The following is a 144179-nucleotide window of genomic DNA, read 5'->3' as shown; positions in this document are numbered from 1 at the left end:
TTGTCATGGAAATAAAACTGCGGCCAAGTTTGCCATTTGAAATTCTGTGTCAGGCCAATTTGTGGGGATAAGGAGTAATGCATTGGGGTGCATGCACAAAGAATAATTGGCAATAAAGGCAAATGGACGGCTGCAGGGGTTAGCGTAACGCCGGTAGGAAACCCCATGCCCCTTCCCCACCGGTGCTTACCAGGAGCCGCCAGCACAATTACGCAGCATAGAAGGACAGCTGCAGGCAGACAGACCTGCAGCACGTGCCAAAGCCCGCCTAATACGCCCGCTGGAACACTACAACATCTCAAACAAATCGAAAATCACGAGGTGCGCTCACCAGCAGTTGACAACGCAGAGGCCCCTCCACCAAACAGACAAGCAGAGTGACACAGCACCACTAGCAGTGCCACCAGACCACAAGGACCAGCAGAGTGGCATGGCACCACTCACAGTGCCACCAGACCACAGTACCCACAAACCAGCAGAGTGGCACGGCACCGACCATAAAGACAATACGTCAATCACGAGGGACACCCACCAGCAATTGCCAACACAGTGGCCCCTCCATGTGGCAGACCAGCAGAGCCATCAGACCACCAGCCACATGGGTCAACGGACCCATACGCAGCAGAACGCTGCCAGAAAACACACAAACCAGGGAAAGGCAAACAAGAGACAACAAATAGAATTCCAAATCGCCATCACCAACTGGTGAAGCCTCAGGCACCACACTATGTGCGCACAGAGGCCCAAGGAAAGGGGTGCCCAACATCTGCAGTAGAAGAAGACACGCCGCACATGCCACACTTTGCACGGACAGACCACTGCAGAGCACAAAACTGCAACTCTGTGCGCAGACCTAATGCACAATGGAACATCCACTACAACCCACCCACGGCTGGACCATGACCACACCATAGGAGGAGAGCAGGATGCAACGACAGACAACGCTATCGCAAGGACCCCCGTCACAAAACCCCACCATCATGGTCGACCAAGCGCAGGTGGCTGCAGATGGAGGAGCACCTGCCCTGGTCAATCTAGGACCCGCATCACACGCCACCCATATGCGACGGACCAACCCATTCGCATTGAACCCGCATCACGACCAGGGACAAAGATGGGAAGACTGGGTTGAGGAGTTTGCGGACTTCCTAGGAGCAATCAGGGGGCCCGACTTACCCAACAAGATGAACATCTTCACCAACCTGGCCGAAAAAGAAATAAAAGGCATTATCAAAACGATTCCAGCACAAGACAGAACCACGTAGCAACACCTTCTCACTGCGGTCAATGCCAGGCTGATAGTAAGCTCCAACAAGGACTATGAACGCTATGCATTCAATCAACAAGTGCAGCTTCCACATGAATCCGTTGGAGAATTTGTCATCCGCCTCCAGAAGAACATTTCGCCAACTTCAATTATGAGGAGGCAATACGGCTGAGGCTCATAGAAGGATGTACCTCATCAACGCTCAGGAAACACCTTCTCAAAAAGCCCCTGCCCCTAACGAAAATACTCAATCTGGCAAGAACGTACGAGCAAGTAGAGCATCGAAAACAAAAACAAATGTGACTCCATTGCGGCCCTCACGGTAGGACGGACGGAATACTCCAGGCCCACAGGACCCTGGAGGAGAAGAAGGCTCAGACGCCACCGGCACCCAACCCCGAGCAGCGCACAATGCCGCAAATGCGGATTTGAGGTCCCACACAGACGGTCATGCCCGGCCATAGAACAGAGATGTCGGCGATGTGGCCAAGAAGACCACTTCAAGATGATGTGCAGAGTGGGACTGCCTACAAACTTTGCATGCCAGCCAGCAACACCACCAAGCCTACCCAGACGACCCGAACAATTAAGAGGGCCTAACGAGTGGGCAATGTACTGGAGGACCCAGGCACCACCACCCCAAATTAGATACCACCGATAGCACAGCCGGACATCAGGAAGACCATTGAGGTCATGGACGCCTACCCAACCAGACCGGGTGGACATGAACACCCACTCTACCCAGAATTAAGTTGTCCAAGGAGATACGGACCGGGGCAAGTATACAGCTCACAAACCCCACCCGTCCTACTAGACGACCGCAAGTCATGCACACACCCAGGATACTACGAGATGTCGTACTGGGAGGGGGACGTGGACACCACAGTAAATGTCAGCATCAGGCTACGGTACCAAACAGGAGAGGAAGCATACCCCGAAACAAACCCCAAGCACACGCAGTCCAGTGGGGAACAGCACAGCTGGTACAGCCAAAAGGGCATTCACACTGCGACCCAACACAGAGAGACCGCAGAGTACCCGCCGCCATCCACATGATACCAAGTCCCGCCATAGGGAACAGCCGTCTCAGCCATCGGACGGCACTACAGCGCGCCCTCATCAACATCCACTATAGATCATTCAAAGTCACCCAGAGGAATTACCGCACGCCTGAGCGAGACATGGGAGAGACAAAGAAAGCCAAAGAAAGGACATACCCGACAGATCCCCTCCTAGCCACAGGGGACAAAGAACAAGTGCTAACAACGATCAAGGACCACAGCGAAAAGACGCCAAAAGCCTCCCTCCTCCGCGAATTATACTTAGAGGAACCTGAGCTAATGAAAGAAGGCACAATCAAGATGGAAGGAGCAGAGAGCGGAGAGACATACAAAGCACTGCAACGAGAAAAAGCAGGCGAGACCCATGAGCCGCAGAACAGGCCCCAGTGAACAATAAAGAGACCCCAATGTCTGATCGAACATATGTAGCATGGGAAGTCTCATGGTGAGGGGGAGGTGTTGCGAGTGAAAAAGGGCAGGGTCTCTTTAAGGAGAAGAGGACACAGGACAGTGGGAGTGAGCAGGAGGAGGGAGGTAGGGGAGGAGCGGAGGAAGAGGAAGGGCAGTATGCAGATGGAGGAATAAAGAGAAGGTCCAGGGAAAGTGGCTCATGTGTGGTGTGAATATGTTATGCATGTAGAGACCCTGAGAGGGTCCAACGGGATATGTAGTTTGTGCAACGTAATAGTGAATTTCCAAATTTCCAACAGGTAGGTAAAGTCGGAAATATCCATGAATTTAGTTCTAGGTGAATTGCGATAAGGAATTGTGAACCTCAGCTAGTCCACACAGGGCTACACCTAGTGTTGTGGTGGCAGAATTGTGACACATACAACATATTATATATGCTACAAAGCACATTTGAAGTGACACAACAACCATAATCACCATTTGTGGAAACCACACTTTTTGATGCAGTAATCTTTTTGTGGAGACAATCCCTCTGTGCTTTTCTTGAGCCAAGTCTATGGGCCTCATTTTCCAAGTGTGGCAACCCGGAAACAAGGGTCACAGTAAGCTTACCGCCACCCTTGTTTCCGGACCACCAAACTACAAGTCTGCCTGCCGGGGCAGTTGGACCTGGCAGGTCTGATCTGCCAGGCGCAGCGGCCCCGACAGGCAAACCTTTCACTGAACCACTGGCACTGTTAGCAACGGTGCCGGTGCTTCCGTCTCCCCACTCCCATAGAGTCCTAGTGGACTCTATGGGAATGGGGAGTTCCAAAATCTGGCGCCTGACTTCCCACGCCAACGGGACTTGTAATGTCCCGTTGGCACCGGGAAGTCAGGCGCCGGATTTGGTGTTACGGGGTTGGCGGCAACTCGCCGGTCGCACCGGTGAGTTACTACCAACCTCGTAATGAGGCCTTATGACTTGTCTTAAAGAGCCCACAATTACAAGTTTGTTTCCTTCTAGTATTATTTGTGGATCGCACAATGACAGGCAATCTTTTACAAGCAGTAGGATATCTAAGGTCATGTGTATCTCCAATGTTTCATGCATTGGCCATGTTGTTAGCATGCTTCCAATTTCCTGGCTTGGGGCATTCCTGGATGTTTGACAATGTGTTCAAGCTTTTTTTTAATGTCCTCCAGCAATATGCAGGGGTTTAATGATGCATTATGTAGTTAATGAATCGATCCTATATGGATTTTCTTGGAATTCAGGAATGGATTGTGTGTCCTGATAGGAAGCGGGTTGGGTTGGCACCCTTTCCTGGTTTGTGGATGATGTTAACTTTGTAGTTCTGTAGGCACAATCCCATCTTGCTATACAGGGTGGCATGCATGTTTTTGGGTTGCCCTAAATGGTGAGGAGGGCTTGATGATCTGTGTTTACTGTGAATTCCTTGCCATAGAGGCCTAACTGGAAATGTTTGCTTACTCACACTACTGGAAAACTCTATTTTCCTGCTTATTATTAAGATTATTCAGTGTTTCACAGGCTTTTACTGGCATAGGAAATGATGCATTGAGGACGGGCAGACTGTCAATCATATTGAGCTATAATTGCACTTAGGCCCATCTGACTGGCATCAACAGTGAGTTTGGTGTACATTTGAGAATCATAATAGGATGTGCATACCGATGATGCAATTCTTTGACCTATAGTATCAAACTCCTCCTGACAGTCTGAAGACCATAGAAATCCTAGTTTTGTTTGGTGAGATTACACATTGGGGCACTGATCATCGAGGCAACATCTTGTACATACCTTGTGCAGTGACTGGCTAGGCCCAAGACCAAGCAAAGGCCAGCCTGGTTTTGCGATCTATCCATGTTGGCTAAGGCAGAAACTTTGTTCACGTCAGATTCAATACATTTTTCTCATACTACGTGGCCAGTAAATGTGAGGGTATGCGTTCCGCAAGGGGAAGTGTTGCAAGCTACTAGCCAGTCATAAAAGGTCACTTGCCACTTCATTTCTACACATACACACAGTGCACCATTTCTCACTCGCAGAGTGAGTGCATTATTACAAGCCAATGACTGTTGGCAAGTGCAAATATTGGGGCCTGCTTTTCAAATTCATATTGATCTTTGTTTAGAGGGTACAGCGTTCATCCATTGCCCATTTTCTTACACAGCACTTTTTGCCAAAAATGTTTTACTGCAAAAAATTATCAAAAAATATGGAGGGGGTGGTAAGCGCATATAAGGGGTAGGGTGGGGTGGGGTATAGGGAATACATAATAGGGGAGTGGAAGGTTTGGGGGCACCCCCCACCCCAATAAAGAAAAACATTTGATACCTTTTTGTAATGGATTTCTTCTTGGAATAGCTCTGCTGCTGAGTCTACCCCAAAGGTGAGTCGTTGGTAGCGGTATAATCTCATACGTGTGTCAAAAGTTGGATTGTAGTGTGATTCAGGTGCCAGTTAGAGCTGGTGACAGCCCTTGTTGAGGTCTAGTTTGGAACGAGTTGAAGCCCCATTTAGCAAGTGGATCATGTCTGAGATTTTTGGGGCATTTTGGGCCTCATTCCGAGTTTGGAGGTAAGTAACGTCCCTTACCGGCATGGCGTAAATAGCGTGTCCGGGCTGTCACCAGTCCGCTAATAGAGGACTATTCCGACTTCGCGGGCATGAGCTTTACGCCATGCCGGTAAGGTCATTTGTGCCATGCTGTAAAAGGCACCCAAAATGCCCTTAGCGGCATCAATCATATTGCAGATAAGACTACCGACATTGTTCAATTCAGCATTAGCGGTGACTGTAAATAGCGGTGACCGCTATTTACAGTCACCGCTAATAAGCGGAACCGGAAGTAACGCCATCGCACATGAACGGGAAGGAGCATGGCGGCCATCTTTAAAAACACAATCCATTGCCATCCTCACCACACAGGACCCCTGGGACTCTGCTGATTTCTGGAAAAGATACACCTCCAACACCACTATGCTCAAGGCCCTGAAGAAGGGAGCTGCCCGCCAGCGGAAAGAAACATTTAATGAGGACGAGCTGCAGATGCTGGCAGACACACTGCAAGAGCATGCTGCCACAGTGTTCTCAAGCAACATGAAGAGAGAGGCAGTACTAAAGAAGAAAGAGACCTGGCCACTTGTTGCCTAGAAGGTCAGTGCCGTGGGGAACACCCCACGCACAAATAAAGACTGTTGCAAGCGCTGGGAAGACCACTGTGTGCTGGTAGGTGCCTGTGGCAAAGAAGTCGAGCACAGACACCACCTTCAGTAGAGGGTGGATGGCGGTGCATATTTCAATGAGGCTCACTATGTCGTCGTGTATCAGGTCCACTATGGTGGTGATGGTGTCCCGGTCCAGACGGTACAGGGTGTGGATGTGCTCAGGGGTTAGGTTGAAAGGACTGGTTCTGATGCAAGGGATTGGGGGCTGCCAGCATGGTAACAGTGGCTGCACTGGTTGGGCATGCTGGCCCTGTCTCACCATCCTTCTCCTCTGTGGTGGCGGCTGTTGTTGTTGTTGTGGCAATGCAAGCATGCCCTCCAGCTCCAGTAATGCTACTACTATTGGAATTATCTTGGTGTGGGAGGGAGTGTGTTGTGTCGGTGTGCTCCTTTTGTACTGGGCCAGACTCCATTGCCTCCACCTGTGCTGATTGTGTGCACCTGTGGCAGTTGAGAACACTGCTCAGGGCATTTTACGGTAGGTCGGCAATGCCGGTATTTACGGCATGCCGGGAACCACTTTTTCCGCCTTCATGAAGCCATTATTTGCATGTCCGCTTCACTTGTGATCTCCTCCAGTTTACGGCATGCCGCTATTGCCGGCATGGTGGGTCGCATGCCTGCGCCCAGACCCCTATTTACGGCATCGTACTTTACGGTGCCGCTAATAGCGGTCGGGCTGGTCAGAATAGCCCGTAGTGGTAATCGATGCCGGTATTCCTTTACCGGCATCGTTGTTCCCTTAGCACCAAGCTCGGAATGACCCCCTTTGTCTCTGCATTTTTAAAGCGCTCACACAGCCCGGGGGCATTGAATGATGTGAATAAAATGCAGAATACAGCTTTAATAACCACAACAATAAAGCAAATGAATATTCAAGATTTCAACACCATGACTATATACAAGTATATATATATATACAATTTCAGAAAACCCATACCTCTCCCTCCCATAAAAATAGATGAAACTCAGTATGAGACTAGTACAAATCCAAGAATGTTCCCCATATTCTATCATAAGTGGTCATTCTCTTGCTCCTTCTGTAGATCGTCTTTTCCATATCAGCAAGCTTGTTCATTTCATTAACCCATTCAACAATCAATGGAGCAGCTTTAGATTTCAAACCACGCAGGAGAAATCTCTTGCCAACTATAGCACCTCTAAAAAGCCATTTCTTCTGTGAGATATTCAGTGTATCCAACAACCAGGGGTGTTGCTAGGAAAAGATCTGTGGCTTGGCTAATGTCGGGACTGTCAGGACTGGGGGCTAGCTAGCCTTTTGGTTGTAGCCCCTGAGCTTCTATCCGGGGCTACAACCAAAAGACCTGGGGCTATAGCCCCCTTAGCCCCTCCCTAGCAACGCCTCTGCCAACAACTCGTCATCACCTAGGATCATTGTTTTGAAATCAAGATCAATGTTCTCACTAAGCACACTCACACAAATCTCAACTATCTCCGTCCAGAAACCATAAACTCTAGCAGAGCTGCAAAGCATATGTTCAAGGGTACCAGCCTGATATACACAACCCCAGGGCTCATCTGAATCCGAAAGACCTTGCTTCTTCAAACGTTCTGGACACCAGCAAATGCTATTCAAAATCTTAATCTGCCTGGATCTCTCCCCAAGATTAAGTGAGCAAAGCATTACATTCCTACATATACGCTGCCTGGTATCAGGGGAAATATTGGAGTCTATCCTTCTACTCCATTCCGCCCGCAAGTTGTCATTTCCCTTGTAATTTGCGACTATCCACTTGTAGATTCTGCTAGCTGGTCCCCCTTCTCCTTGTTTAGGTTTAGCCATAAAAAGGTCTAGGTCTAAGACATTTGTCCAATCAACCTCCCCAACAGCCTTTTTCAAACGCCTATACTCTGTATTCAAAAAACCCGAAATGTTCCATTTCATTTTAACTTCATCAGCTGAAAGCCACCTTCCACCGTTCTCAAGATCCCCAATCCATTCCACTCCACCAAGGAACCACTCAGGCCAGAACAATATCTTTCAGTTTTCTCTTATCATCGGGTTAAACCAAATGGATGCATGGATGCATGCAGCGATTTCAGAGCATTAACTCCCAATAGTGCAAGCAGGTTTTTTCAAGCTTCTCGTAAAAAGTCTGTGGTAGGCAACTTCACACCTCCAACTTTGTCAAAAGCGCTCTCGGGCTCAATGGAGCAGAAAAACTAGCCTCCACAATAGACCAATCATCAGGATCATTATTAAGAAATGGGATAAATGACTGTGCGGAGAACGCCAAATGGTATGCCCAAATGATATTTGGGACCCCAAGCCCACCACTATCCACAGGCAGCTGTAGTTTCCAAAGTCTGAGCCTGGGAGGCTTGCGATCCCAAAGGAACTCCTGCATTAATCTCTCCAATTAGTTCCATTAATACGGGTGAATCTTTAGAGGCAACATGCTAAGAACGTAATTCACTTTTGGAGCTGAGGTCATCCAAGTGACAGGTTTAATAATGCCCATCTCTCCAAATCCATTTTAAAATCCCCACAGACTCCCTTTAAGTTCTCATCTACTATGTCATCAACCAAAGGTGTCAACCAGATACCTAAGTAGCATATTCTCTTTTCACACCACCTGAAACCCATGGACGTGATCGAAGACTTATTACATGAAAAAGTTAGAGGCATCATTTCAAATTTTGTCCGGTTAATTTTGTAACCAGAAGCATCATGAAAATTGATTAAAAGTTGCATCAAAATAGGCAGCGATTTTCCCAAATCTTACAAAACTAGCAATACATCATCTGCATAGAACCACACCTTTTGCTCAACTCCCCAGCAACTCACTCCACTCAACCCAGGTTCACTCCTGAGTGCAATAGCCAACAGCTCAATCGCTGTGATACTGACGTTAGGATCCAAAACTGAAGTGATTGCTGCATCAGAATTCCTTTTCCTAAATCTATATGCCAACCACCTGTCACATTACTTGCCTCTTTCAAAGTAAGTACACCGTGAGTAATATAGATTACCTTCTGCCCTCTCAGAGAGGATAGTATTCAACTCTTTTTTTAGTATTCATAATTCCTTTAACTTCACAATGTCAGGTTGGTCAACCATGAAATCACTAGCAAGATCTCTTATTTTTAAATCTTGTTCCAGTCTAGTTCTCTCGTCCTTTTTCTGTTTCCCACTTGATAAGCCCTGTAAGACCCCATGCATGGTGCCTTTAAATGTCTCCCAAACGGTCTTTGAACTTATTTCATCAGAGCAGTTCTCTTCCACAAAGTGGTTAACTTCAGAAACGACTTTGTCAGAAATATCTTCATCACACAAAATGGATGTGTTCATTTTCCAGGAAAATGATTTACACAGGTCAAATTTCGGTTTCAGATGCATAGTGATCGGTGCATGATCAGTTATTAGAATATTACCAATACTGCTCGATGGAAAATACTCAGTCATTGTCCCACCAGTGAGCAGTATATCCAGCCTAGAATATGTGTCATGTGCCCCTGAAAAGAAACTGTATTCTCTCACCTCAGGGTGTCCCACTCTCCAATTATCCTTCAGATTGTGTTCTTCCATAAGGGCCTGCAGATCTAGGTGATGATTATCCATTTTCCTGTCCAGTCTAAACCTACTCCTATCTAAAATGGGGTCCAAGATTGAATTAAAATGACCCACAAGTAAAATGTTTGGAGAGTTTAAATCCTGAATCACTTGAGCAACTTGTCTAAAAATGGAACCATCATCAACCGATGGAGCATAGATATTGCACAGAGACATAATTTCCCCTTGAATTTCCACCAATAAGGCAGCTATCCTCCCGTCCTAATCAGAATATTCTTTTAGAACTTTTAGGGGTGCTTTTTTCCGAATGAGGATTGCAACTCCCCTAGATCTAGATGTAAAAGAAGACCCAAAAGCATATCTAACCCATTCCTGTTCTAACCCTTTGATCTCGTCACTCAATATATGAGTCTCTTGTAAAAAGCATATGTCAGCTTTCATGTCATCTAAATAATTAAAACATTTATTTTTCTTAATTCGATTGTTACGCCGATTAACATTCCAGGTTACCACACATAGATCACCTCCAGGTTTCCCAATCATACTTCTCGCCATTATCCCACTATCTGCCCAATGAACTAGTCTCAGAAGCAAACAAATTGTACAAAAAGCCCACCCTCTTAAGAAAAAGTTGGTGCCTAGGAGCACTTGCAACCCAAAAAAAGCAATAAACATTCAACAAGACCTATGTCCTATGGACCTCTCCCAATCCCTACAGAACTCAAAACAATAACAGCAGAAATAAATACGGAATCGTAAAGTGTTCCCTATGAAACTCCAAGTTAATTCCTAACTATAGCAAAATTCCCAGCTCAAGGCAATCCATTAAACTCCTCTTACAATGGTCAAACAGCGACCACATGTATATATATATATATGTATATATATATAGCAAGCGAAATCCACTGCATGCAGAACTGTTCAACACACCTTTATGTTCATATGCTTCACATGTTCACACAATTAGATGCCAATTTCAAAGAACAAAGAATACACCGAAGAAGCCAAAGATACAGACTGACCCTTTATCAGTTTAGTCATTTCATAGTGGACCAAAAGGAGCATTTAAATACACGCTCAAACAATGCCATTCTCGCTCACGGGAGGTGAACAAGGCCCAATAAAAGAAAAAACTGTGTTGATGGGATGATAGTCCCCTTTCGTCCAAATATATTCCAAATCAATAAACAAACAAGACAACACCCACTCACACAGACTCAATTTCACAATCCAATTTACCACATATTTAGCGTATTAGGTTGTGTCAGAGTACAAAGCAATATCAAAGCACAACCAAAAGACCAAATAGTTAAACCAAAAATTAGCCTCATCCTGCATTCCAGTATCCTCGATTGTCCATTGTATGCTGTGATCTTATGGGACATTTTAAAACCTCTGTTACGAAATCCCAATCCACTGAAGAAAGAGCAAGACAAGAATGGCCCAAGACAAAAAGTGACAGAGAAACCAATGAGAGCAGGAGGGGCAGGGAAGGTCCGAGCAGGCTAGGGGATACAAGCCCCTTTCCCCCAAAGATGAATGAGAGCTGGTCAGGTGAGGTTTTATGTGGCATTTTATTTGATTATGAAGTGCTTGCACCTAAGCGCTGTACAATGAAATAGGCAGTGCAATAATACAGTGAAGTGGTCAAAATCTACACATTACATTAGGCAGGAGAGGAGATGTGGTGAATTTTTAAGCGAGATCGGAACAAAGGAAAGGAAGATAAAGAGCCTGAAGAAAGTGGAATGCAATTCCAGTCATTAGGAGCAAGAAGAGCGCAAGCAGGTCTGTACACATGGTGGTCTGGGCACGGAAAGGAGAAAGAAAGATTGAGAATGAAGGGACCAGAAATGAGTGAGAGATGGAGCAGGACTGTAAAGACATTTGGGGTCATTATGGGTTTGCTGGTAACCCGCCTTACTTTTACCGGCTCCCAACAGCCTGGTATTACCAGAATATTACTGGTTCCGGCAACGGCGGTAAGTTCCCATTCCATTGAGTCCGATAGGGCAATGGGTCTGGCGCAATCACCTGTACTACCGGTGCCGGTGATTGCAGCAATTATTTGCTCGTAGGGGCCTGAACTACTGGCAGATGAGTTGCCGGTAGTTCACTGCCCCTACCAGCAAACTCTGAGTGTGCCGGTCTGGGACAAATGCTGGAGCCGGTATTACCAGCATTTTTACCGGCACACTCCTAATGACCGGAATTGTATCTGCGGAACAGTGGAGTTCACTGTGGGTTCTGAAAGTCTTTTGGTGAAATGGGTAAAGTTGCAACAGTATCATTACACTTGACCATTCTCGAGTACAGAGGGGTATTTTGGGTAGGGGTCCACCAGTATTGCACTGCAAAATCTTACAAGGGCTTTGCACTGGCTTTTGATGCAGCAAATCTCGATCCCAGGACTGGCCTGTGGTGTGGCAACGTGATTATCCCCCGTCATGTGACAGGGCCTTAGGTATTTTGAATAAGGGATCCTCGCCATGCTGTATGCAGGCCCCACATCCACTGCCTCCCGTGGCACCAGGACCCTTGAGTTATAAAATTGCCAGTCCCCAGAACCAGAAAGGAACTTTCACAGCCGGGATCCACACACAAGTCAAACCCCATGTATAATAAAACCATCACATTAAGTCTAGTGGTGTTTGGAGTTCTACATGGACCATGGTCGCAAGTCCTTCAATCCCTTAACTCAGGTTCCCCTTCTCAGCAGTAAAGTGATTCACATTCTCTGGGATCTATAGTGCTTCACATGTTTTCCCTTTCACCAGATCCTTTCTGCTGTGCCACACTCTGTCTCATCTCTCTCCCTGCTCCTCATGCTCTCCCTCCCTCCATTCTTCTGCCTCACCTCTCCTCTCTGGTTTCCAACTTCTCCTCCTCCTCTCCTACATCCTCACCTCACCACCTCCTCATTCCAATCTGCACCAGCACTGCACTCCCGCAATGTTCTGCTCCCCTTTAATCTATCTGCAAGGTCGGGCCAGGCCAGGCCACGTAATTACCTCACTGGGACAGTTTTGGTCTTAAGGTGAGTTTGTCTTGTGACTAGGCATGCTGCATGAACTACTTATTCCCCATTTGACAGGAATTGGCTAGAGGACTGCTCCGCGACTCCACGGGTGAGGGTTGCACGACCTGTGTCTGCCATCTTGGAATTAGTCTCTCAGGGACTCATGCTCCAGCAACTCCTGTGGTTCGTCATGACTGCTTCCGCGTTGTGTCTTTTCAAGGTACTGTGTTCAATTTCCTTCTGACATTCGCAGGAACCCAAGAGTATGCAAATCTTGTACTTTGTGGTACCCACATTTTCCTAACTATACTTTGTATGGTGCTGGTACCCGCTCCGGCGGATCCATGAGCAGCTTGTTTCCACCCCCACTGTACTGTGCATTCCCTGCTTTATTTGTGTTTCTCAGACAGCCCTAGACATTTACAGGCAGAAGGGCTGCCCCCAGGTGTGAGTCTTGGAATGGGTTGGGGAACCAAGAGATCCCCCATAACCCCTTTGGGGCTTGCATCATGGAGTGATGGTGGTCCAGGACCTGACACCCATCCCTAAAGTGCCTTCTCCAAGTCTATAGCATTTGATTTTATAACATGCCTTTTCCGTATGTGAAATACCCCCACCCACTCTCAGTTGGACCCCCACCCCCAATGGACGAATTTTGAGGGGTTGTGTTAGCTTGAGTATTAACTAGGGAATTTTGGGGAACATCTATGAAGTCCCGTGGCCCTTCCCAAATATATTTGTCCTCCTCTTATGGCCTGTCAAGTCGGGTTGCCCTGAAAATGTGTTCTGAATCAGACGTGGGAGCTACTTTGGTGGCCTGTCCTTCCTTCTGGGCTTGGTTTATCCACCCTGGGCAGGACAGATGATCTGTGCCCAGGATTAATTTCTCAAGGTTATTTTCTCTGGTAGGCAGACATTACTTCAGCTTCCATGGGCATAGGGTCACCATGTACCTCTGGATCCACATGTTCCTTTGGTAACATCTCGAAATCTCCATGGACAAATTATGGGGACAGCTCGATTCACCAGGAGTTGTTCAGGGAGTGTAAGGTCTGCCTAAAAAGCTGTTTGGGGGCTATCCTAACACAGAAAGGCCATCAACCTTTGACCTTCAAGATCTACTGGAACATAGTAGTCTGTGCTTCCTGATCTTTGTGCCATGACTTGTCCTTAGGTTTGCACAGCTCTTGCCAACCCTTCCCCTTTCTGTAGGTAACTGATTTGGGTAGTGGCAGTTTGTGTCCATTGGATTTTCTTGGGACTTTGCAGGACATGCATTTCACCAGGTGTTTCACCATGTGTAAACACTGTTATTGAGTTCTGCACTCCTGCTGGTAGGAAACGTTGACTCTGCTGTTCGAAACCCCCTCTGGGGGTGAGACCTTAGCCATGTTCAGAAAATAGATCAATGCTGAGCAGAATTGTCAGTATGTCTAGCGTTTATTAGAATACAGCAGATTTATATGGAGACCATAGATTAAGGTACAAACGTTGGGCTTAGTGTTACAGCCGGTCTATCGGGCGACTTATTCAACATTAACTGAATGCAATAGATATCTATATGGTTGTACTTGAGTCCAAAAAAGGGGTGACAATAGATGTCACAATTTACCCACAGGGGTCTATTGATTTCTTATTCTGAACATATATATTGGGTCAGATCCCATTGTTATCTAGACAGTTTCCAAAATAAAGCTATAAAGTTGTCTTATTAGTTCAGAGTTCTCATGTATAGGGTGCTGCACTCTAGTTTCAGTGTGTGGTTACACTTCATTAATTACCTAATTAGTTGCTAAAGTTCAAGTGCTTAAATAGGCGTTTAATTTCTATATCTACAACATGGTATGAACATGATAATGAGGTTGTAGTTCCTCCTCACCAAATGCTTAGTATCCAGTCGTATTTTGAGCACTATGGTTTTCCAAATCCATTTAGTGGATCGCTAATATGCTTAAGCCATATTTTCTTTCCCCAAGTTCAAGACGTTAAATCGTATTACCATTCACTGTGTGGCGCTTAGATAGGCGCTTAATTTCTATATCTACAACATACTATGAACATGATAATGAGGTTATAGTTCCTCCTCACCAAATGCTTGGCATCCAGTCGTATTTTGAACACTAGTTTTCCAAATCCATTTAGTGGATCGCTAATATGCTTGAGCGATATTTGCTTTCCCCACGTTAAAAATGTTAAATTGTATTACCATTCACCGTGTGGGTGAATCTAAAAAACTGCCATTTTATGGTAATGTAATATAATGCTGAATTCATATGAAACCGTTGTAGAGCGTTCCGTTCAATATTACGCACACTGCTTCAGTTCTCTATACTTGTTATACCACATATAACGGAGTGCAAGCCCCAGATTTCTCCACATATTCAAATTACCAGAACTAGAACTCAAATAATTCTAAAGTCTCGTAACTCGTTTAAAAAATCCACTTTCATAAACTCATGTGCATCCATGAATAGACCGTTGCACCTTACTTGAGAAATAAACTCGTCTCTCGCGTCAGCTTGACTAATCTGCACGGGCGCCATTTTGGGACTATTTTAAACATTCCCATAGTTACCAGACGCCGTGTACGCCGCATCACTCTGTCACTTAGCAACAAGCGCGCGGCTCCCTTAGTCTGCACGGATTACTTAGCTGTGTTTCTACGTGCTCGTTTGGCCCACTGATGAGCTGTTTTCACAATTAATCCATTACCTGAAAGTAATCTTCAAGCCCGTTGTGCACATTTCAGAATGCATATTGTCATGTGATCATTACTTTAATGTATTGAAAATATATAAGATGGAGTAATACATTCTAAACTAAACTGAAAGTGCTTTAGTTGATAGCGGTCGATTGATATACAGGAAGGTTCCCATAGTTACCCGACGCCATTGCGCCATGTGCCGCATCACTCAGTTAATTTACAACCTGCGCGCGGTTCCCTTAGTCTGCACAAATTGCTACATTGGATTTCTATATGCTAATTACACCCACTGGTGAGCTATATTCACGATTATTCCGTTGCGTGAATGTCATCTACATGTTATTGGTACCCATTTTATGGAATACTTATTATAATCACCTGATTAAATTATAGTCTTCATGAGATATATTCTGGAGTGAACAAATCTCAACTTAGCTAGAGGTACTCAAGTTATTGACTGTCGATTCAAGGGCAGAAAATGAGTTATATTCTAAGAATTACAGCGTTCACTCTTAATATGAATAAGAAAATTAAGCTAAAATCATCTGTAATGGTGATTGTCAATGTTGGATATTATATTCTCACTGTCATTGTAAAGGTAGTTCGATAATCAACCTAGAAACATATATATGAGCTATTACCTGTCATCAACGTTTTCATTATCAACATATCCGGAAGATCAATTGGTAAGATTAGGTATATTTGAACTACTTATAGAAATGACGCCATTTCAGTATCCAGGTTTGAACCAAATATAGTTGAGTTGAAAAAACAAATCATTTTTGCTTCTGCTTGGTGTAATGCTCGAACTCTATCCCCCCCTCTTTTGTTCATAGTAATGTGTTTTAGGCGAATAAATTGTATATGCACCTTATCATCCAATTGATGATTTTGTTGCCAATGGACTGCCAAAGGCAGGGTGGGGTCTTGGCTCCCGATTTTAGCCAAATGTTCCCGAATTCTAATTCTCAGCTCTCTTTTAGTACTCCCTATATACAATTTTTTACAAGCACATATAATTGCATAAACAACAAACTTTGTTCTACAATTAATTACATGTTTAATTACAAATACTTTGCTATTGGGACCCTCCAGGCTTCTGATTTTATCTCCTGCAAACTTGCACATTGTGCAGAAACCACATTTTCTGGAGCCTGGTTCGGTTTGGGTAAGCCAAGTGGTTACAGTCTTCTTTGGTGTATCAGGTAACATGGATGGACAGATGATGTTTTTCAAAGGGTTGGCTTTCTTGAAGATGAAGTTCGGACTATCTTCAATGAATTTGTGCAAATGTTCATCTAATTGTAATATGTACCAGTGTTTTTGTAAGGTTTTTCTAATCAATTGATGATCTTGATTATATTTGGTTACAAACATAAGTTTCATTTGTTTATCCTCTGCAGGTTTCTTTGGAATTAATGTATCCTCTTGTTGCAAATTCTTAGTTTTCGCATAGGCTTTTTGTAGGTACTTTTTCGGATATCCTCTTTGTTTGAACCTACTTCTTAGAAGTTTGCATTCTTGTTTAAACCTTTGGTCATCTTTACAGTTACGTCTTGCACGTATATATTCACCAAAGGGGATGTTGTGAATAGTTGTACGTTGGTGACAGCTGAGTGCATGCAACACCGAGTTGACTTCCGTTGTGTTACGAAAAGTTCTTGTTTCCAGATGATCCTCCTTGACATAAATGGTTAAATCTAAAAAAATCATGGATTCTACATCCGATTTTCCTGTGAGTTCGATCTCAAATTGATTGTGATTCAATCTTTCAGTAAATTCTTGCAATGTAGTTGCTGACCCTTCCCAAATGAGAAAAATGTCATCAATGTAGCAGGTCCAAAGTTTTACCTGATCCTTAAATCCTGGGTCTTGGTATACCGTGTGCTCTTCCAACATCCCCATGAAAATATTAGCCAGTGGAGGGGCATACTTGGTCCCCATTGCCACTCCTTTTCGTTGTTGAAATAGACAGTCATTGAATGTGAATAAATTTGAGTCCAAAGTAATCTGTAACATTTCTTTTACCATTTCCATTTGGCCATAGTATGATGCTGAGTCATTCTTGAAGGTATAATCAATGGATGCTAATGCCCATTTGTGTTGTATAGAGGTGTACAATGCTTTCACATCCAAGGTCGCCAATAAGTAAGATTTCTGCCAGACAAATGGTTGAAGTATCTGTATCAAATTAGAAGAATCCCATAGGTAAGATTTGACTTTGATGGTTAGTGGTTTCAAGATTTCATCCAGATATTCCGATAAGTTCTCTGAGACTCACCCAATACCGCTTAGTATTGGGCGTCCTTCTGGTATGTTCAGGTAGCTTTTATGAATCTTGGGTAAAAAGTACATTGTTGGCGTCAAGGGTTGTGTATAATGAAGTAAGCGCGCTCCTCATCAGTTAAACGACCCTTTCTGTGCCAACTTATTATTGCTTCTTCAGTTTGTTTTAGAATTGTTTGTCGATCTGATATATGTTGTTCTCTGTAACAGCCAGGTGATGAAAGGTGGTTCATAGCCATACGCAGGTAATCATCTCTATCCATAATCACTATATTTCCACCCTTATCTGCCTCTTTAATAACAATTGTGGTTTCCTCGGATAGGGTTTTCAGGGCTTGTCTTTCTCCCTTCGTAAGGTTACCTGTGTACTGTTGTTGGGGGTTGTTCTTATTGTGTACCGATAACTGATAAAAGTCATGTGCAACCACTTTGTAAAAAGTATCAATCACACTATCTGGTTACAACTGTGGATTAAACTTTGATTTTGTTTTCAATTCCTTGATAGTTAAAAGGTCTGGTTTTATTCTTAATTCGTGTATTAGGTGATGCATCTCAAAATGTTCGTGTTCAGTTAGAGATCTTAGGATGAAAGTATCCTCTATGTCTTGTATCGTGAATTTACTCGTGGGTGTCTGTATTTCTTTAGGTACATGATTTCCAGGCGCTTTTGTCGCAAAAAAAAATGTCAGTCTTAGTTTGCGTATAAATTTAAACAGATCAATGTGTGTGTCTATATCATTTAACTTCTGCGTCGGTGCAAAGGACAATCCTTTGTTGAGCAATCTCTTCTCATATGCTGTGATTGGTCTTGTTGAGAGGTTAAGTACCAGGTCTTTGCTTATTTGGTTTTGACGAATTCTTTCGAGGTTGCCCTCGTTAGTCTTTTGTTTTCTGCTGTGTTCTCGTGTCCGCTGCTGCCTGCATCCCCCCCTCCTTCCTCTCCTCCTTGGGGTAAGATTGGGGCATTCACCATTGGGGATAGTTGAAAACTGACCGTTTTCTGTGGCTGGGTTCTATTGCCCTTTTTATATCTTTTAATTTGATTCATATAACCTTTGTCCTGTTTCTGTTGAGGTGCTTCCGTATTCGCTACTTCAGGTTCAGAGTCTGCCTCTGAGCTGGCAGATGACATGTTCGGTGAAGAGTTACGTGAAGATGATTTGATACAGTTGTCATATTTCGGTTGGAAGGTATAAACTCTATCTTCTTTATAATCCCGATCATCTCTATAGCTTTTTCTTAATTTTCTAATTTTGACTTCATCTTGATATATTTGTAAGATGTCATACATATTTTCGTAATTCCTCTGTTTGGTCTCCTCATTTGATTTCATCTCTTTTATTTCTTTCTTAATGATCTCTATCCCTTCTGTTGCTCTCCTATGTTCCCTTGATGTGTGCTCTATAAGTAAGTCCATCATTTTCATGGAACTATTACTTAGGTTTGCTTCCCAAGCTTCTGCTAAATCAGCATCGTCATTATTATTGAAATTAGGGAAAATGATGATTCTAAGACCTCATGGAACTTGATCATTTCTGGTATAGTTTTCCAAGAAGACTTTTTCCCAGTATTTATCTATTTCTTTTTTCGATATTCTTTCTAAACTAATGAATTTAGTGCGGAGATCCTCTTGACGTTTGTTGAGGTTTGAAAATGCATGTGTCATATCTCCTTTTTGGGTGAATAAATTCTTTGTTTCCTCTTCTCTGTTTTTAAGATATGGTGCCATTCTTCTGTAAGTAGTCTGCCCTATTGTCTGACTGTCAAATCGTAGATCAAGGTACAAACGTTGGGATTAGTGTTACAGCCGGTCTATCGGGCGACTTATTCAACATTAACTGAATGCAATAGATTTCTATATGGTTGTACTTGAGTCCAAAAAAGGGGTGAAAAGAGACACCCCTCTGTTTTTCACATTCAATGGCTAGTCGCGGGTCACTGGACTGATGGTAAACCGCAATAAATCCGTCAAAAACTTGGGAAAATAATATGCCAAAGCATACAAGAAAAGCCAGGAGACTGCGCCTTTATCCATTCAACTGTCTTTTATTCTCATCTGTAATAAAAGAGATGCCCTTCTAATTACACGTGTTTCGGCCCCTATCTGCCTTTTTCAAATTAGGGCTAATCTAATCAAAGTAATAGAGGGTTCGGTTTTCAAAACAGTATTATTGCATACATATTCAAAATAAATAAAAAAGAGAAAGTGCAAATACATAAAAGGTAAAATGATGTAGTGACAACCAAGTAATTGTATAGATACCAAGCAAGAACCATCTTTTGTACGATTTAAAAGAAATGTTGACCAGGAAGGGGTGGAGAAGGGAGACATACATACAAAACAGGAGACAAAAAGAAAAAAGAAAGGCAATCCATTAGTCACGAATGTTCCCTCATTAATGTGTACATGAAGGATAAATACAAATTGATGTCACAACTTACCCACTCCGGGGGTCTATTGATTTCTTATTCTGAACATATGTATTGGGTCAGATCCCATTGTTATCTAGACAGTTTCCAAAATAAAGATATAAAGTTGTCTTATTAGTTCAGAGTTCTCATGTATAGGGTGCTGCACTCTAGTTTCAGTGTGTGGTTACACTTCATTAATTACCTAATTAGTTGCTAAAGTTCAAGTGCTTAAATAGGCATTTAATTGCTATATCTACAACATGGTATGAACATGATAATGAGGTTGTAGTTCCTCCTCACCAAATGCTTAGTATCCAGTCGTATTTTGAGCACTATGGTTTTCCAAATCCATTTAGTGGATCGCTAATATGCTTAAACCATATTTTCTTTCCCCACGTTCAAGGCGTTAAATCGTATTACCATTCACCGTGCGGCGCTTAGATAGGCGCTTAATTTCTATATCTACAACATACTATGAACATGATAATGAGATTATAGTTCCTCCTCACCAAATGCTTAGCATCCAGTCGTATTTTGAACACTAGTTTTCCAAATCCATTTAGTGGATCGCTAATATGCTTGAGCGATATTTGCTTTCCCCAAGTTAAAAACGTTAAATTGTATTACCATTCACCATGTGGGTGAATCTAAAAAACTGCCATCTTATGGTAATGTAATATAATGCTGAATTCATTTGAAACTGTTGTAGAGCGTTCCGTTCAATATTACGCACACTGCTTCAGTTCTCTATACTTGTTATACCACATATAACAGAGTGCAAGCCCCAGATTTTTCCATATATTCAAATTACCAGAACTAGAACTCAAATAATTCTAAAGTCTCCTAACTCGTTTAAAAAATCCACTTTCATAAACTCATGTGCATCCGTGAATAGACCGATGCACCAAATGCCACTTACTTGAGAAATAAACTCGTCTCTCGCGTCGGCTTGACTAATCTGCACGGGCGCCATTTTGGGACTATTTTAAACATCCCCATAGTTACCCGATGCCGTGTATGCCGCATCACTCTGTCACTTAGCAACAAGCGCGCGGCTCCCTTAGTCTGCACGGATTACTTAACTGTGTTTCTACGTGCTCGTTCGGCCCACTGATGAGCTGTGTTCACAATTAATCCATCGCCTGAAAGTAATCTTCAAGCCCGTTGTGCACATTTTAGAATGCATATTGTCATGTGATCATTACTTTAGTGTATTGAAAATATGTAAGCTGGAGTAATACATTCTAAACTAAACTGAAAGTGCTTTAGTTGATAGCTGTCGATTGATATACAGGAAGGTTCCCATAGTTACCCGACGCCATTGCGCCATGTGCCGCATCACTCAGTTGATTTACAACCTGCGCGCGGTTCCCTTAGTCTGCACTAATTGCTACATTGGATTTCTATATGCTAATTACACCTACTGCTGAGCTATATTCACGATTATTCCGTTGCGTGAATGTCATCTACATCATCTACATGTTATTGGTACCCATTTTATGGAATACTTATTATAATCACCTGATTAAATTAGAGTCTTCATGAGATATATTCTGGGGTGAATATATATATATATATATATATTTTAAAGAAAGGAAAAGTAATTGCACTTCTCCACACGGGGACAGCACTCAATGCGGTAAAGACGCCAGTATAAAACTCCAAAAAAGTAAGTCAATCCACCATTCATCAGAGTTCTTATGCCATATCCAGTTTTATTAAAGGCATTACAACCTATGACACGTTTCGCAACGCTCCCGTTGCTTGCTCACATATAAAACATAATGAGACTGTAAAGTGTTTTTAAGTACAGAAGGGCTCGATCTCTATGATTCTGCCCTACACATTTTGTCCTTCTTCTCTTTCAGCTCTTGCAATACCCCATAAGCATTCTGTGTTGAATGCATGCAGCCATTTTAAGATGTATTGATTCTCATGCTTAGTGCATTTTTTAGAGATATCACAATCATTTTTTAGTGCCGTTCAGTGTGCAGTGACAGGTTTTCACTTTCGTTTTCGCGACAATTTTAAATATGTTGTCACTCTAATAGTTGTTAATTGAAATCAAAACCTGCTCACTGTACACTTACACATTATTCCCAATCACGGCCTGAATTTGCAGTCAAATACTGGAATCATAAAATTAATTGCACACTGCCCCTGATTGATTTTCTATTTAACAACTCTACATATGTGAGGAACTATGATATTCCGATCATTTGATCTTTTGTAGGTTCAAGATTATAAAGTGCATAGTGCTGTAAACATAACTCTCAATCAATTTATCTTAAAACCTAAAGTGCATAGTGCAAAGTGCTTTGTTAGTATCTTGAACATCAATCCTCACACATTGTCAAATGAATTTTGTTAATCTTTGCTTGGAAATTCAGATTATTTTCTGTGGCAGCGAAATAAAAGAATGCTAAAGTGCTTAGTACTGTAAACATACAATAGTACCATGGCCAGTATTAAATGTGCAAAATAGAAGCCAGGGTTTTGGGCAATGTAAAAAGGGGTATATCGAAGGACAAGATGAATGAAGTCAAGACTAAAAGCTATGCAGTTCTCACTGTTACATAAAAAGTCAACACACATAAAAAATGTAGAAAAAGGTTAAAGTTAAAACGAGCTCAAGTATCAAAAATCAGCAAAAGATGTTTTCTTATATTGCTAACTTAAAGACAACATCAAGACTAAAGCAGAAGAGGAGATTCATGTCCCAAGGAATGTATACAATTCTTCATCTAAGTTATGTCCTCCTGGTTTCTTGGTTTGAAAATCTAGGATGAATCGTGTCTCCATCTGACGTAATTCCAGCTCACGGTTCCCTCCACGTGGATTGAGCTTTATGTGGTGTACTCCACAAAATCTAAAACTGTCTAATTTGCTCTGATGTTGGTCTCTGAAATGTACTACCATTGGGTAGGAAGCAGCTACATTTTCTGTGGCCCGTATATGCTGTAATATTCTCAATTTCAGCTTGGCAATAGTACTTCCCACATACCAAAGGTTGCATGAACAAAGCAGTACATATACTACAAATTCTGCATGTTATTTTAGTTTTCACCTCAATATTATGACCTAATATTGGGTGTGCATAATGTGTTTTGTTCAGAGCAAATTGGCATGCTTTGCACTTGGAGAACCCAGTATTCTTTTTATTCAACCATGTGCATGCAGCGTTGGTTTCTTTCCTCTGGGACATGAAGCTGTTAACCAGTGTATCTTGATGGAGGTAGATTTTCTGTAGGTTATATGGACTCGTTCTCCCATGAATGGAAATAAAGTTTCATCGGTTTTCATCGGTTTTTAAGACATGCCAATGTTTGCGTAATATTTTCCTTATTATCTTTATATATATATTCTTACCCAAACCGAACCAGGCTTCAGAAGATGTGGTTTCTGCACAATGTGCAAGTTTGCAGGAGATAAAATCAGGAGCCTGGAGGGTCCCAATGGCAAAGTATTTGTAATTAAACATGTAATTAATTGTAGAACAAAGTTTGTTGTTTATGCAATTATATGTACTTGTAAAAAATTGTATATAGGGAGTACTAAAAGAGAGCTGAGAATTAGAATTCGGGAACATTTGGCTAAAATCGGGAGCCAAGACCCCACCCTACCTCTGGCAGTCCATTGGCAACAAAATCATCAGTTGGATGATAAGGCGCATATACAATTTATTGGCCTAAAACACATTACTATGAACAAAAGAGGTGGGGATAGAGTTTGAGCATTACGCCAAGCAGAAGCAAAAATTATTTGTTTTTTCAACTCAACTATATTTGGTTTGAACCTGGATACTGAAATGGCGTCATTTCTATAATTAGTTCAAATATACCTAATCTTACCAATTTGTCTTCAGGATATGTTGATAATGAAAACGTTGATAACAGGTAATAGCTCATATGTATGTTTCTAGGTTGATTATCGAATTACCTTTACAATGACCGTGAGAATATAATATCCAACATTGACAATCACCATTACAGATGATTTTAGCTTAATTTTCATATTCATATTAAGAGTGAACTCTGTCATTCTTAGAATATAACTCCTTTTCTGCCCTTGAATCGACAGTCAATAACTTGAGTACCTCTAGCTAAGTTGAGATTTGTTCACCCCAGAATATATCTCATGAAACTCTAATTTAATCAGGTGATTATAATAAGTATTCCATAAAATGGGTACCAATAACATGTAGATGACATTCACGCAACTGAATAATCGTGAATATAGCTCACCAGTGGGTGTAATTAGCATATAGAAATCCAATGTAGCAATTTGTGCAGACTAAGGGAACCCTGCGCAGGTTGTAAATCAACTGAGTGATGCAGCGCATGGCGCAATGGCGTCGGTTAACTATGGGAACCTTCCTGTATATCAATCGACAGCTATCAACTAAAGCACTTTCAGTTTAGTTTAGAATGTATTACTCCAGCTTATATATTTTCAATACACTAAAGTAATGATCACATGACAATATGCATTCTGAAATGTGCACAACGGGCTTGAAGATTACTTTCAGGCGATGGATTAATTGTGAACACAGCTCATCAGCGAGCCGAACGAGCACGTAGAAACACAGTTAAGTAATCCGTGCAGACTAAGGCAGCCGTGCGCTTGTTGCTAAGTGACAGAGTGATGCGCCGTACATGGCGTCGGGTAACTATGGGAACGTTTAAAATAGTCCTAAAATGGCGCCTGCGCAGATTAGTCAAGCCGACGCGAGAGACAAGTTTATTTCTCAAGTAAGTGGCATTTGGTACATCGGTCTATTCACGGATGCACATGAGTTTATGAAAGTGGATTTTTTAAATGAGTTACGAGACTTTAGAATTTTTTGAGTTCTAGTTCTGGTAATTTGAATATGTGGAGAAATCTGGGGCTTGCACTCCGTTATATGTGGTATAACAAGTATAGAGAACTGAAGCAGTGTGCGTAATATTGAACGGAACGCTCTACAACGGTTTCATATGAATTCAGCATTATATTACATTACCATAAAATGGCAGTTTTTTTAGATTCACCCACACGGTGAATGGTAATACAATTTAACATTTTTAACGTGGGGAAAGCAAATATCGCTCAAGCATATTAGCGATCCACTAAATGGATTTGGAAAACTAGTGTTCAAAATACGACTGGATGCTAAGCATTTGGTGAGGAGGAACTATAATCTCATTATCATGTTCATACCATGTTGTAGATATAGAAATTAAACGCCTATTTAAGCACTTGAACTTTAGCAACTAATTAGGTAATTAATGAAGTGTAACCACACACTGAAACTAGAGTGCAGCACCCTATAAATGAGAACTCTGAACTAATAAGACAACTTTATAGCTTTATTTTGGAAACTGTCTAGATAACAATGGGATCTGACCCAATATATATGTTCAGAATAAGAAATCAATAGACCCCTGTGGGCAAGTTGTAACATCGATTTGTAATTATCCTTCATGTACACATTAATGAGGGAACATTCGTGACTAATGGATTGCCTTCTTTTTTCTTTTTTTCTCCTGTTTTGTATGTATGTCTCCCTTCTCCACCCCTTCCTGGTCAACATTTCTTTTAAATCATACAAATGATGGTTCTTGCTTCGTATCTATACAATTACTTGGTTGTCACTACATCATTTTACCTTTTATGTATTTGCACTTTCTCTTTTTTATTTATTTTGAATATGTATGCAATAATACTGTTTTGAAAACCGAACCCTCTATTACTTTGATTAGATTAGCCCTAATTTGAAAAAGGCTGATAGGGGCCGAAACACGTGTAATTAGAAGGGCCTCTCTTTTATTACAGATGAGAATAAAAGACAGTTGAATGGATAAAGGAACAGTGTCCTGGCTTTTCTTGTATGCTTTGGCATATTATTTTCCCTTATATGGAGATCATAGTGACTGAAAGTGGATGTCTTTGTGGACTTGTACTAGTGCAATTAATTTAGGCAGACATCGTTTTGTTTGCAAGATTACAAATATACTGTATTGTAGTGGGATTCACAGAAATGGTGGAGACCCAGTTGTCTGCAATTGATCTAGCTCTTTTAAATACATTTCAATGTTTGAATACCTCACAGTCTGTTCATTGCCCTTAATTGATGGGTGGGATTGTATAAACGGGGGGTGTTAAATTGGCAGCTCACATATGTGAACCTAGCAAAACTGATATGAAATACACTTACAGCCCTCTCCTCCCTTCTCTCACCACCGCCTCTCTTTCTTGTACGGGTTTTCTTTTTTCTCCCCTGTTCTGCTCCCTCTCCCTTTACTGTTGAGTCGCCACTTGGCCATACACTAGTGCTTCTCCTCCTCCTTCCGGCTCGCTCTCCTCTCCACCCCGACCTCCTTTGGTCCACCTATCTGCTCTCCACACACCCCTCTTTGCTGCTCCTCCTCCTCCTCTTCTGCACTCGCCTCAGCACCTCAGCCTCCTCTGGTCCACCTATCTGCTCTCTATACACCCCTCTTCGCTGCTCCTTCTCCTCTCGGCTCAATCTCCTCTCCACCTCGGCCTCCTCTGGTCCACCTATCTGCTCTCTACACACCCCTCTTCGCTGCTCCTTCTCCTCTTCTGCACTCGCCTCACCACCCCGGCCTCCTGTGGTCCACCTATCTGCTCTGTACACACCTCTCTTCGCTGCTCCTCCTCCTCTTCTGCACTCACCTCACCATCATGCTTTAAACTGCACAATACTCCTTCCTCTACTTCCCACACTCCTGCTGTGTTCTGCTCCCTTGCATCTCTCTGCAGGTCTGGCCTGGCTGCATAATTGCCTTCCTGGGAACCAGTGTGTTCGTTTTGTGAGCTTGCCTAGGGATTCCTCAGCTAACAGAAAGTGTCTTACAGACCACCCCATTCCTCTGCTAGCTGAGACTACAAGACCAGCATATAACATCTTAGAATGACTCTTCCAGTACCTCATGCTCCAGCAACTGCTCAGGTCAGCAAGGGTCGCTTCCATGTAGGGCCTTTGCAAGGGACAGTGTTCAGTTTTCTTCTGACATGCATGTGGCCTCGCATACGCAAAGTTCAACCAATCCTCCTACAAGCTATTATCACAAATCCTTTGCTTTCTGATAATGAAGTTTCCTGAACTGTAGTTTGTGTCTCGGGGATGCCCACAACAGCAAATCCGTGAACAGCTCACAACTTATCGTAACTCTGTGTTTACTGGTATGTTTGTGTTTCTTAGGCAACCCTAAGGCAGGACTGGTCCTGCACACGAGGCAGGGAAACCTATGGGATGGAGCAGGTGCTGGCCCCCTGGCAGCCATGGTCACTGTAGTCCCATTGCCTAGCCGCAAGCATGCAACTTTGCAACAGGGCCCTCCAACACGTGGGGCCTCATTAGGACCCAGGCGGAGTGGGTTTCCGCCAGCGCTAATCGCGGCGGACCCGTCCGCCGTACTACGAGTTCCCTTAGCGCCATGGAGGTTTTCTCCGCCTGGTTTTACCAGGCGGAGAAAACCATGGCGCTACGGGACCTCGTTGTTAATTACGCCACCGTATTTTACGGTGGCGTAATTAACTCCTTCCCCACTCCCATTATACCCTATGGGGCAAGAATGGGAATGGGGAAGGGCAGAATGGGGATTGGGGATTTACCGCTCCGCCGAGGTCGGAATGGGGCGGTAAATCCGCCAACCCCCATGGCGCTATCGACGGCTTTCCGCCGTGCTTCGCGGTGCATTTAGCACCGCGAAATCCGCCTGGGTCCTAATGAGGCCCGTGGTCTTGAATATCATGTACGTCTATATTGTATTTAGTAGGGGGGGCATTCCTACTTTATGGCCCTGTGGTAAACAGATGATTAGGAACTGCACTGTCCTGTTGGCCAGTCTTTGTAGTCCTGGGTAGTTAGGGCTTGAATGTGTTTTTCACATTATTGACAATGAGTTGCTTACTTGTACAGAGTGCAAAAGCACTGTGTAGGCCTTCATAGCTGGTGGCATCTGATGCAAGACATTAGCAGTATTTTATCAGCCAGCAGAATCTAACAGCTCATGCAATAATTGCCACTTGATGACCCAGCCTTTCAGCGTGCACACTCTCTTTATGGGGCTGCTACAAATTCATGCCAATAAATATAAAATGCAATAAACAGCTGTGAAAACATCAAAACTATTGGCTTCGGCAGTGCTTTTTCTTGGTTGGTGTGGTCTCTCTAATTAGATTTCTTTGGAACCTGTAACTGCTTAAGAAAATAAAGATTTTTTGGTCTCTGATTTCCAAGACAGATGGGCTCTCTTATAAACCTGGTGGTATCCCGGTGGTAAATCTGCTGGGATGCTGCCAACACAAATTGCGTTACCGCAACTTGTCCAGCGCTATTAGTGCTGGATCCCAAGTTGCAGGGAGTTGGGGGGGCGGTAAATCCCCATTCCCATGGGACATTCTGGGCGCTATTAGCGCCGCAGTGATAGCACTGCAAATGGGCAGAAAGTGCAGAGATTTACCTCCAACTAAAAGCTGGAAGTAAATCTCCCACTTTCCACCCAAACTCGGGATTGGGTGGAGCGGTAATGCAGCAGTAATATCATTACCGCTGCATTTTTACTGCTCTATCGAAGCCGTGATGACCCCATAGGGTCTTATTACAAGTTTGGCAGTAAAAGAAAAAAATACTTTAACAGAATTATTGCCACTTTTACCACTCTGCTGAATTAGAGGTGCCAGAAAATAGTGGAAATAGCACCAGTGGAATTACTGCTCAAAATTAGCAGAATCAGTCACAGCAGTAAAAATAAAAATGGTAATTCAACCACATTACAAGTGGAAATAACTACCGAAATAGGGCAGTAAATCCACCAAAAACACAGTGCAGTTAGCTATACAAAAACAGTGGAGGTAAATGCAACCACGTGATGTTAATGACTCCACAGGTGCCAATAATTGCCACCAGGAGGGCATTTAAGGCCCACAACGTCCCCAAACACACTACCAAGCAACATGCAGCCACAACCAGGCATGCCCTTTGGCATCCACAACCTGCTACTGTTCATTTAGCTCCAGAGGCATGCAACGCCACAGCAGGCAAGGAGATAGGCATCAAAGGCAGAGGAGACGTGAGTTGCATATGCCGCCCATGTCATGTGTCCACCTGGACACTGACTGACAAACAATTAGTCACACTATATTGCTGGGATGCCACACTATTGCAAACCTGCTGACCCTGATTGAGATTGATCTTCAACGCACCATCAACATCAGACTGCCATTCCACCATTGCTGAAGCTGGTGTCCGTCCTCCACTTCTATAGCACAGGTGCATTAAAAAAACACTGTTGGGATGCTACATGGCATATCCAAGCCAAAACTGTCCAAAGTGCTGGTGCATTTGTTGGAGGCATGCCCATCAATACATCTCCCTGCCCACCACCCAGACTCAGGAACACGCCACAAAGGCACGGTTCTACATCATCGCCCAGTCCCCCAATGTCATTGGCATTAGTGTGCCGCCAGGCAGTGGAGCCGGCGTATCAGAACCAGAAGCAGATTTTCAATGATCATCCAGATGACATGTGATGCAGATCTTACCAGCACCCAGTGCTGTGCCTGCTTTACAGTTGCCACGTTCCTGAGGAACAGCTCCACTGCAGCTTACATGAACACACACACAGAAAAGAGTACTTGGCTTTTGGGCAAGTAGTACATCTGACAATGACGTGGCATAGAGGGAGGTATGAGAACAAATAAGAGCAAACGACAAGTCCCGTAATGCCTAGTCCAAGACACATAAAATAGGCCATCGCCCATTACCCACTTTCTGCTGGCCACATAGTGACCTGAGGAAACGCTAAAGGCTAACTTGGTATGCATGAAAGCAAGCACATGATTCCCCAGACCAATCAAGAGCCCTCAAATCCAACAAGCCATCCACTGAAAATGCATCGGGATTGGCCATTAAATGGCCTAGCGCCGTCGCCATAGTATCATCTTCGTGGGAGATGTCCAAACAGACTGAAGCACATGAACAATGATGCCGGAAAAACTGTGATTTTCTACTATTGCCCATTGAAAGCCAATGCGCCTCCTATGTCATCCATAAGCACATATGAGCACACAAAGGCCACCAGCACGATAGGAATAGTAACGTTCACATTGACAAACCAATAGTCATGTTCAACACAGCCCTTTCTACCTCTTGAAGGTGAGTCAGATTTTCTGTGCTTACCCTGGTCAAGACACCTGTGAGGAACCCTGGTGCACCGCAGGAGATGGCTGTAAGGGATCAAGAGTGAGATTCGGACACAGTGGCATTAATGGTGTTGGTTAAAGACTTTATTATTAAAATAAAAGAGGGGTTTGGGCAAATCCCACCTATTCCTAACTCTAGGAGGGGTTTCCAAGCCTCAACAAAACTGAAGAACTTTTGTGTCAGAATGTCCAAATAGAAAGAGTTCTCTGACCTATGTCCCAAATCCTACACTGACCCTCACACACTAAACTCAATATAACGTGAAAATGGAGAAGTCTTTTACCTAACCACCTGCTGCTTCTTCCCAAAGTTGCACACACAAAGTTATTAAAGTGCAGAAAAGAAAACCAATTAAGTTCTATCCGAAAGGGTCCTTTCCTTCCCCAAGGTTTCTATTGTTTTTCAATGTAACTTTAATACAGTCCACACTCTCAAAGGGGACGGCCTTTCCCTGAGTTTCCTTCAGTTTCACAGTTCAACAATGTTCACACTCCAAAGGAGTATGACCACCTTCCGGTCAACAGTTCATGTGCGGGGGAATCTACCCCTTTACTCCAATAACTGGTTAACTCTCCTGCCAGGGCTTTTTACATTCAATTCAACTGTTTACATGCAGGGAACATTTCCCTTTGTTTTCTCCAATGCCTAGTTTACTCTCCTGCCAGGGCGTTTTACATTCAGTTAAAAAATGTACATGCAGAGGACTTTCCCCTTTTTTCTCCACTGCCTGGTGTACTCTCCTGCCACGGCATTCTCAGGCGATTCAGTGTTTGGGTGCAAATCCCAGATTTACACTTCTCATCATTAATCACTTTATTTTGCATCCAGTTAATTATAATGTTCATACACTCGGTCAGCGACCCTTTCTCAGCAGTTCTTAATGTCCCAACTACCTTGTTTGGGCTCCCTTGATATGTTAACGGTACCCGCCATTCACCCTGAAGCACCCCAGCACCCCAATCTCCTTCTCTGGGCTTACCAGTCTCCATTCGTGGCTTCAGTGTCCATTGCGGTTCCATGTGATTTTACTGAAAAATGTTTTAACAAAAACATTTTCAACAAAACAAAAACAGGGAAAAATACTGAATTCTTTTTATTTATTTGTATTTTGGCGGTGCCCACCCAAGCTCCCTGTTTGCCTAGGTGTATAACCCCACCCAATCCCCTTCACCAGCCCTTTTAATCCCTTGCTCCACATCGATACATAGTTTAATACAAATTCAGTGTTTTTTGGCTGTTCTGGTTTTGTTGAAATAGTTTTTCGTTGTTATGTATTTGATAATATCACTGGATACCGGCCCTTGGCTCTTCGGTTCTCCGTCTGGTCTCCTTCCTCGCTTGACAGCTCCTGCTGCCTGCGGTACCAACACGGTAAACCTTCCTCTGCCCTACTTCCCTGGACGATGCTCTCGACAGCTTCCCTGTTGCGATCTGCAGCTTGCTTTCCACCAGTGTCCCAACCAGTGTTGTGAGAGGGGAGTGTTCTGCTCTGTTCAGGAGAGCCAAATTTGAATATCCTGACACCTGTTAGTTTTCTCCAACCACTAGAACGTGCCGTTGGCTTCCCTCTTCTAGTGATCTTCATTACTCCAGCCCTCTTCCTCGTCTCAGTATTATTAAGTAGAGGGGGATGTAAGTAAGGTTGGCAATTAGTTATAGTTGGAGACTCTCTATCCACATTACAATATTCCATATACGAATGGGGAAAAGGCAAGTGGGTGTTAGCCAGAAAAACAGGTACAAGTCTGCTTTGGTCCAGCGAATTATCCTCGCCTCCCTGAGGGTAGTTAGGAAAGATTTCCCTTAAGTGCAATTTGCCCTCCATTTATGGACCCTGCAACCATTTTGCTTTTGTTTGGCTTACCAAACCTGAATTTATCCAGTGGAGCACAGCCTTCAGCTGCACTCCTCTGGGCTTTTGCTCATCTTTTATGGGGAAACTGACACGCCCTTCACGCTGTCAGTACTAGCAAACTATGTTTCCCTTAGTCTTTGACTATGTTGCCATTACTTGGTAACTTTTTATCTATATGCCAAGTACCTTACAGTACCATGCATAGGGGGTCCTTTTGTTTTATGGCCCTAGCCACCCTCTAAGGATTTTTTGGTGATTGTACATGTGTGCTCAGGAAGAACTGGGGGCAGCAGTTTACTTTGAAAGTATTTTTACTTCTTTTTAATGAACCAAAACGTGTTTACTGTGTTTGGCTCAAGAATGGTGCCGGTGCCGAAAATGGCCATGCCACAAAGTCTTTTGTTCTGTCCTTTGGCCATTTTGTCCCTTTGCCTTCGCAAGGTCGAGTGACCCGGGTAATACTTGTTTAGGCATGCAGCCTTCTGTGAAAATCACATCTTTCGTCGGCTCCTGCATGTCACGTGTGCTAGTGCCCAGTAAGAGGATTGGGACTGTCTGTTCCCAAACCACACTACTGGTGCCAGTATGTCTGGTCTGCCTGAATGACTGGAACTACCGTGGGCCATGATTGGCCCCCGCCTGGCGTGAATGCAAGAGAGTAGATCTTTCATTGGCTATTCCAGGTTTGAGCACGAAACAAATCTTGGACAAGAGAAGGGGCTCTGCATCCATTCCAGGTCTATCACCTGAAGTTCACAATGAAGTACAGAAGGAGCCAGGGAGCCTGAAACGAAAGAGCAGACCCGTGGAACCACCAGAGATGTGCTGGAAGGTTTGGCACCCTGACCCTGCAGTTGTTCTGTAATACCTCTGCTTTTGTATCAATCACAGAAGGCCTGCAAGGGCGCTTCAACCCTTTGGATTAATGGGACCAACTACTCTTGGCACCTCCTGCTTACCCTCGAAAATAGCCTCTTCGGAAATATTCCTGGGCCATCCAGCGAACTGACCAGCTTGTACCTGGGGTATCGTATAGGAGCACTGCAGTCCTGAGTTGGCACTCAAGACTTTGGGAATCGCTAGCTTGTGGTCCTTGGCCCTCTACCGCCAACACATGTAGTCGTAGCTCCTCTGGGTCGTGATTTATGAGAGTGTACCACACTATGAGCATTTGCAGTCCCCATGTCACCCTGCTGTGGTGATGGTCATTGTAGGAGCCTTGCAAACCTGCCCCCCTGTGCTCTGAGACATGATGGACTGGAACTGTCCTCTTTCCTTCATCAGGAGCTGAGAATAGGCTACTGTCCCGCCATGGACGATCATCCTATCCTGCAGCCGCTGAGAGCTGTAGTGACAGGGGTTGAACCTTCAAGCAACCTGGCGTAGACTGGCAAAGTTTGGCCCAGACTGTGTCGAGGGTCAGTGAGTATTTGCATCACTTACCGGTGGCCCCCAGGCACAGCCAATATTCCTTGCGCACAAGAATCCCTGAAAAGATACTCACCATGGCTAGGATAGCCTGCACTCCCTAGCTATTCCCAAAACTCTAAAGTCGCTCTACCTGCAAGGTTAGACCCTCCTCAAATAATAGGACACTGTTCTTCATCACCTCAAGCCCCTTCCTGAACTACTACAGCTTCCTGAAGAGGACCCGCTTTTGCTTGTGAATACACTGCTGTACTTTTGAGCATAAGGCTCCCCACTTCGTAGGGCTGGACGACATAAGTTAGGGATCGACTCTGAAGAACTGCCTAATGCGATATTTGAGTTCACTTACCTCTTCTGTTGCAGGGTGTGGTTGTGTTCTCCCCCTTATCCGCATTAGGCAAAATGCCTTTATATATATGGTAAATAGTGTAAGGCGTGTGGTAACTGTTTATTATCACTGTGGTTTATTTGTGTTTAGTTATAAGGCCTGTAATAAATGTATTTTTGATATACGCGTGTCTAAGAGTATTATGTGGAGTTTTACTGTGTGTGCGCATTGTGGGCTTCCAATCACTCTCACCCCTCCTGAGACTTAGGGCCTCATTATGAGTATGGAGGTAGCCATGCCGCTATGAGCAGCATGGCTACCCCCATACCGGGTACCAGGTCCACAAAAGAGAAATTCCTTTCACGGGACCCGGACCCGGTACATCCTCATTCCCATTTGAGCCCCTATAGGGCTCAATGGGAATGGGGAGGATGCTAACAACGGGCCTGTTAATGACGGGCCTGTTGTTAGCATCCTGGACTGCTAGCGGGTCCCGCTAAGGATGCCTGGTCTGACCAGGCGTTCCTTAGCGGGACCAGCAGCAGTCCTCATAATAGGTCGGCCCATAATGAACGGTGCCGGTCCCTTACCGGCACCATTCATTACGTGGCCGCCAGGGTCCTAATGAGGCCCTTAATCCTGACCGCCTGCCAAGCTATCGTAGATTGGTCTGGTTTGTCCAGAAATGTCCCCTGTTCCACTAAACAAGAGTGACCTCCTAAACTTCTGCCCACAAGTCAGAGTTTATCGTAGATTGGTCTGGTTTGTCCAGAAATGTCCCCTGTTCCACTAAACAAGAGTGACCTCCTAAACTTCTGCCCACAAGTCAGAGTTTAGAAATCCATCTTAACAAGAATTGTGCTCCACCATGTGGTTCTCCCACAGGTAGCAGCCCCCAGGGTTGGTATCAGGTAGCTTCTGCGCTTTCCTGGTGACAGCTTCGCTAGATTTGTCACATAGCCTATGATGAGGCACACAAGAGAACCAGAACAAGCACTGAGTGATAGTTGGACTGCTAAAAGGAAGGTTCAGCCCAGTAAAAGTTGGGAAATTGTTGTCATATGCGCAATCCTGCACAACATGTGCATACGGCGGTACATTCCATTGCCTCCACATGAGAGCAATCCCTCCCATGGCTCTGGTGGAGAAGTTGCGGATGTCTAGAGGGCGGATAAACATGATATTTTCAAAAATTGTAGAAGGCGCCCCTCTCCAGAAAGAACATGGCATGATAACCTGTTCTGAGATGAGAGTTCCCAGCCATTGCTTTTTGCTCACTGTACCTTTCACAGATGGGAAATATCCATTTGCATATCAGTCTTTGTCCCGCCAACATGGGCAGTCCAGCACCGAAATGCTATGGCAATTTCCTTCTGAACAAGAGTATCAACAGCAACCCCAGACACGTGTTTCAGCCTTGTTGGGCCTCATCAGTGAGGTGGAGCTGTGTCTCTCTGAGCACAGTGAGCAGGGAGTCCACGTCTGGGTTGCCCCAGGTAACTCAGGGTGACCAACCCCAAGTTCCTTGCAAAATATTTTCAAAAAACGTAGCAGGCACCCCTCTCCAGAAAGAACATGGCATGATAACCTGTTGTGTGGTTTTTTCCCACTTTGAGAGTTCACTGAATTCTGGCTTGCAAAGTCACATTTTGGGCTCCTTGCCTTTCCCTTTGCCTTTCCCTTTGCCTCCTGACATATTTTGGCAGACTTCCAGATTGGGATGGCACTTCCAAAACGGTGATTTTGTGTGGAGTTTTTAAAGTTTTTCAAGATGGCCGCTGCTGAACTTCCCATTGGCGTCATGACAATTTTCTGCTCTGTAGTAATTCCGGCAGCGGAATTACAGAGCGGTAATTCTGGCAATTTTACAGCGGCAACAGTAACTCTGCTGAAAATTGACGGAAATGACCACAGTCTTTGGCAGTAATTCAACCTGACATTATTGCCGATGGTTGGTGCGTGCACCCGTCCACTCCTGATTTGATGATAATTCCAATGGACACCACAGCGGTAACAGTAATTCCATCAGGTGGAATTACCACTGGATTTACCGCCAAACTTGCAATGAGGCCTGGCCCACAGTGATTAAGTCATATTTAACATCTCAGCAATTCTTTACCAAAATGCGCAGTCTTGCCAAGTTTTAGAGGCAGATAACGCACTGTACGGTCCACCCTTTAGTTGATGGGTGCGTAGAGTGGAACCTTATTCCCTAGTTTGAATGACCCTTGCAAATTATTTTCCTTTAGTCAGTCATGTATTGTCAATAACCAGGGCCCCAAAGTCTCAGCCTCCTGGCTATCTGGTTTCACTTGGAAAAGCAAATATTGGTGCAAACCAGCCCGCATCACTGGTGCATTTGTGGCCGCGCCCTGCTTTTACTAACACAGGCGGGTCTCTCAACTTGTTCCTAGTGCGGACTTGCCTTGTTCACATTCCTGATTTAGGTGGACATATCCTGATAAGATATCCCAGTTTTGACAGGATTGTCTGGTTTTTGGGTCCTCTCTCCCAGAGTCCCAAGACTTTTTGTGCTCTAAAACCCTGGTTTGGAAGTTGATGGGCCAGGAGGAGTTCGGCCGAGTAGCTGACTCAGTGCCGACCCCAATTTCTGTCCACTGGCCCCCAAATCTGCATCTGCCTGCGGTTCTGTCTCACCCCTCACGAAATAGCTTTGATGCTGGGGCCCGTGCAAACCTGCTAACCTCCAGAGTCAATCATTCGCCGAGGAGACACCCAGAGCAGGGAGCCTGCAATCACACATCTCAGTAACTCTTTTTTTTTTTTTATTGGTTTATAAAAACCTTTAAAAAGGACTCTTTTTAACCTGGCACTACTTTGTTTCCCTCATCCTGGATGGGAGACTGCAAGTACCAGAATGCAACGCTATAATCAAGTCCTTTGTGGTTAATATAAGCAAACAAGCGAGAGCTGAGAAGCTATGAGGTCTAAAGTGCAAACTATGTTCAAACGCAGTCTTCCCAAATTAAAAGTATTTGTCGAGGATCACACATTTAGTTAACTTACTGTGCCAAATCAGCCTACATTGGAATCCCAACTATAGGGGTTTTGTGTAATGGGGGAGGCCCAGACACCATGATGCTTTTGTGTTGTGAAGTAGAGAGGCAGGACACTAGGTATGAGTGCTGCGGGGGTCTCCAGGTCTGAGTTTTCTGCTGCAGGGTGGGGTAAGGGGTGGCAGCGTGCCATGTGCTATTTGTCGTTTTGCAGATTCAGCTTGTGGTTGGCACCTAGCTCCAGACCTGCCAAAGCTCCAGGATTGGCCCGCAGGCTCCGGCTACCCAGACTTTCTCCAGATCTCTGGGAGAGAGAGAGACCTCTGGGATTTCTGGTGTAATGCAGCTGTCCGAGCAGGAGAATAAAGATATGAAGCCGGGATCCCGGAACGGGGCTCATAACTGGGCCCTGCACAGGGCCAGCGCTGCCAGGCCCAGGAACATTCATACCACTGAGATAACTCTCAAGGGCTAAGACGGTGTGTGTCCATTGGCTTGACTCCCTGCCCCTCGCTTTCATACACATTCGGGGAGGTAGTGAAGGTTGGATATGCCTTGCAGCGTGCAGAGGGGCTTACATCTGAAATGTCAGGCTGTGTAACGAACTCGCTTTCACGTCTGTGTTACTACAATAGGTTACATGACACATTCACCTTTGCATTCTGGTAGCTGTAGTCTCCCCATCGAGGAAGACAAAAAGAAAGCTACAAGAATGCTCTCTGCTTAACATCTTTATATGGGGGTTCATTGATTTGTCAGGCTGGGGTATTGTGATATGTATACTTTTCGTACAATCACTTTAAAACAGAGTATTCGTCAAACCCACACATTAAGCAGATTTCTACCAACTAGACCTGAGAAAATACCACGGCGAGTCCCTAAGTTGGAGATTGGTCTCATATCCGAGCTTAACTAAAGTGTTCCCGATGTGTGATCCTGGGGGGCACATCCGTGTGTGCTTCTGTGCCGTGTCTGCGTCACGGCCATTGTGAACCACATATGCCGCGTCGTTGTACCAATTAAAGAGGACCGAAAGAAAGGGAGGGGGTGTTTTTCATTTAGATTTTCCCCAGATCATATGAACACTGATGCTAAATTGCAATTCCTGCATTTTGGTTAAACATGTTGGTGTGTCTGTGTGAGGGTGGTGGACACAGTTCCAATTTCTGAGAGCATGTCGCTCCACGCCAATCGCTTGTTCAAAATAGTCGAATGTCCATTATGTCCCACTTGTTAGCATGGGGCGGTTCCATGTGATAATTCCACCTCAAAAATATCGCGATACAAAAATATCGCCATATTTTTGTGGCAAAATTCACAATGGATCCTGCGGGGGACACCCCCGCAACTCCCGCATCATTTTTTAATGTGAGGGGGACACCCCTGCAGCCCCCGCAAACCCAGCTCCCACATAATATCCCCAATAAAAATATCGCCTGGTCTGCCTGGATCCAAGGAAGGCCCTCTGACGTAGCGCTATCCATGATTTCTCTGGCTCCCCAGCTCTGTGCTGCTCAGACGAGTGTCTGTGAAATGTACCAAACAGCAGACAAATCCATTCTGTGGGACAGCCTTGAACCGCCCGAAAGAGGCAGTGTAGACGAGCACTGCCCCCTTGTGATAACCAAGGAGCGTTTACTTTGGAGATGTACTTGACCTATTTCAAATAGCTGCATGTCTCCACCCCACAAATGCTCCCGAGGTAGGGTGACCAGATTTAAAAAGTAAAAAACCGGTGCAGGGCAGCTAACATAAAAGTAGGACTAACTCTTGAAAGTGGCTGTAAAGGCAGTAACGTTTGGAGGAGAAGGGGGGTGTAAATGTTACTGTTCAAAGAAACACATATTATAACTAATTTATCCGGGACACTGCAGTTTCCATTTGTGGTGTCGCCACTCTTAATTCGTTTGGAGGATGAGTCCTCTGTCTGTTGCCATTAATTAGTGGGCTGTGACCCACGGGAGTTAAGGGGTGGGGTTACCGCCAGACCGTTAGTTCGAGATAAGCAGTTGTCCAATAAAGACGTGTTGCACCCCAGCTCTGTGTCGGCTCATCTTTATTGATGTGTTATATGAATGACACGACAGCGTGAGGCGGTCCGCGTAGAGGGACATCACATTGGCGACGAGGCGGACACAAAGTCACACCGTGCCTGCCATCTTGCTGGGATCATCCGGAGAGGTGGGTTGGAACGTGAAGGCTCCCCACGTTCGGAACGAATCTGTCCCCTGCACGCACCATATCGGAGCTCCGACACGCATATCTCCGGCGGGTGGAGCAGCTGTGAAAGCTCCCCGCGTAGTGATCCATCCGGGCGGTGGAGAGAGAACGTCTCCCGCCAACGGAAACGAAGCAGAGAGACCCGACCTGCGCACATACGCGCACGGCAGAACACCGGCAGGTGGAGCAGCGACTCCCTGCTCACACATTCCGGGCGGTTGTGGAGCACTGGCCTCCCGCAGACAGCAACGGCAAGGGAAACGACCTGGAGACGAGCGGTGGAGGCGTGGCCCTCCCGCTCCAACGCAAGCACTCATAAGGGTAGGCACAAGCACCCCCCCTGCAAGGCCCGACCTCACCGGACACAAGCGCCTAAGTCTGCATCTTGAGGGACAAAACCCACTGGGCCATTAATTCACAGCGCAGTACATCCACGCCACAGGCCGTCTCGGGCCGCATTACCCACAAGGCCTCACAGGCCCACCAACACGCAGCACAGCGCCCCCACCTTTGGCGTGAAAATTTTGCAAGACACCGAACGGGGAAAAGCTCACGAACCACCAGTATCTAGCGCAGCGCCCTCAGCCGGCACCAGCGCCCCACCTCACCAAAACCAAAGGAAACATCTCCCAGCACATCTAGTAAAAAGAGGAGTACGAGTGGTGACAGCTCATGAGCGTCTCGGAAGGAGAGTCACTAACCGTTCCAGTGACTCCAGCCAGACCAGAACACCGAAAATGACGGACAGCCTTCTAGCCCAATTGCCAGCAAATTTCGACCTCACCGACACCGGCACCCTCGGATCAAGATGGAAAAGGTGGTTGAGGGACTTTGAAGTGTGCCTAAAAGCGGCTGGTACACTGGAAGACGAACAGAAGCTCAACCTCCTAAACCATGCGGTAGGGTCAAACGTGCGAGACATCCTAGAAGAAATACCGGAGAACAACATAGACACATACACCAAACTGAAGACAACGCTCACAGAATACTTTACACCCCACACCAACGTGGACTACGAACAACATGTTTTCCACAACACAAAACAAAGGGGAAACCATAGATGCATTTGTCATGAGACTACGATCAAAAATGAAACACTGTGATTTCAACAATTACTCCAACGACGAGGCCCTCAGGTCACAAACCATAGTGGGCTGCGAAAGCGCTGACTTCCGCAAATGATTACTGCAACAGCCACGCAACCTAGACGAAATTCTACGCCTGGCGCGGTCAGATGCTGCTCTCACGGCTCAAGTAGAGGGCCTGGACGACATAAGGATCACCCATGGAAAACACGAGAGCCTCAAAAGACTAGAAGGGACTGCAAGAAACAACAGTGACCCCTTCTGTTACTGGTGTGGACACGAATACCCCCACGAAGGAGCATGCCCAGCAATGGGTCAGACCTGCTCCGCGTGTGGTGGTGAAAACCACTACAAGGCCGTATGCTTAATTTTCTGCAGCAGAATGAGAGGGGCAGGAAGAAACAGCAAACCCACAACAGAACCAGAACAAAACCCGCTGGCACATCACCACCGGGCAGTGCACCAGCCCACCATCAAGGGCGCCACAGGCACTACGACGAGCAACTGGTAAGAAGACAAGACAAAAAGGACTGGAGGGAGAGCAAGACCCCGCCTTCCAAAACAAGGAGAAGACCCCGGAGGTATGTACGATGCCTCAGTGAGCAGTCACAGTCTGACAGTGTGTCAAGCGCGTCATCGGACGAGAGAGCCCGCCGACCAGAAAAACAACAGGAAACACTGCGGAAAAAGGGATATCTATATGCACTCGGAAACAACATGGCAAAAGAACACAGCCCAATACTCAGAATACAAGTCAATCAAACGGCAGCCGAATTTCTAATAGACACTGGGGCAACCGTAAATGTAATCAGCGAGGAAGTCTATGAAAGCATACCAAATGCCGCTCACCTCCAACCAGCACGAGCACTCATCTACCCATACGGCTCAAAGACCCCCCTGGCATGCAAAGGATTCTTCATGGCGTCGTGCGATACAAAGAACATTAAAGCGGCCACCGAGAGCGGATGCATATTGAGCTATCAGGCAGCCGTAGAAATGGGACTCATCCATATATTATATCGCCTCATGGTACACAAATATTTAGACCCGACGGCAAGCATTGACCAAGTCTTTCCCGTCACTATTCAAAGGCCTTGGCAAATTGAAGGACAAACAGATCAAGCTCCACATTGACACCAGCGTCCCACCTATAGCCCAACACTACCGGGGAATCCCCATCAACATTCAAAAGCAAGTTGAAAACAAACTGACCAAACTACTGGAGGCAGACATCATTGAGCCAGCGGAAGGCCCCACCCCATGGGTCTCCCCCATAGTACCCGTGCCAAAAAGAGACTCCTCTGACATTCGAATATGTGTAGACATGAGGAGACCGAATGAAGCCATTCTGAGGGAACATCATCAAGCCCCCCGAATAACAGATATGGTACACCTCCTGAACGGGGCGACCGTGTTCTCCAAACTGGACCTAAACAAAGGTTATCACCAGTTGGAACTCTGCAAGAGCTCCCGCTACATAACAACGTTCGCAACCCACCTAGGGCTTTTCCGATACAAGCGGTTAAGCTTAAGCTTCGGGGTGTCCTCCGCGGCGGAAATTTTTCAAGCAGAAATTCACAACGTCATCAAGCACGTGCCAAATTGCTTGAACTACAGCGACGATATCCTGGTTTTCGGCCAGAATCAAGAACAGCACGTTAGAAGACGCACGGCCCACACTAAACAAGGAGAAATGTGAGTTCCGCAAGAGAACACTTCGCTTCTTTGGACACATATTTTCTGAGAAGGGAATGACACCAGACCCAAAGAAAGTCAGTGCGCTCCGAGAAGCTGAGCCACCTGCCACCACCTCAGACCTCAGATCATTCTTAGGACTTGCCAGTTACTGCACAAGATACATACGAGATTTCGCCTCCATCAGTGAACCCCTCAGAGCCCTCACCAAGCTCAACACAGAATTCATCTGGTCACCCCAATGCCAAGAGGCATTTCCAATTATCAAGGACCGCATTTCCGACGCCCGGAACATGGCATACTTTGACCCCAAGAAGACCACGGAACTCATCGCTGATGCCAGTCCAGTCGGTCTAGGTGCCATTCTGACACAACTGGGCGACAGAGAGGAAAGTGAAAAACACATAGTATTCTATGGCAGTCGAAGCCTCGCCAAAACTGAGCAAGCCTACTCTCAGGCAGAGAGGGAAGGTTTGACACTTTTGTATGGAAAACCTTTCGTAGTTGTAACGGATCATCAGGCCCTCACCTTCCTCTATGGCAGCCCTCAGGCAAAAATGCCACCCAGGATAGCCCAATGGGCACTTCGACTACAAGACTACCAATTTACCATCACACACAGGCCAGGGAAAGAACAAAACCCTGCAGATTTCCTCTCACGGCATCCAAAAGAAACATGCGGGCCAGAACCCTCCATAGCTGACCAGTACATAAAGTATGTCATCCACAGCAGCACACCACAAGGACTTGACATGGATCAGATAACTCGGGAATCCAACACCGACCAAGGAATACAAACCATACTGCGATGCCTAGAAACAGGGCGATGGAAACACGCTAAACAGATGCGAGAATCAATGAATGATGACACAAAACAAGACATCACCTGTTTTTTGGCCATGAAGGAAGAACTCACGAAATCAGAAGAAGGGCTACTGCTAAAGGGCGGCAAGCTCGTAATTCTGCAGAGCCTGCGACGGAAAGTACTAGAGCTGGCCCATGAAGGACACCAAGGGATAGTATCTACCAAAAGGATGCTAAGACAAAAACTATGGTTCCCCCAATTAGACACCTCAGTTGAAGAACTACTGCAAGACTGCCCTACGTGTGCCCTCGTAAAGCCACACACGTCACCTGAACCCTTGAGCATGACCGCACTGCCAGAAGGAACCTGGGAGGAAATAGCTGTCGACCACTTTGGACCCATGGAAGGGGGAGAGTACATATTGGTGGCAGTGGACGAATACTCGAGATATCCCGACCTGCAGATAGACCCGTCCACATCAGCGCATCACACCATCCCAGCCCTAGATTGAATGTTCACAACCTACTGAGTACCGAAGGTAGTAAAGTGTGACAACGGACCTCCGTTCACCGGACAAGACTTCCAAAGATTTGCGGAATCCATGGGTTTTCGCCACAGGAAAGTGACACCCCTGTGGCCACAGGCGAATGGAACCGTCGAAAGGTTCATGAGCAACGTTAAACACACAACCCAAATTGCACGCATCACGGGAGAACCTGTCGAGAAGCTATTATACCAACTCATGCGAGATTACAGAAACACCCCACATAGCACCAACGGGAAAACACCATCAGAGGTAATGTTTGGGCGAACGATTAGAACACGATTACCACACATAGCGGTTGATGAAGATCAATATGAAAAGGACCCTGAAATGAAAAATAGAGATAAAGGGCCTCATTACAACCCAGGCGGTAAGTATCCAACATTACCGGCATGGCGTAATTAGCATTTACACCTTGGTACGATGCCGTAAAGTGCGGCACATTACGACCCATCGTGCACAAGCATTACGCCATGCCTGTAATGTAAACTACGCCATGGCGTAAATGACCCCAAAACGGCCCTTACCGGGATCGTACGCCACGCAAGGCGCACTACCGCCACCCATCATTGCGGTGACCGTAATTAGCGGTGACCGTAATTAGCGGTCACCGTAATTAGCAGTCACTGTAAATAAGCGGAACCGGAAGTAGCGTCATCGCGGCGGAACGGGAAAGAGCACGGCGGCCATCTTTGAAAACACAATCCATTGCCATCCTACCCAACCACACCACATCTGACCCTCAGACCTTGTAAAACCCATTACCCACCCATTTCCCCACCTAAACATGCCCAAAGTTCTGAAGAAAGCCTGTGATCGGCAGCGGCAGGACCGCTTCAGGACAAGGCGGACTTTGTCTTCTCACCAGAAATGACAAGAGCAGCCATAGCCCGCAAAAAGGAAATATGGGAACTTGTGGCACAACGGGTCAGTGCCGTAGGTACCACCCCACGCACCTCCAAACAGTGCCGCAAAAGGTGGGATGACCTCCGGCTCCGAGTAAGGAGCATACTGTCAGCCAATCGAAACCTGGGCCTGGCAACTGGAGGGGGAGCAGACTCCCCAATCAAGATGCAGCCATGGGAGGAGATTTGTGCCTCGACGATTGGCATAGAGTGCATTGAGGGCGTTGGTGGAATGGAGAGAGGAGCCCCGACATCAGGAGACACAGGTAGGTGCCTCCAATTCAGCCATGCAAAACACCCTGAATTACACTTACATGGGAATCACAATGTCGCCCCATACGGGAAACACACACATCAGCAGGAGACCCACACCCTGCACACATGCAGCATGCACACTCCACAGCAGACACACACATTTCTGCATGCTGAACCCACCCAAAAGGGAGACAACCTGTATGTCACAGCCTACAAAGTCCACCATCTATCCTTCAAAACCATGGCAATCTTCATGCCTGCTCAATGTTCGCTGACCCATCAATAACACATTCCCTCCTCTGCTCCACCACAGGCTCACAATCGGACACCGGCAGGGACGAGAGTGGCACCACCCCAGCCAAGAAGCCCAGGACAGAGGGAAGAGCACAACAACCCTCCACCTCTGCTGGACCCATGCCCAAACCACACCAGGCCAAAATCCCTGTTGAAAGACAGCCCAGGGCAGCAATGACCCCCGACGAAAGTGCCATGATAGCACCCACGGAAGACACACAACAACTGCTGCCCACTGAGGGCAATGTGTCTGCGGGGAGCAGTACCATTGGGGAGACTGCTGCCGTCGCAGCATGCTCCGACAGCGACGTGGGGAGTATGGAAGATGACACTGAAGGTTCCCCCAACGCCCACCTTCACTCCCCACACCTGTCCCCATGTAGCCTGCACGGAGACGACACACAGGGGCTATCCCTTGGAGATACATGGCCAGCCACTCCCAGCACAGTGGGAGTAGGGGAGGAGGGGAGTAGTCCAATTGGGCCGGCAATTGCAACCTCCATCGCCCCTGATTTCCAGCAATCGCTGGACGAAATATCAACGAGGCAACAACAATTGTCCTCACTACTGACGCAGCATGTTGCTGATTGTGGAGGCGCAAGTGCAGGCATGGAGAGATGTGCTGAGAACATCAAGGCAGCCATCCAATCAGCAAGCAAGGACATTTGTGCAGAACTAGCCGCGGTGCGGAATATGATAAGTGAACTCATACAGACAATCATGGACACACGGCGTAGCGAGCAGGCCAGTACCTCCTCCACAGAAAGTTCTGCCCCAGCCAGCCCAGTCCGCAGGTCATCCAGGAACCTGAGGAGAACAGGCAGGGGGGCCCCAGGTGCCGGGAGAGGGGGCTGCCAATAGTGGCCGTCCAGTGCACCAATGGAACATTACCCAGCCCCTCACCACGGGCACCGTCACACCTTTGCGGGGAGTTCAGGGGGGAGGGGGAATTGGGTGTGTTGGGGAGTTCAGGGGGGAGGGGGAGGGGGATTGGGTGTGTTGGGGAGTTCAGGGGGGAGAGGGAGGCGGGATAGGGTGTGTTGGGGAGTTCAGGGGGGAGGTGGAGGGGGGATAGGGTGTGTTGGGGTGTTCAGGGGGGAGGGGGAGAGGGGATAGGGTGTTTCAGACCTATGCACATTGATAATACACTTTTTTGATTTGCACAAATCAAATGTGTGGACATTGCTCATTGCGTATGTGTGCTTTATTGGTGTACAGTCCACAGTGTGCATGTCCCAGACACACACAGTGCCCCAAGTGCCGTCTCCATGTTACACACACCAGCCGTGTGTGCTAGAAGCATTGGTCAATGATATTTTGACGCATTTCACGGCCCTCCTGTGCATCGCTGCCTCCTTGAGGTGCTGCCCCATCCCCACCCTCATCATCCTCATCGTCAGGTGGTTGCAGTTCTGCGTCAGGGGGCAGTGGAACATTCCGTCTGACACACATATTGTGTAGCATCACACATGCCATGACAATCTTTGCAACCTTCTCATGGCAGTACAGGAGTGCCCCGCCAGACCTGCTGAGGCAGCGAAACCGTGCCTTCAGTAGGCCAAATGCCTGCTCAATCACCACACGGGTACGTGCATGGGCATGGTTGAAGTCCGCCTCATGCTGGTTCTGTGGGTTCCGGACTGGTGTAACGAGCCACCTCTTCAGGGGATAGCCAGCATCACCTGTATGTAGGAAACAATGTATGGGTCAGTCATTACATCTAATTCTGAACATGACGTGCCAACGTGCACATTGAACTGTTACTTTGGACCACTTCCAGTTGCGCTGATGGATTCACGCTATGCAAACAGTATATGTCCATGGCTCTCATGGACAGTTTTGCATGCCAACAAACCATGTATGCAGGGTGGTCGAGTGCCTTGTGAGTGCCCATCCACTGTGTCCGTCCATGCCGTATGTTTAGGTGACCTGGCACGTGTCCTTTGATGTCAATGCTCACATGATTGCTACATTGCTGTCTGCATCATTATGACCCCAGTGAACTATCCGGATGTTGATAGGGACATTTAGTGGGCCTTGCTGTCTGTGCTGTGGTGTTGTGGTGTTTCTGTCCGTCATGTGCCTCCTTTGTGCGCTGTTATGTGGGACACGCCTTTCAGTAGATGGTGTATAGTGACGTGCATGTAGGTGCATTTCGTTGGAGTCAATGGTCCAAATTGGTACAATGCACTTGCAGATGGTTGTGTCATGGTTGGAACACACCTTCTTTGACATGGTGGGGCTGCTTCGGTCAGGCATAATGTCTACAGGTGTGAGATTACGTTAGTGCTGCTTTAGGGTATGATCGTCTCTGCTAGTCGCAGCCAGGTGGAGTATGCATCATTCCCCCCCCCCTTTCTGCCAGGTGGAGTATGCATCATTCCCCCCCCTTTCTGCCAGGTGGAGTATGCATCATTCCCCCCCCCTTTCTGCCAGGTGGAGTATGCATCATTCCCACCCCCCTTTCTGCCAGGTGGAGTATGCATCATTCTCCCCCCCCCCTTTCTGCCATACCAAGGTCATGACGTGAGACTCACCGAGTAGCCAGGATCTTGGGCCTGCATGTCGCTCCATGTAGCGTGGTATTGTGGAGTTCCTCAAGACCATTGAATCATGGGTTGATCCGGGGAATCGGGCACAACAATGTGTGAGGATCCTGTTGGAGTCACAGACCATCTGCACGTTGATTGAGTGAAATTGTTTACGGTTGCAGTACGGTACCTCCATGGCATGTGGGACCACCAATTCCACATGGGTGCAGTCGATGGCACCAATGTAACCAGGTATGCCGGCTAGTGCATGGAAACCCACTTTGGTGATTGCAATCTCCTGGGCAGATGGTGGTAATGAGATGTGGTCGTCTGTGTGCTTGAGGAGGGCATCGAGCACTTGGATCAGTGTGCGTGAGAATAATGGTTGTGAAATACCATGCAAGTGCCCCACTGTGTGCTGGTAGGTGCCTGTGGCCAGGAAGTGGAGTACAGACACTACCTTCAGTAGGGGTGGGATGGCAGTTGGTGTTTCTATCTTGCTGACAATGTCGTTGTGCGTCATGTCCATGATGGCGGTGATGGTGTCCCGATCCAAATGGTACAGGGTGTGGATCTGCTCAGCAGTGAGGTTGAATGGACTGGCTCTGATGCGTGGGATTGTGGGCTGCCTGCGTCGTGGTACTGGCTGTGCTGGTTGGCCTTGCTGGGCCTGCCTTGCCCTCCTTCTCCTCCTGCGTCTTCTCTGTGCAGCCTGTTGTTGTTGTTGTTGTTGTTGTTGTTGTTGTTGTTGTAGCACTTGCATTGCTATCAGGTCCTCCAGCCCCAACATTGCTAGTCCTATTGGTATCATTGTGGAGTGTGACTGGGTCTGGGAAGGGGTTGGGTGTGCTCTTTTTGTACTTCCTGAGTCTGTATTGCCTCCACCTGTGCTGATTCTGTGCATCTGTGGCAGGTGGATTCACTGCACAAGGCCCTTTACGGTTGGTTCGCGACGGCGTAATTACCGGCATGGCGGTAAGGTACTTAAAGGGCTGGGTGATGGCGTTAGGTGCATGTCTGCTTGGGTCGGCATTCGCGTACCTTTCCGCCATGCCGGTAATTACGGTGTGGGGGGTCGCGTGCGCACGTCCTTGGTGCAGTTAGCGGCAGCGTTAACTACGATGCCGCTAATGGCATCGTAGTTAACGGTCACGGGTCTTAATCGGACCTAGCGGAAAACGATGGCGGTAATCCTTTACTGCCATCGTTTTTCGCTTTGTGCCTGGGTTGTAATGAGGCCCAAACTCATGAAAGAGAACATGAAGAGGGCTGCTGATGCCACCCGCAGGGCCAAAGGGAATGACCTGACACCAGGAGACCTGGTAGTGGTTCGCCAACCCCAACAGCGCAAAAACATGGCCCCATTCAGTGAAGAACCCCTCATCATCGTCAAAAGGAAGGGATCACCCATCACCGCGGAAGGAGACTGAAGATCTGTAACACGAAACTCATCTCATTTCAGGTGAATGCCCGGAACCCCATCCTCAGGTGACACAAACCTGGATGACACCTTCTCTCAATGGGACTCTCCCTATGAAGGGGACAGAGAAGACTCTGAAGGTGACACGACATTAGGAACCGAGACCGGTCCACCGGCCAGAGTGGAATGTCGACCCCAGAGAACAAGAAAGAAACCCCATTGCCTCATTGAAGCGATGAACTGAGGGCAGGACTAAATGTTTAGTAACGGGAGGGAGTGGTGTCGCCACTCTTAATTCGTTTGGAGGATGAGTCCTCTCTCTGTTGCCATTAATTAGTGGGCTGTGACCCACGGGAGTTAAGGGGCGGGGTTACCGCCAGACCGTTAGTTCGAGATAAGCAGTTGTCCAATAAAGACGTGTTGCACCCCAGCTCTGTGTCGGCTCATCTTTATCGATGTGTTATATGAATGACACGACAGCGTGAGGCGGTCCGCGTAGATGGTCATCACACCAATGGGAACATAATCTTGAGGAAGGGGGACAGAGCACCAAATATCGGGACAAACATGGTGGCCCTATCACGAGGGAAGCCCACATTGGCTCCATCACGGAAGCCGTCACCCTTCTAGTGGATCCATGCAGGGCACCCTTGGGCAAGAAGACCCTGACTGAAGGACGCAGAGATGGCATCTTTAAGTCAGTGAATGATGAAAATCAGAGAAGCCTTGGCCCCTTCAGTGTCAAAGGCGAGCAGCAGATTACAGACGAAGCCCTCCCCCCCCCCCACCACAGTGAAGCAATCCAGAAGAAAGGGGAGGACAAAGTCCTGGGACATGAGGAGGGCGGGAACCACCATGGACCCACAAGTCAGAATGCAGTGGAGGAAGACTCCGAGTCCCCACCCCCTGTCCACCAAGCCTCCTGGCCGTGCTTGGCCACCATGAAGATATTCTATAGAGTCAGGTATACAGGGTCTGTAGAAGAGGTATTCAAAGTATCTGAAGAACAAGGGTGTGCATTTCGATCAGAAAAGACATGCAATAAGATGGTAGATGCTTCCCCTAAAGGGCAGTACAATAGCACAATGACGTGAAAAAGCGATATGCTAGTTTATGCAACAAAGTGGGACATAAAACAGGGACAAAACAAACAGAAATCAACTATATAAGAAATAGATGACTTACAAAGGTAACATTAACCCAAGGGGAAAGAGTCTAAAACTAAAGAGGAGTTCTATATACAATGAAGATTACCGCTGCTATCTGCGCAGGAAGTATTAATTTTATTAAAGACTAGGAGGCGAGCATTATGCTTCAACTTCATTTATTTACTACTCTTCAGCAGTTCAACAAACTCATATATAAAACTTCAAAAAAGTATTCCACATAACTTTTCCTTTTCCAAAACTAGAAAACCCAAGAGTCTCTGTAGTCCATGCCTCTCATCCAGTCACAACCCACTTCCTGTGTATGGGCTCCTCCTCTGCTTTTACTCGCTCTGAAAGTTTATTATCTTCCATAACTGATCCTCGCTAACGGTGCAAAGTGTCTCTTGAACTTGATAACTCAACTGCCGGTGAACCTCCGGTTTCCTGAAGCACTCTGCATACTCTGCTTTCAGCTATTCTTCTGATCTTCCCCTATGAAACATATATAGGAGATTTTAGGGTGGTGTCTGTGTAACGCACTTGCTAACATAATGCAACAATTTTAGACAGTACAATACTCGGGAGGGAATTTAATGCTCGCCTCCTAGTCTTTAATAGAATTAATACTCCCTGCGCAGTTAGCAGGGGTAATCTTCATTCTATGGCAAGACTGGAGGCGAGCATTATGCTTGTTCAAAGCTTCCCCAACACCGTTCCCGCTAGACTCTCTGTTGGTTTAAAATAAAACTCTTTAAACGTACGATCATTCGACCAATCTGCAGCTAGCATGATCTCACTTAATGGTACCCCTGCCATCACGGCTCTCGAAGCCATTGCTCCTCTCACTGAATGAGCTCCATACATGCTCACATTCACACCTGCCGCTTGCATAATCTCTTTGACCAATCTCGCGATGGTAGCTGAAGAAACTGCGTGAAAGGGCTTCCTGCGCGCTATTAGCAGCTGTGTGGTACTTACTGCCCTACTTCCCGCCGTCCTGCTTTCATACTCTTTAATGCACTGGGCAACGCTCCATTTAGTATTACTCAGGAAATAGGGGTAATGGATTGTAGTAGTCCCTGTCTTGGTTCTCCTGACTATCGAGAAGGTCACCCCTTCCGGTCCGAAGGGCCTCTGTTAATCTCCAGGGCTTTAACGTCTGATACCCGTTTGCATGAAATTAGGCACAATAGCATTGCTAGTTTACCTGATAATTGCTTAAGGGAAAGGTACCTATCTGTGGGTCAGTCTGCTAACAAACGCAATACTACTTCCACGTCCCACGTTGTACTATACCTGGGCTCTGGTGGAACTCTGAATCTCGCCCCTCTGATGAGCCTCACTACTGCAGGATGTTCTCCTGCCGGGACGCCCTCTAATTTGTAAACTCCTATCGTATGGAAAGCTCTTCCGTTCTGTAATAAATTTGCTAAGAAATTCAGTATTTCCACTACAGGTGATGAAACGGGATGAACACTTCTCCCCTTGCACCAGCTTGTCCACTTTGCCCAAGCTGCGTCATGGCTCCTCCTAGTGGATGGAGCCCAGGATTCAGCGATAAGCTCTGCAGCCTGCGCCGAAATTCCTGGCAGTGCCCAACATCTCCGGATATCCTGCACGCGGCTAGCGGGAGTGTCCCTCTCTCAAAGGATGACACGACCCAGCTGGGTCCGTGAGCGGTCGCTCTCCTTCGGGGAGGACTCTGGGTATGTCTGTCAGTAGTTCCATCAGCATTGGAAATGACACCTGTGATTTCCACAAAGGCACTACTAAGACCAGCCTCTCCTTCTCCCTCCGACATTTCGCTAGAACTCTGCTCAACATCACGAAGGGAGGAAACGCGAAGTGTGGACCTCCTGTCCACTCTTGCAGGAAGGCATTGGTCCATAACGCTCCCGGGTCCAGGCTCCAGCTGAAGTTGTAACTCGTTTGAGCATTGAGCCGGGAAGCGAAGATCTCCATGTGTATTGGTCCCCAGCTCGTGTTCAGCCTCTGAAACACTTCCGGATCCAGTCTCCAGTCGCTGGAGTCTGTCAGATACCGAGAGTTTCAATCTGCCACTACATTCAGTGTACCTGGCAGGTACTCTGCTGTCACTGATGTCTCCGACAATAGGCAGAGTGCCTGAAGTCCTTCCCTTCTCCGCCAGCATCTTGGACTTCATCCCCCCTAGGTGGTATATGTATCGCACTGCTGATATGTTGTCCATTTTCAGCAGGACACATGATTTCACTCTTCCTCTTGTGAATGCCTTGATCGCGAATCACCCTGCTAGGAGCTCCAGGCAGTTTATGTGAAGGCGAAGCTCCTCTTCGCTCCACTTGCCTCTGGTCTGAAGACTTCCACATCTATTCTATTATCAGATCCGGTCTGTCTCCGAATATGGCTCGCCCATTCCAAGCATCCATATTCTTTAACCACCACTGTAGTTCCGTAATGGACTCTTGATCTAGAGGCACCTGCTGGTGATACCTCAGTCCTTGTTGACGGTGTCTTATCTTCAACCTCTGTAGTGCTCGGTAGTGCAGGGGGCCTGGGAAGATGGCTTGAATAGATGCAGCTAATAGTCCCACTATTCTTGCAAAAGCTCTGAGTGATACTTGCTGCTTTTCTAAGCATGGTCTGATCTCTCTCTTGATACCCTTTATTTTCCGAGCTGGAAGCTCTAGTGTCGCTTTCCTGGTGTCTAGGACAAACCCTAGGAACTCTAATCTCCCGGCTGGCGTGGTATCTGACTTCTCTGTATTCACTAGGAACCCTATCGATCCCAGCAGGTGCTGCACCCATCTCGTCTGGTACGCTAGTACTTCCCGATCTTCTGCTAGGAGTAAGAGATCGTCTAGGTAAATGATCAGCCTGATGCCCTTTTCCCTGACCGCCGCTGCTACTGGCTTCATCAGTTTCGAGAATGCCCAGGGGGCAGATGCAAGCCCGAATGGCATTGTCTTGAATTGCCAGAATTGTCTCCGCCAGCGGAAAGCTAGGAATGGTCTGTACTGCTCGAGTAATGAGACCGTGAGGAATGCGTCTTTCAAATCCAGATGCGTCAACCAGTCTCCCTCTCTCAGGGAGTCTCTGAGCTGGTGGATGCCCTCCATTTTGAAATGCTGATATATGATCCATCCGTTCAGATCTTTGAGATTTATAACCAGGCGCACTTTCTCTTTCCTGTGCACTAGGAACATGTTGCTCACAAATCTCGGGGTTGCTTCGCATCTCACTATCGCCCTTTTGAGGATCAACTGCTCTAGCTCGCTGTCTAGGCATGCTTGTTCCGCTTGTGCTAATCTCTGACCCTGAGGTCTGCTCGGCTGGACTGGGGTCTCTATGAAATCTAGCTGCAAGCCTCTCACGGTTTGCAATATCCAGGAATCGCTTGAAAGCGCGCTCCGTTTCTCTAAAAACATGCGCTTCCTCCCCCCTACGGGGGGATACTGCATTGCTCTCACCTGGTGTAAATCCTTGGCCTCGTCCTGTTCCTCTGGACCTGCGGCCTCTCGGGAACCTCCCCCTGGACGGGAAGAATGTGTCTTGGCTCTTATTTTCCCAGTATTGCGCCCTGGGATTCTGGGGTCTCCTTCCTCCTTGATTGCGACCGGCTGCGCGACCCCTGAAGCGGCCGGTCCCGCCAAAAACTCTGCTTGGGAATATTTTACGGTAGATGCCTGTGCCTTTTCCAATGAAGTGTATGTTCCGACGAACCGGCCCATCTCCTTCCCAAAGGTCCCCCCTGCAAAGGAGTTCCTGGGCACTTTCTCCTGCTTCATATGCTAAATCGCTAAGTTTCAAGTCTATTTTTAGCAGTAGACTCCTTCTCCTTTCTTTTTTTTTTTAAATGTGTTTATTTATTGCAAGGCAGTATAGGTTACAAACAGTATCGGGTGGCAGTATAACATTGCAAAGAAAAGATTCTGGCTTTGTGTCCCTTTCCCCCATCATTCCGGTTTTCCCGGGCCAGAGATTCAGTCTATCACCCCCGCCAGGTGTGTACTCTCCAGGTCCCCCAGGGCCCAACGGGCGTTGATTGGCTTGAACGTCATTGCAGGAAATCGCTGATCATAGTCCAGCACTGGAGCCCATACATTCTGGAAGCGGTGCAGAGTCCCCGCTCTCGCAGCGGTGACCTTTTCCGCTATTAAAATGTCCCACAATTTTCCCCACCAGTGGGCCAGGCAAGGGCCGTCTTGCGACTTCCAGAAGCGGGCCAGAACTGTCTTGCCCGCCAAGAGGCATTGTGTGAGGAGCTTAGCCCTGTTGCCGGAGCGGGGGTAGATTCCGGGGACCGGGATCCCCAGTAGGACTGTCTCAGGGTCCAGTGGGAGGGCGGAGCCGGTGACTTGTTCGATGACTGAGAGACACCTGGTCCAGAATTGCTGGATCTTGGGGCATGTCCACCACATGTGGAAGTAAGAGCCTGGTTGACTGCAGCCTCTCCAGCAGGCGGGGTCCATTTGCGGATTCATGTGGTGGAGTCTGAGAGGGGGGTAATACCAGCGCAAGGTAAGTTTATATGCACATTCTTTGTTGGTGACGCAGGTGGAGGAGGAGTGGGTGCGGGACCATATGTCTACCCAGGTTTGGTCATCGAACGGATGGCCTAGGTCCGCCTCCCACTGAGCCATAGATCGAGTTTTTGCCGCCAGAAAGTCCCCCGAGAAGCATCTATATATGGCTGAAGTTCTTCCTCTAGCCGGCAGATCCGCGAGGGTTAGCTCCAGTGGAGTCGGGGGGCGGGTTGCCGCCTGGAGGGTCTGGGGGTGTGAACACCAGTGGCGGAGCTGGCAGTATGTGAACCTGTCCCTCTCTTGAAGCCGAAAAGTTTCCTTGCACTGTTCGAAGGTCCGGGGTCCGTTTTCGGAGTACATCTGCCCCAGGGTTTCAAGGCCCCCGTCTATCCAATTCTGGAAGTTGCGGGGGAGGGATCCCGGGGAGAAGTCGGGATTGTGAAAGATCGGTGAAAGGGGGCCTCGGCCCCTCGGGATTCCTTTCTGCTTTAGAGCCCAGTCCCAGGAGCTTAGGGTCTGCTTTGTTGTCAGTAGGATGTCCTTCCAGCGCGCCCTGAGAGGGGGTTGGATGTGAGGGAGGAACCGGAGGGGGAGCGGGAGCTGGGCTTGCTCCAGTTCCACCCATCTGGGGCGGGCTGTGCTCGACTGCCAGGCGTGTAGGTGTGACAGTTGCGCCGCTGCCCTATAGGCCTGCAGGTCCGGGACCCCCAGGCCTCCCAGCCTGGCGTTACCAATCAGGGTCTTGTGGGGGATCCTGGCCTTTTTGCCTTTCCATATGAATTTCGATATCTTCCTCTGTAGGTCGTGGAGGGTCTGGGTCGGGAAGGGCACCGATAGGGATGAGCAGGCATAGAGAAACCTAGGGAGCAAGTTCATTTTGACAGCTGTGATCCGGCCCATTAGTGAGATCTCCTGCGTGGTCCAACGCTTCAGGTCTCCCTCCAGCTCCTTGATCAGTTTGGGAAAGTTCGCTTGATAGGTCTCCTTTGGGTTTGCTGGGATGAAAACTCCTAGATAGGGGATCAAGTGGTCCCGCCATTCAATCGGGCACAGACCCGTTAACGCCTCCTTTTCCTCTGGGCGGAGGCCGATTCCTAGGGCCACTGATTTGGCGAAGTTGACAGTAAAGCCGGTGACCTCCCCCAATTCCTTTATTTCGGCCAGGGCGTGTTTCGCTGAGGTACTGGCTTCCGTGAGTGTCAATAGTACATCGTCCGCGTAAAGAGCGATTTTGTGGTGGGACGGGCCCACCTGAAGTCCCTTAATGGATTCATTCCGCCTGATCTTCTGGGCGAAGGGCTCCATTGTGAGGGCGAAGAGTAGGGGTGACAGCGGGCAGCCCTGCCTTGTCCCACAAGACAGAGGTATCGGGGCTGAGTGGGCGCCATTGATCCTGAGGATAGTTTTAGGCTGCTTGTAGTTCGCCAGGATCATGGCTCGGGCTGTGGGGCCGAACCCAAATGCTTCCAGGGTGCATTCCAAGTAGGACCAATCGACTCTGTCAAAAGCTTTGGTTGCGTCCAGGGCCATTAAGGCAAGGCCCTGGGAGTCGCGGTGGGCGATGTTCACTAGGTTCAGGGTCCGCCGGATGTTGTCCCCTGCTGCTCGGTGAAGGATGAAGCCTGTTTGGTCAGGGTGGATTATTTCCGGGAGGATAAGTGCCAGGCGGTTAGCCAAAATCTTCGAGTACAAGTTGGCGTCGATGTTCAATAAGGCGATGGGTCTGTATGACGCCGGATCTCTCGGGTCTTTCCCCGGCTTAGGAAGGAGGACCGTCACCGACTCTTGCATTGTGGGGGTTACAGATCCCGAGACCTGGAAGGAGTTGAAAAGGGCCACCATGTGGGGTATAAGCTGGAGCTTAAATATCTTATAGAACCTCGGGGAGAATCCGTCTGGGCCCGGGGCCCGCGATTTGAGGGCCTTGATGGCTCCGTCAACTTCTTCATCTGTTATTGGGGCTTCCAACTGCTCTCGTGTGGAGTCCGGGAGACGCGTTAGGGCTGCGTTCCGCAGGTATGCCTCCTGCTTCGACCGATCTCGGGGGGGTGCTGTCATGACCTGGGTTAAGTGGTCCGAGGCTAGTTGTAGTTTCGTCTGTTCGGAGTGATGTATCACCCCCTGTGGGTCCCGGAGCCCTATGATCGTGTTGGTCCGTCTTGTTTTAGCCAGCTTGGCCACCAGCAATTTGTTGGCCTTGTTACTTTTAGCATAGTAGAATTGTTTGGTCTTCGCCAAAAGTTGCGCAGTGTGTTCTGCATAGTGGGCCTCCAGTTTCTTCCTGGCCGAGCGAAGCGCTCTCTGTATCTTAGGAGACCAGCCCCTCTTTTTCTGGGCTTCCTCAGCTGCTCGCAAGTCCTCTTCCAGGGATAGCCGGACTTGTTTCCGGTTTCGATGGTAAGCTACGCCTTGAGCTATCAAGGATCCCCTAACTACAGCCTTCATTGTATCCCAGTTATTGGCTAGGGAGGTGTCTGCGGCTGGGTTCTCCTCAAAGAAGTTCTTGATGGTGGTGGTTATATTGTCTCTGATTGACATATCATTGAGGATTGGGTCATAGAGCGCCCATCTGCGTGCCGCCTTGGCGTGGGTGTTCTGAATGCTTAGTTCCATTATTATCGGAGCATGGTCCGATAAAATTCGCTGGCCTATCGACACCTCATTAGCGAGGGCGAGAGTTTGGGGGGAAGATAGAAGGAGGTCGATTCTGGAATAAGTTCTGTGAACGCCCGAGAAGAAAGAGTAGTCTTTCTCGGTGGGGTGAAGCACCCGCCATGTGTCCACCACCTCCAGGGTTCTGAAGAGCCGCAGCAGACTGAGGGCCTGACCGAACTCGCCAAGGGCAGGGGGGTTGGATTTGTCCTTAGTGGGGTCTGGAACCCCATTGAAGTCCCCTCCGATTATTGTCTGGCCTTCCGCAAAACTTAAGAGGGAGGAGCCCAGGGAATCATAGAAAGTTGCCTGTCCCGAGGTGGGTGCATATGCCGATACCAAGGTATAGAGGTCCCCCAGCAGGAGGCACTTGATGGCCACGAAGCGGCCCTCCGGGCACATCATGGAGTCCAAAATCTGGGGGCGCAGGTCCTTCCGAAACAAAATTGCTGTGCCCCCCCTTTTGGAGTTCCCTGAGGCGAAGAACTGGCGTGGATACATGCTAGAACGGAGCCGGCCAAAGTCTGCCGGGAGGAGATGAGTCTCTTGAAGGAACACCACACCGGCCTCCTCATCTTGTAGCTTCTGGAGAATCGATTTGCGCTTGGGGGGAGAGTTGAGTCCGTTAACATTCCAGGAAAGGCATCTCAGCGTCTGGTGTTCCGGGATCGGGGAGCCAGAGATCCCTTGCTTGGGGTATGGAGGGGGGACTCCAGGTTGTCCATTAGCTGCCATCGTGAAGAGGGTGTAGAAGTGATCTGTACCGCACTTGCAATTTTAACAGGGGCCCCCAACGGGAGGCCAACTTTTTAACTAGAGGGGTGGGAAACATTGTGGGTGTAACCCCACCCCAGGCCAACAGGGCCAATTGTGACTGGCAAAGTAACATTTGCATCCAAGGACTCTAAAATGAAACGGACCTTGGAGGGGGGCATAGGCCGTGAAGGAAGCCCGCCGCGCCGGGCGAACGTAGGACTGTGTTGGGCCGGAGTTAGTGTTTCTGAATTTAGCTGAAAGAGCGTTGGGCGTCCGGGACGCCGGAGGAGCGGAGGACATCTATGGCCGCTCGGGTTATCTTCTCCTGTTTCGGGAGGCCTTGGACCATGGAGGACGCCCGGGTTGGGGAGGGAGGGCCGACGTAGGGCTCCCCGAGGCTTCCAAGTCTGGGGCGATAGTTCCCTCCGGGGCGGAGGATGTCTGCATGATTTTAGCGGCATCATCCAAATGGGATATTCTCCGGAGGGAGCCATTATAAGAAAATTGCAGCGCTGTGGGGAAGAGCCATCTGTATTTGACTTTCCGCTCTTGGAGGAAGAGGGTTAAAGGTCGGAGAGCCCTTCTCTTCTGAAGGGTTGAGAGGGAGAGATCCTGATAAATTTGAAGAGGGTGACCTTGAAAGGAGAGATCATCTCCGGACCGACTGATAGCAGAGATAGCTTCTTTTGTGGAGAAATAGTGAACTCTTGTTATGACATCCGGGGGCTGGTCGGAATCTACTCCCCGACGCGGACGCAGTCTGTGAGTCCGATCCAGCAGCAGTTGGGATTTATCTAGTTGTGGGAGGAGGATTTGGAAGAGGTCTCCTATGTAGCCTGCAAGATTTTGGTCGGGGACTGAGGACGGAACTCCCCGGATTCGGAGGTTATTCCGACGAGCTCTGTTTTCCAGGTCCTCTTGTTTGTATTCGAGGATCTCGCACCTGTCTTGGAGGGCTCTCACTGTTTGCTGAATATCTCCCATGGCAGCTGTTTGGTCTTGGGAGCGGTCCTCGATCTCACTCAGTCTTTGCTCCACCTCGGTCACCCTGTGGTCCGTTTGTTCCAATTTGGAGGTGAGTTCCGACATGCAGGACCGAAACTCGGCTTTAATGTCTGCCATAAACGCCAGTAGATCACCTCTGGTAGCTGGGGTGTCACCCCCTTCCTGGGAGATCATTGGGGTGGGAGTAACTGAGTCCGGTTTTTTTCCCCTGTCAGGAGCGGTGAGCATGGTAGCAATGTCCACGTTTTTAATAGCTTTCGACTGTCTCGACATGTTGGCGAATCGTGGTGGGGAGATGGATTGGAAGGCCCACCCTGTGGATGAGCGTCAAGGCTTCTGACTGAGGAAAGGGAATGCTGATTCCAAGCTAGGCCGGTGCACAGTGGCTTCAGATAAAGGGGTGAGCTCTTCAAATCTTGGTGGTAGGCATATGTGTGGGGCGTAGGTCCCAGTGGGCAGGTGGACTGATGTGCGCCCACTTAAGGACTAGACCAGAGAGAGCAGAGCGGGTGATGCAATGGGCCGGGGCGCCCCAGGAGACACGCCGTCGGGTCGCTTCTGAGGCCAAAGGGGGCCTGGGGTAGCCCGGGATGGAAATGCGGGCAGCGCTGATCAGGCTCTTCTCCGAGCTCGTAGCTGTGGGTCACTCACCGTGGCCCGGCCTGGACCGCTCCTCCTCCCTGGACCCAGGCTTGGATTCCCTGGTGGGGATGGTAGTGGGAGGGGACCTCCAGGTCACGGGCCTGAGCGGTGGCCCCAGATGATGATATGGGCCGGGGCGCCCCAGGAGTGCGGCGTATGGTGTCCGGAGCTCCGAGTCCTGGGCAGCGAGGGGCGGAGGCAGGAGCCCGCCGGAGGGCGAAGGAGGGGGGGGTAGTGATGGCGCGGCCCCCACCCCAGGCGCCGCGGCAGGTCCGGAGGGCCTCCCCCGTGTGGCCCGGGTCCTCACCCCCAGCAGCCCCTACCTGATGGGCACCGTCCGCGCCGTCCCTCGTCAGGCGGTCGCGTGCAGGTCCAGATCGGCAGTGCGGGAAGCGGGGGCCCCCCGCGGGCGGCGCAGCGGCGCCAGGGTTGCCCCGGGGAGACCACCGAAGGAGAAGTCCGGGGGTCTGGTGTCGCTCCGCCCGGGCGCTCAAAGAGCTGAGCCGCGTCTGGATGCGGCCTCAGGAAGCACTCCCCGCCCTCCCGGGCCGAGAGACGAGCACGGCCGCCATCTTGGGAGGTCGTCGCTAAGGAAGGCCCGGGGGGCCGGAGCGGATATCTTCGTCCCCGTCGGGCGTCACGGGCCCAGCCTCAGCCTGCATGGGCCCCAGGTCCTCCGACGTCCTTGGGATCAGCTGGGCTCCGGTACCGAGGTGTGGAGCCGCATTAGGGGCCCAGAAGCGGCGGGCTTCGCACGGCGGGCCTCAGGGGAGCAGCCACATCGATGGCGCTCCAAGCCACTCCTTCTCCTTTCTTAAGTGATGGCACAATTCGCATTCCCGAGGAGGCAGACTGCTCTCTGTGCCCAGCCGGCGAGAGCTTCTGGGTCTACTTCCTCCCTGGTATCTTTTGCCCTCTCTGCGAGGTCCACAATCTTGGTGAGAGGTCCTGCCAAGTCCAACACCTTCTCCTGGCAGCTTCTCCAAGACCTGTCAATACCCTTGCAGGGGTCCTTGCTTGTCTTTGACACGAAGGTCAGCATCTTTGGATCTAGCTTGGGAGTCTCCGCTACCTTTCCCGGAAGATCTGGTTGCGGGCACTCCCCCGTAGGTGCTGTCTCACCTCCTTATCTGATGCCTTGCGCAGTCTTGCTGTCATATATTGTGCAACTCAGGGGGATGGTTGCCACTCAGTGGACCTCGGATTCCGGATGCTGTCCGGGTCAAACATATCCTCCTGAGCTTCTAGGAGGTGTTGCTCCTTTCATGCTCTTTTACCCCCACTGGGCCTTGCCCAGTCCTCTTCAGTTGCCTCTTCCTCTTCCTGTGATGCCTGATCTTCTGCTTGCTCTTCTTCCGAGCCTGGGTCCTCTCCTGTGTTATCTTCCCTTGGAGAGGGGGTCATGAGGTCTGGCACTGCCTGACGCTGGAGGTAAGCCTCTTTCAGCTTTGCGAAAGCATCGGCTACCTCTGGGTCTTTTTCTTCTGCCCCGTCCAAAGAGCCCAAGGGGTCGTCAGAGGCTTTCCTCTTGAGGGCTATCTTACTCCCCTTATGCCCCTCTTTCAAGGGTTCTGTGGGCGTGCGCTTCAAGTCCTTGATGCTATTAGTGGGCTGTGAGAGCATAGCTTCTAATGTCTCCAGTCTCTCCTGCAGGGGTCTGACCCCTTACGCCACTGCATCAATAAGGGAGCTTCCCAGAACTTGTTTGAAGCTGGCAGCAAGATTCTGAGGCTGCTCCTCCTCGCTCCACTCAAACTCTGACATCTTTCCTCTGTGCTGTGTGCCCAAATACCTGGATCAGGTGTCTTAGCACACCCACTGCTCCCTCCTGATGATTCTTTAATATTCTACTTTTCTTTTTTTTTGTGGCTCCACCAATTGACTGTATCGCTGCCTTCAGGCTAATGCGAGTGTCCTCGCTTCTCATGCGCCAGTCTTCTGCTCACTAGCAGCGTGGGGTGGCTATGGAGCTTCCCCTGTGAGCTGCTGCTCATGATCTCGTGGCCTCCACCGATGCTTGTGGGCTTGCTGCTGTGACTCGCGCTCGCGATTGCTAGATCGCTTATCTTTTTCTTTTCATTTTTTTTATTTTAAAAAAAATTCTGCTCTCTTCGAGCATTCAGTGTCGTGCGTGTTCCTCCTGTAATGATCGTTGCTTAATAATGACGTTTGCTGTACAGCGCGGGGTTTGCCGCGCTCTGACTTCTCCCCCCCGAGGGTGGGGGCTGGAGCGCTGGAACGACGTGCACCGCTCCTCGGGAGCAGCCACCCCGCCTTCTCAAGTGTGGGGCTGCTGCCGCGAGCCTTCAACGCGGCTGGAGGCGCCTTTGTCACTTGCGAGCACCGGCTCCACCTACCCGAGGGTGGGGGCTAGGCCTTGCGAGTGCTTCTCCCTTGCGCTCCGATGCTGCATTGCCCGTGAGGTTGGCGGCACCCCTGAAGTGCCCAAATTGCGACACGGGGTCGCCAGCCTCACTGGCAAGACCTTATACTTACCTTGTAATCGCTTACAGTAAACCTGATCTAACGCTTGTAAAATTTGCATCCCTGACAACATCAAACAGTGCCTGTATGCGCGTGCGCGCGTATGATACTCTGCTTAAGGCTATAAATACCTCAAAAGAATCTTCTGCATACACACGCTCACCGTGCCCTGCGTGCTCAGAACTAGTGTATAAAACATCAAACTCTTCCACTCAATTCCAGTCAATTCCCACAACTGACATACGGAGAGGGAGGAAATGGTACTTATCTGCTTGAAGAGCAGTAAAAGAAGAGGAGGAGCCCATGCACAGGAAGTGGGTTGTGACTGGATGAGAGGCATGGACTACAGAGACTCTTGGGTTTTGTAGTTTTGGAAAAGGAAAAGTTATGTGGAACACTTTTCGAAGTTTTATATATCAGTTTGTTGAACTGCTGAAGAGTAGTAAATAAATGAAGTTGAAGCATGATGCTCGCCTCCTAGTCTTGTCATAGAATGATATTATTAACAGTCACACGAGGGAGTGCTGGGGTCAGGTAAGCAGGAAGGGCTGGTGGCTCCCTCGTTACCAAGTGAGTGAAGCTTAAGCTAAGCTTTGAAGAGATCCACAGTTGGGCAGGCTTGGATTGTGATGGGAAGAAGGTTCCAGTGGAGCGGGGCGAGTAAGGAGAAAGAGGAGAAGTGGGAGGAGGGGGCATAGGACACGGGGGTTGAGTACCGAAGCGGTGCAGAGAGTTACAATCAGATATGTACAGAGGAGCAAAACCATTGATAGCTTTGTAGATTGAAAAGGAACTTGAAAAGGGAGCAGGGTCGTACTGGCCCGTCGGCCAATCGGCCCATGGCCAGTCCGATCTGAGGCCCCCTGGGGCCAGTACCGCCATCTGCTATAAGTGGGCCGGTGTGCTCAGGGCTGGCTGGCTTGCCTGCGGGCTGCAAGCTGCAGCCCACTCAGCAGCCAGCTTGCGCCACACGACGCACAGCGGATACATTTATTAAAGAAAGGTAAAACGAAAGCGTTACCTTTCTCTGATGAATGCATCACATGGGCGTGCTGACCTGGAAATGCCCTGGGCCCTGAGCCCAGCCGCGACGGCATAGCGCCTGCATGGCGCCAGTTGTTGCAAATGCAACGATCACAACAAAAAGGAGCGACTCCTGGGCCTGGAGCCGCTCCTTTTGTTGCGATTTATTGTGGACCCTGCACCATGTCCTGGGCTCCTCTGCTCGTGAGTGTGCACTGGTATGTGGTACCAACAGAAGCCTGGCAGCACCCCTCAGTTGGTATATGATAATGACAGTCACAGCAGGCCCTCGAGGTACGACCGTCCCAGCCCGATTATCTGGCTCTGGAGATACGGCCACATTAAGCATCGCCGAGGACGAGGCTGGGTATTGTCTGTCAGACCTGGAATAGTGATGCTGCACAGTGGCACAGAGTGATGGGTAAGTGAGACAACAGCCTGCCCTGTTTACTATTGCCCTTCCTGCAGCAGCCCCCTCCAAATACTCTGCACTGGTGGTGAGTCGGGTCATGAAGCCCCATAGGTGTTCAGCTGTGCGATGGTTCAAAAAATCATTTAGGTAGCATATGTCGACAGCACATTCAGAAGCACCTCTCGATATTTAGTGGTGGAGTAAATTACAGCGCTGCGGTTAGTCATGCGGTGCTTCATATTGGGGCGAGACTGATTCTCCCTGTTGCTCAGATGGGCCATACCTGTTGACATATATATGTTTGGGAAGCAACTGAACGCTTTATCTAGAGGGCACACCCATGCGGTTACAAGAAAAGGCGTTGGGTAGCAGGGGAGCTGGGATGCGTGGGGGAGCAGACGAGGGAAAGGCAGGAGGGAGGTGCAAGGAGAGACTTTCAGTGCCCATTTTAGCATAACAAAATAAAAGATTTCGTGGTCATGGGACAGCCCAATACAAGTTCCCTTTTTGTTTTCCCTGTTGACGAGCCAAGCTTTCAATTACAGCCTTAATGAGTGAGTCTGGCCTCACCTATTTTCAATCCAGCTGTTACCACACATAAATACCATTGTGTCATTAATTAGGGTGACACATTACCTGACATTGATCCATGTATTTTATTGGTGCACATTTTATAGTAATTCCTAGCATCTTGACCCAGGCATATATTAATTAAATAAAAACTCGGACGTTTTTTCCGGGGCACCTGCCACCTAATTAAGCCCATCGAGGTGGAAATGTGGATTATCCTTTACACTTGAAGTGCAGGGTCTGCACAGATGGCCCCTAGATATTTAATGTGCATACTTTAACCCTTGCTTGCATCAGCTGGGGGCGTGAACTCAGAGACCCAGTGCGCCACACCTAATACACAGGTCAGCACCATTATAGGTCGATTGCATACAATAAGGGGTTATTCATGAATGTGAACAGGTCTGTGAAGAGTAAAGGGTGGTTACATAGACATTACACGACACAAAATACAAAGAGAATAGATGCGTGGCTGGGGAAGATGAAACAACACTGTATCAGAGTGATGTGATGTGTGTGTTTGACCTATGCCTCCCTCATATGCACAACGACTGCATTGCATGATAATGAATTAAAATCTGTTTGCATATCCGGTTCGTAAACACCAAAGTTTTTACGAAAGCAATTTTAGGGCATATATCATAATGCATATTTACTATTCCACACGCTAAAAAGATGGGAGGGGCCTTTTTGAAAACGATGCGAATGCAAGAACCACCATCTGTGCAGTCTTCAGTAAATAACAGAAAGGAACCATCAAAAAGCAAATAAGCAACACAATAGTTGCATTACCCATCTCAGCCATTCAATAACTTAATGGTTGTAATCTACTATTCTGGATGCCGGTGAATGCAGGTGAATTAGAAAAAAAGTGCTTAAGTATCAGTATTGTGTGAAAAAAGAACACACATTAAAAATCACATGTACCACTGTTTACATAGGTTCTAAGCTGGGATAGTCGTATGATAAAAGGAGTGCACATACATTTCCCCTCCCGAATCACAAAATAACTATGCCACAAAAGGTTATTCTTCATAAAGAGAACATAGACAGAGGACTGATGGAACTGATCTATTGATGCATTGTTCTCATGAATCCCCATCGGAGCCAACATGGCAGCCGCCAGAGAGATCTCTAGCTTAACATATCTTCTGTTGCACTCATCTTCCGCTCGGCTTCTCGCGTTTTTAGTCGATAATTTCCATTTCGAATTTAAACGCACATTCTACTGGACAGGCAAGGTGCATATGCATATGTATGAATACCTGCTTTTTCGCATTCATTTCTATAGCTTCAAAGCACAGAAATGTAATTACATTGGGGGCGTGGCTATGCGGCCATGCTGTAGGAGGCACGATCGCAGAGCTCCGCCGAGATCCTGCAGAGATTCTAACCACACGGGCACAAAACGACTGGTAAAGAGCGCAGACTAACAGATACGGACGTCGGAACAGTAGCAGAACATTCGCTGATTCGCCCGAAGAAAAACGGAGTAAGGATCGCGGAGAAAAAAGCAAAAGTAGGCGCCACCTGGGAAAAACAAAATGGCGGGCGCGAGGACCTGAGCAGCCAAGAAAGAACGTCAGAGCTCCGCAACCCGAAAGGAAAAAGTCCACAGGCGGTGGAGCCGAACCAGGGTGACCCAGGAGGCGGAACAAGGAGCGAGGACAAGGACATCGCGGGAAGACGAGGCCGAGGAAGCCCAGTGGGGAGAAAGGCCACCTGAGCCCCGACCCGACACGGGAGCGCAGCGCACCGGCCGCGACCGCCTCTCTGAAACCATAGAAGGCGCGCACTGCGTGGATCACAAGGTGAGGCCTTAACTGGGAGAAGGAGGAAAGTACATTGGGACACACGAACGATAAAGCCCACGGCCGGAGACCTGGGAAATAACTCTGGGACACCTATCAACTAACAGTGGACGCAGCATTCAATTGGACCCCAAAGAAAATGTCGAACTGGAAAACGGAAAGTAAATCAAAGCAAACCAGCATAGAAACCTTCACCAAAACACCCAGGAACACGCAATCTGTTCAGCCCGACACAGCAATGGCCTCTTCAAGCACAATACAACGGCTGGGAGACACAAATGATAGACCGATCCTGGAAGCCATAGCGGCCCTTCAAACATCCCTCGAGGCCAAAATGGACACAGCAATAGGCGCCCTTAAGGCGTCCTTAGAAAAAAAACTCGACACCGTCATGGTAGATGTAGGCCTTCTCCGCAAGGACGCCAGAAATCTGACGGATAGGGTAAAGACAACAGAACAGCAAGTGCAACAAAACACCACGGAAGTTGCAGTCGCGCAAACGCAAATGTCGGAGGTAATACAGAAGATCAAGATCCTCGAACAAAGGGCAGAAGATGAGGAAGGAAGGGCACGCAGGAATAATATCCGTATACTCAGACTTCCGGAGGGCGAAGAGGGTAGAGACCCCACAGAATATGTTGAGACTATGCTACTCCAAGAGATTGGTGCCGGAAAACTGTCCCAGGGCTTCATGGTGGAGAGGGCACACAGGGCATTGACCAAAAGACTGCAACCCGGTGCCCCTCCAAGAGCGATGATTGCCAGGATTATGAATTTCAAGGACAGAGAGAAAATATTATCATTCTCAAGAGAGGGGGGAGGGATTGAGAGGGGCTCCTCCAAGATCACAATCTACCCAGACTATACAGCGATGGTTCAAAAGCAAAGGGCAAAATTTGTCCCAACTAAAGAGCGCCTCAGGACAGCTGGAGTAAGATACATGCTCCTATACCCAGCCAAACTCAAAGTAATACACCAAGGGAAATCACGTTTCTTCGACTCGACCGAAGAGGTCCACACATGGATGGATCAGCAGGGCTTCCCCCAGCAAAGTCGAAGGAACCGAAATAACAACGAGAATCAGCCTCGCTGAAAACAAAAGAAGCGTTAGCCCAAAGAATAAGACGTCAACATATAGAAACATGACCGTGCCAGATGCATAAGACGGAGGAGCGACTTGCCCCATTCCAGCAGAATCGCACAAGAAACCACCCCCCTGAAGAAGAAAGTTCAACAAGTTAGGATGCTAGTTTGGAAGCATCACGCTGCGGCTAGCCAGCCCCACCTCGGTGGACAGAGCGAGAGAAGCGGCGAAGCCCGAGCAGGGGTAGGTTGGCTGGGCGTTAGTTTAAAGGTTATGGTTTATGTATTGGTTAGCAGTAAGTATGGCCGACTGGCACATGGCACTACAGATCGGAGAGACAATTTCAGAGACCACAGAATGGCCCGAGAGGGTGGGGAACAAGAAGACACACAGCAACAAATCAAGGGAAGTTACCTCGGATGCAAAGGCGGGATGGCCCTGTAGAAGAGAGGAAGACCCCGAGATCTAGAAGGAAGAAAGATAAGCAGAGCAGTGCACAAAACGAAGGCTATGGGACGACAGAGCCGAAATAAGCGCAGCACTCATGGACCCTGACGAGATAACAATGGCAACCTGGAATGTGCGAGGCCTCAACGCGTATGTTAAAAGGCTCAGAGTGTACGCCTGGTTAAACAGACTGAAAGTCAAAATAGCAATGCTCCAGGAGACGCACTTGACACCAGAAAAACAAGCCAAAATAAGCAAGAAATGGGGAGGACAAGTTTATAGCACCACGTATTCGAACTATGCAAGGGGAGCGCTAATATGGATTGCGCCAGGAGTACCGTTCCAGCTAATAAAACAAGAAAGTGACACTGAGGGAAGATTTGTGCTAGTGCATGGTATGCTAGAAAATAAAGAGGTATGTCTGATCAATACCTACGCTCCGAACCACGATGCAACGGAATTCTTCAGAAACATAGCGCCCAAATTGGCCCAATATAGGGAAGCTGCGCTCATCTGGGCAGGAGACTTTAATTGTACTTTGAACCCACTCCTCGACAGATCAGATGACAAGCACAGAAAACCAGCTCCATCTGCCAGGGAGCTCCAGAAAACCCTTACACAACTGCAGCTGGTGGACGTCTGGAGACAGGTACACGGAGGTGGGAGGGGATACACACACCCCACGGAATATTCACACAAATAGATTACCTATTTACGGGTGCCGAATCTCTAATAGAATTTACAGGCATTGACATTAAGGCACGCACACTCTCAGACCACGCCCCGATACTAGCAATATGGGCGTATACCCATAGGAGAACCCCAAGACCGACATGGCGTCTCTGAGCGGAGGCACTGGGGGAAAGCGAACTGGAGGAACATTTGCAAGTGGCGATAGACGACTACTTCGAACACAACGAGGGGAGTGTGGGAAGTAGTGCCACGCTCTGGGACGCGTTTAAGGTGGTGATAAGGGGGGCAGTGATTGGGAAGACAGGAGGGCTGAAAGTAGCCATTATGAGAGAACTGGACAAACTAGAAAGAGAAATTAAGGGGGAGGAAAGAAGGGCAGAAAGTGCGGGTGAAGAACCCAGGGAGCTCCTAGCGCTAAGGACAAGATGTATGGAACTCTGGGAGAAACTGGGGAAGCTAAATTACGGGAAATACTTACAGAGGCTGCAAGCAGAGGGAGACAAACCGAGCAGGCTCCTAGCATGGCTCACTAATCAAGAAAACAAAAAAGACCCCATAGCAGTACTAATAGATGAAACGGGAGCAGAGGTCAGGAACCAAGAACACATAAACACCCTATTCGCTGATTTCTACGAGAACCTTTACGCCCCTAACCCGGAAGTGGAACCGGAAGACATTCCAGATGCCCTAGCGGAGATAAGATTACCGAAACTAACGGCAGAACAAGCCCAACTATTAGATGCTCCCATTACAGTAGAAGAAATAGAGACAGTGATCTCCGAGCTCCCTTCAGGCAAATCCCCGGGCCCGATGGGCTCCCGGGGGAGTTTTATAAGACATACAAGAGCACTATTGCCCCGAAGTTGTTAGAAACATACCAGGAAGCATATGAGGAATCGCAACTGCCAAACAGCATGTCGGAAACGACAATTGTGCCGATCCTCAAGCCCGGAAAACCCCCAGGGGAGTGTGCGTCATATAGACCAATTTCCCTTATCAACCAAGACGTCAAGATACTCACAGCGGTCTTAGCGAACCGCCTGAAATTAGTGATATCCACACTGATCCATTCAGACCAAACGGGCTATGTCCCAGGGCGCAACACGTCATGGAACCTCCGCAGACTACATTATGTGATAGAACAGACAAACCGGAGACAGGGAGAATGTGCGGTAGTGTCATTAGACGCCGTCAAAGCATTCGATTCAGTTAGCTGGAAGTGGCTTCTGATTGTCTTGGCCCACTTTGGCATGGGAGAAGCGTTTCTTAGATGGATTAGATTGCTATACAAAGATCCCAGGGCAAGAGTGAAAACAGGGAGACAGATCTCGAAAGCATGGAGAATATATAGGGGAACCAAGCAGGGCTGCCCCCTATCACCGATGTTATACATATTGGCCCTGGAGCCATCGGCTGTGTTCCTCAGGGCAGAATACGAGGACACAGGAATAGATATAGATGGAGTGGTACACCAGGTCTCACTGTATGCAGACGATATCCTCCTCTTCGTGGACAATCCGCGCGTCAACCTACCCTGCCTCTTAGAGGCAGCGGAAGCCTACACTAGACTCTCAGGGATTGCCATCAATAAAGAGAAATCTGTCCTCTTCCCCCTGGCCGAATTAAAACGAGTGCCCCGGGATGAACTCCCAGACATGGGTCTGGCGTGGGCGCCGCACTCCTTCCGGCATCTAGGAATCGAAATACACCACAACACTGCAGACTCACATGAACGCAACACACTAGCAGCCCTAGATAAAATACAAAAGGCCATGGGCTTCTGGGGGACACTCCCACTGGGGATGATGGGTAGAGCGGCAATTCTGAAAATGGTGGTACTTCCAAGATTGCTATATTACTTCACAAACATCCGCCAGCCATACCCAGAGCCTTCTTTAAGAAATTGAACACAATAACACAGGGGTTCCTGTGGGGAGGTGCAAAATCGCCATGACAACCTTACAGAGAGAGTACGAGGAGGGGGGCATCAGGCTGCTCGATTTTGAAAAGTACTATTTAGCAGGGCAACTGCAATTTGTGGTCAAATGGCTGGGAGAAGACGAATCAATAGATAAAACACTTCTCCAACCAGCACTGAAATCCTACTATCTACGTGAAGTCCCATGGCTCGACAAATCCCTGCTGAAGACCCTACCAAACATGCTGAAGCTCGCAATGGCATTGTGGGCGAGGGCGTGGAGACTACAGAAGATCAAGGACCCTTGTTCAGCTCAGATCCCACTAGTGGGATTAGTAGGCACAGATCTATAGATCCCAATGGGAAGCGAAGGGTGCGGCACAAATTGGAGATTTGAGGAAAGACGAGCAGTGGGCAGAATTCCAGGACATGGTGGAGGACTGCGACATACACAAAGGTCAATTCATCCTCTATAACAGGATAATACTAACAATCAAGAAGAGGTGGCCAGAGTGGCCAGACCAAGAGGACATAAAAGGGGAGTTGGATGCATGGTACGACATATCAGAAGGGGGACACACGACCTCAAGACTGTATGAACAAATGCTAAAAGCTAACAATTCGCAAGTGCTACGCACCAGAGAGAACTGGGAGGAGGAACTCGGGAGACCCCTTGGTGATGAGGAATGTCCAGGGTGCTGAAATATCCAAAGAAGGTACCAAGGAACGCATGGTTCAGACAAGCACAACTATACGTCACGCATAGGGCATACCTCACGCCTAAGAGAATGAACGCAATGATGCCGGGAGGCCCCCGCACATGCCCCCGTTGCCTGGAAGAGCAAGCAGACATGATACACATGTTCTGGACCTGCCCAGTAATATGGGTATTTTGGGCCGAAATTAGACAGAGAGTGGCCAGTAGTGGACTCCGAATACAAGAAGAGAATCCTGAACTGTACTTGCTGGGTCTCTTCCCAAGAGGAGGCAGACAGAGGGCGCACCTGGCTAAAATGACAGACCTACTATGCATATTAGCTAAACGGCAGATAGCAATGGCGTGGAACTCAGGAGAGGGCCCAAAAATAGATCTATGGTGGGCGGACCTTAAGAAATGGGCAATGACAGAGACAGCAGTGTGGATAAAGGCGGCACAGAAAGAAGTGGGGGAAACGGGACAGAGATTGATGGCATGGAACTCTCTGATGCAGAACTTATTTGAACTAAGAGAAGACAGTGAAGAAGAAAATCCGGGAGGGGGGGGAGGAACAGTGAAGGACAGTCATTCGATAAGCCCCCAGAACAGGTAGGCGTGAAAAGTAAACAGTAAAACGGCCATGAGAAATGAGGTGGCCCAAAAGACTTGATCCCCCTACCACTCTGAGGCGAAAACGTGAAAGGACATATATGCCAGGTACCATAAGGCCAGTTATGTTGTTGGTTAAATGTTATCTGTTTTGTTTGTTTTTTTGTAATGTTATTAAAAATCAATAAAGAGTTTAAAAAAAAATGTAATTACATTGTTCTCGTGGGTGTGCAGTCAAAATATTGAGAAAAAAAGGTCGAAAGACAAAAATGTCAAAAAATAAATGTCGAAAAAAAAAAGTCGAATTCCTCTTTTTTTAATTATATATTTATTTTGGGGTCCGGGAATAAAAAAAAATGGGTAAAACAAAAAAAATAAATTAAAAAAAGGGAGGTTGGGGGAAACCCCCCCATTTCGAAACAAAAACTTCATACATTTTTTTTTTGACTTTCGACCTTTTTGTTTTCGATTATATCACTATAAACTGTTCTTGTGTGCATGATTACACAGTGAGAGGCTTGGCTGCTGCACATACAGGTGCATGTGAGTGTTCTCCTGCAAAGTTTCAGAGAGGTTACTCGTCAACAGCAGTGTGCCTCTTCCATAGCACATCAAGTGGCCATTCACTTCATTGTGCCACAATGAATGCTTTGTTGTAATGTGTCTATCTTTCCCATCTCCCTGGCATGTTGTTTAAGATGTTTGCATATATGAGGTAACGAGTGCTCAGAGTATGGGATGTCCTGTGAGTGCGCTGCTTTCCCTATTTTGCCAACCTCTGTAGATGTACGCAAGCTTGACATGTGGCCAAATTTGCACCAGCCCTGCAGATGACTTAACTGGTCTGCTGTTAAATCTCAGTTACCAGTTTAATGGTATACACTAGAGAACAATTGCTCATTTTGCTATAGCCAATATGATAGCTCAGTGGGTTGAGCGTTCGCTGCCGCAATGTGTGTGTGATCTGCAGGTTGCAGGATGGAATCCCTGCAAGGCCATCTCAGCCTTTCATCCTTCTGAGGTAGGTAAATGAGTACCAACACAGGTTGGGTGATATTGTATGAATATTTGTTCTATAAAAAAGAGCTTAAGTGTAAGGGCTATACAAAAACATATTGTCATTTGGCCTTGGATGTCTGCTTGCATTCACAGTAATTTGACAGTATGGATCTATACACACAGATATTAATGATATGTATGGTGATCCATTCTTGTATGCAAAGTTATGTTATTTTATGAGTTGTGTTGTAATCTAACAGACACATGAACCCTCCATAAGTAGCATTTTCTGTAAAGTCGTGAATTGACGTGATTGTTTGAGGGCCACTTCGTTTGAGGCTAGGGGAGGGACACTTTTTTGAGGTGAGGGGTGGGCCATTTTTTTTTGGGTGTCCGGGCCTATTTCTTGTCCCAGTCTGACCCTGAAAGGGAGTGGGTGTGCATGGAGAGCCAACCAGCATGCTGTGGGTAGAGGAGGGGTTGAGGGTTATTGGTAGGTTGTAGAGGGTGCAGGTAGCAAAGGTGAGGACTTTGTCTAGAGGGAGGTAAGAGAAGAGAACAAGGCCAAAGAGTAGGATCAAACAGTAGTCACGTTTGCGGAGCATGAGGGTGGAAAGTAGAGTTTTTGTAGAATGCCAAGTAAGAAATTGACACATGTTTCTGAATGCTGAGAGGATTAATACGAGCAGCAGTGGCAGTGATGAATTGCTGACGTCGGTCCGTATCAAAGAGGATACTAAGGTTGCGAGCCTTGGGTGAGGGAGCAAGAAGGTGTTGTGGAAGGACATAGGAGAGGTTAGATAGGGGTGGCATTGGAAGCCGGAAGAAATAGGACTTAGATTTGTGAAGAGCTCAGCATGTGGCAGTGGAGAGACATCCAGTAGTGCGTTGCAGTGAGATAGTTGGTAATCTGTTCTGAGATCGCTGGGGTGAAGGAGGGAAAGGTGAACACAGTGACTGCCATAAGCAAAGAGGTGATAGTGAAAGCCAAACAACAGTTTAAGTTTCCTAGGGCAGATGTATAGAGGGTAAAGAGCAGAGGTCAATCGACTGATCTTTGAGGGATACAGACAGAGTGAGTGGTGGGGTCAGAGGTTTGTGAGTTCCAGGAGTTTAAAGGATTGACCTTCCAAGTAAGAGGCGATGCAGGCAAGAGAATATTTGTAAAATACAATCTAAGGTAGAGGGGTCAATGGAGAGGTCAGAGGACAAGAGTGACTTAGAAAGACAAGGTCAAGGGAGTTTCCACCAGTGTCGGTAGGCTGGTCCAGTGGTCGAAGTGTACGAAAAGAAGTAGTGGAGCTATGTTCCTTGCTGGCCTGCACCCACCCCTCACAAACCCCATCACTGCACCCCCTCTGACACACAATACACCCCCCAAACACTTGCACCTGCTGTTTAAGGGAACATTCAGTGCAGTGCACTGAAAGTGCTAGTTTCAACTGCTTCCTACACTTTTATTTTAAAATGAAACCATTTCGGAGCAGTTTCTTTTTGAAATAAAAGTATAGGAGCTGTAAAAGGTAATTTAAAAATGTAGAGGAGCACCGCTCCCGACCGCTCCCTCTCACTTCGGGCACTGGGCTGGTCATGAATGAAGGGAGTGGTCGGTTGAGGGAGTTAAGTTCAAGGCGGACGACTGCATAGGGCTTGGGAAGGTCAAAGTCGCCCAGCATGGCAATGCGTATGTTGGTAGGAAGTGACTCAAGGTGAAGGTTTAGGCAAGGGAAGAAAATTAAGAGGACCAGGCAGTCGATAGAGAGCCAGCACAGCAAGAGGAGTAGGAGGGAGGTGCTGACTAGTGGTTTATTCAAAAGAGGAAGAGGTGGTGTCAGACGAAGTAAGAGGCAGTGTTGAGGGCCTTATTTATAAGGAACTCTATACCGCCACCCTTCCCGTCAGGTCAGGGAGTGTGGGAGAAGGTAGCGGAGTCAGTGTGGAGAGTCGCTAGTGTCTCAGAGTCATGAAGGGTGATTCAGGTTTCTCTGATAGCAAGAAGTGAAAGTTGAGGATGAGGATGATGCAAGTCAAAGTGGTCAGTGATGTAGGAAGACTTGTTAGGTTGGATGACAAACCTGTGGATGATTATGGGCGCTGGGGGGATTCAATAATCCAAGAAATTAGCAGAATTGCTTAGGTTTTAGTTCATGGTCAGGTCAAAAGAGCCGTATTGGTGCTTGTGATTTTTTACTTTATTGTTGTTTTTTGTCGATTCACCAGAGCAAATAGTAAACATCAAGGTGGCAATTAATGCCAGTTGTTCTACATTGGTGAGTGAAGACTAAAAGGGTGTGCATGGTGTCACGTAGAAAGGTTGGTATCTTTGGTACTTCCGGTGCCAGTACATTGTTGATGTATTGATTGAGTGGCTCTGTTATCCATCCCATCCCATCCATTTCTTTTTGTGAATGTACTTGTGCACTTTTCCATGTGAACCCTGCTCTTCCATCAACCACTCTGATATAGTGTCACAACTACAGGCCTTGGCCCAAACATCCTCCATTACTCGGTCACCACCAACAGGCGGTGCCACTCCAACTTGTCCACCCCCTTCCAATTGTGTTGCCCCCTTTTTTCTCCAAGTGCCCCTCCCCCACAATCCTTCACAAGGATCGGGGTCTAATTCACCCCATGTAAGCCACCACCTATTGCTGTGCGCCTTACATCAACAAGCCTGGGGCCATGATACAAGACCACACTTTCTTCATGCAACTCCAAGTTATTTAACTAACTATTCATTTTCTCCGCCGTTGTTACTTTGACTCACAATTTCAACATGACCACTTTCTCATCCCTATGAGACATGAGTATTAAAATTTACTCATCCTCGGTGTCAGACATAACCGTCTACAATTCACAACATGTAATCACAGGGTACCCAATCACGGGATTGCTTTCAGCAACCAATCAGCTCACTCCATTCCGCGACCAATGGTATTGAGCCTTACTCCCAACCAGGAAGTATTCATAACAGGCATCACGTATCTCCTCGTGATACGAGCGCATCAGCTTCTCTCCGCCGACTCCGGCACTAGGTAAGATCATGGCTTAACTGACATGCCCACTGCACCAGCACGTTGCCTCAACACATCCATTGTGTCCTTCCTGCTAATGCCCTACCAGGGGCCCTCGGACCCTGAGACCGCTACTCGCCCTGCCCGGTCGCACACAGCACCCGCGTCCTCTACTCTGACCGGCCCAGCATGCACAGCACTACGCTACCGGCCTGTTTTAAACCTTAATTTGTCCTAGCCACCACGCCCGCATTACACCTCACTAACCTTGGAGGCCTCGCCACTGTCACGCCCACAACTAACTATTGACCGCCTCGGGTGCCGTACTAGACCCTTGCACCATCGCATCAACTGACTCGCACCTCCATTCCCCCGCCTCCTTCCTGAGCACCACTCGGCTCGCGCACTGACAACGGAACTCTGCCCATACTTAATTTATGTGCAAGCACGCCGTTGGCCACCGCCATAACCGCTTGCCCCAACGGGCCCTCACACTGCTCTCCCTTATTCCTCCACAGGATGCCTGTGCCTCCGCCACAGCCCCTAACTGATAAACCTCTCATTCGTTCCCTCCACACGGCACACCTTCCGGTCCACCCACCCTCCTTCATCTCCCTACTCAGGTCCTCATATGCACCCCCAACACAGGCGTGTCCTTACCCAACCCTTCTCATTCCATGGATTCCAACCCTCTCCTATTATTTTCACAGAACAGGCTATCCAGCCCAACTGGCACCCGGACCTGGGAGGACCAGCCATCAGCTCTACTCAGAGCCCTCTGAATAATTAATTGGGTAAGCCTAACAGCCCTCCTCCACACTTCATTGCCTAAATTAAAGCTTGGCTCTCTCCCCCAAACTAACTAACTTTCTCCTTCCTCTCCCTCCCTTGGTACTTTGCCCGTGCTCTTGCCTAACCAATGCTACCATCTGTCATGAATGTCAATTTGCATTAATATGAACACTTATGTCTTGCTTTTTCTAAACCACTTCACCTTCACTCACTGATACCACTCATTAACCATGCAACATACCACTGTTCTGATATCATGACTGCGATTAGAATTACCTCATGCATAACCGGATAATTTTATGTGATCATATTTGGATGTCGCTTTCAATTTTTTGACCTTTTCCAACCTACTTGTGGTCCTTAATAATGTCACTGCGCCATTTACTTCACTCAACCACCTAATCAACTCACAACTCACAGCCCTGAAAAAGACTTAGGTCGAAATGCGCGTCGGCTGTTTACACTCACCAATGTAGAACAACTGGCATAAATTGCCACCTTGATGTTTACTATTTGCTCTGGTGAATCGACAAAAAACAACAATAAAGTAAACGACTCTTTTGACCTGACCATGAACTAAAACCTAAGCAATTCTGCTAATTTCTTGGATTATTGAATCCCTCCAGCGCCCATAATCATCCACAGGTTTGTCATCCAACCTAACAATTCAGCCAATTGGGAACCCTGGAGTTGGTCCCCAGACAAACCAGGAGCCAGGCTGCAGGCTGGCTTATAATTGTCCAAAAGCGGGTGCACAGTGGATACGGAGTCCCGACCCAGACAACTCCAACCAGATGTAGGAATACTTGTTGCAGTGTGATTATGCATTCCAGATGGAAAGTGAACAACTGTAAGGAGGTGGGGAGAGGAGCAGATGATGTGCAGTAGGCAAGAGGGATATATGAAGTTGGATATCCTGGAAAAACAGGTGCACTGTGTTTGAGTGGTCAGCGTTCAGGAGGGAGATGGGTAGGGAGATGGGTAGGGGAGAGGCAGAAGTTGGACCAAATTGAGGCGGACGGCTATGAGAGAAGGGAATGAGGAGTGGAGTGAGTACAAGGAGGAATGGAGCGAAATCAAGGGGCATGATGGAGGGTTAAAAAAAATAGGCAAGTGAAGATAGGGTGCAGCCCAAGAGAGAGAGATGACAGGTGAGTGTGTGGAATGGGGAGGGGAAATGGTTGGCTGTGAAGAAGCAGGTGTATGTTTTCATTTGGGCTAGAATGAGGCTATAGGTAATCAAAACCTAAAGGTAAGCAAAAGACATTTAAAAAGCCCAAAACCACAATCTTCCTTGGTCCTGTGAGGTAACTGAAGCTCTGCAGTGAATGGATAGTAAATAGGTGGAATGATCCCTATGTGCGGAGGCAGGCGTCAAACAAACAGGTGTGCACGACAATGTCGTGGTATGCAGGAGCTCTGTCTCTAGACGCTTTCCAGCTGTAACAGGTCCTTTGCTGCTTTTGGCCCTTGGCTGCAGACATCCAGGCGGGAACAAATAAGGGAAATAATGTGCCACATGACTCTCTGGGTGCCAATCACAGTGCTACAGATGGCTTCCAGACTTTCAGCCACGATTCCGGCACAGTTCTGGCTGTTGTAAGCCAATGGAGTGTCGCTTTTCAGGTAGGACCCTCAGATTGTGCAGTAATCCTCTGCGAAAGCAGGATGTAGCACAAAAAGATGGGTCTGTAGAGCACTGAGCATGAGGGGGAAGGACCCAAGGGTGGGGGCGGGGAGGAGAGATCACCCATGGAATATTCCCACAAAGTCAGGAAAAGGTGTCATCCACTGGACCAGCCTGAATCCCGGGACCTTGCAAAGCTCCTATTGCTGCCCCCTGAGTCTTAAGGGAGGGATGGGTAATCAGAGATCAAATCCTTCTTGAACAAACTGTACAACAGCAGAAGAACCACAAGCCACACCAGGATACCAAAATACCGCCCGGGTCATAAACACGCTAAGTTGGGGGCCGCCTAAAACCTTGGATGGCTAACAAAGGGGAAACAAAGCAACCCTGTTGCCGATGACCTTCCTTTCCCAAAACCAGGCCGCCTAAATCCATTGGTTCATTGGACTTGAGGACCCCCTGGAAGGACTGGCAGAGGAGCTTTTCAGAAGGTGAGTGAGAACCATGGCAAGCTGAAAGAGCAGGGGGTTGCAGGATCTCTTGGTCCTGTCTGGAGGAAGGGCAGCCTGGCAACTGAACTGCTGTCTGGATATTCCAGAAAGTTCTTAAGAACAAATATGAAGGAACATGCACAAAACCCATGGTTACGCTAATGTCATACAATAAGTATCTCTGTTGCCTAGCAGAGCTTTAACAACCTCAGTTTCATTCTCCGATAGATGCTATGTGGCCAAGCCCAGGGGTCTTAAACACATGCAAATACAATTGTTTAAACCATCATCTGAGTTCTTATTGTTAAGAAAGATTCCATTTATGTGACTTTTTCCCTCCATTTATGGTCCCCTCAAACATTTTGCTTTTCTTTGGCTATCCTAACCTGACTTTTTCCAGTGGAGCACAGCCATCAGCTGAAACCCCCTGGGCTTTTGCTCACTTGTTATGGGGACACTGACATATCCTTCAGACTGTCAGTACTGGGAAACTACGTTTCCCTTAGTCTTTGGGCCTCATTACAAGTGAGGCGGTAAAGGGTTAACAGCGCCGGTAAAGGTGCCGGCGCCGTTAACCCCGTACCATCTCATTACGAGGTCCCAGAGCGGGTCCCGCGAGGGGACCAGCATGCTAACAACGGGCTCGTCATTAACGGGCCCGTTGTTAGCATGCTCCCCATTCCCATTGAGCCCTAAGGGGGCTCAAATGGGAATGGGAATGGGGATGGTCCGGGTCCAGGTTCCCTGAATGAGGAAATACCGGGCCCTCCAAAGTCGGAATGGCCCGGTATTTCCCCATTCAGGGACCACAGACCCGAGTTTGGAGGCAGCCATGCCCTTATTAAGGGCATGGCTGCCTCCAAACTCATAATGAGGCCCTTTGACTATGTTGCTATTTCTTGGTAACTTTTTAACAGTGCACAATGTACCTTCCAGTACTGTGTGCTGGGGTCCCTTTTTGTTTTATGGCCCTAGACACCCTCAATGGATTTTTTGGTGATTGTACGAGTGTGCCTGCGACGAACTGGTGGTAACAGTTACTTTTTATAAGGTTTTACTTCTTTTTACTGAGTTAAACCGCGTTTACCGCATTTGGCTCAAGACTGTGGCAGGGTCTGAAAATGGGCGAGCCACAAAGTCTTCTGTTCTGTCCCATGGCCATTTTGTCCCTTGCCTTTACTCAGGTCGAGTAACCCGGATTTCCATATTTGGGCATGCAGCCTCCCACGAAAACAGTTCTCTTTGGCAGGCTTCTGCCTGTCACGTATGTGTGCCCAGGAAGAGGGTTGGGACTGCCTGGTCCCAATCCACACTACTGGGGCCAGGATGTCTGGAATACCGGAATGACTGAGACCACCGTGGGCAGTGATTGGTCCATGTCAAGGATGCCTGCAAGAGAGCAGATCCTCGATTGAAGTCCTCGATTTTGGTGCAAAGCTAATCTTGGATAAGAGAAGGGACTCTTTCCATTCCATGTCAATCACCTGTGTTCTCACCAAACTACAGAAGGAACCAAGTCTCCTACATGAAGAAACAGATTTGTGAAACCGCTAGAGACACTCTGCAAGATTGTGGCACCCTCCGCCCTCTGCTGTCCCGTCGGACCCCTGCGTTCTTCTCCAGTCATGAAGGCCTGCGAAGGTGCTTTGCCCCTTTGGAGTAGTAGGAACAACTACTCTGAACAACTACTCTCGGCGCCCCCTGCATACTCACCGAACGAGCCCCTCCAGAGGTGTTCCTGGGCCATCCAGTGAACTGTCCAGCTCTACCTCAGGGTAACCCGCAGCACCACCGCCATCTCAAGTGCAGACCCGAGGCTTGGGACATTGTTTGCTTGTGTCACACGCATCCTCCAGCCAAATTTTGCAGGCCCAGCTCCTCAAGGTCCCGAATTAGGAGAGTGTGTAATGCTGCCCATATCCATGATTCCTGCTTCACTACCTGGTGGTGACGGTCGCTACAGATTACCTTCTGAAGCCAGCTGCACTGGAATTTTCTTCATACCTCCTTCAGAAGCTAAGAATAGGCAACTGTCTCGTCACGGACAAACTTTCTCCACAGCAGCCGCTGAGAGCCGGAGCGCCAAGTAATTTACAGGACTGAAACCTACCTGCAACCTTGACTTAACTGGCAAAATTTGGTTGAGACTGTACCAAGGATCGGAAACTATTTGCATAACTTACCGGTGGCCCCCCTGGCACAGCCGATCATTTTTACGCATGAGTGTCCCTTAAAGGTACTCGAACTTGGCTGGGTTAGCTTGCACTCCCCAGCTATTCCCCCCTTTTGAGCACTCCTTTTCCGGCAAGGGCAGGGCCTACTCGAATAGTGGGAGCCAATTCTTCACCTCAAGCCCCTCCCTGCCTTGCTACAGCCCCTACAAGAAGACCTGCTCTTTGTTCATCTGCGCAATCATGCGTTTTTATGCACAACTGTACTGTTGAGCACAAGGCTCCCCTCTTCTTAGGGTTGGATACAAAAGTTAGGGAACACACTCTGAAGAATTGTCTATTGCCATTTGTGTACTACACTTAAGCCTCTCTTTACAGGTTGTGGTTGCAGATTATAACTAAATTGCACTAGGAAACATAATGTATGCATACTGTATAGTTTAAGGATTTGTGTGATAACAGTTTTTCTCATTGCTAAAGTTACTTGTGTCTATTTGGACCGGCCGACAATAAATGTATAGATTATTCTGATATACACTTGTCTAAGAGTAATTTGTGCTTCGTTGCTGTGTGTGCTCATTGTGGACTTCCGATCACTCTCTCCCCTCCTGAGACTTAGTCTTGACCGCCTGCCAAGCTACCTAGATTGGTCTGGCTTGTTCAGAGCGTTTCACTAAACTGAGGGTGGCCTCCTAAACCTCCGCCCACCAGGTCAGAGTTTAGAAATCCATCTTAACACTTATCATAGAAGTATTTTGAGAATTATTTAAATACAGCAATTTCCAATGTTGATTCCCGGGCATCAAACTAATTGGACATGGAAGAAGTTTAAAAAAAAAACATATGCACATTCTAGGATTACACAGCAGTAAACCAGCAGCTGTGGACATGCTGCTTGTTCATTTATAGCAGCTGCATTTAATAACAATCTGGATAAAATAAGTATACAAAGTATGCTCCAAGTAATTTTGAGGCTCAGTTTTACCTGAACTTGATTCCAATGGAATTGTTTCCTGTGCATCTTAACGCTGGGACAAAAAGAGGGTATGCTATCACTTTGCTCTTCGAGGTGAATTAAGTTACACTTAACTTTTGTGTGTTTTATGTGTTTTATGTTGTGGTTGTGCATTGTCCATTTCAACCATGTATGCCGTTGAGTTGTGAATAAATACAGAACTGTAAAAAACCTGTTTTTGGTTAAAATTGTACTTCCTACCGTCTCTTAAAATTTTCATGACATGTGAGATATTTAATGTTATTTTATTATTGATCCATATTTCATCAGTTGGTCATATATTATTGTACAAGTATACACAGATATTTTCTGAATTTCCGATATTGTACTTCACCCATGTATTTTATCTACAAAACAAATTCAAATATATATATATATATATATATATATATATATATATATATATATATATATATATATATATATATATATATTACATCGACGCGGTAGCGTCCATGTAGTTATGGTTAAGTTGGTGTTTCCATCGGAAGAGCACTTTTTGGGTGGCTTATAACTTCGCTCCCTCTGGACGAATCCTCACCAAACTTTGCAAAAAAAGTATGTGGCCCACTCTAAATTTCTTTGCAAAGTTCGGAGAGGTTTGGTGCAGGGGGGGCAAAGTTATAGGGGGGGTCCCAAAACTTTTGTTTTTTCCTTTAGACATAATGGGAAAAAACTTTGCGCACGGCTACAGCCCGAACCGCTGGACGGATTTACACCAAATTTGCGGCAGGAGCGGCGGCTTGGTCCCGAAAGCATGCTTTTGCAAATTTAGTGTAAATCCGTCCAGTAGTTTTTTAAAAAATGACCAAAATGTAAGGCAAAAAAATCAGTGATATCTGTGTTCCCTTCGCGGACGGACTTTTCCTGTTCGCTCCGCGGATAGCACCCCGATTGGCCCATAGGCTTGCGTCATGTCCGCGGACATGCGACGTGTTCACTGATTGGACGGCGTGGGGCCCGCCATCTTGTATTCGCCGTCGACCGCGTACAGCGCGGTGAAACGTGGATTAAAAATTGTATTTAGTGGAGTGCGTTGGTGTGTAAGAGTGTTTGGGGAGGGTGGGGGAGTATGAGATAGGTTCAATGTTTTTTTTTTATGTGCTATACGCTTTTGTTGTGTTCGATTTGTCCGCGGAGAACACAGCTGCTCTGACATTTTGTAAATAAACTAAATGGTGGGGTGTTCAGAGGACGGAGTATGTGTCCTTTTTGTTCGCAAGGAAGGTAAAATTGAGCTAAAAACACTTACGGTGTATTTAAATGTTCGTAAATACACAAACTGGGGGTGTCCTGAGGACGCTGTCTGTATTGTAATCTGTCAAGTTGAATGTGTTCTAAGAACACTCGCGGTGTCCCGAAATGGTTGCAATTACACAAAATGGGGGTGTTCTGAGAACGTTGTTTGCATTGTTCGTTGTCAGGTTGAAAGTGTTCTACGAACCCTCCTTTTGTCCGCTGATAGTACAATTTCCTATGGGCCTCACCCGACTTTTTGTCCACTAAAGAAACGATAAATCAGGCTGGTGTGCGCCGACATTATGTGATAATCCTATGACTGGCGCTATTGACCTGGCTGACTTGCTTTTGCGACACTAAATCATATCTCCCGCCCCTAAGCCTGACATTATGAAAGCATTCATATTCCCCACCTCTCTCCGTGACGTTACAGGGTGCGTCATCAAACGTTCTCAGTCGTCTCCAGTCCTACGTGACTTTACACAGAACCCGGAAGACAACACACATTATGTCACAACAGAGCGCGCCACAATTCGGAATATGAAACTGTGATTTAAAAGCAAACAGCAAGATTGTAAATTTTGTAAAGTACATTTATTTGACATCAAATGTTTAGAGAATATTCAGCGATTTGCATTTGTCTTTGTTGTCGATCCACAAAAGTTCAATCTTCACATAACCTTCTCCAAAGCAACCCTTACATTCCAAAATCGAAAGGCATTTCCCGTAAAAGATAAAGAAATGCCATCTTCTTTAAAATTAACAGCATTACTGGCATCAATATTCTCATAATTACAGAAGAACATACCAGCTCTAAGCATGAAGGCACACATGCCTCGGTTGATGACACACCTAGCAATGTTTTGCTGAGGACAAAAAACTGAACTATTGTCCCATATTGCCCTAGGTAGTAATCCAGAAAAAATTACTTTTGCATTTGGAAGGATCTTCATTACGGCTTGAACCAAGCGTTCCAAATCAGCCAACAAAGTAGGGGCACTGACGTTGCCCAAATGGAAAGCACCATAGTGCTAAACTACCACATGCGGACTGTTCATCGTGGCCATATCCTCACAAACTTGTACAATTCCCTTTACATTGCAATCAGGCACAGTGCTCCATACCACCTCCACTCCTTTCACATCAAAGTTCTTTGCAACATGCCTGCATTGAGCGTACTGTTGTAAACCATACACAAACATATCTCCAAGCACCAACACCCTGACTTTCTCTACTTCTGCCATCTTCACCACACACAGTCTCTTTCAACACAAATCCACAACCTTGACATCTGATTGGCTGATCCGTACAGTCTTCTTTCCATGTTGGATTTCCTGGAAAAACCCAGATGTAGCACGCCCTGTCCACGAACAGCCGCAGTGTCCGCGGACGGCGTCCACTTTACTCTCTGTGCCATTCCCTCATTGCATACAGCTAAGCAATCACACAATATGAATAACGTCCTCAGAACACCCCCATTTTGTGAATTTTCGAACATTTCAGGACAATTATTATTTCATTATTCAACATATTAATATTACAAATATTATACTTTCCTCTTGTACTCTGCACACAATGCTATGTTTCTCCATTAGTAGCTCAGTATACTAGATAGAATCCCATAATACAATGATATTTATATCAATGCATCGTTCAAAGCACTAATAACGGTATGATATTTATTGCAATATCCTTGACACTTTTTTCGCAACATTATAATAAAAATCCCTAGTACAAAAATTCCATGAAAAGTACATACACATGTGATGTCATCAGTGATTTCATCAATGACATTTGCGATGTCATCTTTGATGTCCTGGGTGTTAGTTTTAGCAGTGCACGGTGGTGGCGTGAGTTATTTTTCATAGCTTACCATAACTTGCGATTTTCAGGGGTCTTTCGGCTGTACTTAGAAACATAACGTCCCTTAAACAAACTTTTTTTAATATCACGCAAACAATATACAAACATGGTTTGCAAAAACCAACTTCTCACAGATGGCTTTACACAGAATGTTGCAAAGTAAGAATTTATGCTCGTTCACAGTGAAGGTCAGCTGCTTCCATTTTTTTCTCGGGCCCCGGAGAGGCTCACAAAGCGGACTATAAGGTGTATTGTGTTTTGACCTTGACAGACAGAAATTGTGATGAAAGACTTCTCTTGAAGGAGTGTTGCTAAAACGTAAGAGAAGATAAGGATGAAATTTCTGAAACGAAACCACTTTTATATATTATATCACTATGCGAAAGATCGTTCGCACACGCAGAGTCGTATTGTGGGACTGCACTACTCGTAGACAATGGAAATTGCAATTGTACTGTAAGTAACCCTTTAGATTATTTTATACCAAATATAATTACAATAGCGTAGCATTAAAGACCGCTCAAGTTGAACTTGTTCGTTGAAAGTGGCATAATGTTTTCTACCGTGCACTATCACTGCCGAATTGATCCCCTGTCGTTTAGAGGGCTCTGAAAAAGGCAGACGACACAGGGTGGGTTAATAGAAATAATTTAACCGGTCTATAGGCGATCAAGCGCTCTACTCGCTGTGCCACTTCACTGTAGGCTGTCAAGTGGCACAGCGAGTACAACGCTCGCTTTGACATCCGTGCACAGCTTGCTAACGCAAGTTCAAATCCCGGCAAGGCCAAACTCAGCCTTTCATCCTTCCGTGGTCGATAAATGAGCACCACACACCGTGGTTAATAATAAGCACCGATTAGATACCTCACGGTTCTTAGCGCTATATGAATGGGAAAATATTATTATTTTATTATTAACATACTCCGTTGCACTATCTTCGATAGCAAATAGTTTCACGCCCTAATAAATAAAATGATGATTTTTAATGAAGATCGGCTGGTGAGACTAATTTATGTTTTTTAAAACAGGTATGTGGCCCCATTTTGCCTATGTCACTATTTACAGACTCCAGCGGATGGGGTCTTCAACTGCCAGGTGCAGGTCCAAATATGCAACTTCATGACCCTCACCATTTTATGGGACAATCGCCAAGGACCAATATGCCCTTACGCAGTACTAGCGGCTACAAACAACATACCAACCAATAGGGTGGTCTAATGGCTCGTTGTTGGAGCAACCTTCCGATTATCAGAGCGACCATTTACTGCTTTTATCATAAACCAACAGCCTATCTACCGCAAAGGAACAACGCGTGGCTCAAAATAAACTTTTGCTGATTGACAGTAGAGACAATAGCAAATCGCTGAATATTCACTAAACATTTCATGTGAAATAAATGTACTTTACCAAATGTACAATCTTGCTGTTTACATTTAAACCACAGTTTCATATTCCGAATTGTGGCGCACTGAGTTGTAAGCTGATCTAACACCCTCTGTACCGCAAAGGAACATCGCCTGCCTCAAAATGAACTTTTGCGGATCGACAACAAAGACAAATGCAAATTGCTGAATATTCTCTAAACATTTGATGTCAAATAAATGTACTTTACAAAATTTACAATCTTGCTGTTTGCTTTTAAATCACTGTTTCATATTCCGAATTGTGGCGCGCTGTGTTGTGACATAATATGTGTTGTCTTCCGGGTTCTGTGTAAAGTCACTTAGGACTGCAGAGGACTGGGTGCGTTTGATGACGCATCCTGTAACGTCACAGAGAGAGGCGGGGAATATGAATGCTTTGATAATATCAGGCTTAGGGGCGGGAGATATGATTTAGTGTCGCAAAAGCAAGTCAGCCAGGTCAATAGCGCCAGTCATAGGATTATCACATAATGTCGGCGCACACCAGCCGGATTTATCGTTTCTTTAGTGGACAAAAAGTCGGTTGACGCCCATAGGAAATTGTACTATTAGCGGATAAAAGGAGTGGTCTTAAAACACTTTCACCCTGACAACAAACAATACAAACAACGTTCTCAGAACACCCCCATTTTGTGTAATTGAAACCATTTTGGGACACCGCGAGTGTTCTTAGAACACATTCAACTAGACAGATTACAATACGGACAGCGTCCTGAGGACATCCCCAGTTTGTGTATTTACGAACAATTAAGTACACCGCGAGTGTTCATAGCCCATTTTTACCTTCCTTGCGAACAAAAATGGCACATACTCCGTCCTCTAAACACCCCACCATTTAGTTTATTTACAAAATGTCAGCACAGCCATGTTCTCCGCGGACAAATCGAACGCAACAAAAACGTCTAGCACATAAAAAAACAAAACATTGAACCTATCTCATACTCCCCCACCCTCCCCAAACACTCTTACACACCAACACACGGCACTAAATACAATTGTTTATCCACGTTTCACCGCGCTGTACGCGGTCGACGGCGAATACAAGATGGCGGGCGCCACAGAAAATCTGAGGCGCTCCACGCCCCTCGCCGTCCAATCAGCGAACACGTCGCATGTCCGTGGACATGACGCAAGGCCATGGGCCAATCGGGGGGCTGTCCGCGGAGCGAACAGGGAAGTCCGTCCGCGAAGCGAACACAGATATCACTAATTTTTTTGCCTTACGTTTTGGTCATTTTATAAAAAACTACTGGACGGATTTACACCAAATTTGCAAAAGCACGCTTTCGGAACCAAGCCCCCGCTCCTGCCGCAAATTTGGTGTAAATCCGTCCAGCGGTTTGGCCTGTGGCCGTGCGCAAAGTTTTTTCCCATAATGTCTATAGGAAAAAAAAAGTTTTGGGACCCCCCTTATAACTTTGCCCCCCCTGGACGAATCCTCACCAAACTTTGCGAAAAAAATTCAGAGTGACCCAAAATACGTTTTTTGCAAAGTTTGGTGAGGATCCGTCCAGGGAGAGCGAAGTTATAAGCCGCCCAAAAAGTGCTCTTCCTATGGAAACACCAACTTAACCATAACTACATGGCCACTACTGTGGCCATGTAATATATATATAGCGCGAGAGAGAGCGAGAGATTTACTTCATTGTTTATCAGTAATCCTCTTTCTTTGTTTTATATCTGCTTAGAGTCACATGCTTTGCATAGGCAGCCTTCTCGTCATTCGTGCAGATTATAACAAGTTATTTTCTTTGAAATAGAAAAGGGTATCTACAGAGGCAATCCCTGCCATACTATCCCTACCCTTCCTTTATGAGTACCCATGGTCCCCCATGTGTCAATATCCTTAGTGAGCAGAATTGGAGCTGACATTTTTTTTTCTTTACAGGAACTCATGCTTTTGTTGTCGAGTCTTTCCTCACTGTTTCTTGCCTGCGAGGAAGAGGAGGGGCAGACACCTCAAAAACGCACTCCTTGGTAGAGCGCAGTGGACTGAGCAGAGTGTTGGGCGTTTAGGGGGCAGGAGTCAGGATCGGGCACTGTGCTGATTAAGCATGACTACTTCCCCCTCTCACGCATGGAGTGGTGAGTACATTGGGGTTGAACTTAAAAGGTAACAAAGAGGCAGTGCTTACCCGCAACAGTGAGGCTGTTTGGTAAAGTATAAGTGTTCTACGCACACCAAAAAAAAGACACATATATTGTTCAATGAATGTTGAAGGGATGTTTTTACAGACGTGCTCCAGCAGTTTGTTTATTGCAACCGTCTCCTTGGTGACTGTGGAGGATACCTCTCTGAGCCAAGTGGACGGGGCGCCAGTGAAAGCAGACAAACCGCAAGATGACCAAAACGTTTTATTTGTTGGCAAACTCCCCGTAGAAAGTATAGTTTCTCGGGAGTAGAACAACAAATATGAGGGGGAGGGTGGTGATATAATCTTAAAAGCAGTGACAAAACCCCTGTGGACCAAGAAGTCTTATTGAACATTCAAGCTGAAAAATGTAAAGTACTGTCTGAATGGGAAAAAATTATGGCTTTTTATCCTACGGTGCAAAATAAAACATGCTCCCAAGTGTAAATAACGGTGTAATCAATTTCAGACTCAGTAATGGAGAAAATAACAAATGAGGGAGCAGCTGTTTGCAATATTTCGGGCCCTGTCTTGTCTGATGTGGCGAGACGGGCTGGTCCATCTCTTGTGGATGTCTGTATTAGTCTGGATGAGGAGATATCAGAGGCTGAACTTCCTTCCTCAAGACTCACTATGTCACCCTCCTTGTTTTACTCCTCTGACACTCAAGAACCGTATTCTATCAGCCGTAGAAAAACACATGTCTCCACTATTGATAATGAACAGGAAATTGATATGTCAAGATTAAATACTCAGTTTGGTGACGACATAGTCAACTCTCCCAGTCTGGCAAAAGACATGAGCAATAGTAACAGTCCTCTGATTGCTCTGAATCTTGTCTTGCAGTCATAAGGCTCTACGACACAGTGGTGTTTTGAATTCTGAATGAAATAAAATCATTACTGTTGGCAGATGGCTTAAGGACGTAAAAAATCACACAATTAGATGTGTGTATAGGATGTTTGGATACTGATACCACATCATAGTCCCAGCGAAAGATCAAATTGCAAAGGAAAGTAATTGTAAGCCACAAAGACCAGTGACATTTGGTAATAACTTGACTAAAGGAAAAAAAACAAAGAATATGAAAGGAAAAAAAACTAAGAATATGAAAGGTCTATCTAAATCGAGCAACAGAGGATCAAGGAAATGTACGAGAAAGATCTTAAAGACCTCTAATTGAAATGACATGGACTGTACTCAGCAGAATGCACATCTGCTGCCTGATGTAATAGTCCTTAACAGCACTGCGTCCTATATGGACAAAATAAGGGGTCATGATGAAGGCTTAAGTTGTGTAGAAGACAGCAAAATGGAAGTTAAAGATGCAGCAAGAACAAAAAGGAGTAATAGGTCAAAACCGTCAAAAAATACTAAAAAGGAGAAACATGGCATTAAAAGGTGGTTTTGTACGACGGTAACTGAAGAAGAGGACAACAGGGGGATCGAAGAAGTTGTTGAAATGGCATTAGGGGATGAAGAGAGGGTAGAGAAACAATGAAAGTGCATAGGAAACGTCTAAAGACGAGACTGTAAAAATATTGCTGCTAAGTTTGGAGACACTAAATGAGAGAATGGAAAATCATGCGTCTAAAATATCCTTGTGATTGAATGCATGTTTATGGGAGCCTAAATCGGACAAACTCCTAAACAGAAATTCAGGAAAAAATTAAATATTGCATTCATCGCAATTGTGTTTGAATCTATTCTTTCAAATGAGAAGAATCTACCTTAGAATAGATCGAAGAATCTATTGATACTGTCACTTATTCCTCAAATGTCAATAATTACATCTAAGGATTTGAAGTTTGTCCACATATTAAATCGCAAGGTACCTGGTAAATGTGAGGTTCATGTCCATTCCCAGTTGGTTAAAGATGTAGTCTGGAGCTGTCGGGAGGAGTGTATTAAACCTGGGTTTGCCTGCTATGAGAAAGTGAAAGCTATTGATGACCTGGTTGAAAAAAACTAGATACATTGGACAACAACCTGAGTATTAAATGTGTGGAGGGTGAAGGAGGAGCAAGGCAGGTTGTCATTCATTTGGAGTCAACAGGGTGGTCCTGGCTTACCTCCCTTCTCAACACTATCCCCTTGTGATACACTACACAGCAATCTGAAGATCATCTTCTGGAATGCCAGGGGGTTTAATAGGTTTTTATATGGAAGTATGAGCAATGAATTTTCCAAACATGATTTTCTGTGTCTACAGGAAACGTGGCTCTCCGATAAACTGATTCTTGATGGTTTTAGTGTTTTTCAAAATAGTGCCACTAAAGGTCAGAAGGGCTACCTGCAGGAGGAATCCTGACAACTGTCAAAATAGTTCTGGGGAGAGCAGTGAAAAGATATGTTACATCTTCTAAATCCTTTCTGGCAATTGAAATAATCGGTAATTGTGGAGTAGTGAACTCAGTAGTGTTGGTTATCAATGTCTATTTTAATCCTGTAAAAGTAGAGCTCAAATCGCTTCTTAATGATATGGACAGAGTTCTGACAGAGTGTGAAACTGTCTGGGAAAGAGGTATAATTATATTGGTATTTTACCTTAATAGTGAATGCCCAGCATTAACTCTGGATGAATGAGAGTTTGATGATTTGATAAGTATGCCGGGTAGGTGATGTTTGAATGCGAAGACTCGAAAGAGAAGCAACGGAAGGAGTAGGGCATTATTCTTGGGTAGGTAGGGCTTCACACAATTAAACACATTGTTCACGGAAGCAACTGGACCTTCACGCACGGGGTATGGTTTAGGGTGGGATTCCGTCTTAGATTACAATTATATAGCCAATATGGATATAAACTTAGTGAAGTCTTTCGTAGTTAATAAGACAAAAATAAGTGACCACTCAATACTATCGGCCACAATGATTTAGAACATCCAGCAGCTGCCAATGAGAAATCTAAATGCGTTGATTTAGTTGTAAACACAAAAGGAAATAGAGGGTCACAATTTTCTAGAAACCATGAACATGTCAACAAGAAGTTGAGTGCATTTGAGAACGACTGAGTTTGTGGAATTGAGAACTTCACAAACACATTGTCTAAGTTGAAAGAGAGTACAAAAACGGTAACATATTGGCGAAAGCATAATTTTCTGGAAAGTGGGGTGTCTGGGTATGATATACAGATTGCTTCTGAGACACGTAAATGTCAAAGAAAGGTAAACATGATTAAGAAAATAGGAGGTCTTTCTGCTGTTTCTCCACTTTTCCCAGCATACCTGTGTCTACAAAGGGGCCTCCCACCCGCGGAGCGGCCGCGGAGCGAGCAGCAGAGTGAGGTTGCAGACAGTGGCAGACCGGAGTCTTTCTGCTGTTTCTCCACTTTTCCCAGCATACCTGTGTCTACAAAGGGGCCTCCCACCCGCGGAGCGGCCGCGGAGTGAGCAGCAGAGTGAGGTTGCAGACAGTGGCAGACTGTGGCCAGAGTGTGGGCTAAGGGGAAAGCTACCGAAATGGACACACACCCGTGTACAGACGAGTCTGAGAGGACTACACTTGCAATGAACATTGTGAACGAACAGCGAGTTGCAAGGGCAGAGTTATCGCAACCAGGAGCGGTCACAGGTACGGGTGCGGCACCCCTTAACTATACTCGGGGAGTGGAGGGCTCTGTAAAGGATCCTTCAGTCGCGGACTTTTCAGCCCTCCTTGCCGCCCGCCCCCCCTCTCCGTCTCCCTTGTTGGAAAATTCTCCCCTTCACGAAACCTGCTTTCCCGTTACCCTACCCACCTCCCCTATTTTTTCCCCGCCTTCCCTTTCCCGTTCCCTTACCTGTCCGACCTTGGAGGTGGAGACTGCAACAAATCACCGGGTGCTTAGACCGTTGAAGGAGTCCTGTCCGGGAAGAGGCTTTCCCCGGAAACGTGGAGAGAAGATTACAGCTCCCAAGAGGGTGCCGAAGCGCACTATTTCGTCTGACCAAGCCGAGTCTCCTGTGACACCCAAACTCAAGACCGCGAGACTCCTGCTGAGTAATTCCAGCGACGAAGCGCTCCGCATCACACCGGAAACGGAAGAAGTCGGGCCTTCGCCTTCGGTGGACCCGAGAGGCAACTCGTCAGTGGAGGCTCAGTGGGGAGGAACCACTGTGTCAGCGGTGTCGGCCCCCCGATCTGCACGTGTGTGCCCAGAGGGGGATGAGAGCCAGACTACTAGAAATCATATGGCCCTCGATGCATTGCTTATTGCCGGTGTGAATTGCATTAGCCCAAAGGGTGATAAAGACCAAACAGAGACATTTGTGGGACAACGCCCAAGGATGGACGTGGCCGCCAACGGCGATTTTTCAGAACACCCAAATAACAGAGGTAGCGCCCAAGACGCTATGTCCAAGTCGTTGGGGTTTGCAACGAAAACTTTATGTGCTGCGCAAATTCATACTGCATCAGCAGCAGAAAATCAAGAGTGTCAATTAAAGGAGCCCCGGCCGATGCAAATTGTGGCCATAGAAAAACCTGGAGAAGTACTTAATTGCAAAACTGTACATCGAAATCCGGCGGTCTTCGACTCCTCAGTGGATGGAAGTACTGAGGATATCGAAACCGTTACGGAATTGGGCACTGCAACTAAAATTTCGGAAAAACCGACAGTTGCATATTTCCAAATGAAAACCCAACCGAAAAAGAAAAAAGAAAAAATGGGAGCGGACAACGAGTGTCAGAACACCCTACCCTTAACGACGATCTGCAAACCGCACCGACATAACTACAATAAAGTGAGAAGTAGAACGACCCCTAGACCGAAAGCTCTCTCAAAAAAAAAACTGGGGCCAAAAATCGGTCCTATCAAAGGCTGCACAGTGACAGCCATGAACGATTTTTTTAGAACGAAGTTGGAGTTAAAATTAAATCAAGGCCACGAGCTGTCTGACTGTGAAATTCTTGAGAGTCTTGGTGAAGCAGAAACAAATACATCAAAACCAGACTGTCTCACAGTAGAGGCCCCTGTAAGTCCAGAATCACTGATCAGTCCATCAGCCAAGACGCAGGGAGGGTCTTTCCCTCCTTTAAGATGGCACTACTCAAATAATCACAAGAAGACGACTGAATTTAGTGAATCAACGGGAAAGATCACTGAATTAAGCTCCCAAGTTTCATCGGAGGTTGAACTAAGGACAGATAAGGAGAGAACTGAAGAAGAGATCTTGACCCTAGAGCCTAATACAGACCTGCACGAAACTACAACTATAGAAGGCAGCCTTATTAAAGAATCACGAGACATGGATCCTAAAAGCGATAAGATCAAGAGACCACAGGCAGATGAGAAGCAAGTGATGGACATCGGAGCAGTGTCGCCTCCAGTTGAATGGGGACCAACTGCTAATCCAAAAGAAAATGAGATTAACAGGGGAAAAACAACTCTACTGTATCCTGCACGAGCCGTGACGCGGAGTCTCGAGGAAATTCAACAACTACTTCCACCAAACCTCGTGCCGCAAAGTATGGATCAATCAACATTAATGTCGTCAGTGACGATAGCAATGGCGCCATTTACAAAGATGTACGAGACTATAAATGATACACTCCGGGACCAGGTGTCTATGCTTACCGTAATGCAGTCCAAACTGCAATATTTGGAAGGCTACATTACGGGGGCCCAAAACTCTGAATCGGATGGAAGAACGCAAAAAAAAAGGCAGGTTGAAACCTGCCGCTGCGGTTATGCCTATGGATCCCACCCGACAGTTGAGGAACTTGAGAATAAACAATCACAATATCCTAATACAGATCAGACAGCCACATCTATCGGACAGGATGAAACCGTAAGGTCGCAGGTTCATGATGAAAGAGTCGCCAATATTTCCAACATCGAACAAGGTGGCGAGCCATTGGACGCTATTATAGCTATTCTTGAAGAAGGAGATAATCATATGGTGACGGAAAAAGAAGCAGTCACGAACGGGGCAAACCAAGAAACAGCTAATCCCTTTTCCTATATCCAGACTGGGGAAAAAGTCAGGAACCCCAGTAAAGATATCAATGCAAAGCCAAAGAACTTTACATTTGGAATATTCTCGCAACAAAAATCAATCGTCAATCAAACTTCAAAGAAGGAAGGGAATAGACCAACAGCTTCTTTGGTCCCTGAAACATTAGTGAAGCAGCAAAAGGTCGCCGTTAGGAAAAACGGTCCTCCAACCAAACTAGCGAAGAAATCCACTGCTCGGACTACTAACGAGAGAGAAAAGCGAGCTAATTGTGCAAAGGAAAAAGGGCCTGTTCTTACGGTAGCGGAGCAGTCGGATTGGAGTATTGTGACTGTGGACGAGACAGGATCCGAAAATCACCCAACAAAATCGTCAAAGAGAAAGGCACACAAAGCGATCACGGACTCTCCCAAAAACGAACCACCATATAAGGTCCTTATGTATGAAATTCCTGACTCGCCAACAGAAGTAACAGTGAAAAACTTAAGACCACAAAAAGCTGAATCCACATCTACCTTGAACTCAAGGCCTAACATTCAGGAAGTACAAAGAACAAAAGAGGGACGTAGAAACGTCACAAACATATGGAAGGAAAACAAAAACCGGTCTACTCCGGCTCATACTCGAGGACAGGCAGATAAAGGAGAGTGGATAAAGCCTCGCAAATTTAGCCATGACAACAAAAAAAAGACATCAGATTCTTACCTCCAATACATCACTGAGGTGAACCTGAAAAAAAAAGGAGAAAGCATATTAGAACAAGATCAAGAGCGGAAAAAAGCAGTAAAACAAATCTTTACTGCCCATATGTTAAGACTGAAAAACATCAACTCAAAGCAAGAGGATATAATCATGAACAGAACTAACATTATAAAAATTTTGACCCAAATCACAAGCCTGCAGCACATCGAAAATAAAGATCTGTGGATAGTAGAACCAAGCACCACCGGGAGATCTGATTATTCTTATATACACCTTTCTTCGGAGAACACCAAACGCCACATAATGAGAGAATCCGAAAATCTACTGTCGATGGGATTTGAATTAACTGACCCCAAACATGCCCACGTAAAAGAGGACTCAACTACACGAAGTGATAGAGACACGAGAAATCTGAAGGCCACTCCGCAAATGAGCACTAGATACATCAGTAAAATGCCTCACGCGCAGCCTGGTCTGACGAATCGAAGTCCATACAATTCAAGAACAGGAGCGGTCAACCAGAAAGAAAGAAAAAGGTCAGAGATAATTCTTCAAAAAGAATCGCAACGGGAACAAAACATTCATCGAAACAAAAGACCCCCACAATCTAACTGCAATAACCTGTCTTCCAACAATGATGGTAGACTAAGTTCAAATGAAGTGGAATCATGGACATGGCACAGAACTGAAGTACCAAATCGAAAAAACCATTAGCAACGAACGATGGGAATGAAGACTCCCACGCGCTCGGGAAAGCTAAAAGTTTGGGAGACACAAATTCAATCGCCACACCCACTAAGAATTGGCTGCTGGAACACGAGAGGCTTCACTCATTTAACAAGAGAAACCGATGTTAACCTGGGAAATTTCGATGCACTTTGCCTCCAGGAGACCTGGTTAACTACTAAACCCCAACTAGACGGTTACGATATAGTATTTACGTGTGCCAGAAAAGGTGAATCGGGAAGACCGTCAGCAGGCCTCATCACCGCCATTAAAGCAGGGTCTGGCCTGGAAATTTTCGAAATACTAAAAACTTCTTATTGGACACAGGCCATGTTTCTAACAAGAAAATCTTCCACTCTGAACCAAAAGGAAAGTATGGTTCTTTTGGTCAATGTCTACTGGAATCCACAGGTAACAACCAACGAAGATTTCCTCAATGAACTTCAAAATGTTTTTGAGGAAGCACAGAAGATACGGAGTGACCACAGTACCATCATAAGCGGGGACTTCAATGCCATCTGTGAAGGAATTGGCAACCGCTCTACATCGTTTATTCAAAAGTCTCCCGCGCGGGAGAGAGGCAACTTTCTTGAAAAGATCATGGCTGAACGAGATATGCACAACCTACACTGGCAGCGAAATAAGGCAAATCTGGTAATTCCCTCATGGCAACGAGACGAACAAACAGGAACGATAGACCATATATTCGTCTCGAGAGACATCCTGCCAGAGATTCGTTCCTTTACAATCAGGCCAACAATTTTCAGTGATCATAATCTCTTAGTGACAGAAGTTTGGGCTGCCAAACCCCAAATGACTTTGAACAATCTGCCACTGGAGACAACAGAAAAAAGCAAGCGAGTCAAAATATCTGCGAAGGGCATACGGGAATCGGAAGCCCAATTTGTTGGTTCTCAAACTCTAAGACCGACAGTGCTAAAAAGAAAAGAGATTGATTTGGACTATACACCCCTACTAACTAGGTTTCTAATGGACCCAGTCAAAGCATCGGTGGAGATGAAAGATCAATCTCATCCCCATGTATATAATAAAGAACTTGTAGAGAAAAGGAAGGATTACAGAAAACTTAAAAGATTAGCACAAAGAACCCCATCCTCAGAGAATAACGAAAAATGGCAAAAATCGGTACGGCATTACAAAAGCTGGCTTCAAAATCATCGCCACAAGCTGTATCTGAACGATTCCCAGCAAATGCTGTTAACCATCTGCGGCAAAAAGCCTAAGGAGTTCTGGAACTTGATCAAAGGAACACAAAAGAATGCTAATGAGAGCATCCAGAACAATGTGAGTGAGGCACGTTGGATTGATCATTTTTCAAAATTATTCGCACCCATTAGGGCACTGAACGTAACTGAAACTTCTAAGAGTGACCGTCATAAAAAGATAAACCCATGGTCTATTCCTGACGACAAAGAGTCTATCTTAGACAAACTTAAGAAATTAAACAACTCGAGGGCTCCAGGACCCGATGGGATCAGTAATTTGGAACTGAAAAAAAATCCGGAGTGCTGGGCTAACATCATGAGTGAGCTTTTCACAAATAGTAACAGAAAAAGAGCTATACCGCCAACTTGGCGAAAAGCCAACATTGTGCCCATCTACAAGAGAGGTGCGACCGATGACCCGAATCAATACAGGCCCATTGCCCTTCTGGACGCAATGGGAAAAGTATTTGCGTCTCTGGCTCTAGACGCGTTCCAAGAGTGGACGCGTTCGTCAAAAGTATTGGACCCATTCCAGAATGGCTTTATCAGAAACTCTGGAACCTCAACGAACATCCTACTCATGAGTGCTTTAAAGGGAAAGGCTCTTCAAAGTGGCAATCCAATCTATGTCGTTTTTATCGACCTGGTCCAAGCGTTTGACCAGGTAGACAGGGAGCGCTTATGGGCGAAATTGGAATCAAAAGGTTGTCCGGAGTCAATCTTAAACCCAATAAAGGCCTTACATCAAGGGACATCAATTTGAGTTCGCTTGAGTGCGGATGGTCGACTCTCGGAAGAAATTGAAACAGCTCGTGGAGTCAAACAGGGTTGTCCTTTGGCTCCATCGCTGTACAACTCTTACATCGCAGACTACGGAGATTCCACCCTTGCGATTAGACATTTTCCCCCGACGATGGGAGGGGAGAAGATAGATCGCTTACTGTACGCGGATGATATCATCTTGATGGACTTAACACCTATAGGCCTTCAACGGCAATTGGATAACATGGTAACATACATGTCTGAAAACAACTTGCGCCTAAATAACGCAAAGACAAAAGTGCTCATTCTGGGCAGACCTCCAAAGTGGACTTCCAAATTCACCTGGCAATGTGATGGTAGGAGGCTGGAAAGAGTGGAAGCCTTTAAATATCTTGGGATCACAATTAGTAACGACAAAGAGGAAAAAATCATGTTGGAAACACTCTGGGCAAAATTAAAAAACCTCACAGCACAAGCCAAGGCTGTGGACAAGAAACACGGCCGCTTCTCGATCGTACCTATTGTGAGATTCTATAAAGCCAAGGTCGTTCCGGCCCTAATCTACGGGATGGATGCAATGTTGCTAGCTCCGAACACCATCTGGGAGAAACTGGAAGCTTTTTTTTGGCGAAGGGTCCTTGGTTTAGCCCAATCTACTCCAATTGCATTAATAACACGAGAGCTATGCACCTCCTCACTGTTGGCAATAAAACTGAGAGCCACCTTGATGTTATACCGTAAGGTAATAAATAATCCAGAAGCCCGAGTATTGGACCTGATATGGAAAGAACTTTCTGAGGGAAACAATCGGATGCTTGTATCCTGGGAACAATCCAACCGGAGAATATTGGAAGAATTGGATCTGCCCGTTGAGACACTCATACACAATCCAAATCGAGTGTCGAAAAAACTTTTGGAAGCCGACTGGATTCATACTCAAGAAGTGGCTTGGTCGTATTCCATCACAGCAAAATTACCAACTGCTCCAATGAAGCTAAATGCCACGCGAGGTTACTTATTGAAGTTCCCAGATAAGAACCTAAGTCGTCTGTTTTTAAGATTCAAGTTGAACCAAATAAAAACCAATGAGATCTTGGCAATTCGTAACCAAGTACCATCGAGCACCTGCCACTTCTGTCAGCCTATAAACGCTATAGAAAGCACAAAACACCTGCTAATGGAATGTTCCGGGCTCAAAACGAAAAGAGACAAGTATCTTGCTGACCCACTGAAAAACCACCTCACCCTCGATGAGGATAATCTCTGGTCATTTCTGACGAATGGGAATAACACCAGATGTGTCTTAGGAGTAACACTCTTCCTCAAATCCTTGAAGCTTGAGCAGGAGGAACTCCACTATGCTCTAGCTCACTGAACAAAGATATGTCTAAAAGGAACCTGGACGTTTGATGTATGAAGACTACTCATGTCTTATTTTTGTAAAAATTGTGACACAATTAAAACAAAAATTAAAAAAAAAAAAAAAAAAAGAAATAGGAGGTGATTTGAAATCAATGTTAGCAGAGATGTACTCTTAAGAGTACATATAAATCCTGGCTAAGAAATCTCAAACTCACCTGCTATACAAAGTTCACCAATAACTATTGGCAGATATATTCAAACATAACTCAAGAGCTATCTGGGGTAAACTTTTTTTTTAAATTCTGTTTATTAAGTTTACAATATATCAGTTTTACATAAGTACAAACCAACATTGCAGTACACTTTTTAGATGAAAGACATGAGCAAACCATTTATCTGGGGTAAACCTAACCTTAAACAAGAAGCGCAGAGTAGTAAACAATCCTCTGCAATTTCAGAAAATGTTTGGGTACAGTTCATTAGCAATTAATTCCGGCAAGAGGAGACGAAAGATAGGTGTTGCAGTGAAAGCGGTGTCAAAAAGAGAACTGTAAATGGGAATATGATTTAGATGAAGAACTAATAGAATATACAATTGAAAAGCTTAACCACTCTAGGGCCTGTGGACCCGATGGACTAACTAACTTACTTCTGAAAAAGAACCCAGTTATGTTGTCAGGAATATTTGTTAGAATTTTCTCTAACATAATGAAGTATAATCAACTTCCTTCTCCTTGGCATACTGCAGTTGTAATGCCTATCTTTAAAAGAGGGCCTATAGATGATCCTTACAGCTATAAACCAATCTCTCTGACAGATGCACAGTCAAAGATCTTTTCTAATATTATCTTACGAGAGGTGATGAAATGGATAAATGCAAACAGAATACGAAATCCAATTAAAATTGGATATGGAAAAGGGACACGTACCACACTTAGTGGATTTACACTGCTTACATGTCTGGCACAGGCGGGAAAAGCCACAGGACCTTAGATCTATCTCAGGCCTTCGATAAAGTTAATTGACAATTGCTTTGGGATAAGTTGGAGAACTTGGATATGAATCAGGGTCTAGTACGAATAATTCCGCTATTATTCTAAAAAAACACTGCTAAGATAAGATTGAACACTGAAAGGCTATTATCACGTGAAATTTCAGTCAATAAGGGAATTCGAAAGGGATGTACTTTGGCCCCAATTTTATTTAATGTATATATTTCAAATTTGTGGTCAAGTAGTATTAAATGGAACATGTATGCCCTGATAATTGATTCTGTTAAGGTTAACTGTATGACTATCGACTTTACGCCTGCAAGCCTTCAGAGAGCCTTAAATGGGATACTAAGATATCTTGAAAAGAACAACCTAACATTGAATCCTCAGAAATCAAAGATAATGGTGATTTCAACCCAGAGAGTTAGAAAAAAATTCATATGGTCTGTTAACAACGTAAGAATCCAGGAAACAAATGAGTTCTGTTATTTAGGCTTCCTTTTTGGTAATAGAAAACCACAAGAACTGTAAATAGAAAGGTTATCAGGTAAAACGAGATTGTGCACTTCCCTATTTAAGACAATTTATAGGAGGCTGTGCACCTATTCTCTCAAACCTTTTTTAGAATTGTATAGACTAAAAGTAACGTCAACTGTCTTGTATGGTATGTAATTGATTTCTGTTCCCAATAGATCATTCTTGGAGTAATTTGAGGGGCGGGTATTGAAGGAAGCTCTACGCATCCCCAAGTTTGTTCATATTAGTGTGATAAGGTTAGAACTAGGACTACAATCTTGGTGGTCAATATACATATACAAGTCTATCTCAATTTATTGGAAAATTTTGCAAATGTGGTTTTCCTGGAATATTAGTCCACCTAAAACAAATGGTGAGATCAGAAACCAACACTTTTATTAGAAGCTTCAGAAAGAGATATTTAAAATGTATCTCCCTGATAGATATTTACGAGAAGATTTTGTTGACTGCTTTGAAAAAGATCACTAAAAGCTGGGATAGAATGTGGAATGTGGATGTTCTACAAAGGTTGCGAAGATATAAGGCACAGAGTCTGATGTACACTCCTACTGACCACTGAGACTGTATTTGCAGAAGTTTCCATCATCTTCAGCTAGCAGATTGCATCTTAAGTTTCATTTAAACTGTTTGCCAACACCTGAGATTTTAGGTTCTCAATTGCAGCTGGGATCTTGCAGGCTTTGCTCTGATTCTAGCACTGAACACTATAATTTGGTCATTGTGTGTAAGGCATTGACAGAACAAAGAATAGCTCTTTTTGGACGTTATGTCAATAGCACATGTAGTGTTATTGTTAGCCATATTTGGCAGAGGCTAATGAATGGCACACAAATGTCTCTCCTTTTAGCTTTGGTAAATGTTTTAAACAGATTTTTGATGAATTGAAAAATGTTAATGCATTGCGACATGCTATTTAAAAGGAAGTGTTATAATAATAGAGGATAGGATTGTTTTAAATTGGTAAAATTGTAACATTGTAGCGTGTTAAAAATTGCAATGCTTTATTTTTGATTGATGCAATTGTTCTGTGTTTATGTCTATGTTAAGTTTCTATAAATTTGTGTAACGTATGTGAGAAACCTGAAGGTGTCTCCCTAACTAGTCCCTGGGTAGTGTCATCCAGGTGTCCAGGACACAGCCATCGCTATTGGTTCCAGTTCCTGGGGGTGGACCAGTGGGGGAGGATAACCTGTTAGGGGGGTCCTCAGGGAGTGGGTCTGGAACACCGACGGGTGAGACACAGTATTCCACTTCTATTCCCTAATAGTCCCTCTTCCCAATCCTACTACATAAGAAACTCAACCTCTTCCCTCCCCCTTTTCTAACACAAACACCTTTGCACACCACCAGATATGACATACTAAAATTAGGGACCTTTATCTGATATGTTCCAACACAAGGGTCAGGCAAAATCAGGCAAATTATCAGAAGTGCTCACACCTGGCGGCCCTTTCCCTTCACCACAGGGATAAAAGGTGGAGCACGAGAGCACACTACAAGCAAGTCAGGCAGCATAATGAGAGAGCGATCCCAGGGCGGCAGTTCAAGAAGAGGAGAAAGGCAGTAAGAAACGAGGGCGTGACAAGGAGAGAAGCAGCCTTGCTCTTTCCGACCCAGACCCGCGATTCCTCTGCAGAAGAAATCGTAAAACCGTGAACAAAAGCTAACATGTGCTGCAGAAGGTTCCAACGGTACACAGAGAGCGCCTACGCTGATAAGCAGGAGAACAGAAGACGCTTGCTACCGTGGTACTATCCTTGACTCCAGATATGAGGAAAGCCAAGCGGTTCATCACAGCTGGTGAGTAGAGGGGAGAACTGATAAGAAACCGAACTGTGTTGACTGAAAAGTGAACGTTAAAAGAAAGTTCAAAGAACTGTGAAGGTTGAATGGGACGGCCAGCTGAAAGGGTCCAACAACACATGGGTGTACGGCGAAAGAGTCTAGTTGGTTCCCCATTTTTGTTGAAACTACCAGTACCAGAAGGCTGTGCAAGGGCCGTAAGAAGAGTGTCAAAGTGGTCATACAGAGGTCCAGTAAAACCCACTGTACAGTTAAAAGTCTTTGAAAAGCAAGTGATGGAACGCTAAGAGAAACACATCCCGGATGGTGAGAGAAAAGATTGGCAAGAGTGAACCCAATGGAGGGATGCCGATAAAAAAAGGGGCAAAGCCTGATGCCTCAATGAACATTTGTGCTGAAAAGCTTGAACTCAAGAAAGGAAGGTTCACCGTGAAATGTTTAAAAAGACATTAAGAACTGTGACTTTCACAGAGAAGATTGTTTAGGAACACAAGCCATAGTGAACCCAGCGGAGGGAGGCTAACATTCAAAAGGGATCTGAGCCCGGAAGAGGGGGATCCAAGGGTGAAATAACTATCACCCCACCGCAATATGAATGCAACGGACGAGATCTTTTAAATATAAGCCAGAGTGAACCCGGCGGAGGGAGGCTGACATTCAAAAAGGGTCTGAGCCCGGAAGAGGGGAACCCAGGGGTGAAGAAGTACCACCCCGAGAATAAGCAAGAAAGGACTTTGTGTTTCGTTGTATCAGACCCTCGGAACCACAAGATACGTAACTACCAAAGGCCCTGACATTGTTAGAATGTCAATGATGAGGGATTATGGAAATTGAAGGCAAAAACATCTGGAAAGACCCAGGTTGCAGAACTCTTCTCCAATACTTCAGGTGGAGCTTGCTTTGAGTTTGAAGGTAAGTGCCTCGTGTGCTAATGCATGACGGAGAAGTATGCAGGGAACAATCCATCTAGCAATGGGTGATTCAGTGGTAAACTCCTTTCCTGCTTGATGAAAAGGACACCAAGTACTGGCTTTTCTTGCACAGTGCTTTGGTACCATTTAGGAAGAACAATACTGTTCTGTGTATGTCTAGGGTGTACAGAGATTTTTCTTTTTTGTTTTATGGTTTAGGAAAAAACACATAACTCAATGAACTGATTGACATGAAATTTGGAAATGTATTTAGATGAGACGTGTGGGTGTGTTTTAAATACCACCTCGTGCTTATGGATGGAAATGAAGGGCTCATCAACAGAAAGTGCCTGAAGTTCACTTACTCTTCTGATCAAAGTTATGGTGAAGAGGAATGTGAGATCTTTGAGAGCTGCTTCATCCAAGCGCTCAAAGTGGGTACCCATACACTTTTGAAGGAATGCATTTGAGTCCCATCAAGGAGCAGGGTGTGCAACAGGTGGATACTTGTGCTTTACCCACTCCGTTAATGCCTTCACAACTGGCACCTTCCACCATGACACTGTGTTGGGAGGGGGATGCCGGCTGATAGTGCTACCAAGTGTACCTTGAGGAAGTGATATACCAATACTGGGTCAAGGAGATAGAGGTAAGTAACAGTGTCCGCCAGTGTGCAATCAATTGAACCAGATAAACAAATCACTTGTTTTAAGTTACAGTGCCTTGCGTTTGGCCGCCTTGTTTCATGTAGTTTTTAAATACAATGCGGAGGCAGGTGTAATTGGCCAAGTTTTATGACCTCAGGATCCAGGCTGCTGTGTTCATACTTTGTGGATTTCGATTTGTGTTAACTGGTGGTGGTGTTGTGTATTGGACGCACTTGATTGGTAGGCATAGGGACATGCGCAGACGGTGGAGATACCACACTGGGCGTGTCCACGTTGGTGCAATGAGCATGAGAGTTAAGCATATGTACTAGAATCCCTGTTGTCTGTTGTGCTCACCATATCCCTTCTACTGTTAACCTCTGGCAGTGACCTCCTCCCCTTAGCCTGTCTTTGATTCATTTTTTGACATGGTCACTTGTACAGGCAGGTTTACAAAGGGCCTTCCCTTTAACATGTTTCTGTTTGTTCACCACTTTGGTGCTTTTTGTATCATATCCAACACTGCCACTAGATTGTCCTATTGACCTGATGCTTGAGACCGCTGGCTTGGGAGCCACTGTTGACGTGGATACATATTGAGCCGTGCATGTGGAATGAGATACAGGCATGATGCCAACATTCCTAGCAACCTCATGGTTTTCCTTACGGTTACAATTCGGCTTGCTTGATAATGAGAGAGTGGAGCTTAAAGAACTTGCACTCTCTCTGTGGATTAATGGGAAAGTGTCTACTGTGTCTTTAGAATTGCTCCTAGAAATTGTTGGATTTGCCTTGGGAGCAATCAGGATTGTTTGCCGTTTATTGAGAACCCCAGACTGTGTAACAGATTGACTGTGGTTTGTGTGTTTTTGTTTAATATCGCTGCAAACGCCCCTGTTATGAGCCAGTCATCTAGGTAAGGGTAAACTGATATTTTGTGTCAGGGGAGATGAGCAGCCACGATTACTGGTACTTTTGTGAAAACACAAGTTGCCGATGCAATCCTAAAAGGCAGCACCTTGATTTGAAAATGGCACTTGTCTACCTTGAACCTTAGACACTTGCAATGTCCTGGGAACATTGAAATATGAAAGTATGCGTCTTATGTCCAATATTGCCATGTAGTCCCCTTTGTTTAATATCAGGTCCTGTAAATGTACCCCCCTGGATTTTTGAGGTTTTACAAATGTGTTCACCGGGCACAGATCGAACACTGGTCTCACTGTTTTTGGCACGAGGAAATACAGAATAAATACCAGTGTTGCCTTGGCATTGGTTCAATTAATCCCATTAGCAGAAGCGTGTCTACTTCATCCTGTAGGAGACGAAGTTGGTCTTTCAGTATTGGGTGTAGGAGAGTTTCTACGCTTGCCCATGAGCTTGATGCAGTACCCCTCCTTTGCTGTGCTCAACATCCACTTGCTTGTAATACTCTCCCCATCTGTGGGTCAATAGTGTTACCTGTCCTCCTACTGGGGTGACAAGGGTGGGGCCATGAAACGTGCATCTGTTCGAAGCAGACCCTCGCTGCTACTCTGTTTTTCCAATTATCTGACCTATTGTTTTTAGCGTATCATGTTTATCCTTCGCTATTTTCTTAGAGCCTCATGCGTAGCTTTCCTAAAAAGCACATCATTTTCCCAGGGCTTATCAAGGAGGCTAGCTTGTGTTTCGAGATTAAAGCCTGTGCCACTGGATTTACAGCGGGTTCTGTGGCCTCTAGCCCATTCATAATGACTGTATTAGGGGTGCATTACCCTTCCTGAATCACTTTGAGGAAGCCTAAACATACAACATCTGGCACCCTCTTTATGAGGTAATTTATTTAGTCGCACTGGGATAGATTGTATCTGGCCATGAAGGCAGTTGCATTAGCTATCCTGATACTATAATGTTGTGGACACTGCTACCTTTTTCCCGAAGGCAACAATTTTCTTGCCCCGAGGTTGACAGAAGGGCATTGCACTTTCTTTCTAGTAGTGGAGACTACTAGGGAGTGAGAAGTTGATTGAACCCTTAATGTAGAGAGAGGGTCAGACGATGCATTCCCCATGCAGTTATTAACAGTCTTGGTTGTCCTTTGACCCAATCATTCTTTTAACTGGGTGCATGAGTGGCATGCAGCGGGCCACAATGTGTTCTTCCCCCAGGATGCCCTTAATGAAATCAACATCTTCCTCAGACTCTTGAGCTTTGATTTCAGACCTGTCTGCTGCTCTTTTGAGCGGGGCCTTGTACTGAAAATTGTCTTCTGCTGTGGAGGTAGAAACCGGGTCCTGACTTGCAGTGGGTCTAAGGGATTGTGCCTCCTCTGTAGCTGTCTTCATTGATATACTCCTCATCTTCTTCTTCCAGAGGGTCAACAGGATCTTGCCAATATGTTTTTTTGTTGCAGTTGAATGTGAACTGGGGTGCGGGTGGGGGGGGGGCACATTTAGAAATTCTCAGTTCCCTCTTATCTAATAATGTGGTTAACGTGGACATTGCATCTAGAAAAACCCCACTGTGTGTGCGCATAGATCCTATTGGTTGATTAATAAGAGAACGCGCAGGCCCCTCTTCCTCCCGCTCTTCTTTGGAAGTGGAGAACTCTAGAAGTCCCCTTTTCCATCGTATTGATTTTTTATAAAGAAGCATTACATCAGCAACATATTGATCCTTGTTAACAGTGTGTGGAAATTTGACAGTAATTGTGTACCCCTCACATTACCTGTACCACATCATAGCTGAGAATCATGTAATCATTTCGATATATGGTTTATCCAAACCGAAATCAAGAGCAGCTATGACCTAAACATTGAACCATCCTAGGGCTCTTTGTCTGGTGGAACACATCAGTGTTGTAGTCTTTGGCCACGTAATTCAAAAACAGGGACCCTATCGAGTAAAAGTCTCTGGTTCTATTACACCTAATGCATGTGTTCTTCTCCATCATAGGAGGTTCCCATGCCCTCGCTGTGGGGGGGGGTCCCATTTCCTCCAAATCCTAGGGATGCACCATTTTGCTGGCAGTGTTAATTTGGAAATGAATCTCTTGTGGGTTTGAATATTCGCATGGTCTGGGTCGCAAGCCCAGACTAATAGCAGTTGTGTTGGGTATTCCCTTATGTCACTGTGTTATTTTAGCTATACTTGATCTTCCCTCCATCCAGAATCCCCTAAGTGAGGGGCACTCCCACCAGATGTGATAGAGGCCCCTGCATTTTCTCCAGCATAGGCTCGTTTGGTTGGTGAAGTGTAGGTGTTGCTTGGCTGGCATCTGGCACCACTGGTGTATTAGTTTATATTGGACATGCAGGGCCGCATTGAAATGGGTGTTTTATGTACTCCCCTCTAGATTCCCCACTTTAGGTTTCCCTCACTGATTAATTATTGTGGTTAGTATCCATCAGTATTTTCTAGATGTTTTATATTAGGCCCTGAACTTCCATGTTGTTCTGATTTCACTCTGCATTGCCCAGTGTTTAACTTCTAAATAAAGCTTCTAATTTCATCCTTCTGGAACATGCCCTATTTTTTTGGCACCCTCCGTTTTTTCATTTCACAAATCTTCCTTCCTCCAGCTACGGGAAAGAAGTTTCATTTGCCAGGATCAGGTGACCGGAGACCGGATGGAGGTAAGAACCACGTCTGAGTGCCATCTTATACAAGACCCCCAGTGCTGTTCTCGTAACCGAGTTAATGCAGAGGTTATAGGGCCCCTCTCCCCTCTTTAACCAGGGCTGCTTCCAGATGTGGGTTCGCAGTAAAGCCTACTTCAAAGGCCGCCAGGGTTTGTATGAGATATGGTGCATCCATTCTGTCAGTACTCTGAGTTAGAACCTCCTTATAATACAATTCCAAGTCGGGACCCACCCCCCCCCCCCACCCCAGGGTTTAAATAGGGTTTTCTGTTGATACATGCTTTATTGAGCCAAACAAACGCAAAGATTCCTTTTTGCCAGGTCATTAAATAGTTCTTCACTATCTGTAAAGGGCTTCATAATTAGTGCAAGGAAGAGAGAGGAAAGCGGGCACCCTTGCTTTGCCCCGCTGGAGAGCCGGAACCTCCATGAGAGATCCCCAGTCACCCCCGCCTGCGCTGATGCAACATAGTTTGCCTTGATCATTTTGATCATGTCACCCTGTGAGGAACCTGAGGGTATTCTCACTCCTAAGCCCCTTTGAACCTCTGCGCATGTGGCCAGGGAAAGGCCATCGCTCTTGGATCCCGACCCTGGGGGCAGAGAAGTGAGGGAGGACCACCTGGTAGGAGGGTCCTTGTGGAGTAGGGTGCCCTTTTCCTATTGACGATCAACCCAACCCTTCCCCAACCTTCATGGGTTGTTATAAGCCAGTTCCCCTCATTTCTCCACATATTACACTTGACAATACTGGGACGAAGAAGAGGCAACTAAGAGCAATGAAGACAACACTGTTTTACCACTCTGGTTCTGGGACGAGGAAGATGTCTGCTAAGAACTGTGAGGGTCACGCATGTCCTGTTGATTGTGGTCAGGCAGGGCTAATTGGACATCCCCACCTGCAGTCTGTAATGGGGCCGCAGGTGTATAAAAAGGAGACCAGCCCAGCAGCAAAGAGAGTGACAGGAAGAGTAGCGGCAGGAAGGCCGGTGCAAGCAACAGGGAATCTTTTCTGAGAAGCACGCCGAGACGCTGAGGTCTACAGAGAGAGGCGGTCTATGGAAGCGTGGCGTGGGAGCTGAGCCTCCGTGGAGCAGACTGAACGTCACAAAGGAAGCCGTGTGGAGAGGTTGTTCCTTTCCCTTGTGTTCAAAATCCTTGCTCCCCTGTGTTCAGAGGTCGACACAGGAGTACCTAAGGCGCAGGAGTTGGAACCCTGACCGGAAAAGCAGATGGCTGTGTGATCCACGCTGCTGGGAAAGCTGTGAACACGAACAGTGAGTTTTTAACAAGTGAGAAACCCGATGCGCAAGCGTTTGAACTTTTCTATTCTAAAGGAATACTTTCTATCAGAGTAGTCGCGTGTTTGAGGAAACACGTTTTCGAAGGTCTACAATTTAAACCATTGTCAACTATTGAACTATAAGTAATACTTTGTATCAGAGTGGTCGTGTGTTTAAGAAAACATGTTCATGAAGGTCTCTGAGTGCTCGGCATTTCGTTTGAAGCAAATTAAAAGAATATTAAACAGTGGGTTGAGTTGAAAGTGTGTTACGAGTACAACCAAATTCTATTGAATACTGAACTGAATGAAAACTTTAACGAACACAACCCATGTATATTGAATACCAAACTGAACGAAAAAACCTTACAAATAAGCAGAATTGTTACATATTGAATTCAGAAGCAAACAGAACTTTAAATGCAAGTAAAATCATTGTATGCAGAATTCTAAACTGAATGGAACTTTAATATTGACCCAAAGAGAGGTATTTTGAATAGAAAATTGTGTGAAAATGACTTATTTATTTATTTTAATTTTTGTAACGCGCCAACATGCCCGTGGCCCTCAGGGCGCACATAGAACAAGAACAAGACAAAGACAAACAGGCATAAGAGGCAGAAGGAGAAGCGAGTCAGACAATTATTCCAGGTTGAATAAGTGAGTCTTTACGGCACGTTTGAACGCAGTATAACTCTGGATCTGCCGTATACCAGCTGGAAGTGTGTTCCACAAAAGGGGACCCTGAGCATCCAGAATAGTACCTCCAAATTTGGCTGTCCTGAATTTAGGATAATTGAGAGTGACCGCAGAGGAAGAGCGAAGGTTCCTCACGTTAGGTTTGATGCCTATACGGGATGACAAATAGGTTGGGCTACTAAGACTGAGGCATTTATGGGTCGTGGTAAGCATCTTGTGCGTTATGAAGTGTTTGACGAGTAGCCAGTGGAGGTTTTTTCCTAAAAGTAGAGATGTGTGTGCGACATGACTTATTGAAAATGTTACGCACAGCATTGTTCTGTGCCACTTGTAAAGATTGGATATTAGAGGCTGTGGTGCCCGCCAGGAGGCTGTTACAGTCGTCCAATCTTGAATTTGTCAATGCAGTGGACAATAGAGCACAGTTCTCTTCTGAAATGAATGGTCAAATATATCTGATTCTCTTGTTTATAATACCACAACTAGATTTAATGCTAGAGATATGGGATTTCATGGAGAGTTCTTCATCAAGAACTACTCCTAAAGTCTTGACTTTCTTTTGAACTATGATGGTGTTATTGGCAATATGGAAAGAGGCGTTGTTAGGCTCAAGTTTTGCCCGGTGTTTTTAGATGCCACAATAAGGAGTTCAGTCTTTTTATTATTAAGGGCAAGAGAATTACAAGCCATCCAATCTTGTATGGCTCTATATATTCGGTTTATGGTTTCCGAATCACTGCTGTATGAACCACTCAACTGAATAACAACCTGAGTGTCATCGGCGTAATTTTTATATTGCACTCCTAGTTTGTTCAAAAGATCGAGAAGGGGCCGGATGTAAAGGTTGAAGAGCAGCGGCAACAGACAGGAGCCCTGAGGAACTCTGCATATCTGAGAGATAGGAGAAGATTGTTTATCACCCACGCAAACTCTTACCATTCTGGGACCCAGAAATATACCTTGAAAGCAGAATTAACTGGAACCATACTGAAAGTAAGTCTTGGGGAAGGTAACCCTGAGACCTGAAACATTTATGAACCTGTATGGGCCCTCTAAGACGAGGTTGCACTCTTATGGGATGGGTGGTGATGCAGAAGTTACTCAAACATCAATGAAAAGATTGACTCAGGAAGTTGGCAAAAGATACACTGTTTTATTAACAATTATCTAAAACAGGAAGTACAACGGACATCAACGGACGTCTCATAGCAAGGTCCCTCCGAAAAACATAAAAAACACATTTATATAGTAAACCGTCATCATCACTGATGTCACACTGTGTGGCAAACTGTAAAACTTAAACTGGATTGTGGTTTGTCTATATGAAACATCTACATATACTTTCTCTGGGGTGTGTGGTTGTGATTGGATCTCTATTGTCAGGTGGGCAATTAAGCCCTCCTCTAGTGCAAGTCATCTTCATCATCATAAAAATACACAATGATTTATTGGTTCACAAATTATAGGGCTCTTTGATACGTGACCCTCTATAATTGGTTGGCACGCTTGTACCCTTCTGGAATATTCTACTTGCTAGCAGCACGCAAGCTGGTACCCCAGGTGTTGGTGGGTTGGGCTTGACCATGCCTCCCCACCCAATCAGCCAAACATCTATCATCACTCTTACTTTCTGTCATTCAATTAGCCTTTGAACATGGCCTTGCAGCCCTCAGAACTCCTGGGAATAAAAAGGCAGTGTGAGCATGCTCTCATCATCTCTCCTTAACGTCGTCTGCCAAAGTCTATTTCCATCTAGGTCACGTGACTGGAGACCACGTTTCAAGCTTCTTCTCTGTATTTAATGGTTTTAAAACGAATAAAACTTGGCACTCATTGTCTTTTTGCTGTACCTTGGCAGGGGCTTAGCCTGTCTCTTGAATTCATTGTATCTCTTTAAGCTCGGCAGCCAGTTCTCGGCTGCACTGGCCTTTTGACACTGGGCCAACCAAGCCCTCTTGGATTCTTTCTTGCTCGTCAGCTACTTTTATTAACTGCGCCACACTTTCGGCTTCTTTGCTCATTGGGTCTTAGTTTGCTAAAACATGATGTGGAACATCCAGATTTCTTATGCATGTATACACCGTGGCGCATCGCCGCAATCTATTCACTACGTATAGCCAGCCTTTGTGATTACTTAGTCTACTTGCGTTTCCAGCATCTGTACAGTTATAAAATGGTTTTGCGTTTTCTTCTGTGCTTTTCACACATGTAATCTTCATTTTGCATGTGAACGTTTACTCGATTCTTACTTTGTCACCAAATTCTATATGTTCACTTTACTTTCTCTTCTATTATCTTCTTCTTGATATCACTTTACTTCATGTGACGTCACCAGTCAGCTCTTTCGTCCATCTTCTCTCGCTCTTGAGGGATCTTCCTTAAGAGACTGTCAGCTCTTCGTGGATACATAAAGAAAGATTTTCTCAATGGATACGTTGCTTCAAAGTCTGCTTTTGTTATTGGCATCATTACAGGTGTCTTGCTTGTCACTATTTCTGGTTCCCAACATATAGGTAATTTAGGGACACGATTTCCGATAGAGGCTTTTGGCTCCTCCTCTACATTTATTATCTTGAGGACAGAGTCTCAAGGTTCTTTTGTGTTTGGAACTGTGTTGCTTGGAACTTGGGGCAGGGAACCCCCGAGTACTGGCTAAAACTGTATCATCCTGAACATAAGAAAGGTCATTTTGAGACTTTTGTTGTAACGGTTTTATACTTGGAGAAAGGAGCTGAAAGGAAGCTACGAGCTGGAAGAAGCTCAGAACTTTATGTTGGACACTGTTTCTTTTGGTTGCGTACACCCCTAACATTCTATTGTTTAACTGTGAGGGCACGCATATATTATGGACACAGACAGATTCTTAAGTTGAACTCTTTGACTCAGACTTTCCTTAGTTTCATTTAGGTAGGGAAATCCCACCTTAGCGTAGGGCTAGTTAGACCTTTTTCCATCCTGACATATAAGTTAATAAAGTGTTTTATTTTAAATTCAGAATCTGTTGTCTGTGTCTTGCTTCATGATGCCTTCACCCCCCCAAAGCCACATGAATGGCGAAACCCTTGTAAGAAATGCAAGTCTATGCAATGAAATGCTTTTTCTTTGTGTCTAACGCGAGAAGCACCCCACCTGTACCAATTCTTCCCACCTTGTCAATCATATGCAATATCCTTCTGGTGTTATTTCCCTGGGGGCAAAACCTGAATGGTTCGGAGCCCTCCAGATCCACCAGTATAGTATTTAGGTGGTTAGCAGAAATTCTCATGTATATTTTGGCATCTTGGTTTATTAACGCTATGGGGTGGTAAGAAGAGCACACAATGGGGTCCTTGCCTTCTTTAGGTATAATACTAATGGCCTAATTACTTACTGGTAATCTACATCACCCCCTTCCGCTACCCTGGAGTCCTTTTCTTCATCGTCCCAGTTGTTGTAAAGTGACTTGCAGGACACATCAGGTAACTTCATCTTTAATTTACTTTATTTTGTTCCATTAGAGGTCCAACTAGGATATAGGACAGGAACCCACTGGTGCCCAGCATTCCGGCTTATCCTCCAATCGACTCTGGTGGAACTTCAGGGCACAACGCTTTCACAGTCACGCATGCACATTCTACGGTGACATCACTCACTCTCACCTCACACATAGAAAGCATTCATCCTTCCAGACATGCACACCACACCTCCCTTCCTTACCGCGCACACATACAACAGCACCCATCCACACACACTTGCTCATGCTTCTCCAAGAGTCCTTTTGAAAGAGCACCATAATTTGTGACTAGGGGCTGAACAACATCCATGTAGCACCCAATGACAAATGCGAGCAAAATGCCTTCAAGCACACACTGTGAAGTAGATGCCAGCCAGACAACAAGACACACCCTCCATGCCTTATGCAAGAGCAAAACTCAAAATACACCACATACATACACTTCATTACTCATTAACAGTAGTTCAATAGAACCACATATAACATCCACTCCAACACATCTCCCATACATACATACTAAGAGAATATGCTCCCCTCCGACACATCCATAGCTAAATACAATTATTTCACAGCATGCATGCATATCAAAATGCAATGCTCCACTCCAAAATCCATAACATTATAACAAAGCCTCAACACATGCATGCATACTGAAAACCAATTCTACACTCCAGTATTCATATATTTCACAAAATGTGTGCATGCCAAGATGTAATGCTCCACTCAGACATCCATTACATCATAGTAATGCCTCAATACATGCATGCATACTGCAATGCAGTGCTCCACTCCAATATCCATATATTTGCCAAAATGCATGCATACCAAGATGCTATGCTCCACTCTGGCGTATCCTAACATCATAATAATGCCCCAAAACATGAATATATGCGTACATACTGCCATGCAGTGTTCCACTCCAATATATCCACTCAATAATATCAGAGGAGCTGGCCGTGACAGGAGAAAACTGGTTTGGGAGGGACAGCCACAACTGGAGAGCCATACTGATGCAGATAACATGGTAATAGTCAGGGAATAGTCCAGAGATGGCAGGTTCCAAAACTTTAGGATGTGCACCACCAGCGGCTGTAGATGCGCTCTGGCCCAGGGCACTACAAAAACTGCAACTGCCGTGTCCCCCTGGCTCTGAAGCCACGTGTCAACACTTGAGGCTTGCATGGAGTATGAATACCTCTGTCCCTAAGCAACCAACAGCAAAACACAAAACACTTCCTGTTCGAGGATTAGGGCCACAGATGGCAGGAACAGGAACACCAGGTCCTCCAAGGGGCTGCTGTGGAAGAAGGAGCAGGTTAGGTAAGTATGGAGTAGATTTGTGTGCAAAGGGACAAAATAGAAAAGAAACGGGAAAGGGCCCCTACCAGGATGTGTAATGCAGGTCACCTTAATTGGGAGGAGGACTGGAGCGTGGTAGATAATTCAGGAGCAAACCCTGTTCCCTCAGTGGATTCAAGCAGCAGCTGGCAGGACGAATATCAAGAGGGCCAGATAAGAAATGAACCCACTGGAAGCACCTGAGCAAGTGCAGAGAACGTGGAAGTACTTGAGTCCCGAGGATGAAGCAGAACAGAATTCCAAGACGTCTGAGGCAAAAGGAAAGTTGAAATGCAGTCTGTGATAGCAGTTCCAAGGTGAAACCATGAAAAGCAGCAGGGTAAAACGTGGAGCTGTTAAGGATGAGGCAAAATGGAATCCAATAAACAAGGTCCATGGTCGAATACCAGATAACAGGAGTTGAGGATATGAGGAAACGCCAAACGCTGGTTGGAACAGCTGAGAAGCACTGACCAACAGAAACACAGCTGTTTCATGCGCGGCGGTACGGGACCCGAATCACGTGATCCTGATGGCACGTATCACGTGTTGGGTCCCGCAGTTCCTGGTTTGCTGCAGGAACCATGCCACGTGATCCAGGCGTGTTGTGATCCGTGGAACGAGGAAGGGAGAACAGCTACAGAGCCTGGCCATGAGTTTGTGGTGGTTCGGGATGCCTTGTCACGTGCTCGCTGGCATGCCGAGGATCAGGAGACTGTGTCGCCAGGAACGCAGGGTCCACCATGTCTGCATAAACGCCATGGCAAGTGCCATCTGTGGTACAAGAATAGACGTCCTTGCTGCTGGGAGGTAGCAGAATGTTTACTCCTGAGTGTAGCTCTGGACCGTGAGATGTGTGATCTTGGGGTATTACCTTTATGTGATGGGGCATGCATGACACCACGTCTGGGCAGACAAAGAGGGCTTGGCTAGCAGAGACCTCAATTTGGTCTGGAACTTCATTGCCCTGTGATGCGATAGAGACACCCAGCCCTGTATGCTGTCAAAATCCGCCCCCACGAATTCCAGATGGGAGCCAAGGACTGGTTTATAGTCATAATGTCGAAAAAAAAATGTTGACAAACAAAAATGTCGAAAAAAAAATGTCGAAAACAATAATGTCGACATCCTATACATAAAATGTAGTCATTTTTTAGAAAAAAAAATGTCGACAAAAAAATGTCAATTAGAACTATCAACACCTCACCCAACACCCCCCTGCCACCCCCCCACCACCCTCTCACCCCTCATACTCAACACATTCTAATTATATATTTATTTATTTATTTATTCAATAAATAATTAAACAAAAAGAGTATCATTTACTATGGGGGGGTCCCCCCAACCCCCCTTCACCCAACACCCCCCTGACACCCCCCACACCTCCCCACCACCCTCTCACCCCTCATACTCAACACATTCTAATTATATATTTATTTATTTATTTTTTCAATAAATACATAAACAAAAAGAGTATCATTTACTATGGGGGGGTCCCCCCCAACCCCCCCTCACCCAACACCCCCCTGCCACCCCCCCACACCCCCCCACCACCCTCTCACCCCTCATTCTCAACACATAGTAATTATATATTTATTTATTCATTTATTTATTCAATAATTAAATAAATAAAAAGAGTATCATTTACTATGGGGGTGTCCGCCCCAACCCCCCTCACCCAACACCCCCTGCCACCCCCAAACCCCCCACCACCCTCTCACCCCTCATACTCAACACGTTTTAGTTATATATTTATTTATTTATCTATTTATACAATAAATAGAAAATTTCGAAAAAATGTCGACATTATTGTTTGTCGACATTATTTTTTTCGACATTTATTTTTCGAAATTTTGACTGTCGACATTTTTACTGTCGACATTATGACTGCCCATCCCAAGGACTAGATGGCTCTTGTTGAAGTTCAACCTCCAGCCAAACTTGATCAGGAGTTGGCACACAGTAGTCATGTTCTGAGACGCCTCTTGCTAGGATTGAGCATGTATCCTCCAGTTGCCGAGATAAGATGCACATGAATCATCTGTGCATGCAGGATTCCCCCAGAGGTGCCATCGTTTTGGTGAAAACTCTGGGTGCTGACGTGAGACTAAACTAGTAATGGCCTTCTGTGGTAGCAAATCTCAGGAATTTGCATTCCCTCCTCCTGACTGGAATGTGTGAATAGGCGTCTTCCAGATCGCCAGAAACAAATCTCTGGGAGAGATTAGCAGGATGATGGTCTGCAGGATTTCCATTAGGATTTTGGTTTTGGTGACAAACCAGTTCACTCACTGGAGATCAATAATGTGACAGAAGTCCCCTGAGGGTTTCAGGACTAGATACATGGTGGAATATACCCCCTGGCCCTGCTCTGCCAGGTGACGGGCTGGATGGTTTTCTTCTACGGCAGTGTCACAATGCCCTAAGAAAGGGCCAACCTCTTTGTCAAGTCTCTAAACTGTAGCGTGATCTGGGTTCCAGAATCTGGAGGACAGAAGAAGTTGTGGATAGATACCTCATCTCAGACCACTGAGCACACCCAGGCATCAGAAATGTGTTGATCCTATACTTCGGAGAACAACTGTAGAACCCCTTATACAAGAACCTCAGGGTGAAGACTGGCTGTGGTGGCTCGGCATAGTCAGGTCGAAGGGGTTGAAGGAGCGATGGGACAGGTTGAGCAAGGCCTGGCAGCGAAGGTGGAACCTCTGCCCTTACTCCTGAAACCTGCTCACTGGATGGAGTGACAGAGGCTGCGTGGGGGGGCTGGTACCTCTAGGGTCACCGGGATGGAACAGGTTTCTGCTTAATGGTTAGCGCCAGGCCTGAATCTTCTTTGGCTTGTTTCATGGATTGCCCCATCCACTGCCCAAACAATGTATATCCATGATAGGGGAGATGCAGCAGGTTAGTCCTTTCCAAGGCCTCTCCTTTCCAGCCCCTCAATCAAAGTGGTCATATTCATGCCACAACAGAGGCTACCTCCTGGGCAAAGGCACATAGCATATCGCAGGTAATGAACATGAGCTCCTTCTCCCAAAAATCAACCAGTGTAGTCAACATCTGCACTCCCCTCAACCCGCTCTATTGTAGTCAGGAGTGCCTGAAGGTGCCTAAGGATTGACTGGGACAGGTATGCTACATTTATCCCTGCACAAAGCTCAAAGGTTCATGCCTCATGTGCCTTCATCAAGGCACCCTTGATCCTTCTGTCCACTTGGTCTAGCGGGCAGGCCGTCTCAGATGAAACACAGGTCTTGGTGGTTGCACCGGGTAGTAGAGAATCAATCTTAAGTTGACCATGGAATCTGGATTGAAAGTCCTGCAAGGGGTCATTTCTGGACAATGTGTGGGGACAGCTGCCTTCTCCCAGTCTTTGCACTCTCTGTACATAATACTGTAAACACACTGGAGAATGGGCAGACCCTAGACCTCTGTGTTATGTGCTGGCACTGTGATCACACAAGCCAGCACGTGCGAAGCCGTGGGCACAGGGCGTTACTATCAATGGTGCCGTGATCACACAGATACACATTAATAAAGGAGTCAATAAAGGAGTCAGACACAGATACACCAGTCATTGAGTCTGCCGCAATACTGCTGCACGAGCTGAGAAGAGGCTCCTTTTATTGGGAGCATGTCATGACATGGTAACTTTAAAGGGTACATCACCACACTCCTCCTAATAACACATTAACAGTAACCATATGCATACAACATGTTAACCAACATCATAGCAGTGGATGCATTCGAGTTCTTGCACCCATCTCGCTAACCATCTGGCACAATAGTCCTGCCTTTAAAACTGGTGATCTTCTATTCCTGGGTCAAACTGATCACCTAGTTCATCCTGTAGAGCCTTGATCCAGCCTCCGAGTGAGATTCCAACCATAGATTATTTGATCTGACCATCAACCACGTCTTCCCTACTCCCCTCAAGCTCAGGGGCCCCTCTCGGCAATGTTCCCTCAGGTGCAGGTGGTTCCTGAGACCGTTGATGGGCCAGTGCAATTACTGTTGGGAGAATTGCGACGGGCTGGCTGTTTGCGGCTCTCGTGGCAAGATCCTCTAGAGTGCCTGTAGTTGGACCGGCCGGCACCCCATGTCCTCGACCTCTGGTGAATCTTATCCATGGTTCAGACAGTGTGGCCCATCCTTTGTTCGATTCTTTGTCACAGTTGGTCATTTCTAGAAAGCTGCAGTTTTCGGACACATGCATGACTGCACTCCTGCTAGTCTTCTTGTGCACTGAAAAGGAAGAAGACAACTTTGTCATCATCTTCCCTTCTGCCCTTCTCCTTCTGTTGGCACAAGTTGAGCAATAGACTGTTAGGAGCGGTGGTCCTCAAGCTCTCCGTCCGGCATATTCCCTTGAGGGGTGGCTGGTGACAGAGCTCGACAGGCCCTTGCGAAATGGTCCGCCATTCCGCACCTCCCACATGTGTGACCTTTGGCAGGGCACTCATGTACGCGCGGTAGGTCCCATCCACACTGTGGGCACGATGGGGCACGTCCTGTGCCAGCATCTTTCCAGGGCCATTCACTCTTCTTAAAGGCCTTACCTCCTTGCATTCTCCCTACCACACAGACTTCTTCCCATTTTAACATCTTCATTGCAGATGCTCTCACCTCTGCGAGCTCATGGGATCGCTCCATCTCCAGGATTCTTTCTAGCGTTACACCCGGCTCCCTAAGGATTTGTCTCCCCATTTAGGCTGAGTTGCATGCAAAGATAATCTGTTGCCTGCTTTCTTCCTCCTCCTTTCCTGTGAAATGCATCTAGGCTCTTACCCTCATTCTCTCTCGCCGATCTTAGCTGAAGCGTTTGTAATCGAGATTGGCCAAGGGCATAAAATATTAATTGAGCAGCAGTATAGGAGTTGTCGCTGGGCCGAAGTGTCTTGAACAGCTTTTGGACTGCGTGGCTTGCAGAGTACAGCATGGTAATTCGTTTCACCCATTTGTTGGTCTCGACAGCCTCAAAATACAGTTTGAGTCTTTCGTTCCATAAGGTCCACCAAGGCCTGAGGCTGGATAGGGCCCCTAATACGTCAAACTCACTTAATGGTGTAAGTTGTTCCGGTTGATGGGGCGCTCTGCCAGGCGCTAGTGCTCCATCCTCTTCTTCAGACATGGGGGCAGAGTAGGAGGCTCTGATGGGGCCCTTACTTTGTGAGCACCACGCAGGGAAAATGGATTGTTCACTGGTGCAGTCAAAGGGGGGCTACTCTGTCTTTGCAGGTTGTATCCAGCCTGTCACTCCACACTAGGGGCTGTTGCATGGCACCCCTGTGAGGGGCCATGGTACATTCCACGGAGTTGTGTGGTCACATGGTTACCCATGTGACCAACCTAATAAAAGGTCCGAGCCGCTTCCGGCTCGGCAGTCACGAGTGAACCTGACTCCGCGTGGTGTGTTGGTGCCGGGGGGGTGCCTCGCCACGTGTGCTGGGCCCAAGGTCGGGGCCCAGCTTGAGGACGGTGCCCCTGCCGGGCAACGCCGTCCGGACGGTGCCCCTGCCGGGCAACGCCGTCCCTGTGGGTCCCCCAGCCATGTGAGGCGGGTTGGGGAGGCGACCCCGGCCTGGGTGCCCCCAGAGCCAGGGCCGCGGTAAGCCGGTTGCCTGCCGGCCATGTGTGGCGCTCCGGTGTACCGGAGCGGGTGGGAGGAACCCCCACCCTTTATCACGCGGTGTGATCGCCGCACTGCAGAGTGTGGTGTCGGGCGCTACCCGACCCGAGTGTGGGGCTGCCCGATGGACCGGGACAGCCCCCAACAGGGGCCTCATTACGAGTAGTCCGGTAAAAACGGCCTCATTACCGGCATGCCGGTTAGTGCGGGTCCGTGCTCGCATGAAACCGCTAATAGCGGCTGATTACGAGTGTGTGAGCATGCGCGAACCCCCATGCCGGTAATGGCCATACCGGCATGCCATGCCGCTAAAGGCCCTCCAACCCCCCGATAGCGGCATCACGGGACCCGCCAATACCGGCACCGCCTAGGAGGAACCCTAAATACCGACCCGGTAATACCACTATGCTAATACCAGGCTCGCAAAACCGGACCCAGAAATAACGTCACTGCGTCGGAACGGAAAATGGGCCGGCGGCTATCTTTAAAAACACAATCCATTGCAATCCTCCAAAACCACCAGTCTATTCGTGTTGTGCTGTGTTGGAAAACCCTGAGGATGTCCAAAGCCACCAGGAAGACGATCCCCCGGCAGCGGAAACAGCGTTTCTCAGACGCAGAGCTAAACATGCTGGCGGACACTCTCGCTGCACATGCAGACATAATCAAGGCCAATGACATGAAGCATGCTACCCAGATGAGGAAAAAGGAAATCTGGCAGGAGGTTGCCCGGAAGGTGTCGGCTGTGGGGACCACCCCACGTATTGTGCGTGACTGCCGCAAGAGGTGGGACGAACTCCGCATGAGGGTGAGAAACATCCTGTCAAGCAACAGGAGGGCGGCCATAGTGACAGTCCGGGGTCCCCACTCACCTGCTAAGCTGATGCCCTGGGAGGAGACTGCCAGCACATTCATTGATCCTGAGTCAATTGAGGGATTCGGAGAGATGGAGATGGGTGCCGCATCATCCCCAGAAGGAGGTGAGTGACCCTGCACATCCCTGTAGGGGAAACCATGACATAGCACAAGTGACGTGGAAGTGAGACCAGGCAAGGCAATGCATGTCCCTACACCCACATCAACATATCCAAGTCAAGATTGCGTGCCAAACCCTGCCACACAGAAATGCATGCTGAGTGCCAATCCCACACCCAACACACGGGCAACATACCACGACGGTGCCCATGTAACCCAATACACAAACCGCATATGAACGGCATGTCACCTGCCATGCATTATGATATGATATGATATGGCATTGATTGCCAATATGCCCCCTCACAACACCAAGTGCCACACACCTGTAAGACATGGATGCATGAATGTATGAATATTGAACAGCACAATTGTATGTCTCTGGCATGTGACACCATCACTGATGACCTGCATCTCTCCTAACCCCCAGGCACCGATGAGGAATATGCCAGTCAGGAGAGGAGCGCAAGGGCATGCACATCACGCCATAGGACAAGGGCCACCGCCACCACCACCCTCCAGCCAGACAAACAGGCCAGACCCACAGGCAGTGTGCCTGACCGGGTGAAAAGCCAGCAAACAACACCTGCTGCCAGTGTGGCCGACACACATCAGGACCAGCAGCACACACCCACAACAGTTGGAGGGGTGTCCCTTCCTGCGCCACCAACCACCGCGGACATTGTGGATGCCAATGTGGCCCCCGAGGGTGTCACAGTTGTGTCTACTACACCCACCCCAAACCCCTTGCCCACCCCCACCCCAAATGGAGGCCTACAGCAGTGATTATCCCTGCCTCCATGACTTCAGGGATTCGGACGTGTGCCCCTTCGAGGAGGACAGCACCCAGGATGTAAGCCCCGTGCATGCACCATCCACCACTCCAGCTACCGCCACTCCAGCCCCCACCACTCTAGCTCCCACCACTCCTACCACTCGAGCTCCCACCAACACCTTTGAGGCACGCCTGTCGAGGGTGGAGGCACGACTGGAGGCAATGCTGGATCTCATGCAGCAGTATATTGCCGATGGGGAGGACCCTAGGAGAGCCATTGCGACTGCCATTGCAGGAGACCACAGCGGCCATCACTGCGAACACTGCTGCCATGAATGCGTCGGCTGTCCTCATGTGGGACTGTCTGGGGGCAGTAACCCAAGTCCTAACATCCATCCTGCTTCATATGCAGCAGCCACGCCTTGGAGCAGGCATGGAACCTGCCTCGGACACATCCACTGCTACTACACCTGCATCCTCAGTTCCCGCAAGCCCTGTGCGGATGACCCGGAGGAGTACACAGCACTCAGAGATGCCACCCCCGGACAACAAAAAGGCCAGGAAATAGAGTGCCCAGCCAATGGGAGTGGTTGTGGTTGAAGGGAACCATTTATTGGAGTACATTTGGGGACATTTGGGGTTTGTGGGGTGGGTTAGGGAGTTCACTGTTTTTTTTGGGGGCTTGTAGGTCGGGTTAGGGAGCTCACTGGGGTTTGGGGGTGTGTGCACATTTTTGCCTGTTTGAAAAAAATACACCCGTTGTGTGCCAAAAAATTCAATGGCTGGACATTGTTCATTTTGTGCATATCCTTTTAATGTGTGATGGTGTTCAATGGCCAACTCCCAACAATCCAAGTGTGCATGTCCACATGGAGCCAGTGTGTCACTGACACATGTCTATCATAGTCCCTGTGGTTCAGAAGTATTCGTGAATTAGTGCTTGGCGTACAGCATGGCCATCCCGTGCATCACGTACTGGCAGGGGGGCTACTTCACCTCTGTCTCCATCCTCATCATTCTCACCCGGTGCATGCATGTCAATGTCAGGTGGCAGTGGTACATTTCTCCGGACGCACATGTTGTGCAGCATGACACAGGCCATGGGCATCTTTGCCACCTTCTCAGTGTCCCACCAGACCTGCTTAGGCAGCGGAAACGTGCCTTCAACAGGCCAAAGGTCTGCTCAATCACAACATGGGTACGGGTGTGCACACGATTGTACTCCTCTTCATGGCTGTTCTGCGGGTTCTGCACAGGGGTAAGTAGCCACGGCCTCAAGGGATATCCTCCATCACCTGCAAGCAAATACAAATAGGTGTGTGTCACTCTGAGCTGCCACCTTCAGGAAGCACAGTCATGGCGGCAGCTATTTGGTGTGGACATGCACATGTCCCTGTACGTATGCAAAATTGTCACCTAGATGCATTCTATACTGTTATGAGGTGTGGTAGTCTGGATGGCGTTCAATAGATGATGCAGGGTGTAATAATGCATGCTGAGGCGGATGTACTGTGGTAGTACGACAATGTTTAGCCTCCCATTCATGCAGTTTATTCTACACTATGCATGGTCACACTAGCCACATTGGCACAGTTGCCATCCTATACCTTCATGCATTGCTTGCCATCACCATGGTGGCCTGGTGTGCCTCTTACTTGTTGTCATCGATATGCATTATTTGTGAAGTTTGTGCCAGTGATGTGTCATGTTCCGTTTGGGGGGTTCAGGTCTGGAGTGTTTAGCTCTGCATGCATTCTCCAATCACCGCCTTTTGCCACCCAGGTGGAGTATGCATTCCCCCCCTTTCCCACCCAGGTGGAGTATGCATCCCCCCTTTCACAACCAGGTGGAGTATGCATCCCCCCTTTCCCACCCAGGTGGAGTATGCATCCCCCCCTTTCCCAACCAGGTGGAGTATGCATCCCCCCCTTTCCCACCCAGGTGGAGCATGCATCCCTACACATCAGTCCCCAAAAGCACTGCCATGGGCCAGTTGTGCAACTAACCAAGCAGCCAGGCACGTGGTCCAGCATGTCGCCCCATGTGACGGGGTAGCGTGGAGTTGCGCAGTACCATGGCATCATGTGTTGGTCCGCGAAATCGGGCGCAACAATGTGTGATTATCTTGCTGGAGTCACATGCCATTTGCACATTGATGGAGTGGTATTGCTTGCGATTGCGATACACCGCCTCTATGGCATGGGGGACTACCAATTCGATATGGGTGCAGTCCAGGGCACCAACACAATTGGGCATGCCTGCCAGTGAATGGAAGCCTACTTTGGTGTCGGCTATCTCCTGGGCAGTCCGTGGTAGGGATATGTGGGTGCTTGTGTGCTTCAGGAGGGCATCCAGCACTTGGTTCAACATGCGTGAAAATAGTGGTTGTGAAATGCCATGCAGCTGGCCCACTGTGTGTTGATAGGTGCCTGTGTCCAGGAAGCGGAGCACAGACACCACCTTTAGTAGCGGTGGGATGGAAGTGCGTATTTCTATGAGGCTGCCAATGTCGTTGTGTATCATGTCCACTATGGTGGTGATGGTGTCCCGGTCCAGGGTGTGGATCTGCTCAGGGGTTAGGTTGAATGGGCTGGGTCTGGTGCGAGGGATTGGTGGCTGCCTACGAGGCACAGCTGGCTGTGCTGGTGGTAATTGCTGGGCCTGTCTCACCCTCCTTCTCCTCCTGCGTCTCCTCTGTGCTGCCTGTTGTTGCTGCTGTAGTTGTTGTTGTAGTTGGTGTTGTTGCTGTAGTTGTAGCACTATTGGCATGTCCTCCAGCGCCATGATTGCAACAGCTAGTGGTAGCATTTTGGTGTTGGAAGGGGTGTGGTGTGTGGGTGTGCTCATTTTATACTGGCCCAGCCTCCATTGAATCCACCTGTGTGGATTGTGTGCACCTGTGGCAGTTGGCTTGTTTCCTGATTGCTGTTTGCGGGTGGTCCGCAATGCCTGTATGGCCGGCATCGTGCAGCCCGTGATTATCGCCTTCACGATGCCGGTATTTGCATGTCTGCGTGGGTTGGGATTTCCTCCTATTACCGGCATGCCGGTATTTGCTCCCCGAAGGGGTGCGTGTACGCGCCCATGCCGCTATTAGAGGCACCATTCTTTAGGGTGCCGCTAATAGAGGGTTGCCGGGTCATAATACAGCGGAGCGGTAAGCAATGCTGGTAATCCTTTACCTGCATTGTTTTTCGCTTACCGGTAACCTCGTAATGAGGCCCTAGATGTCTTCCCAAATTGGGGCTCTGTGAACATGTAGGCGAGGTACTGGACGCAATCTGGGCCTGATACATTTTCTTTTGAGTCCTCGTTTCACTCTGACAGGCGCCCCACAACTATCTAGGGTGCAGAAGGCTGCAGTGTTGTGCGACGCAGGTGCGCAGGAGAGGCTGCCCGTCAACATGTAATATATTGCACCTACGTACACGCAGCCTAACCTTTAAGAACTGAGGATCGGACCCTCCGTGGCAAAGCCCTTGCAGGACAAGGCCGCAGTGTTGTGCGATGCAGGTATTTGATGGTGAAGGGGTTGCGATGCAGAGTGCAATCTTGCAGTGCAACCATAGAAAGGTAAGACAGGTGCGGGCAGGGGATGCAGCCTCTACTGCTCTCTACTAAACTTCCCAGCCTTTGTACATACTTCTGCCTAACCATCTGACTGAAAGTACTCTATCCCTGCGCAGTCCTAGGCCCTCCCCTCCCAGCAGTTGGCCGCACTTTGTGTGTCTGTGTTTTCTCTAGGTCCCTCATTGCGGTTGCTATTGTATTGTGTTCTTGAGTCCTCACCCCCCCTAACTGTGGTTACTTTGTACTGTGATTGTGTGTTCTTTTTAGGCCCTCTCCCACTATCTAGGACCCCCTAACTGTGGTTGCTTGTACTTTGTGTTCTCTAGCTTTTCTCTGGGACCCCACTGTGATTGCTATTGTATTGTGTTCTAGTGTCCTTTTAGGCCATCTACTCTCTAGGACCCCACCCCCGCCCCAACTATGTTTACGTTGTACTGTGATTTGTGTCTTTTAGGCTCTCTCCCACTCTCTAGGACCCCACCCCTCCTGGCTATCACCTGTACTATTGAGTGTACCTGTCTGCCCCTTCAGTGTGTGCCCTTCTGTGCATCCCATCACCCCCTCTGTGCATCCTGCATTGCCCAGCACTGGCTCTGCATCTCTTCCTCTCTCTCCTTCGCTCCCTCCTCCTCCGACCTCCTCCTCACACCCTCTATGGTGCTCTCTGTCACCCCTATCTTCTCTAACTGCTACTCTATCTCCTATCCTACCTCTCTACTAAGTCAGGAAGGAAGAAGTTCAAGAGGAACATCCTGGTCTCCAACCCAGGCTTCCCTGTCGCTGATACCTATACCAGTGCCTCCTCCAGACAGACTCTTACCACCACCCTCTTTGTCGTTCCCTCTCCAGACCTATGGAACTTCATATGGTCTCTGTTCTCTCTCCTTTTTCCTCCTCTCCTATTAATGGTGGCACTTGGTGGGAGGTCCTCATGGCCTCCTTTCACTCCTCCAAGACCATCATTAATGTCTATCTGAATGGCACCATCTTGGTCCAGGGCCAAGGCCCTCAGCCCAATCTCCTCCTTTTTGATAGGTGTCTCCCACGTCTTGTCAACTTCCTTCCTCCTCCTGCTACTCCTACCAGCACCTCTCTGGCTCCTCCGCCACCTCCTTCTGATGCCAACTCTCGGGCACCCTCCTCATCCTCTTCGGCTACCTTGCCATCTCCTTCTATCTCCTCTATCTCTCCTATCCTCTCTCTGACTGTGGCCATCATCTATAAGCCCCCTGGCCAGGTTGCCCTCTTCCTCTCAGAGTGGGCTGACCTCTTCTCTTCTCTCCTTGCCTCTACCTCTCACGTCCTCCTCCTTGGAGAGCTGAACATCCGTCTGGATACTTCTAATCCCTCCTCAGGGCTCTTCTGCAACCTCTGTGACACTTTCTCTCTTTCCATTCTACCCTCTGATCCGACACACTCTGCCATGCACACCTTGGATGTTCTCATCTCCTCAGACATCCCCCTCTCTAATCCTCTCACCACTCCTCTCTTGGACTAACCACTTTCTGCTTTCCTCTCACCTCAGGCTCTATGACCCGCATGCAAAGCCGACTCCAACACTGCCACCTACCTTGTCGGTCATCCGGCCAATGAAGCCTGTGTCAGTGGAGGCCTTCACCGCTAATTTCTCTGCTCCTCCTATATCTGCGGCTGACTCACACTCTGACAGAGCCCTCTCTAACTTGCATCTTTCTATCTCCAACACTTTGGATGTCCTTGCCCCTATCATGAGAATCCACCTGAAGCCTACCTCCAAGTGCAACTCTTGGTATGACTGCGATCTCGCCATCCTGAAATGCAAGTGTAGGGTGGCTGAGAGGAAGTGGAGGGCATCGGGCTCATTCTCTAACAAACTGGCCTGCTGCCTGATCCAAAGGCAATGCAGACTCTCTGTCCTGTCCAAGAACAGAGCCCACATCCAAGCCCATGTCTCTGCGGCCTCTAACAACATGGTCAAACTCTTTAAAATGTGTAAGGAAATGGCCAATCCTTATGCAGGCTCCACCTCTCCTGTTCCCTTCCAGGCCCTCTGCACAGCACTGGCTTCTCATTTCACCACTAAAACTCAGGACACCATGTCCTCTCTCTCTTCCTCCTCTCCCTCTTGTTCTCTTGGCCCCTCTCTGGACACCTCTCCTCCTCCTTTCCCCTTTATCTCTCTGACCACTCCCAGCGATGTTTCTAGACAAGTTCAATCTATGAAAGTGTCATCCAAGCAGGTATTCCCCTGCTCCTCAAGAACCATCAAGGACCACATTGACACACTCGCTCCATCCTTGGACAATTTCTACAATCACTCTTTTGCCACTGGAACTTTCTCCTTTCCCCTCAAGCACTCTCTTGTGCACCCCCTCTTGAAAAAGCCTTCTGCCGATCCTTCCTGTCTGGCAAACTACTGCCCGATCTCGATCACTCCTCTCCTGGGCAAACTCCTGGAAAAGCTGTCCATCTCACAGCTTACCCCCCACACTGAATCTGTTGGTTGTCTTCATGACCATCAGTCTGGCTTCAGAGTAGCCAGAGGCACAGAAACTGCTCTCCTGAACACCTGTGAAGATCTGCTCACTAATCTTGATTCTAGCCTTCCATCTGTCCTCATGCTCTATGATATTTCCTCTGCTTTTGACACGGCCAATCGTGCCATTCTGATCAATCATCTCTGTGAGAACCTGGACATCACGGATTAGGCCGTGGCCTGGTTGACCTCCTTCCTCCTGGACCAACCCTCCCAGGTTCAACTTGGTTCCTTTTACTCCACCACCTCTCTCTCCACATGTGGTGTTCCCCAGGGCTCTAACCTCTCAGGCTGGCTCTTCAATGTCGATTTGGCCTCTCTGGCCCACCTTATCTCTACCTTATCCTTCAACTGACATTGTTATGCAGATGACACTCAGCTCTCATTCAGGCTCCACTCAGCCTCCTCTCGTCACTCATTTCTGACTGTCTATCCGTGATTCAGAAATAGTGCACCTCCAATGAGCTCTGCCTTAATGCCAGTAAGGCTGAGCTCCTTCTCATTGGGACCCCTGATCCCGCTTTCTCTCTCTTACTCTGGCCACCGTCCTTGGGGCCTCTTCCTTCACCTTCCTGTGAGGCACAAATCCTTGGTGTCATGTTTGGCTCCACTCTCTCCTTCTCTCCTCACATCACAAACCTGTCCAAGAAGGCCCACTATCGGCTGCACCTCCTCACAGGTATTCTTCCTTTTCTCACTTTCCCCCAGAAGCTCACTGTCTCTAGAGTCCTGGTTCTCTCTAGGCTGAACTACTGCAACATCCTCTTTCTCAATCTGCCTTCTTCTACTCTCCACCCTTTGCAACTAATCCAGAACAGGACTGTGTCATGATCCCTACCCCCAACCCTCATAGGCAAGTCAGTCTTCCCCTTGGAACCAAGTTAGGGTCTCCTATTATGCCCTCAAAGGCCTTGCCGCCTTGCCAGAGACTCTCCTGGAGTAGGTCCTGGTACCTCTGGCGCCAGGCTCATGCGTAATGTGAAGGTAATATGGGACCTGGACTTTGTAATGGGCTGGGTCCAACATGGAGGCTCCCACATAGCTCAGTTCCAAGAACTGAGCCATGCAGTCTAGTGTTTTGGATGTGGTCGGGCCTTGGAATACCTGGGGCTATATAAACCACGCCCAAACAGAGCAACACTCTTCGCGTTACTCTGCGGTTAGCAGCATGACGCTCACCGTGTCCGGCTCTGCCTCCTGAATTCCTTACCTGCTGATTCCAGACATCGTGCACCCTGAAAGAACAAGAACATCATTACTACAGCACTTACCTGCGAATAGCATCCTGTCTTCGGTCCATCTCTTACCCGGTCCAGAGAACACCAGCATCTAGCCGCCGCATCCATCTCCGGAACACCAGCATCCAGGCACCGCATCCTCCTCTGGACACCGCAACCTGGAAAGTAGAGAGAGAAAGAACAGCGTTAGTGAGCACCTAACCATTCTTGTTAAGCAAGTACAAGACTCTTACCTGATTCAAACGTCTTGCGGTCGGCATTCATTCTGGAACATCACAGCGACCTGCAAGCAAGACAAGAGACACAGGTTAGCACAAGAAAGACAAATTAACACTGCACACCACACTTTACTTTAGGACTAACGCTGCGCAAAGCGCATTCGCTCACCAAATCATGCTCTACGCCGATCCGCATGGCAACGTCAACATCACTTTCCACACCTAGAGGAAAGAAAACAGAGACATTAGCAAATTAATAAGGAGGAAGAAAGAAAGAAGAGAGACTGAAATATCAAAACTGTGAAGAAGCAACCTACCTTACAAAGTTGGAGTCACAGCAGGACTGGACTCGCACAGGGCTCGCACCAGTGAAGTAACTCGGTTGCAACACACCCGCTCCATCTACGTGCCCCTGCATTGAGAAGCAGGACGGAGAGCGTATCGTACAAAAAATCAAGGTGAGGACAGGTCTGAGGAAAGGTCTGGTTTTCATGGGAGGCGGGGGTTAAGCAGCAAGGAACAATTAAGTTTGAACCCAGCACTCCTGTATTGCAGGCCCAACTCTCTGAAGCATTACCAAGGGAAGAGGTCCGAGATGGAGCGAAGGTCCAGGTAGGCTGAGTGGCGTCCCCGTGGATACCAGGTGAGCGTTACAACTGGAAGACTTGTCCTTGGCCTCAAGTCTACGGGCCGCATCTCTCCAGTCCTGAAATCTCTCCACTGGCTACAGGTTTCTTCAAGGATCAAGTTCAAGACCCTCTGCATCGTCCACAATGCTTTCTTGGTCCGTGGCCCAGGAAACACCCAAATTGTTCAGAATAAAATGGTCGTATGAACCATTTGGCTGAATTTGGTACTGTACTATAAAAATCGAAGCCCAAAAAAATACTGAGCATAAGGAGCATGGGTTGCAGGGGTGGCCCCCGCTCCTCATGTTCGGTATTATGGGTTTCGAGGAGTGCAGGGGTGTCCACCGCTTCCTTGACAATGGAAGCAGGGGACCCAAAAAAAACAAAAAAACAAAAAAGTAAAAGGGACCCTGCGGCGTCAGATCAAGACCTGTGCCAGAAGCACGGAACTGACGCTGTAGTGGTACAGGAGAAGCAGCTGAGGCCAGTGAGAAGATAAGATGGGGAAACAGGGGGTTTGGTCTACGGCCAAATTTGGGGTTGCTTTGCGAAGTAAAAACTGATTTGCAGCAAAATCAACTATGGACAATTCCACTGCGATTGTTTCTACTTTAGTAAAAGAACCAAATCCGGGACCCGCACTACACCCAACTCTCTTTTCCTAAACACCTTCCTACTTGAGCCCTTTGCCTGGCGAACGTCTGACCCTCAGAGAGTTGGAGGTGGCTGAGCAGAGAGTGGGGGTTCGATCTCTCTCCTCTGCAGGTGCCCCCCTCTGGAATGGCCTCCCTGCCCCTCTCAAACTTGAGCCGGACCACATGAAGTTCCGCAAGCGGCTCAATACCTTCCTTTTCGCTTCTGCTTTCTTTCTTTCTCACACTCTCCTGCTGACCTGACCTGTCTGTTGCACTGACTGGTTGCCTGGCTACCCTCAGAGTCTGACTGGTACCAGGCTCCCCTTGACCAATAGCCCCTGCACTGCCTCCAGCCAAACCGTGCACTTAGGGGCTGTATCTGGAACCCTACAGTCCCCTGCCTCCTTGCACTTACCCAGAGCGCACACTGCCCTGGCTGCACTTACTCAGAGCATTGCTGCCCTCTCAGCACTTATCCCTCCCCTTGGCACTTCCCCTCTCCGCTCCTGCACTTTTGCATATCGCCCTTGCACAATCTGAATGACACAAGACCTAGTAAAACGTTTGTTTTGTCCTCCCTCTGTCTACCCTCCCTTGTCTTGTCGCGCATATAAACACTTGTGTACAGGTGCGTTATAAATGACTTATATCATAACACATGCACTCCACTATGGAGCCGCAACACTTATGTGCTCTCCATTACTTGCAGCTGTGGACATGTTAGTGTCTGGCAGGTCCTGATCATCCATCTCTTCTCCTTGCGAGGCTTGGCTTGTGGGACCTCAGCTGCTGTGTCCTCCCCTACCCCCACAGGTGTTGCTGATGAGGGCGCACAAGCGTTCACAAAGAGCCGCAAACCCCTCCCCACCACCCACCCCCCATGTGCTCCTGCACTAGACATGTACTGGGTCTCATTGCTATGGAGACACTCACCAGGTCTTTATTTGTGCTTTCCTTCGCTCCAGTCACATATCGCACCGAATTCACCCTTTTCTTTTTCTTCTTCATCACAAATCCTGGTGTGCACAGAAGCCTCTCTACTTCTTTTCTCAGATCCAACCACAGAAGGTTCCATGTGTTAATATCCCCGCAAAAATATCACCATACAGAAATATCGACATATTGTTGCGGCGATATTAAGGCATGGAACCTGCAGGGGACACCCCTACAACCCCTGCATTATTTTTGAAGGAGCGGGGGACACCCCCGCATCCCCTGCTCCCAAAAAACCCATAAATTATCCCCACCAAAAATATTGCCTATGGTCGTTCCAGACGATATACGACGATACTTTTGGTGGGCATAATAAGTAGTGATACACCACAGTGCACGCAGGAAATCAAATTTTATGCAGCCCTCAATCACGCAGCGCACATAATTCACCTTTTTCCTTTCAAACTCTGTTTCCTGTTCCTTTTGTTTTCCTGCAGCTCGCGCGCAGAAAGCACTTTTTTCCTTCTGTTTTCTTTCCCCAGCTCCTAATACAGAGCACACAGACACTGTTTGCCCTTCAGCTCTGATCACACAGCACACAGCATGGCACCATTTGATTTTCCTTTTCACTTTCTCTTTTTTTCTCAGCCTCACTCATGGACCGCACAGGATTCACTTCCCTGTCTTCCTTTCTATGTTGCTAGCTCGCCACACTCACTAAACTCTTTTCCTTGCTCCGAGCACAGAGCGCACCAGAGGCACCTCTATGTTGTCCTGCAGCTCCGATCCGGAGGGCAGAGCAGGCACCTTATGTGTTTCTGCTCCGATCACAGAGCTCACAAAAAATGACAGCTGTTGCGGCCGGGGAACACCAGGTGGCTGTTTCCAGCTCACGTCAAGAAGCGTACGAAATCCTTAGCGGGGGCATCCTAACGCCATTCACCTCCCCCCCACTGCACGCCCACCACCCCACCAACCAGTAGCCCCGGTATTGTGTAGGCCGGCACCTCCCCCCAGCCGCCCCTCCCCGGTCCCGCCCCCCACCCTCTCTCCCGTGCCGGCCTTCCCTCCTCCACATTCCCTGTGCACGCAATAATAGGCGGAGACAAGTTGTACGATTGGAAATGTTAATGCCACAGCAGCTTTATTTTGCATAAAGTCTTGGAGTTATCTTACATGCGATCCGTAATTCACCACACCACCGGTTCTTCTACTCCGTGTGAGGTTACCTAGGGTCGCCCCCCACCCCCTCCCCGTCGGCGTCGTGCAGACGCCTCTGGGGTACCCCGGCCCTGTCTATCTTCTCTCTACCCCGTGTTCATCTGTCGTTGATTGCCGCTTGCCCCCATCCATATCGTTTGTTTCTCCTCTTAACTTTGGTCCATTGACCCAAAATGCAGCTCTGCCCGCCCCCTCCCCTCTCTGCGTCCCCCAGGTCCCCTTCTATCTAACGCAGGCTGCCCCTTGGCGCCTGGCAAGTTCCTATACAGACACCACCGACAGTGTCCCAACATCACATACATACACCGGGCCGGCCCCGACCTCCGGTGCCGACCCACCACCACTTTCTCCCTGCCTAAAAAGTCATCGTCCTGCGATGTCCATATGTACTAGTGTCCCATACTACTTAGACTCACAGTCCCAACTTCTTCTCTAACACAGCCTCTACTCGAGACCCTCATCCCCCAATTCCTTCCCCCCGGGGGGCTTCCCCTTGTATACCTTTGTTGTATTTTGAGCTTTGTTCTTTTGATCCCCCCCCGGCCCTCTCTTTTGGGTTAGGAATGGTTTCCAAGACCCCTATCTCCCTCCCCTTTTCCCCAGGGCCTCCCCTGAGTCTAGTACTCCTGGGGCGCCGTAAGGTCTAATCTGTTGGCTGTGCATTCCCCTATGGGCCTGACAGCGCTTTGCTACAGGGATCGCAATGTAACTCCGCCGGGCGACCTGAAAAGGAAGCAGATTCATTACAACACATTTCTTCATAAAGGGAGGGCGGGTGGGAAAATGCTTCTTGTGCTACACGTGGGAGGGGGGGCAGGAAGCCGGAGGAAGAGATCGTTCCTACGACGATCCTACCCTTTTGTAGGGTCTCCCCCCCCCCCGGCTTCCTGTCCCCCCCCCAAACAATCCCAGGTACCCCCAGCCACTTCCGGGGCGGCCCCCTCCCCCTCGGCCCCCCTCCCCGCCTTCGTGAATTGGCCCCTCCCCCCCGCGCCCCCGTGTGCCGCCAGGAAGCTGAGGCTCGGGGGGGGGGGGGGGGAGTCTCTGGCCCGGCAGCCCCCACTAAGGGGCGGCGCCTGCCATGCCGCGTCCCGCGGCGCATTCGCCCGCCGTAGCGGGGGCATCCTAACGCCATTCACCTCCCCCCCACTGCACGCCCACCACCCCACCAACCAGTAGCCCCGGTATTGTGTAGGCCGGCACCTCCCCCCAGCCGCCCCTCCCCGGTCCCGCCCCCCACCCTCTCTCCCGTGCCGGCCTTCCCTCCTCCACATTCCCTGTGCACGCAATAATAGGCGGAGACAAGTTGTACGATTGGAAATGTTAATGCCACAGCAGCTTTATTTTGCATAAAGTCTTGGAGTTATCTTACATGCGATCCGTAATTCACCACACCACCGGTTCTTCTACTCCGTGTGAGGTTACCTAGGGTCGCCCCCCACCCCCTCCCCGTCGGCGTCGTGCAGACGCCTCTGGGGTACCCCGGCCCTGTCTATCTTCTCTCTACCCCGTGTTCATCTGTCGTTGATTGCCGCTTGCCCCCATCCATATCGTTTGTTTCTCCTCTTAACTTTGGTCCATTGACCCAAAATGCAGCTCTGCCCGCCCCCTCCCCTCTCTGCGTCCCCCAGGTCCCCTTCTATCTAACGCAGGCCGCCCCTTGGCGCCTGGCAAGTTCCTATACAGACACCACCGACAGTGTCCCAACATCACATACATACACCGGGCCGGCCCCGACCTCCGGTGCCGACCCACCACCACTTTCTCCCTGCCTAAAAAGTCATCGTCCTGCGATGTCCATATGTACTAGTGTCCCATACTACTTAGACTCACAGTCCCAACTTCTTCTCTAACACAGCCTCTACTCGAGACCCTCATCCCCCAATTCCTTCCCCCCGGGGGGCTTCCCCTTGTATACCTTTGTTGTATTTTGAGCTTTGTTCTTTTGATCCCCCCCCGGCCCTCTCTTTTGGGTTAGGAATGGTTTCCAAGACCCCTATCTCCCTCCCCTTTTCCCCAGGGCCTCCCCTGAGTCTAGTACTCCTGGGGCGCCGTAAGGTCTAATCTGTTGGCTGTGCATTCCCCTATGGGCCTGACAGCGCTTTGCTACAGGGATCGCAATGTAACTCCTCCAAGACTCTCTGCGGGCTGCCGGCGGCAGAGAGTTCCCCCATTTTTTCCTTCCTGCATCTCCTACCCTCACCCATGCCATCGTGGCCCGTGCTCGCCGAATGCAGACATGTTTGAGTATGGATAGAGGAGACCGACACATACCTTAGCGAGTCAATGTTTGTGGGAGGGGGGACGCACAGTGAGGGATCGGCCCCCCTTAACCCACCACCCCCCCCCCCTTGTGGGCAATCCCCTTGTTGAAATCCCCCCTCCGCATTGCGTTATTTCCCTAAAACTCCCACGTAATATCCACCAGGAGCATTGACTGGCCCCACACTGGTGTTTGGCCTCTTTATCGAGAGTGGATGCTGCCCTTTTTATATCCCCTCCGGTGGTTAACGTGTACGAAAAGAAGTAGTCACAGTGCCTTACAGTGCACATATTACTTGCCATATCCCCCCAAACGCAATTGCCGCATAGTAAAGTAACACGTCACGTCCGTAGTGCCATGGAAGTGGTTTAAGGTTGAATTCGTATGTACAAAATTTGCGCCGTTTTCAAATATTATTTGTCCCTTTCCTTTGGTTGGAGGTCCCCATAGATCCGTCTAAACACTTACCCACAAGGCATTGCGAACTCTTTGTCCCCCCCCTCTTATTCTCGCCCCCCCCCCCACTGACTTAACATTTTTCTACCCTACGCACCCCGCGCCCCCTGAATGAGCCTCATGCCAGGTAAATCACCACAAGCCCTGCGCCGCGCTGAGTTTGCTTTTTTTTTTTTTTTTTTTTTTTTTTTTTTTTTTTTTTTTTTTTTTGGGCCCACGGTACTGCAGGCATTTCCTGTTTTACTTTACCTGTTTTCGGGCTGTTGCGTCTCTTCGTCCTCCTACCTATAAGCGCCCTATTGCCTAAACCCCACCTTAACTCACTTAAACGCCAGTGCATTTGCCCTTCTGTAACCAGGACCGTTGCCTGGTAACTGTGGGCACGCCTTTACCTTATGTTGTTCCCCCACGTGGCCACCTTGAAAACAAGAGACAAATTGTGTCAGTATAAGTCATGAGACATTAATTTACTTCACCCTCATCATGGCCACCCTCACTTATCAGATGTACATTTCTGACTAACTTTCACCTGCCACTAGCTGGCTGCACTACCATGGTTTTAAGCCCTTATTCTATTTAATAATTATGTTTCCTCTCCTCCCCCCCTGCCCATTTTCCTTTCCCATGCACTTGTGCTTTCTTAAATGTCACTGGACCTAGTAAGATCGCTGGTTTTGTTTTACTTGTTCCCCTCCCTTTTCGCCTGGTCCCGCTCTGAAACACTTGTGTGCGAGCTCGATATAACTCATTTCATTGAACAAGCCATTATCGATGCCAAAGTAGCCCCATCGACATCCTCCATGTAGGTATCCTAACATTCGCTCCTGGCGGAACGGTACCCAGGCTCTTCTAGGCCTGATCCAGGAGCTAAATATAAACAGCTCCCAGCAAACGGGCTTTTGTGGCTGCCAAAACAATCAAGATTGCATTTGGCCATATAAACACCTCACAACTAACATCGACCAGAACCATTACATATACAGACATACTGTTCGGTCTAAATGACCACACACTCAGCCTTACCCCAAAAGGGATTCAGCTGCGCAGCATGTGGGCCCCACAAACCAAACACCCCCCATCCCATTACACGCGCAAGTGTCCCACAAAGCATGGATACATGTTCAAAGCTGTGTTTCATAACCTAAACATGAGCTTCCAGCCCTGGAAAAACAACCCTCACCAACGCATGTTTATAAATAACGATGCTTCCATCTAATGAATAATGAAACAATGCAGCCAGATCATACTATTGAAATCAATTCACTTAAATCTCCCCAGGGTTCGAAATTGCTGGCGGCCATTTATATCCCCGCTTCCACCCCAGGAGAGCCCGGTTAGCCTAAAACCCAACAGCCACCAAGAACTACTGGCACCCATGCCACTGGTTCCAGAAGAACATGCACACGTGATATTACCTCCGAGTCTTTGAGACTGCAAATAAAAGGAAATAGAAGACCTTCAAACATAATGGGGAAAATTTAAAGTATGTATGTTATGTGGCAGTTCGATGTGACGCGTGCCATTTACTTCGATTCACGGGTTTTTTATCCTGATACCAAACTACTAGATTAAGATTTATGGGCACAATATTAGCAACATCATTTGGAAATTTGAAACAAGCGGTATGCAAGTGAGATGGGCACAGTATGCCAATTCGTTTGGAGATTGACACTGAAGACTCTAGGCTCCCAGCATGAATCCAAAAGCTCACAGCACCCTCGCCATTGTGTTCAGTCTAGTAACCCCCGAGCCTCGCTCGGTTATTCTATGAACCGCATCAAGTAACTAACGGCTGTATTATTTCTTGTTACCAACAGCTGTAAACTCTTCTTAAAACACGATTGATAAACCTTGACTCAGACTAAGAAATGGTCTTGCCCACAGCACAAACATGAGGCTGTGCCGACCGAGAAAGTAAAAGGACAGAACGATCGAATTAAGTCCACTTAAAAGGGCGTAACCGGTATTTTAAAGAAAAAAGGGAAATTAACGGGTCGGTTAAGTTTGATTATGCAAAACATTCCTACACAGCTCAATTAACTAGTCACCTAAAAGTCAAATATGACTGCCCCAAAACCACATGCGGGCAGTTTTGCCAAGCCAAAAAAAAAAAAAAAAGTCACGTCTCTGTTCGGATTCCACACGACACGTGGCCAACAAATATAACATAACGCAGTGTTGTGTGTCACGCCACGTACAAAGTACGAGTGCCTACTGGCAGCGGTAACGGGCATCGAGGGAACAATGTTGTTCAAATCCAAATGGCCAGTTTAAAACAAAACCGCGTGTTCGCCCGCCGTTCCTCACAAACTCCCCTAAGCAAAACATGGCCATAACCCCACTACAACGCATTGAGCAGCCGTCTCGGCCACATACACGTATCCGCCGTGCAGCGAGCACTCCCTTATAAAATGCCCGCTGTCTGTATGCACGCGTTGCATGAAACATGTTCTCGTCGCAGCACAACCTCCAGACTAGTGTAAACAACTAGACTCATTGTCACATTAATTGATGCTGTCACACAGACACGAGCAACTCTCAAAGATGCTCAACAATCACAGTCGCGCTCCGCGCACAACAGCAGCAGGGATCAATGCAAATCACCAACGCTTTAGAGCGTTCATAACACACGGTGCGTTCGGAATGCAGGGCGACCGGTGCATGCCGCGCCCCTCTTGCGAAGCAAACACACCACGGGCGCATTATCGCCCCAGAGCGCAAAGCGGCCAAGGCGCTACTATTCATCTAATCACCTTCACTTGATAACATCTGTCACATACCCTGCTTGCCAAAATGCACTATATATGTATGTAACTAACCTGTACTGATTCCAAGGTGTCCCTGGCGCCCCTGTAACTAAGCTCCTCGCATGTAAGCGACTCACATGGGCTGTTTGCGTGCTGTATACCTATAAATAAATAAATACATACCAACTACAAGTGCCCATCTGAGGAGTAAACTGGCATTTCACAAGGATGGGAGTCTGAGTTGCGTCCCACCCCCACATAGCCTGTAGGTTCCATACAGTTTTCTACCGCAGGCGCATTAGCCAAATGAGCTATATCATCTCTTATCTAAGAGTCGACAAATTGGGAATTATCTGAAAATCCCTGACTGTTTGGCCGGAGCTACATCCCCACGAGATACGTGGTGCAAGCGTTACTTATCACTTTTAAAGTGTTGTGCGATGGATTTTGTCTGCACGAGTCCACTATTGTTACAGCCACACGCCCTGCACCCGCGAGCCTCCGGCCCGGCTCCAGGCTGCACCCGCCACCCGAAGTGCCCCCTCAGCGCTGCCCGTTCTTGCGCGCATTCCCGAGTGACAGCAGGACTCCGGGCAGGGGCGTAGCAGGCGCACGGGGAGGTAAATGCTGTTACTCGCCACAGCGAGTCCAGACCCCATTCCCGAAGGAGAGCCAAATCCACGCTGTCCATAACCCGGTGGGCGGGCGGTCGAGCGCTGTTAGCGGCCTCCCCCCGGGGGGCGCATGTTGCCGCTGCCTCCTGTGCCCGGCGGCCTGGACCTGCGCTACTGCCGCGGGTGTGAGAGGCACGCTGCGTGCGGCCGCCGCTGCTGCCTCCTCGCTACCCTCTCTCTGCGCACACCCAAGGACAGCCCGGCGCAGACGGGGAGACCTGCTCCCTGCTCCTCGGGTGGTGCAGGAGGCGCGCCTGTCCTCCCCTCCCTGCCGCGAGGTCCTCCGCGGAGAAGTGAGAGGCTCACGCAGCCCTGCTCCAGGCAAGAGGACCCACTCCTCTGGAGTTTGGTCCAGACGCACACAGTGCACGCTCCGGGTCCTAGTGCTCGAGCGGTTACTTTAGGTACACACCAATGTCGCGATAGCCGCTCCCACTTCCCCCGGTCTCCCGTATCCCTGCCGCCTGCCGCCTACTACCCGCCCCATTGTATTTCCCTGACTGCCATGTACCCTAACGTACCTCAGCGCCCTTCCCACCGCAAAAACTTCCTCCCAACACCTACTTGTTCGGCCACACGCCCTGCACCCGCGAGCCTCCGGCCCCTCTTACTGTAGTCTGAACCTGGATTTCCTTAGATCTCCACTCCACTGCAACAGGAACCTCCTGGCTGGAACCACGTTTCTTCTCCTGGAACGACCAAACGCCCGACACCCGAACACAGGAAACTCCTCCGCAGCCCTGAAGCGACGAAAATGCTTCTTGTGCTACACGTGGGAGGGGGGGCAGGAAGCCGGAGGAAGAGATCGTTCCTACGACGATCCTACCCTTTTGTAGGGTCTCCCCCCCCCCCGGCTTCCTGTCCCCCCCCCAAACAATCCCAGGTACCCCCAGCCACTTCCGGGGCGGCCCCCTCCCCCTCGGCCCCCCTCCCCGCCTTCGTGAATTGGCCCCTCCCCCCCGCGCCCCCGTGTGCCGCCAGGAAGCTGAGGCTCGGGGGGGGAGTCTCTGGCCCGGCAGCCCCCACTAAGGGGCGGCGCCTGCCATGCCGCGTCCCGCGGCGCATTCGCCCGCCGTTTCCTGCTCCAACCACAGAGCAGACACAATTCACCGGCCCAGGCACACCCCAGGACCAAACGCTCACAGTCGCTGGGGCGGGGCTCCCCCAACACAGAGCCGCTGCAGTCCCCTCCGTGCAGCATAAAAGACTGCCGAGAGAGACGCGAAACTGACAACAGCAGCTGCCGAGCCACTGTCCACCACACCACAGCGTTACAGACCCCTCGTTGCCATTGTTATGTGCTGGCACAGTGATCACACAGGCCAGAAGACACGATGCTGTGGGCACATGGCGTCACTACCAACAGTGCTGTGATCACATGGCTATACATTAATCACATAGCTATACATTAATAAAGGTGTCAGACACAGGTACACCAGCCATGGAGTCTGCCGCCGTACTGCTGCATTTTAATTTAATTTTTATTTGCATTTTTTTAAAGCGCTCACACAGCCCCGGGGCATTGAGGCGCTGGTATGGGAATATGTCTTAGGGCCTCATTACGACCCAGGCGGTAAGTTACCGCCTGGGCCGTGACTTTACCACCATGGCGTAAACTATGTTTACGCCATGGTGGTAGGCGGACTTACCGCCCCATTCCGAGGTCGGCGGGGCGGTAAGTCCCCAATCCCCATTTACCCTTCCCCATTCCCATTTTTGCCCCATAGGGCATAATGGGAGTGGGGAAGGCGTTAATTACGCCACCGTAAATTACGGTGGCGTAATTAACTCCATGGTCCCTTAGCGCCATGGATTTTAACACCTGCTAAAAGCAGGTGTTAAATCCGCCATGGCGCTAAGGGACCTCGTACTCAGGCGGTAAGGGTCGGCGCTGTTTACGCCGCCGTAAAACCCTTACCGCCTGAGTCGTAATGAGGCCCTTAGTTACGTATTTATAACGCACGTAATACCCAGACGTTTCTAAGCGCGGACCCTGCTTCGTGTTGTCTTGTTTCCAAGGGGAGCATGTTGCCGCTGAGCTATCCCCCCAGGACGTTTGCCAGCAAGAGGCTCCTTTTATAAGCCTGGAAGTGTTTTAGTGTGGGGGGAGCCATGCAGGGTGTGACAGGTGACAGTAATGACAGTGCCATAATGAAGAGGCCAACGAAAAGGTAGGGTGGAAAAACATTGGCCACACGCTTTATTGTACATAAGATATGATGCGAAAGAAAACCAACTAACCATAATAAAACATAATGAGAAAACATAACACAAATATTTTGGGGATCAGGTGAGCGGGGACCCTACTCCCACGTAGGGCGAACTGGAGGCTGATCCCTGCCGCCCATCAAACAAAAAGCTTGTGACGTTTGATGGACCCAGCGTGTGAGCTGTATCTGGTGTCTCTTCTTTGACTTTGCAGTTGACCTTCCTCTGCATTCTTCTTGTTTTTTCCATGCAAACTGAAGAGGTCTATGCCTTTCATCCACTGTTGTGCTCCTTTCCACGCTTTGAGGCATGTGTAGACCTTCTTAACGCTCTTATGACCCACTTGTGATGATTGCCCCCAGAGGGGTGTTATCCATTTTTTATCCTCAGAGGTGGATTCTGGAGCTTCGGCTTGCCTTCCACTTGTCTTCAGTTTTTGGGCATTTTCCTTCCCTTGTACCTTTTGTGGTGCGGCGTGTTAGCCTGTTCCACTGTGTTTAGGCATCCTTTTAGCTCACTGATCCACTTGTGATATGGCCCCTGGTGAGACGCTATTCATTTTCATCCTCAGAGGTGAGTTCTTGAGCTTCCACTTGCATTCTACATAACCCGGTTTTGGGTATTGCTTTTGCCATGTCCTTTCGGGGAGGCATTTTCCCTTCCCCACTTTTGTGGTCCTTTTTCCTCGCATATGTCGGCATTCCTTTAGCTCTTATGACCCACTTGAGATAGTCGGCTTGCCATCGCTTCTTTGCTACTGCGCTGAGATCTTGCAGTATTGCCATTAAGGCTACAAGATATGATAGATACACCTTTCTGTGCATGGACTCGATTTAGTTCAGTGCCTCATGAACATTTAAGATCATGCCTTCTGCCTCTACCTCATACAGTTCAGTGATGGAATTTTATGTATAAAGTAAGTTTATGTATAATATATTTGGGGCACATTTAATGACTTACCAGCTCTCTATGTCTGCCATTATTTCACAGACTTTGTTTAGGCTTGAATGACATTTGGAGGTTCACCTTTTTGGGAACCTACTGAAATCTTGAACTGTTTGTGCATTTGGGACCGTACCACAACAGACTAAGGAAACATCAATTGATGGTACTTGATTGACAGATTTAATTTTGATTAAAGGTGAGCACAATGACGTTTCATGTGACTTGTGCATGAGTATACCGAGAACACTTCGGGTACTGCTCATTTGACAACTACTGGAATGTTTTCATTTTTTCTTTGGGTGCAGGGTCCCCCTTTTTTATCACTTATTCTCAATACTGGTGATTTATTTATTTCTACTACACTGGTGGTTTTTCTTCGTGCCTTAAATGTTTATTTCATTTAGAGCTTAGTTTTACCTTTTTTTTGGGCTCCTTTTATCTCACTCGAGCTCTTCCTCAGACATATTTCATGACCACATGTGGCCATTCTTTTTATTATATTCATTACAGATCGAATTAATTTGAGATTTGTCCTCAGTGTGGCCGGATTGTTACTTCCTGGACTTCTTGTCAGGCTCCTGGGCCCACCCCCAAAGGGCTTGAGATCCTGGTAATTAGATTTTCTCCCCCTAGTCACTTTGCATGTCCTGACCTGGCATTGCGGGACCGGTCCTCTTTTGGGATCCTCAGATCACTTGTTTTTATACACAAGAATGATGTATGAACTATTGTATTGTTTACATGTATGTTCTTTTCTAATTTAGGCTTTATCATTATTTTTGTTTTGAGATAATACATTTTAGTAGAACGGGTCTTTTTTAATGTGTAACATTTGTGTAGGCATATCAAAGACACAGATGAATTCTCAAGAATGCGTATACGGGAGAGCCACGTCCTGATGAAGATGGACATCATCTGCAACTCAGCTAGATGTGTATTCCATCGAAACTACTTGTTCTATGGAGCCATGCTTACTATACTGTTTTCATGTATTTGTGTTTTAATCTGCATGTCACCGCAGTAGTTGACGTATTGCATCCGATGTTAGATTTTTTAGAGTATGGGTTTAATTTTGTGATGTTTTTCAGTTTCTTGTTTTTCCAACCATTGAACTGCTACATTTGGAAATAACGAATTCTGTTTCCTGCCATTGTTAGGATTGAACTAGTTTATGAATTTATTTCTAAATCATTCAGACGTGTCCAGTTGACCAGGATTTTCCCACTCGAGAGATTCCCTTCTCCCGAGAGAGTCTAATTCACTGGCACTGACACAGATATATTTGGGGTTCATTGTGATCACTCTCCATTTTGTGATTTGGCATTGAGTTCCTAGCAGTCTTTTTGGGAAATAAGTATTTGCTTCACATTATGCACTTTATTCGTGTTATATAATTATATGTCATATATTTACTCTTATTCATGTATGAGCTCTAACTTATTTAATAATCATTTTAATGTTTCTAATTTAATAAAGAAACTTATTTAAAAATACTTTTGTGATTCATGTGCAATGATCTGAGGGGTTGTTTGAGGGACCGTTCCCGACACCACTGGTGGGATTGTGCTCTGTTCAGTGTACTTGTTTACATATCCGCTGGCTTGATTTTTGTGCTTTGCCACTTGAGATAGGCCATCTTGAGAGGTGCTATTGATTTTTTATCCTCAGAGTTGGGTACTGGAGATTTGGCTTGCCTTCAACAGGCTTTCGGTTTTGGGGCGTTTTGAGGCATATGAAGGCACTCCTATAGCTCTCCTGACTCACTTGTGATATGGCCCCTTGAGAGGCGCTATTCATTTTTTATCCTCAGAGGTGGGTTCTGGAGCTTAGGCATGCCTTCAACAGGCTTTCAGTTTTGGGGATTGTCCTTTCCTTGCACCCAGGGGCGTAGGAGACACATAAAATCTGGGGGGGACAGGGGACATCTTGGGGACTTTGTTTTATTTATTTATTTAGAGGTCGAAGTGGGCGGGAGCGGTCGGGAGCGGTGCTCCCATACTTTTTATTTTTAAGTTTCATCGTTCCTATACTTTTATTTGAAAAAGAAACCGTTCTGGAATGGTTTAGTTTTAAAATAAAAGTGTAGGAAGAAGTTGAATCTTGCACTTCAGTGCACTGCACTGCACATTCCCATAAATAGCAGGTGTGTTTGTTTCCGGTTTGGATTGTGTGTGGGAGGGGGGCCAGGGATGGGGTTTGTGGGGAGCGGGGCTGGCCAGCAGAGAACATAGCTCCACTACTTCTTTTCGCACACTTCGACCAATGGTTTTAGTCAAAGAACTCGACTTTTCACAAAATTAGAATTAAAATAGCAGTACGTATTAAATTACAAATATCACTGTATAAAACAAGAGAAAACAAGAAAAAAACAGAAGAAAATTAAAGGATGCAGCAGCAAAGAACATGTCTTTGTATGTTGCATTTCTGGATTTTTCAGCTGAATATGAGCTCATGATAAGAGAGAGGAAATAACAATTACTTCCAGTGGGCCACAGCTAGGACGCCAGCTCGTTAAGAGGCAGATCACCTGTAAGCGGACTCCTGCCAATTAAATGAGTTGCAGCCTTTTCTACCAACTGCAAGTTGCTACTTTTTATGTGTGAGGCAAGGAGACGTGTGTGTCTCTTGGAATGGAAGGATGGGGGTTTCAAAGAAAGAGGAAATCTTGTTTGTACCTCTGAGTAAGCCCTGTTATGGGAATAGAGGCACCAGGTGTGTGATGTTGCTGCTTTATAAGCACTCCCCAGGTCCACGGCC

Source organism: Ambystoma mexicanum, chromosome 3p (assembly GCF_040938575.1).
Source record: "Ambystoma mexicanum isolate Mex_15411 chromosome 3p, UKY_AmexF1_1, whole genome shotgun sequence".
Taxonomy (NCBI): Eukaryota; Metazoa; Chordata; class Amphibia; order Caudata; family Ambystomatidae; genus Ambystoma; species Ambystoma mexicanum.
Note: the sequence above shows the minus strand (reverse complement) of the source record.